This window comes from Amblyomma maculatum, chromosome 10 (assembly GCF_055883805.1).
Source record: "Amblyomma maculatum isolate TAMU_Amacu chromosome 10, ASM5588380v1, whole genome shotgun sequence".
NCBI classification, from domain to species: domain Eukaryota; kingdom Metazoa; phylum Arthropoda; class Arachnida; order Ixodida; family Ixodidae; genus Amblyomma; species Amblyomma maculatum.
In genome coordinates, this window is record NC_139353.1 from 57,449,277 (window position 1) to 57,560,349 (window position 111,073).

The 111,073-nt window shown below is 45.6% G+C and overlaps 1 protein-coding gene and 1 non-coding gene across 2 annotated transcripts; one reads left to right on the top strand and one right to left on the bottom strand.

The window, feature by feature from the left end:
* Window positions 1-7,628: 7,628 nt before the first annotated feature.
* Window positions 7,629-97,658, bottom strand: LOC146176571 (uncharacterized). The gene is made up of 6 exons (XM_084582833.1): window positions 96,167-97,658; window positions 81,052-81,114; window positions 63,670-64,036; window positions 62,067-62,209; window positions 60,899-61,120; window positions 7,629-12,173 (listed from the first exon to the last, which is right to left on the bottom strand). Exons 1-6 carry the CDS (start codon window positions 96,598-96,600, stop codon window positions 11,756-11,758), a joined length of 1,647 nt encoding a protein of 548 aa, XP_084438959.1. The 5' UTR covers window positions 96,601-97,658; the 3' UTR covers window positions 7,629-11,755.
* TRNAL-UAA (transfer RNA leucine (anticodon UAA)) lies at window positions 20,160-20,243 on the top strand. Its single transcript has one exon. It is a non-coding gene; the product is annotated as a tRNA-Leu (tRNA).
* Window positions 97,659-111,073: the final 13,415 nt, after the last annotated feature.

A 111,073-nucleotide genomic window follows, 5' to 3' on the forward strand; every position in this document is an offset into this window, starting at 1 on the left:
CGTTAACCCAAACCTTACAACATCGGTTTTTTTTTAAATGATGCTCCAGCATGGATATCCTTAATAATTCTAGGCAACAACAACAAAAGAATTTCAGTTCACGTTTAACTTTGCATCACACGAGGTGAATGACCGTCAAATATCCTCACCTCCCGTATGTAGGCCTGGTCACGCTGCGTGTTCCAGAAGGTGTCCGTTTTCGAAGTGTTGTAGATGGTGTCCCCTACCCGCACCAGTGGTTCCCTGACCACTGCTTCTTCTTGGATGCCCAGCAGCATAATGACAATCAGGGCGACCTCTGCCAGAGTCAAGGTGTAGTGGCGTGCCAGCTTCTTGATGTACACGTTCTTCCAGAGAATGATATACAGATGCTTCAGCGACATCCTGACGCGGTTGGCGGGAGTGCGGTGAGCGTCGGGGCCACCGGTTAAGTCTGCGACGATAAGCGATGAGAGCAATATCTGATTCGATGCACTGTATAGTGGAAATGTAGGTAGCCCTAGGTTTCTCCTAATTGCGTTTTCGTAATTGGTCTTGCAAATCCCGGTGATGGCGGCAGATTTTCCATGAAAGCGAAAAATATGGCCGATTAAACCAAATTAGGCGGAGTTAAAGCGTGGTGTTGCTTTGTTTCGCTTTTATTGGGTTTGGGTTTAGACATGGGCAGACGCGTCTTTGAAGCGATTAAGCTGCCTAGACTATGGAACCAAGGAAGTCGTCAAATACGAGATTTATTTATTTAGTACATACTGCAGACCCTTTTCAGGGTCCAAGCAGGACAGGCATATATTGTTAACAAATCTCAGAAGATACAGAACATAATCAAAAGAAACATGCATAAAAATGAACAGGCAAATTTTGCGAAACTATGACAGTGCCATAACATGGTTCCAATCGGATATTGTCCGCGGAAAAATGAATATTTAAAACAATCAGTCTTCACAAAATACGGCGTCAATGAGTGAATGTGATGATGTCGGGTATGCCGTGTGGATAAAGGGGATATGTACTGTGATGAAACACGTGATGCTCTGTCTGCTGTCAAAGGTCAAGTGGTGGTACACCATTGATAAGAGGTAGCATGGTCAAGCTGTATATACACACTGTGACCTGCGGCTCGTGTAAGGTTAAGCAGCCGGATAGGTTGACCTTGGTTGCGACATGGCGTACTGAAGCTTCCACTTCAAAAGCAGGCACCTGTTCACTGTGCGATGTCAGTGCAGAAACCGATGTGCTTGACATTTCAAGAGCCCTCCACTATGACCTCTTTCGTAGCCTTACTCGTTTTGTGACGTTAAACCACACAAACAAAACAAATTAACTATGTGCTTTGCAATGCTATGACTAAAAGAAAATTCCTCGGAGTAAAGAAACTCTCTGGTGGATCAGACTAGGCCTCCATTTGTTTGCACTGGATTACTGCGATTTTCACTTTACTTTTTAATGCACGAGTGGGAATATCTAAATTTAGACCAGTCGGCGCATTAACTGGAGCAGGCGCATGTATTCAGAGGTTTAGAATTCTTCAAACGACGAACACAATGAATTATGATGCTTAGTTGTTGTTGGCTTCCCCATTGCAGTATGCTATACTTACTTTGTGTTCCTGAATTAACCCCGCTTTGATTTTGTTGTCTTGCTAACTTTCGCTAGCTATATTACGCGCATTCTTTACCACAAACACACGTTTATGATATTCACTGTATAATTAGGCTCAAATAAATGAGTAAAAACGCTTTCGTGTTCTGCTACTAATTTGCAAGCGGCCTTGGACACAATGGCTGTTAATTGAGGACATAGATATCTGGAAGGGGACATCCTGCAGGATATCCTCACATCTAACTAGATGACCTAATAGTGTGCAGGCTAATAATAAAAGAAAATGCTATATATGTCCTTAAACAAACAGCGCTTAATTAGTCTTGCAAACAGTGTTCAAAACATACCTTTCGTGATTTTTTCTTAAAGAAAACGGTTTTCGTTTTTGGTTTCGGGGTTCTCAAATCCCAAATCGACTCAGGATAAGAGACGACGTGGTGGAGGACTCCGAAAATTCCGACCACCAGGTCACTTTAACGTGCGCTGACATTGATGGGCGTCTCTTCCTTCTACCTCCATCGTAAAGCGGCAACCGCGGCCGGTATTCGATCCCGCATCCTAGGGAACAAGAGTCAAGCACCGGAACTACTGTCCCACCCGATCAGCATCACAGGAAAGCAGTTTTTAAACGTCAGTCGCATACAAGTAATCATCGCTGTCTATTACCCAGTTGTCCTCAGATATTGTTTTGTCAATGTGAGTGTTTATACTCGCAGATTACAGGTCATTGTGTTTCTGGATCGTTAAATTTTATAAAGCTCCTCTTCATATGCAAGTGTTCCGATGTATTAGCCTGTAAACTTTTAACATAATATGCGCCAGCAAAGCGGCGACGATCGGCCTGAATATCGTTTCTGGTGTGGCGGAGTTGTTGTGCAAGGGGTTAATTTTGTTTGGTTTATGTTAGGTGTACGGTGATGTAACGTCCCAAAGCGAGAAACGCTGCAGTGGAGGGCTCCGGAAACTTCGACCACCTGGGAATCTTTAACGTGCAGTGACATCGCACAGCACACGGACGCCTTGCTTTTCGCCCCCATCGAAAAGCGGCCGCCGCGGCCGGGATTCCATCCCGCACCACCACGGCTGGGCAAGGCGATGATTTCGTCTGTCGAGCCGAAAATAGGCGGCAGACCTTTGCATGACGCTCTATCCCGTTTGCAAACGAAACGAAGTAGAAAAGTGCCGCGTCTCAACGGAAAGCAATTTCACTCCAATTGCAGCCGCCTTCCAGGTGATAGACTTAAAGGCATAGTTAGAACTATCAAGGTGATTACCTGGGAAGGCTGCCATGGTACGAAAATGCTAAAAAAAACGCAATAAGTACAGCCGTCGCGGATCAGTGGTTAAGATGCTCGATTACTGATTTAGAGTATTCGGGTTCGAATCCGACCGCCGACAGCTACGTTTCAATGGAGGCGAAACGAAGAGGCGTCCGTGTGCTGCGCGATGTCAGTTGTTGTTGCGAAAGTAGGAAGAAGGAAAAGAAAATGCACGGGCGTGCTACTGGCTCTGTAGCTGAGCCACCTCCGCTGCTTGTGAGGACAGAAGAGAAAATAGAGAAGAAAAAGAAGAGGTAAAGAAAGACGCGCGCCGCAACAGCCGTCGTCCAGGTGGCGGGTACAATGACGGCCTACACCAAATACAGATCCGGTGGTAGGCTAGCCCCCGCCGCAATTAAGCGGCGGTGACTTACCAGTCTCAGCCCCGTAGGGCCAGAGGGAGGTGGTGAGGGGTAGCTGTTCCTGGCCCTACGGGGCTGGGACGGTAGGTCAATGCCGCTTGCGGCGGGAGCTAGCCAGCCACCGGATTTGTATCTGTTCTAGACCGTCATTGCACCCGTCACCGCTTTGGTAGTGGATGATGGCTATTGCGGTGCGCGTCTTTCTCTCCCTCTTTTTTTTTCTTTCTTGTCTATTTTCTGTGCACACGACGAGGCAGCGGAGGTGGCCCAGCTACAGAGCCAATAGCAGGCGCGTGCATTTCCTTCTCCTTCTTCCTACAGGCGCAACAACAACAACAATCTCGCTTTATCCGGATGGAGGCGAAACGAAGAGGCGTCCGTGTGCTGTGCGATGTCAGCGCACGTTAACGATCCCCAGGTGGTCGAAATTACTCCATAGCCCTCCACTACGGCTCCTCTTTCTCTTTCCATTTTCACTTCCAACTTCCTCTTCCTTTACGGCGCGGTTGAGGTGTCTACAGAAAACAAGTGAGTTACTGTGCCTTTTCCTTCCTATAAATCAATCAGTTTCTTTATCCGCTAAGGCTGCCTTACCCTGCCTGCACAGAAGAGCTCACCGGCATATCAAGTTTAATCGTAGATGTACTCACTGCAATAGCATAGCTGATCTAGCCGACATGGTCTGGACTTGCACATTTTACAACGATCCGAATAGAAATGTAGAATATTGGGAGACCTTGTTACTCAATCACGAAGCAGAAGAGCAAGGCAAAGTCACCAGTCTCGCCCTGGCCGCCGCCGAGTCCCAAGGGATTCCCCGGCTGACGGTTAGGAGAATGAATGTGGGTTTGGGCTATAGCCTTCTTCCCTGTCATTCTTGACGGGAGCGAATAAAGGTTATTTCTCTTTCGGGCTGAAGAAATCGTAGCACAGGCATATCGGAGCCCTCGCAATTGCAGCAAGTGTGGCTGGACCGAAGATCAGATTTGAGTGCGCTCGAAAGGAGGTTAGGCCTCACCGTTCTTATCGCACAGGCCTACATACATAACATTCTCAATAACGAGTAGGTGAACCTCCAGTTTCCGGCTACGACATACTACTGCCACGGCGAGGCCTGTGCCTTTTATTTCGGAGAGTGCCCCTTGAGAAATAAGGCTGAGCCGTTGAAGTACTACACTCGGTCGAGGCGGGACGGAGCAATTTTCTGGCGCTGTGCTGCTGTGCAAAAAACAAAAAAAAAAAAAAGGGCCACTTACCCTGATCCGCGGTCATGGCTGTTGGTGCAAATATCTCCTGGCTCGTCAGGGAGGGAAAGAGACGTCGGCGATAGCGAAGTGCGCTGAACGGTTTCTCGCTGCGCGTGTTCGCTCGAGGAGAACTGAGGCGTGCTCACGAGAGGACAGGTCTTCTTTCTCTACTCTTAGAAACACACACGGGCCTGGTGCGGAAAACAAGCGAGGTCGGATTTAACTAAATTTTTTATTACGCAAGCTTACCTTGAGGCATATTATAAAAACTCATGTATATTATTTTCCGTAAGGAACCGGAGAAGGCTCCCGCTCTCATTATTGTCGGTGAGCCATTTGGAGAAGTCCTCCTCCCTTGTTGCGGTTAGTCCCACTTCCTGCAGAATCTGTGTCTTTGATGCCCTTGCGCCCAGCAGGTGGCGAACATCCACTTCTGCAGCTGTTGTGGAACACTTCGGGCACGTGGTTGGTTCAATGTCTGCTTGAGATTCCCATCGGCATGTTACCGACGGGGTAAGGGCCGCCCCAGCTCTTATCCTTCTAAGGGAAACCTCCAATCACGTTAAGTTATGAGGGAGGGGCAAAGTACACGGGGGAATGAGGGCACGTGTACTTTTCCTTAAAGAAGATGCTGAGATGGGAACAGCGGAGCGGGCATCAAAAGGGAGCCTGGTGGGGGTTGAATTAGTGTTTGGTTTATTTGCATTGCATTTTTTGCACTTTTGCAATGTGCTGCCAGGTTACCATTCGCAGTAATAGATCGCACTGTCGCGTGTATCTCTTCTGTGTGTTCGTCCTTTACTTACGCTGATGCCAAATTTAATCAAGAGTCAAACAAGAGCGAACAGGGGATGTTCTGCCCCTTCTTACATGATGCAGCGCCATTCCCACGTTCCACTTACTTGGTGCCACGCTCTTGCGCTGTTATTCTGCTCGATTCGAGCACATGTTGTGCAGAGGTTAACGCGACCACATGCGATAGAATTCGCGTCCAGTAAGCGCCAACTTTAACTCTATGGCGTTATAAGTGTAACGTTAAGAGGCAGAGGCTAAAGTTGTTCAGCGGCCACACGCGATCTTTAATCATAGTCTGGTCTAAATCAAAAAACTTCCATGAGCAATGAACATAAGAAGAAGGTAACCGAAGCTGGGGACAGCAGAACGTCTTCTGGGCGCTTATAGTAAGGAGGCTTGCCGGAATAATATTCACTCAGCTAGAACTGCACACGGTTGATTGGAGAGATGCCGAGAGGAAAGTATAAAACGGAAAACCCCCGCTTTACGATACTGCATTTCTACGGAGCAAACCGAATTATCTACCCGCCGCCACACTGTAAGCTAAAGACTGAAGAGGCCATCGATCTGCGTAAGCTACAGACTGGCACTTTGGTCAATTTACGTTAATTACATATATACAACTTAGAGCCTTGAGGGGTGTATGCCCATAGTGCTGGTGAACTCCAATCTTCCCCCATGTCATAAAGTCTCAAATAAGAAATTCAAATAGAGATCAGTGGGAGGTACTGCTAGCCATCTCGGACCTAGTTCTTGTTGGAAAACGAAATAGGCTTGAGGAAGCCAGCGAGCCATGAAATAGAAACCCCGACCATTGATGTGCCTAATGGGTTATTGTTAGGTACTCTTGTTCATGCATTGATGGGAATAGTCGAAGCTTCCGATACGTGGCAAAAAATTCGCTTTTGAAGCGTTCCTTCCATCGCGCCCAGTAGTTGCAGGAAAACATAATTCTGGTTGCGTGTTTCATTATTGCAGTTCTGCATTGCACCTGGTCACCATGCATTATATGCCTACGAGCGCTAAACCGTTTATAATCTCATTTCATTTGTCATCTGTTTCGCTTTCATCGACTGAAGGATGGGAGTGAGTAAAAGTTCCTTATATTTCACGTAAGGGATGAAGGAACTTCTCATATAATCCCTGCTACTTCACTCCCGGTAAATCCATTTCTTGGCTACCTTTAAAGTTTTAGTGAATCAGAACGACGAAAGAGCGATCACATAGCCGTTTTTATCCCTCACGTGACCTATATACAACTTTGATTTCATAATCATCGCTAAGCTGTAGAAATCGAAGCCGTTAAGAGAAAAACTTCAGTTAAAATTATTTTGTTCAGCAGTCGTAGGCTCATACACCACCGGGTGATACGAAAACCAAAACTTCCTGTCTATAATCTTTTAAGACACCGAAAACCAATGGGCTACGTTTTTGGAAGCAGTGAAAGAAACTGGAGCGCTGTAAGATGATTCAGCTTGAATTCAGAATCAAGAATGTAATTATCATGAAAGACACGGTGCAAGTTTCGGATTTGTAGCAAAATTCTGCTTGTTAATATTGTCCTGCGATCAGCGAGCAATAAATACCAACTTCGAAAACCGAAGGGGTGCATTTTTGAAAGTACATTACAAATACTATAATTCTCCCGAAGATCTGTGAACATATTGATTGTTATGGCGTAGTTGTAGAATGCGTGGGAAAATTACGTTCGAAAACTGGTTCCCAAAACTTGTCCAAAATTTCTGGGTATCTGTACCTCACCTAGACTTACCTAGAGGGTAGAAAGGCGAAGGCTTGCAAAAAGAGTTGAACTTAAGTTGAGGACAAGACAGCGAGTAACGTGAAGAGGCGGACGCAATTACGCCGCTAATAATGCATAATGGCTCGTTACCACAGGGATGAGGCACACAGCAGTGGCTATAGGCCTTTTGGCATTTTCCTCGGAGCCCGAGGGAAAAAGCAGTTTAGAATACTGCAAAATATATTCGTGTCGGCCCGACATTTTCGCTGTTTTGTTCCGCGATTATATGTGGAATAATCCACACGCACCCGCAAGTATTTTGCCTCTTCACCGTGAAGCGGTGAAAGATTACCACCACTCGAAACCGCATGAAAATATAATCGACGCCACCAACGCAGGCTTGAGATTATTTTCCTTTGACAATGTTGCAGCCATTGCTCTTCTGAAAGATTCTGGAAATTATACTTTTGTTCGGTGAAAGTTTCCGTAAGCTACAGCGATTCACGTAAACTGTTCTCTGAATACACACACTTTTTACAAAGTACACAGTGACAAAGCATTGGGTTGAAGGGACTGACAGTCCACCTTCATAGTTTCCTTTATTATTTTTCATAACGATGTTTCTCACGCTCAGTACCTCGAGCCGATGTAATCTTCCATGATTCACATACATTTTTGTTCTCAATTAACACACAAAAAAGAACTTAAGTGTCAGGAAACGAAAACACTGCTGTTGCACTATGAGATCACCGTCAGGAATACCATCGAAAAGACGTTTGGATGCACGGAGCATTATAACTCACGTGAACTCGTGGGAGAAATTAAAGCGTTCATACGAGATTTCTGAAGGTAACGTTTCATTATAAATGCTGAGCTCTAGCTGAAACTTCCACTGATTCATGAAAGTCTTTAGAATTATGTCTGCCACTCTATCTAATAGCAAAAGGATAAACATTAAAAGATGCTATTTATGATGCGGTAGTCATTAAAAAAATAGACATCACATATTCTGAACTCAATTCACATAAACTCTGAAGCAATTAACTACAACACACAAAAGCGCTAAATCAACAAACACAAAAAAGGACAGACACAAATTGCGACTAATGCACTTCTCGGCACAAAGCAGAAAGCGCAAAAATTGTCGAACCTTCACACATTGCATATTCCATAGACACTTTTCTTGTAGCAAGTGTTCCAAGTGAATGCAGATATTTGTTATGATTGGTAATGTCACAGATGGGCCGGTGGGCTACTTGGTGCGGGACGGCCGAATTTTTTCGAAAACTGAGTGGAGTTACTAAACAGTCTCCTCCTTCTCATCATCCTCATCTCGCAGTACGAACGTAGAGTGCAAAAGCCATAGTAGTGACGATGCAAAAGCAGGTGACGTCAATAAAAGGTTTCTGTTTACCGAAATGCCATTTAAAAACTTCCTAAAGTGATTGAGGAACTACATGTATTTTTAAGACTTTTTAAGATGTGCCTATCAGGTGTAAAATATTGTTTTCCGTGGTGCTGAATACTTACTTGGCCAATAACATAGACGAAGCCACCGCTTATTTTTGGACAGCTTTTGCACTTACATGCTATTTTGTTTTTGCTTTTTTTTTTCGATTCATGGTCACCATACTAAATCTTGGGGCATTTTTAATTGTAGAACAACATTTATTTTCGCATTATGTTTAGACCATAAGTTGTAGTCCTGCACAAAGTAGCTCTCCAGCCCATGACGTTTTGCGTACCGCCTACGGTGGCTGAACCAGTCGTCAGGAAGCTTCATGCAAACTCCCCGAGATAGCGGCACCAGCTTTCCCCCTAGGCAAGAGTAAGAAACTATATGGTTTCAACGTAATCAGGTGTGATAATTGGCGCGAAATTACCAAGCCGTTTGCCGTACTACTGTAGCTGATTTTTCCATGTGAAATGATAACGTATTCTAGCTTCCCTGGGTGAGGCCGCAAGGACAAGACTTGTCTTCTTCAGTGTATTTATCTCCAACTTTCAGAATAAATCTCGAATCTTTCTACCCAGCAAATTTTTCACCCTTTGACGTCCGCGGTCTAGTAAATTCCCTGTTGTATGAAATATTTCTACACCGATAGTGCGTGCAATTTAGATGCAGTCAACCAAACTGTTTTCGCTAAATCTTGATTAGATACTTTGATAGATCTGGAAACAAAAGCAGACTTTATGCTATGTTCGTTGTCACGACGTCTTCAGCTCGTCACCAACACGAACTCTTTGGATGTAAAGTGATTCTGATTCCTGCTTCATGCGCAAAGCCGGTAAATTTATTTTCTGACCGCCTCAGAAATAACAGTTTTCAAACAAATTCGCGGGGTATATAAGGAAGAAGGAAAATTTTGCACGAAAAGGCGAATTTTCAGCTGTTTCTTTTTGTTTGTTTGTCCATTAAATTTGAGATTGACATTTACCGAAGTCTGCTCGCCACAAATATTCAGAGCGTAATCAGCACTTCAATTATCATACTCTGTTCCCCTTTATATTTCTGTCGATTGTACTGCACCAAACTGCTCTTGTCCCATTCGGCAGCATAAGTCACAATGAACATAAATTTTCCAATTCAACAAAAGACAACAAACCTAAAGCAGCTAGCAACACAAACACGCGTAGGAACCCAAAAAATAAAAAAGCTGCACTGAAACACTAAGCAAAACAAAAGCTGCCCACGAAACTAAATTCGAAGTAGTGGATTTGAGGAGTGTAAAGGTCCGCTACTACTCTTGACTATTAAAGTTTGTCTCCTGTATGCGGTCGAGCGTTGCTGCATACAGTGAGAATTTGTTTATCATTCATTTTTGCTGTCTGCTTGCCTAAACACTGTTCCTGTCATAAATTATGCGAAAACCTGCGTTTGTGAAAAACTCAGTTCCACTCCTCGAAAACAACAAGGCTTATTGCTGCAGGCTCGCGTCACCGTAAGAAGAGGTTTGTCATTTCACTGTTCATTGTACTCCGGCTAGTATTAATGTACTTCGACATTTAATAACCAGTCCATGTGTTACAAAACCTCGCTGCTTTCGAAAAAAATACCAGTCGAGAAAGTAAAAAAAAATCGAACACCACACTGTCAATCTCGGTCCACGCATGTTCCAGACACAGATTGAAAGCAAATGGAACTTTGAGAAAGCGTTGGTTAAAAGTGCTTTCTCAAAAAAATCAAAATAATAAAATATCGACAAGGATCCTCGTTTCTTGAATGAAGAATAAAAAAGCAGCATGCAGACGCTGTTATTTTAAAACGAACCGTAGATGTAGCGGACGCACTTCCATTGAACACCATGAATGAAGGCATTCTCAAGATAACTCAATACTGCAATGACAATACTGAAAAGTTTCAAGGCGAATTTCTCCTCAAGTCCAAACTTAGCAAACTTGTAACTGAACGTAAGCATGTGCATCTTACTTAAAAACAAATTATCACAAAATAACCATGCACAGAATGCTTGCTACTATGGTAACGCGGTAGTTGCCTCATTCCACGAAGGCAAAGGAACTGTACATGAGTGTACAACGCGTCATAAAAAGTTGCATAATATTATGCTAAACCACCCTGTTTTTTTTTCTATTTTCCATGCTTGTGGTGCAGTTCGTTTCTGTAATATGTATGCCAAAAGTTAGTTTTACACCTCCAATTCAAATGTCTGAACAACCATCCGGGTTCCAGCAGAAGCCGAACGTGTACAGAGTGTGTTATCTTTACCAGCTGTCCGCAGCTGACTTCACAAAAGAATAAGCGAATACAACTTATCTTATGAAGACTTTTCGACTGCAGATATAAACCTCATTTACTAGAAAGAACACGTCTTTTCTTTTCCAACTATACGTTTAAATGAAGCCGTAATACTGGGTGCACGTTGTCGCCGGCCAATGAAAAACGCGCGAAAACAATACCTCTGAGGCTTCAAAAGCGCTCCCACTATACCTACAATACCACAAAAAGAAAAAACTGCTGTACAACGCGCCACAAGCACGAGGCTATGGCGAGAAGTATCAGAACGAAGTGACGGTAACTGCACTCCGGCTCGATTCTACCCTTTCGCCAGCATGGTTCCCTAGGTCACACCGCGAACTATATTTTTGTTGGATAGAGCGTTGTCGGCTGGCTCCAGATGTGATTGAAGGGTCGAATATTAAAACAGACTCAACGGGAAGGTAGCTGCTTCCTGTTTGTTTGATACAGTTCTCATGCCTCTAGCATGCAACTGAATGCACAGGTGTCGGTCGCCTAACAGCACAAAGGGTCCAGTGAAGTTATTTCACAGAAATGAAGCGTCGTCTCCTTTACATGCAGTGAGCAAGCCAGCGTCGAGGAGCCACGCTAGAGATGTACTCATCAAGGGCACACAATTCGCATTTCCTGCCACAGGCCGCAAGAAGACACACCAGTTTTCAAGAACATCGAAGAAAAAAACAGCAGCAGGCGGTGCACACTTGTCTGCACAAGCATATTCCGACAACCAGGCAGGCTGCAATGTCACAAATTTATGAGAACTAGCACCGAACATCACCCACCGGTCACAAGATCGACTTCACCATGTGAACCGAAAGGCAAATCGAGGACTATATGAGATCTTGATGTCCGTGGGACGGTCCTGCTGCCCGAGAAAGAGAAGCGACCACGAACACACAAGATAGGAAAAGAGCAGTCACAACTTCTGGCAGCGGCTAACATTGGTGCACCATTGGCTGCAGATTGTGGTGCATCGGGTCAAACGCGCACGACGAGTAGAGGAGTCCCGGTGATGGATAGAGTCCAGGTTCGGTCTTCACAGTCATAGTCGGCAGGTCGTCCAGAGGAGATGGCCTCTGCTGCTGACTCGGGTGGTGGTGACCAGTTTGCTGCGAGTGATGCTGGAGTTGCTGGTGGTGCTGGTGGTGCTGCGTCTGTTGCTGCAGGTAGGCGAGAGCCGTCAGGTCGTCCTGCAGGTGGTGACCGGGTAGTGACGGGGAGAGCCGCTGCATGGGCAGCGCCGTCTGGTGTGGAGTAGCGACGCCCATGCACATTCCGGGCATCAAGGGTGGGCTCGAGCGAGGAGTGCAAGGCACCGAGTCGCCACCGCTCAAACGTCCTCCGCTGTTACTCCTACGTCAAAAGCAAGATTTACAAACAGTCAATTGATGTGAGGCGACCATGGAGGAAGGAAACAACTTAGGAGAGGCACTTGCAATTCCCAATGCATTGGAGAAAGTGTGGCGGAAGTAACGTCAAAATTTAGGGTTAGCCAAGTCGGGCCATTATTAGCAACGGCGACGCTGTTGCTATGAAAACTCGGGCCACTAGCAACAGCGTTGCTAAGGGCCCTAGGTACGTGAGCGTCGAGGAGAAAGAGAATGCGGAGGGTAAAGGAGGAGGAGAGACGTTGCAGCATCCGTTCGCGGTGCGGCCGCGCCGGCCTCAAAAAAATGACGTCAGGGCCTCTCCTAAGTTCTTTCCTTCCTCCATGGAGGCGACAAAAAATAAACACACTACAATGCAGTTCAATCAAAAGCAGTATTATCTCGGCTAGCTATTATCTCGGATATTCAACTCTGGTTTATGAAATATACAACTTACAATTGTCACACAGAACATTCGACGCGTGCGCACCTTCAAATATGTTCAGGACGTACGTACACACGCATAATGACATCTTTCAGGACGTACGTACACACGCATAATGACATCTTTACTACCTTTAAGTACCTATCCTGTAGCTATGTACGTTTGTCACCGATAAGCATCATGACGTGTCACTTCTATAATATTTTAAGGAGATAGCCTTTAATGGCTCATGCTTGCGGATCGTGTCCGTTGTCCGTCCATCGGTAACGCTTTTCTTCTCACATTTACCCGGTTAGACGAAGAGGGCGTATGTGGGTTCTTCGTTTAAACCACACTCACTAGCAAAATAGCTAGAACAGAAATTACATACCGCAAAGTATTCTGTGATTGCTTAGTTTCGTGAGTTGGTTCCGAACGATGAGCGTCAAATGTTCTGCAAACACAGAACCTAAGCGACGCGATGAGCTTAGTGTTCCTATATATCAGGAGTGTCCCACAGCTCACGGAGCTATGAGGTGCAACCCGGCCAACTCCAAACGTTAAGTCGTCGTTCCGAAAGCATGCGCCACCTTCAGGAGTCATATTTACCACCCCAGGTAGCACCGAAACATTACAGCAATGTTACATTCCTTGTTTCAGCCGACCGTTATTTTGACGTTGTTAATGTCCGTTTAGCAACGTTACATACAAAGGTTAGTATAGTGTTTCAGTAAACATTTACACGACATAAATCTAAAATATATACAATGTAACATTCTTGATAATTACAAAGCAACCTTTCACGAGCTGCGCCCACCCCTTGCATTGGTACACAATTTTCACGCTTTGCCAACACCACAATACAGCACAACTCCTACACTTACCTGTGTATAGCATAGGTTCAAGATTCTTTATCCATCGCGAAAGCATGTCCCATGAGTAATAGTAGCGAATGGATAATAAAGACCCATGAAAATAATAGGGCTATGCAAGCACTCCGGAAGGCATAACCTCAAAAATTTTGTTGCAAAAGAGTTATATTTAAAAACATGTCTAATAGAAGAAATGTTCAAAAGTACTGGGACACTGTGTTTAAAATATATTTGCTACATTGTTTTATAGTTTCTCAAGGTGCTCCCGTCGGGCGTTCAATTAGTAGTAGTAGTCACTTTACTGAAGCGCAACACTAAGGTTACATGGAATTTAGAACGCGCTTTCCCTTCCCACAACGAATGGAGAACGAGTTCTGGGAACGACGAATTTTGGTTTATTTGTACTCATTGCATAGGACTGTTTCATTTTTCTGATTTATAATTATTATGTCTAATATTTTTTTAGTCGATTCGAGACGCTTTCCTTAGGGTCACGCAGGAATATCCCCACACCTTGGTCAAAGTGGGGCTTCATATTGTGGTAGCTGTATGAATGAATGAATGAATGAATGAATGAATGAATGAATGAATGAATGAATGAATGAATGTGTATGTATGTATGTATGTATGTATGTATGTATGTATGTATGTATGTATGTATGTATGTATGTATGTATGTATGTATGTATGTATGTACGTACGTACGTACGTACGTACGTACGTACTTTTGACTATTGCGTCATTCATTTGTTTGTTTGTTTGTTCATTCATTCATTCATTCATTCATTCATTCGTTCGTTCGTTCGTTCGTTCGTTCGTTCGTACGTACGTACGTACGTTCGTACGTACGTACATACATACATACATACATACATACATACATACATACATACATACATACATACATACATACATACATAAGTACGTACATACATACATACATACATACATACATACATACATACATACATACATACATACATACATACATACATACATACATACATACATAAGTACGTACATACATACATACATACATAAGTACGTACATACATACATACATACATACATACATACATACATACATACATACATACATGCATGCATGCATACATACATACATACATACATACATACATACATACATACATACATACATACATACATACATACATGCATACATACGTACGTACGTACGTACGTACGTACGTAGCAAGTCGCATGTACGCGACCGAATGTTTCGCAAACGGTCAAATTAGGGAAACAATCAAATTAGAATTGTCGCGTTGTCCAACGCGGGGCTTAATCATTCCCCAAACATTTTGCACTGCAACGGCAAATTCGGGATATTTTGCAGCCCCAGCTGCCCCTGTCTGACGTCGTTCGGCTGCAGCCAGACAGTAAAAGACAGTAAGCTAAGCTTCGAGCCTCCCACACAGCTCTAGCGATCCTGTTATTCAGCACCACAACGGCATCCACTTTCACCATCGGCTCGTCAGTCGTCGCATCGAGTTCCGCAGGAGAGCCACACACCTTGTACCGGTACGAAGCAAGGTTGGTGCACTGAAGCGCTGTTTAAGCGCTGGAACTCAAGTGCATTTGTTAGTAGGCTTTCGGTATTTTTTTTTCCTTGCCTTCTTTTTCAAGTTGTGAACTGCCCCTCATTGAATGATTGATTGATTGATTGATTGATTGATTGACTAATTTGATTTCAGCTTTGTTCACAGCATCATTTCTCATCTCCCCTTTCTCTAGTTTCCCATTTTCCGCGATGATATCACCTGTCTTATTTTGACTGGCTGATATAACGCACTTCCCGCTTTTATACCTGAACCATAAAAAAGGCGGACAAATTAATCACCCATGCTATTGTACACATTAGGGAGTGCAGTCACCTAAACCGAAAAGCACGGGGGAGTAATTCCATTTATTTGTCTTCAAGTTTATGTTCTTGATCAATGCGAAATCGAAGAATTTTTCATCGAACCTTTTCTCTCTCGAGTCACACATTTATCTTTCCTCCTTCTCTGCTTTAAGGGCTCCGTTGCTCGTTGTTATGATCGTTGGGCTCTCCACATTTCCCCCGCGCCAGAAAGACAATACCAAGCCACTACGCAAATACCACTGCGCAAAAACGGACGGGCAGATTCCGCTGTCCGGAAGAGCCAGGCGCCAGGCATGTACTCGATCACGCGTTGCGCAAGGGCGCAGTGTCGAGTTTCAACCGAGAGAACGGACGGCCTCAGAGAAAGGCGCGCTGCTTTCGACATCCGTACCACGCGGCGAGCTACGCACGCGGTCCGGGGCGGGCCCGCCGATCCTGCACACAGTCCTGTGGAATTGTTCCCTCTGATCGCAAAATCCCAGAAGCCCGTCTAACTAGGCTGCTTTCTACCATGGACGTCAGGAACAGATGGACCACGCCCACTCGGTCGGCGCGAATTATTAGCAGCCCCAAATACGCAGCTGAGCACTTTTCGGCGACAGGTGACTTACCCGCATCAGTTTCGTAATCCCGACTGAAATGGCGGTGGTGGCTGAAGACGAAAAAGAAAAGTGGCATAAATAATCGCGATTTACTTCAAAGCACCACGAGTTAAAAGAATGCATCCAAGTATGCGAATGTTCTACTCAACTTAGAAAATTTGAAACGTCCGTGGCCGCTTATTGCCTAATTGAATAAAGAATAGCGTCCTGTTAATAAAGGCCGCATACATTTGGACGCGTGACGCTTCTAGAATACGGGCCCGAATGCAATATTTAGAACTTTGAATAAGGCATATTGTGTCTTATGGTATGGTATGGTATGGTATGGTATGGTATGGTATGGTATGGTATGGTATGGTATGGTATGGTATGGTATGAGTATGGTATGGTATGGGGGTATGGGCATGGGCATGCGGCGTTTCACGCACCGAACATCGAGATGGGCTGAGGAATGCCGTTAAAGAGGGGCGTAGATTAATCACTACAAACCTGGAGCGCTTCACCGTCCAGTGACGGTAACACGCGAGCCTTGCTTTCAGTGTCCACCCAAACGGGGCCCCCACGGTCGGGATCAAGCTAGCGTCCTCAAGCTCAGCGCGACGGGGACTTCTAAAAAAGGATCGGGAGAAATTCGAAGCATAATAATAAAAACGGTAGTGTAATAAGAGTGTTTCTAGCAAATAAGCGGTATCACAGCGCGCGTCCAAGTACGCAAAAATGGAGACCCCTCTCCAAACTCCGAGACAGAAAGTTGCCCACTAAGGACTTCAGCAGCGAGATGTGCAGGGCAAGGAGTCATCGCACTCGTTCCTCTCGGCGCCACTAGAACAACCCTGCGCGTGTCCTGTGTCTTCTTCTCTTGTGTGTGTCTTCCCGTGCGCTTTATCTTCAGTCAATTTACAATGCACCATCTAGCCCAACTTCAAGTTTTGTTAGAACAACCCTGCTGTAAGCGGCGCAATTTTAACCTGCTACACGCGTCAGAAGGTTAGTATATTGATTACAAAAGCATTATTTCTCGAGTGACATTCTCTCCTTGCTTCGTTCGCTCACTCGATGGAACCGCGGTCTTTAACGGTCACTCTGCGCCCGGTCGTGTACCCTGGTTCAATATACAAAGGTCGTCTACGGCACGTGTATGGCATGGCTCGTCTGACGGTGGCCGCTGGCCGAACGCCAAAAAACAGGCCCCGCGCGATAGCATCCAGTTTCTGTGAAAACGAGATAGGTATTACATGTTTTTGTTTTTGTTTTCTCCCAGTGCAGCTTCACTGTTCGGCCGATAAAGGTCGCTGCTATCACAGGCCATATAAAAAGGCCATGTAAGGCGCAACATGCAGGCTTCCTGAGGCCAAGTTTCAAGGTGTATCACCAATGCTTTTATCTGGCCGCTCGGCGTGCAATGAGTGCACAGTATTGTGCCCTCACCTATACATCTTACACCGTGCTTGTGACTCAGCGCTGGTCATGTGGTCTACACGGACTCAGGAGCGGGAGTTTCCGTAGGTCTTAGAAGGAACAGTCCTTCGTCATTTTACCGATACCTACCTTATGTCTCAACTTTAGGATCCTAAACACTATTCAATGACTCCCATTGTTTTGCCGTTATTTAGTAGAACCACAACCAGCTCCATTCGTAAAAGCAAGCAAAATTGTCGGCCAGAAGATTCTCACTTCTTTTAATCTTGGTCTTGCCAGCATTTCTATTTTAAAAAGAACGGGCAAATGAAAAATGTTGATGGTTCAGGGCGCACCTGAATATATAACAGCAGCAAAAAAAGAAAAAAAAAGAAAACTTGCTAACAATATCGTGGACGTGGCGCGATTTCCTGCCGTGGCAGTTGAATATTCGACTTTGTTTTCGCTGGAGAATTAGAAAATACATAATTACAGGATTTTCAACGCCACACACACACACACAAAAGGAAGAGGGCACCACGGGCGCTTACTCCAAACGTTTAATCAATCTGTCCTCTCTTTTTTGTGTGCCTGCATTGCGTTGAAAACCTTATAATTATGTCTGACAATTAACTAGTTAAACAGTTAACTCTCTTAATTAGAAAAGAAAGCGCGAATCTTCTTCGGTCATCTGTTTCAACATGCTGGCCACAAAAGCGACAGCGCTCGAAGCGCCTCGTCGTAATAGTGGTGATGGTGATGATAATAATGATAGTGCCAATGGCGATAGCAGTTATAATGATAGCGGTAGCTGTGATACTGATAGTGCTTATGATTATGGTAGTACCGACGGCGATGAACATAGTATTCATATTGGTGGTGATGATGACGATAGTTGATGAGGATAGCGAAAGTTAGAGATAGTGATGATGATAGTAGTTATGACGATGTTGTTAGTGATAGTTGGTGCGGCTTCCGCCATCTCCACTCTTAAGCAGATTTAAGCGCAGTCCTTAACATTTATTCCCCTTTCTAATAAACTGTCTGCATAATTGCATTATTTCACATTTGTTAACACAAGAAAAAATAATCCCTTACGCTTTTATTGGTGCCATGTAGCTGTTCCTGACATATTTTGCTCCTAGGGCAAGAAAAAAGTCGTATGCGGCTGAGACAATTAAATTAAGAATTTTACTACCACTCGATAGGAACTACATCAAAGACTGGTTGACCCCAGCTTCGAAGCGGATGTATGTACACGTGTGCCAAGCATCATACCTGTTAACATGCTAACTTTGTCAAACGTCCCGCATTTTACTCGACCAATTGGTCGTCCATGATCAGAGATGATATATTATTCGCAGCCGCGCCCCCCGCCTTTTGTCAGCATGGCAACACGTGCTTCGTGAGTGGTACGTCGTCTAGCATTTCCATCCGTCTACACCTCTCCTCTACGTCGCCGTCCCCTACCTCGGTTTTGTTTGTTGCTCAGCTTCCTCTCATTGTGTTGGAATCAGCGGCAGCAACAACAAAAACGCAAGGATATCCGTACACGGCAGTCGTCCGTCCGTCGGCAGACAAACCACATGGCTGGCGCCGGTTGCGCGTCAAGTCGAAGGCAGTCCAGTACCACACGCCGCTGTCAGGTGCTAAAGGTAGTTTCGGATGACGCCTCCCTACTCATGGCGCGGACGCCGGCTGCAGAGCGGAAATGATGGAAAGAGTGAACGGGCGCGCCATAGTCCTACCTATGCACGCCGTGGCGGCGGCGGCTCCCCTTGTGCATCTTACCTTACACCGTCGTACAAGGTCCCCAGGAAAGAAGGGGTGGAGAGAGAGAGAAGAAACTCTCGCCTTTTGTTCTTTGTTCCCTCATTTGTTTTCACCTTTTTTTCTGCTTTGTCGCTGGTTCTTTCGTTTTGTGTTGTTTTTTGCTCTCCGTTAGGGGGCGGCTCCGTGCGCACACACGGGTGTGTTTGTGGTTGGTTGGCTGTTCCAGGCCTGTTCTCGGGTTTTCGCCGGCGGCGTATCGGATGCCAGATCCGGTGTTGTTTTTCCCGCACCGCCGCGGCGCGGGCTGACCGAACCAGGGTTGGGATATGTAAACGTACACGTCGAAAGCGGTACATGTACAGCTAACGACGTTCAATGCGAGTATGCACGTGCAGCGCGCCGGGAGCACGGTGGTGACGTTTCTTTTTTTTTATTATTTGTTTTTATTTTTGCAATATTGGACAATGGAGAAGCAAGGTCAGGTGATAACGACGGGTTATGAGCAGGGTAGAAGACAACCGAAAATTGTCACTAGCAAGAGCTAGATTCCACTCTTTCAAAACAGCGTTTATAGAAAAGGGTTACGATATGAGGACTTTTGAATTTTGTGATGCACTATACATGCAATCTGCTGATAAACGTGGTGATAAAAGAACGGCATATGCGTAGTCAAATGTAACAAAGAAAAATAATGACTCGACTACTTCATTTCCTGCGCTCGCAAGACTGTGAAACCTGGACAGTAGTTTAAAAGCCCAGGTGCCCAGATCCTAAATCAATCGATAGAACCTTCCACTACCGCGTCCGTCCAGCCATAGAGTGCGCTTTACGTCTTCGCAGTGCAGCAGAATAAATCCAAAACATTTTTCCATACACTACAGGAATCAAGCTGCACCCGTGAGAAAAACTACTAAACTTAAGCGTAAAACTTGTACTGTAATAAAGGAACTCGAATCAGTAAAACTCTAAAAGGGGAAATGTCTCTTCACACTACATGGCGATATGTCATACGCATCTAGTCAGAATGGCCGAGTGGTCTAAGGCGCCAGATTTAAGCTCTGGTCCTCGAAAGAGGGCGTGGGTTCGAGCCCCACTTCTGACACTTCTGTTTTTTTATTGTGAGCCAATCTAGTACTGGCGAAGCGTATTAGTTCTAACGCCATACTTTAGGCAGAGCTAAACGAGAAGCCGCAAGTGTTACGAAGTAGGTGGTAAGTAGCGGGCGGGTGAGGTTGAAATATGCTCGAGGAACGCCGGTTTTTAGGAAGGAAGCCGGTTGCGTGTGTGTGTGTGTGTGTGTGTGTTTTTTTTCGTACAACGCATTCGCTCAGCTAAGGCTATGATATGTCAGCTGCAACCCGTTGGTGCCCGACAAGCCTCTCGGTGTCATACGTGCTAACAGCAGCCTGAGGTCCGAGCAAGGCGCAGCACATTTCCTGGGCCGAATTGCCCCCTCAGGTAGCCCCTAATATTACAATAACGTAAAATTATTCGGAAACCTTCCAAAGCTTTTTGCGTTAATCTACAACGTTATCATAAATGTAAAAAAAAAAAAACGAGTAAATAACGCCAAGCATTACTTATGAAAATTCACAAAAACTTTTAGGTCAGAACGCTATGCTAAAACTGTGCTCAAAAGTTATAATACTGTTCGCATCATCGTTACGAAGTAAAATAGCACATTTATTCCTGTCCAAATCGCGCTTTCTTAGCAATTATAATATATAGTAGCAGAACTCATACTTTAAATCACTGCTCCAAATATGCTGCTTAAACGCCCCAGTTTGGTTACGTAACGATTATATCGCAGTTTCATACGCAGCGTTTGAAAGGCGCTGCAAATAAAAGAGGTACAATGATAAACATGCATTAACATTTCGCTCCAACAAATTAATATCGTTAGAGGGTTTCCGTGTTGCCTAATTTAGTACTCTACTGCAAACTACGGCACTGCGAACCTATCGGACTGTGCCGTTATTAATTCAACTCAGCTTTCCCGCCCACATGACACAGCCAACTGGAAACACTGGACTCTTCCTCTCCACATGCCTTCTCTCTGTCTCGGATCTCACTCCGGAGTTTCATTCTATGCGGATACCTTTTCAACCGCGCTGCACGGCTGCGGTAGCACCACGTTTTTAGAAGTTGTAAAATGCCCGGATAAAATTTATCTTCCTTGTCTTGCGACCTGTAATTCATCTGAGGTGTGGCCGCAGCCCAAACGCGTGTTACGGAATCAGAATACGGAACTTACAATAAAAGTCTTCATACCAAGTATTCACTCTTTCAAAACTGCCCACACCTGAGAGCTACGTCGATATTAAGCCCTACGCGAAACAATAGAAATTTGACGATGACAAAGACACGACTCCGAATAACGTATTGTACAAAATAGCGAAATTGCTTCAACTAGAGGGCTACGAAAGTGCCATTAAAGCACAAGCAGAGCGCATGCAGTGCTTGCGAGCGACAGACAAGTAGACAGAAATGAAAAGTAATCATAGTAGCAATAAATAAAAACGGGCGGACGGACTGATTATAAGAGCGTTCACATTGAAACGCTGTGGTGGCAGTTTGCACTATGCTCATCCATTGTTAATTTAAAAAGCGCGAACAGGAAGACACAGGAGAAGATAAAAGGAAGCCACAGTACAAGCGCTGACTCCACAACTCAGCCTAAGCCTTTAATCCAAGGCCCAGATAAAAACAAATATGACGAAAACGAAGCAATCACGTGAACCTGCTACACAAAAAGTCACTGAAAAAAGAAATCTCTTTGTGCTTGAAAGAGCAAGAGAACTCTTGCTGACACACTTATTGTCCCTTGAAATAAAAAATGCTTTAACTATCTCTCTCGTCAACTTTTCTTAGTGGCGATACAAAATCCTAACCTGATCAAACATGGGAGTACACTTCTACTTCTCCTTCCTCATTGTTTCACAGGAATGACAATGCGAGACCAGAAATGTTTTGTCCTTGCCACTTTCCAAGTTGTTCCGGCGTTCCAGTTCGCGCTGTTTAAATTAACAATGGATGTTTACCAACTCGCCCAAGAAAGTATCTTGGTTGCACTATGCTCGACTTCTTGTTTTTCTTATTGCTGAATGTTGGTGAAAACCCACCAACTCATTCATCATTTCAGTTACTAACTTTTTTTATTTCTACTCTTCTGACATTGTTTTCTGCTTTTCAACCACCAATTTTCCAATCGCTTTCTGCTAACTTGTACCGCAGATTCATCAACCCCACCACTCGTGACGCTGAAACCGTGCGATGTCAGTGCACGTTAAAGAACCCCAGGTGGTTGAAATTTCCGGAGTCCTCCACTACGGCGCCTGTCATGGTCTGAGTCGCTTTGGGACGTTAAACCCCACAAACCAACCAACCAACCTAAGCCATCAGGGGGAGAAACTGCGCCTGCATCGACCTCCCAGACATTGCACATGTGTAATATTCTTTTTAAAAAAATTGTAGCTGCGTATTCTACCTAGCTTCAAAAAGATAGGCCACTACTGCCCTGGCTGCTGTATCAAGGATGTGGTCTGCGCATTCCCAAATTCCGGCTCAAGGTGACTATCTGATCATGATTGTCATTAGCGCTATATTAACGAAGGCCGAATGCAAGGCACCGGCGTGAGGCGTACGGATGCGCGAGGCTATATTTAGGCTTTCTGCAGGCTCGGCTAGATGGCTAGAGCGCCCAGGATTCTGGGCGCTCTGCATGCATTGGCACATTACTAAGAAGTTTTCAAATTGTTACAATGTAGAGGATGACGGCACACAAGGCGCAAGAGGCAAAATTTTAGTCTAAACAGCGACAAATACGAAAGACGACACACAGATAAGGCAGTATTATTTTTCTTTTTTTTTTTTGAAGGAAGGAAAAATGATAATCTTGCCCCTTGTAGCAACCGAATCAAACAATACAACAATGTGGAAAATTAGGCAAAGCTTAAGTCATCATTAACTGAATGCAGCAGCACTAGGAGCTATGTTGCCGCAACAGGCTTCTCTGTTGCAACAACGCTGCAACACTGCTGCCCAAGCGCTGTCACTTTTTTTGCTCTTTCTGTGTGTTGTCAGCGCTTAAAACAAAGGTCTCAAGCACGCCGCCAAAGAAGCTCAGTAATGCGGTTCGCCGGCTCCGAAAATTCCCCCTTTGTTCCGAAAGCAGGTTCCAGCTTTGTGAGTCAGCTTTAACATCCAGACTGGTTTGCAAATTAAATAAACTAAAATACCTCGTTCCCTGAAGGTGCTAACCCCTTACTCTGCGTTAACCTCGGACAGACATCAGCTGCCCTTAAGAGCGATCGCATCCGACCACACACTTTCTTTTTTCATATTGTGTTTAGGGTAGTCGTTTGATCTCAAATAAGTTTTTTTTTTCTCTCCCCTCGTGTACCACCTACGTATAATGTAACCTAAATCAGACTCACACACGTGTGTGTGTGTGTGTGTGTGTGTGTGTGTGTGTGTGTGTGTGTGTGTGTGTGTGTGTGCGTGCGTGCGTGCGTGCGTGCGTGCGTGCGTGCGTGCGTGCGTGCGTGTGTGTGTGTGTGTGTGTGTGTGTGTGTGTGTGTGTGTGTGTGTGTGTGTGTGTGTGTGTGTGTGTGTGTGTGTGTGTGTGTGTGTGTGTGTGTGTGTGTGTGTGTGTGTGTGTGTGTGTGTGTGTGTGTGTGTGTGTGTGTGTGTGTGTGTGTGTGTGTGTGTGTGTGTGTGTGTGTGTGTGTGTGTGTGTGTGTGTGTGTGTGTGTGTGTGTGTGTGTGTGTGTGTGTGTGTGTGTGTGTGTGTGTGTGTGTGTGTGTGTGTGTGTGTGTGTGTGTGTGTGTGTGTGTGTGTGTGTGTGTGTGTGTGTGTTAGAACGCGGCAACGGCATCAACAACGTGCGCACATGCACCCAGCTTAAAAAAAGTTCATTTTTATAAAATCAAGACATAACATGGTGCCAGAAGTGGGAATGGCGCCGTTCACCGAAAATCTGGCAAAGCCGCTGTGAGCGACAAATCAGGAGCATGACGCTAGAAGACGGTAACTTGCATCTGAAATGGCCGAGAACTACCTGGAAGTAGGGTTGTCTGACATAACGTTTGGCAGGAGCTGCCAACTCGGGCCTCTCCTTTCATATTAGAGGGCGATATCAAAATCACCCTGCCAGGACCTTTGAATACACGTTACCCCTTCAAGCTCATTTGTTTTGTTTTGTTTCTTTCAGAAATAACCGTATGTGACGTAAACCGATATGTCATTTTAGCAGCTCTCGCCGAGAAGTCTTCAAGTGGCGACTGTTTAGTCTTTAAACAGAAGGAAGCACGTGCCGCTTTCTTTTCCCACTAAGAATTAAAAACTGTGGCCACAGTTTTTCAGTCCGAAAAAACTACAGAAAATTTTCTGATGTTACGACAGAATTTCTGTGCGGTTTTTGACGGGAAACCTGTTGTGACAACAGAACTTTCTGCGGTAACATCAGAAATTTCTATAGTTACAACAAAAAAGTGCTACAGAACTACAGACAACAGAAATATACTACAGAAAAACTACAGAACTACAGAAAAGTACTGCAGAACTACAGAAAAATCTTATGGTTACGACAGAACTACAGGATATTTTGTCGTATTTTGGACACAGTTCTGTAGTTTTTTTCGACTGGGAATTAACGAGACGAATTGGTTTAATTTCATTTCATTTATAGACATTTGTTGTTTCTGTTTCTTGATTATTTTGTATATATTGTTACCATTGTCATTTCTCCTGTTTTCCAGATCCTGACTCGCCAGGGATGAAAATTTTGTCAATGCGACTCTAGGTACCAGTTATTAATGAGACCCCTGACTAAGGTATGTTGCTTATCCAAATTAGCTACTTCGGGTTGTTTTTGCCCTAAGGCATGCACAGACGGCTTTCACTCAGCCTCAGTTACAACCTGAGAAACGTCTGCGTACAACCACGGAGCTACCAACTCGGCCATTCCACGTGGTGTAACGAATGAAGTCATACACTCCGTCAACCATATAAACGCACGGCCATATCGCCTGACGTTGCAACATCACAAACTTCATGTGACATCAGTCGAATGGGAATTTCCTAGCACCACAACCAACTAAAGTGGACTAATGCTACAGGAGTAATAATCGCGAAACCTGCAAAAGATCAAGTGTCACTGGTAAAATGTCACACTGCGTAAGGGGGGAGGCTTAAGCCTGATATACAAAAGGGTAGGTAGAGTAATGGGAATTGTGGTACGTGCAAGGTAAAAACGCTCAAATTAAGAACCACCTGTTGAGTTCGGTTGAGGTAAAAACGGCCTAAAAGGAATCACAAGACTTTTTTCCTACACGATATCAGGAAAAGAAAAACAGTACATATAGTCCCGCGGCTATGAGAGACCCAAACGTTCGCGAAACGCGGCCGATGCACGTGCACCGCTGGGTGCACGTGCATATATGGATGTCCAAAGAGTGACGTATTCATTTTCCAGTGATGTAAAGATGAGGGTGATTAATTCTTTCCGGAAAAGAATAGCCATCACCACCACTTCTCCAGAGGCGTGCACATTTAGTTTTGAAGACACCATACTACGAGATGGAGCAGAGCGCTGTAGCAGGCCGGCCTCCATATGCATACGCATATCTGAGCACCATCAGCGCTACCCACTAATGCTCGAAGGCTGTTAAAAAAAAAAAGAAAAAAAACAACAACTAACGAACACCGCAATAATCAAAGGGGGTCATAAATAAACGGATCGTATTTCCACGGGACGGGCTTTTCCACCAGCCGTGCTGTCAAGAAAAAAGCAAGGAGACCAATGACAAGAACTATAGTTAACTGCCGGGAGCCACACTTCGCGCTGCCTGCGGCTCTTGCACCCTCTCTGGGCCCACCAAGCCCAAATGACCTCGCCATTGCGCCGTACTTCCTCCTCACGGAGATAAGGGGCCGGCAGCTGTCAACAACGCCTTCTTCGCCACCCTGGTTCAACTCCGTTCTACAACCACGCTGCGGCCGCGTGCTCACTCTTCCACCCATCCTTTCATTCCTCTTTTTTTTTTTTTTTTCTGGCTACGCCAGCATGCTTTTAGACATATCAACGCCTCATTGAAACTAGGCCGCCCGATAGATGCGTTAACCAGTGGGACATAGCTAAAACAAAGGTTTCCAGTTGTAATCGCGCAGTCGATTACAGTTAGAGAAACCAAGTGAATAGAGTGTGATCCGTTTAATTTCGGTGTTGTCCGAATATGGCTACGCCCTCCTGCCCGTCGTGGTGCCTTTGTTCCGACGGCTCGTGCTCGACTGGTGTTCCCTGGCTCAAATCCAGGCAGAAGTGCAGCTTTTCGATGGAGACAAATTTCAAGAACACCAATGTGATGTGCAACTTATACATTGCATACATACATTGCCAACTTACTTTTTGAATAGGAGTTCAATAGCAGCCTAATTGCTTTCCAGAAAGACGCGGAAATGTAATGCGATAACATTACTAATTACTCCTCAAAAAAACTAACGACATTACATTAGAATTATTGCAAAAAGTAATGCACTTTGAAATTACTTCCTTGTTTTCACCCAACAAAAATTTCTTAATTTACTGCGCCTCAGGAGCTACTCGGCTTTCTAAACGGCCATCGGAAATTTTGCACAAGTTGCAGAAGGGATGCCCTTGCATAGAGTTTCTTATACTAACTAGAGGGAAAGCTGAGGGCGCTGCACTTCAGCCATCATGGGCGCGCTAAGAATCATGGGCCAGTGTGCTACTTGTTGCGGCACTAAAAACTTCCTTGAGTCTTAAGTAATTGCACAACCATAAATATTTCCAAAACGTTTTTTTCCTTTTAAAGTGTGCCCATTAAGTGCGAAATATTGGCATTTGTGCTGTTCAAAACTAAGCCAATAGGAGAAAGAGCCATCGCTTATATTGGATAAATCCCGCACTGACATGCTGTTCTCTCCCTTTTTGAAATTTATAGTCACAATATTTAATGATAGGACATTATTTACGATAGAACAACGTTTATCTTTGCATTAGTTTTGGCCAAAAAGTTGTAGTTCTGCACTCGGTAGCTCTCCGGCCCATGATGCTTTGAGCGCCCATGGTGGCTGAACTGGCCGTCTGGAAACTCCATGTAAACTCCCATAGATGGCAGCAGAGCTTTCCCTCTAGGTAAGAGTAAGAAACTCTATGTGCCCTTGGCCATGCTGATTAACGACTCTTCTGCATAGTGCAGATGAAGGCAGCCGAGTGTTCTACATATGAGATTTTGCATCCTTCCGTACAATTAGAAAATCATCTAGTCATCGTCGTCGCTTTACTACTGCGATCAATTTGCATGCTCGATGCTTCATGCGGCCGCGCCCTGCTAATTGTGAAGGATCCATCGTACGAGTCACCTTTAAGCATGCAGTGGCAGCAATTTCTTGTTCCTGATGGCATTTCTGCACAGTTGCGCAACACGCTGTTTAACTATCATGTAAAAGCAAAAGCTGACAATTAGTTCGCACACTCGGGTTTGCGCCACACCTTTCATATTACGCAGCTTCCTCAGCTCTCTATCCGAAACGAAATGGAGTCAAACACAGCATTCCCCCTTAAAACACAACACACACATTATTTGGACTTCCTGCCTCCGCCAAACTCCGCGCCGCCGAACATCCTTCCCAGTTATATAAAAAGTTCTCTCTTCTCAATATTTTTCCTCACTCTTCCCGAGAAGCCGAACCACTCGCTAATTCCCGGACACATAATTTATTTACGCCTATATGCAATTAAGGTGCACCTCCGTCACGACACTATCTGTCGACACGGCACCCGTTTCATTTCCCTACCTCTGTTTCTCGATCGTCTCCCCGTAATAAAATTCTAGGGGGCACTTTTGACCCCTGAACTGCGATGAGACGAAATCCTTTATCGCGCGGTGTTCCGAAGCCCTCCACTACGGCACCTCTTTCTCTCTGTTTTCACTCCCACCTTCAAGATCACGCGATAGCGTAAGCTTCCAGCCAACATGTAAACCCCGCTTTAACCGAGCCGAATGAGCGTACCTGCGTGGTCTAGGGATAACGTGAATGCAAGGGTCTTATTGCCAGGCTGATTGCACCCTTGTGAAAGGAGAGGCCCGTCCTGGAAGCTCCTGCCAAACGTAATATCAGGAAGTCCTACGTCCAGTTAGTGTTCGGCCATGTCAGCTGCCAGCTAGGGCCTCCGACGTAACGAAAGCGCTACGTACGGACGGACGGACGGACGGACACGATCCGCTAGCATGAGCCATGAAAGGCTATTCGTCTCCCCGGGGTCTTCGACCAACAGGATACGGCCTTCATCGTCACCGCTCCTAGAAGTGTTCTTTCTCAAATCACAAGAAGATCTTAGAAAGCCGTAAAAGCTAGGCGGGCTTCCCCTCACTTCACTAAAAGGCTAGCTCCGTCTGTAGCAGCTGCAGGAAGATAGCGCCACCGTTTGCCAGTCTCTGAGCGCATATTGCGACGTGGGCACTCGAGACGTTGCCTTCGCCTAGGCTTGCCGGTTATCGTTCTTGCTTTCAGACCATCTATCCGGCAAAAAATGGAGCGATGATTTACCGACACAAACAGCAGGGGCGAGGTAACAGAAGAAAAGTAGTATCAAAATTAATTTTTTTCACCTCTAAATTACAGCTCCAAAGTGATTCCTCACATTACTTAGTTATTTTACAAGAAAATCAATGCATTACATTGTAAATTACTAGCTAGAGTACTGCAATTTATTTACTGCCATGTCTGACGTCCGCGCACACGTTAAAAAACCATAGGTAGCGTAAATTTGGTCGAAAATTGTCCTTCACAGCCCACACTTCACCTCAGTAACTACCAAAGTACTCTTATAGTTACCATAACATAAGAACTACCGCAAATTCCGGGCTATACATGTTTAAATGTTGGCATTTCGCGTGGTGCGGACTATCTACGTGTGCAGACTATACATGCTTTTATACTTTTAGGATTTATTGTGAGACCAAGAGAAGCAAAACAAAATAAACTAAACGCGGTCTAAGCACGGTGCGACATTTTGCCGTGCTAAAGCGCATAGCGAAATCAACTCCGGCATGATATTACAAGCGATATGCAAAGGAATGCTACTCGCGAAATTTTAGTAGCTGGTTTTCAGTTCCTGGGTTTGTGAGCATATGCACAAGTCTTCGATATTCATTGAGGTTCTATGATTGCGAGGAAGACAGCAAAATTGAAAAAGAAAGAGTAATTCCGGTGGGGTGTAGAAATTGCTTCTATGCCGTCTATGAAAGCTCTCCTAGAGTTTTAGTGTTTGACAGTAAAGTTTGCTTGCTGATTGTATACCGTAAATGCGAAGGTAAGCATAGAGACAAGATGAGCGCAGTGTCACAAATGTAGCGTTTATCGCAAACTCAGTGACAAAAAGAAAGCTCTGTAAAGAAAAAACGTAGCAGCGACGTGTTAATTGCGAAATTTATCTGCCGCTACTTGACATGTTCGCTAGTGCGTTTTTACGTTCACAATGCCTCCAGTTTATTTCTAGGATTGAGATAAACTCTTCAGTTTTTAGTAGCCTTCGCTATGCCTTGCTGAGTAAATCAGTCAAATGATTGGTTGACTTCTCCAAACCCCGATGCAGTTTTCGTTATGATTATCGTCAAACCGATTAAACGAACTTAATTCACGTGACCTCTATATGACCATAGCTTTCCATGTTTAGGTTCACGTATACACCGTCTGATCACAATTTCCACTGCAAAGATCCATCATAGCTCTATTTATATTCACAGAAGTGCAATGCAGACACTGGGCTGGCATGCGACTAAAAGCAAAATACAAAAGAAAATAGACAATAACGAAAACAAACTATGAAGACCTGGGCACGGCACTAGCTTCGAAAATGGGTATCAGACGAAGATCGAAGTATCGGCCCTAGGATCTACACCAGCACTCACACAAAGCGGCAGAGTTAATTACCTTAACACTTAGAAATGCGCCCTCCAATAGGCATGCAGTTCGCTACCACCATTAGAAGCGGCGGCTGCTTCCACGTCACGACAGACCACTGAAAATAGTCACCGCTATCGAACAGTCGTTCTCTTCTGCACATGTACCAGCACAGTGATGCTAGTTATGCTGTTGTCTTACTTCGAGGAGAGCAGCACTGTTATTAGTTTCGTAACTACAACTTTCAACTCCATTAATGCTACTTTTAATTGAATGGGCTGCTATGGAAACTAGCAGCCGTTTATATAACACAGCGCACAGAAATGTGGCCTTTAGGAACGGGATCGAACCCATGACCGTCGGAACAGCAGCCGACCCCCTATCTCACTGAGCCACCGCTGTGGAACTACTTTTCCAGCTATCTGTTCTGTCACTGTAGTGTTCATACCGCCTGTTTACTGGAGTGTAGCAGCATGCCAATTCTTGCACCATTAATAACTATAACAAAGATGTGGCGCAGCATTGCCTGTTTTTGTAAATAACTTGTTTATTGCTTCAGGGCATAAAGGAATATGTAAAAAGAAATTGAAAGGGGTATTAAATGAAAGAAAAAAGTTTGGCTGTTCTAATAAAGCTCAAGCGAGAACGATGATAAGGCCCTTGCATCCAAGTAATTTAAGAAGATGGGTTGTTCGGCGAAAGGCCCACTGCCGTCAGGTGCCGAATTCTCGTCGGCTTCTGTGCCGGGCAAAGCCACAACAAGTGGTGAATATCTGCCTCATTGTTTTGTGATTTGCAAACAGGACATGCTAGATGTTGATATAGCCATCAGTATTGAGGCCATGTTCGTCGCAGTTGCCGTGGCTGCCGCATTTCGTAAGGCACAGCGTAGTGTACCCAGCGCCTGAAAACCGCCGCCGCCGCCGGGCGTAGTGACAACTGCGCATCCTCTCTTGCATCTGGCCTCCCATTCACCCTCGCTATCGGACGAATGCGCGTTTAAAAGCGTGAGCGGGGGCGGGTGATGGAGCGTACATCTCTGCGAAGCACTGAAGAGGGAGGCATGCGGCGCGATTAGATATAGGACCGAAGAGAGCAGACACACCACAGTCGAGAAGCAAGGAGCGACCGTCTTAACATTTTTTTTTTTTTTCTGTTCAACTTTTTTCAGAAGGCGAAAACGGTCGTACGTCTTCGAGGAGGTCGGCAAGGCTCTCTCCACTGCCCTCGACCGCTCGCTGTCCTTTGACGTATACGGCCTGCGTACACCAGCGATTCGTAGACTTGGCGATGCGCGTTCGAACGAACTAGGCAGAGTTGGAACCATAGCTATGAGAATGCGTTCAACAGATGCTTTCTTCGTTGCGATACTATTACAACACTGCATCGCTGATACAGTCCTACAGCACGCCGCAGAAAAATAATTCAGTACCCTCGACAAACTGCTTCAATTTGCTCATTTAATCGGTCGAATGTTCTCAATCATTTTGCCAGAGCCGAAATCAGTTCCAAGTACGACTAACCTGGAACTTTAATTTCAAAGCCCTTGATTACGGCGTAATGTCATTGCTTTCAGTAATAAGTACAAAAAATAACAATGATTCGAATATATTCAGTTCGATTATCTTTAAAAAATCACGTGAGTTACTTAGCAGTCACTCAGACGTGCGAATAAAGATCGTTGATAAGATGTCCGTCCTCCGCTCACTTTTCCATCAACTGTTTCTGCGAGAGCTCCTGTTGTTGATTACTTGTTTTGTTAATTGATCTCCTTTTTCGTTATGCAATTCTTAGATATACATTGTTAAGTAGAAGAAAAGGCCGATAGATATATTGAAAAGAAGATGATCTATAAAGGTGGCGTGGCAGGAAGAGCTAAGCCTGGAAGATAACACAACATATTTGGACAAAGATCTAAGGTAGAACAGGTTCAAAAGAAAAAGGGCTAATTATAGGACAAAGCGAAGGGCGGTCAACGAAGAGAGCGACCCTATTTAGAAAGAAGACAAAGCTCTCACAAATTAAGATTTTTTAATAATGGCTTAGTTGAGACGAAGCGCCAGATACGGTTCGTTGTACAGTTCTAGCTAAGTGTTCTACGATATTTTACTATTAAAGTGAACAACACAGAACCCAGTGGCTAAACGCGCGCAAGCCAGGACATCAGGCCCTTCATGAATTGATATTTTTATTTCATAAATTCTATCTACCCACCGCCATTGTTGAAAAAAAAAAAAGAAAACAAAGCTTGCGCGTGTGATGTATTGCTTTGGAAGAACAATCGTCGCGAGGCCGCTGTGCGTTCCTCATGCTTCGTGCAGACTATGTATGGCCTGTATGGCCCGTGGGATCCGAGCGCCGGCTAGGAGACGTATTAGCTCGTCACGGTTCTTCGAAGCGATCAAATCGAAGAGGTCAGTTTAATAATGCTCGAAAGACGGGGAGCAAGTCGGTACCGTGTGCGCGCCACCTATTCAACCTTCGCTCAACTTAGGCCCTACGCGCTCACACGTGAGTTTTCCCGCCAGCTATATGCGTACACTGCTCCACTCTACAGAGTCCCTCTAAGCTACGGATCGAGACGCGTGCGATTCACCAACCCTCCAGGACAATACCATTCAGGTCTCCCCTTGTTCTCACGCTCGAAATCCCCGCGCCACTGCATACATGCATCTCTCTTGGTGTTTATTGCTTTCCTTGTGGGCGTTTTAGTGCCGAAAACACAGAACGACAAAAGCTTTTCTTGATTTTCTTTTTCGTGCCGCAAAAAGTCCTCTTTATTTTCTGTCTAGTCTCAACTTTCTCGTATTTTTCTGTTTTCCACAACTTTTTTATTTTTAATTTTGAGTAAATAGCGACATTCAAATATGAGCGTTCCCAGTGTGATGCTGATCAATAGTCTGTTTTATTTTATTTATTAGGTAGTACTTCTTAACAATGGTGTTTTCTACAGCTGCCGAGTATAGAGCCATTGTACTTGCCTTTTGGTGAGGCAGGTACTCCGCTTCCTTAAATTTGGAGACGCACTTTTACGGCATATCGCGGCAATGTTAATGACCACCCGGATGCTGATCATTAGTCTGTTTTATTTTATTTATTAGTAAGCATTTCTTCCATAACAATACGATAGCTGCAGACTACAGATACATTGCATTTGCCTTATTTGCTGAGGCAGGTACTCCGCTTCCTAAAATTTGGAGACACACCTTTACGGCATGACGCGACAATGCTAATGATCGCCGGCGCAAATCCGCCCTTGAGGATACTAGTTTACTACACGTACTCTGATACTCACTTAATCACTTCTTTGTGAGCATGTCTTTACCTGGGGGCAACGTATCCGACTCGGAATCCCCAAACATTGTTGGCTTCAGTTCCAACCTCGCGGCAGCTACCGGATCGCAGCTAGGTCACGTCATGTAGTCTCAGTGCTCGGTCATGTCATGCGACAATTGCCACTCGCCACAGGCACACACCCCAGTCGAAAAAGAAATTACATAAGTATTTCGGTTGTCACAACCGAATTTATGTGCAGTTTTTGACAGTGAACCTGTTATGACAACAGAAATTTCTGTAGTAACGTCAGAAATTTCGGTAGTTACGACAGAAACGTACTACATAACTACAGACAAGTACGACAGAAAGAACTGCATACCTACAGGAAAGTACAACAAAACTACGGAACATTCTGCGGTTCAGGACAGAACTACACAACGTTGTATTTTTGACACAGTTCTGTTTTTTTTTTTTTTTTTTTTTTTTTCGATTGGGTTCAAGCTCGCAACGCCACCAACGCCTAATTCTTTGTACGATGCAAGCCTTCAAAACGCACTTAAGTTCGTTCTGAACTCGTCTTTTTATGTTGGAAATGCGATCTGCACGTTCTGAGCATTATTATGATCTTGGAATAACAGTATTGTGCGACCGATTTCCTTCCGCGCTTGAACCAACGCCTTTAGAACGCGAGTGGCGTACCTGAACCGGCATCAAAGAGAACGCGAAGGTTGATTGCTATTCCACCTTCCCACCCGAAATCAGCAACCCGAGTTGACAGCTCCTACCGATAATACGTGTGGTCTAATTACGTCATACACCTCGTCGAAAAATCAGTGCTCGGTCTCGTCCCCGACCAGGTCTGCCAGCGCCACGCCCATGATTTTAATTAACGCCGGATCTTTTTGCATAACGGAGCGTTTAACGCTATTAAATTAAAAATAAACTAAGGGAACAGTCTACAAAACCGAAAACTGCTTCGCTTTTATAAACCTTGCACAATACCGTAAGCAGTTCACAATTTCACATAATACGCGGTGCGTTTCCCCGACAAACATATCGGTGCGACCGAAATATCTAAGGAAAGGGCGGAAATGCACGGTACGCGTGTTTCGAATCGCGAAAGACAACTTCATTCGTGGCTGCTTTCATTTGACTCTTGTTTTTGTTTTTCGTTCCTTTTTTTTAAGACAAATGCTGGTCGCTTTGTTATTTGCGCAGTTGTTTTGCCTTGCCTTTGGTTAATTCTGTAACTTTCGCTTGCCTTTTTTTTTTTTCTCACGCGCAAGAGCGTACAAAAAGAAACAGCGACGACGAGCTCCGCGTAGCTCATCCCGACCTGCCGCCCCCACTGTTGTGTACACCCCTACTTTTTGAAAATTGTTCAATGCGTCCAAAGGGCACGTGAACAGCACGCGCAAGGTAGATTGACTTTTTTGTGTGTTCTTTTTAATTTAGGCTCAGTTTTCGCCTTCTCTCCTCCTCTGTGTGCCGGTTCGATCTGCGCACGCGGGGACGCCATTCTGATGGGATCTTGCATCGATGTCAATGTTCACTACTCACGCCGCTTGAACTCGAAGAATGCAGTCGGCTTGCGCGCCACCCGTGTCCAACTGCGTATGTTTGTCCCGCCTACGAATCTAGCACAAACTCGACGTCCTCGGGACGTCAAGGCTTGGTTTGGTTTGGTTTGTAGGGTTTAACGTCCCAAAGTGACTCAGGCTATGAGAGACGCCGTAGTGGAGGACTCCGTAAATTTCGACCACCTGGGATTCTTTCACGTGCACTGACATCGCACAGCACACGGCTTGAAGTTAGACTAGTTGGTTATAGTTCAGCACAACTGAAATTTGTGAATTTCAGTTATACTGTCCCCAGGACTCTCTCGCACACCAATGGACTACGTAATAGCAGAATGCGGCGTCTACGCTCGTTTTCAGCGTCATAGAAACGTCGTGTACCGCAATCTCGAATATCAATTAATGTTGAGCAATCTACAGGACGGGACTTGTTTAAGTCGCCAAGTTCGCCCTAAAGTCTGTCTTGTATTCTGTTTGCGCTCATGCGATGAATGAGCATTTTTATGTGTAAATGAGGGTCAAACAAATATACCAGTAAGAAATCACGTTAAACTCCTTCTACTGTGTTTCAACTGATGACGACGCCGATTGGGTTTTGCGTAATGAATTGGAATAATGGTATGATGTAACCGGAAATTATATATCAAATCAAATAAGATTCGAAATGTTCCAAAAAAAAGATTTCTCGACATTTACCTCTCTCCCAGCCCGAGGTGAGCGCAGGCACAGCTGTTCTACATTCACTTAATCCTAGAGCAGTGCGCACAACCTCCAAGGGCCCGTACATTACGAATAAAACCTAGGCGGCGTGTGCAGAGTCCCCGCACAGACTACAGGTGCATACTCAGTGATGACCAAGCGTTTCCGGCACTGACAACGAGACGGGGGCTCCAACCGCTTTGAAACAATTCCTCCGGGCTTTCTTTACTCCCCCTAACTGTAAAACGACCGTGTGTTTCCTCTATTTTCTTACAGCATTTAGTTGCATGCGGGACGGTGGCTAGCGGGACGCTTTTCCGAGGGGGCCTGCCGTGGTGAGGCTGCCAAGCGGGCACACCGGGGACAGGAAACGAAGAACCAGGTACGGCGTGGCGAACAATGGGATTCACCACTAGGGGGACAAGTATAATACACATCTGGAGCTTTTATCTCCCGTCTATTATACCTACCCCTCGGTTGAGAAGGGAGTGGGGGAGGAGACGGGTCTCCCACTTAAATTAATAACCCCCCCTCCTGTACCGCACGTCGTACGTGGCAGGGAGCTGTCCTGTCATAGCAGGCAAACATGAAGTAAACATGCATCTGGTTTTTGTTAAGCATTAGTACAGACCTCTTTTCGCATGAGAAGGCTGCGGTATTAAGACAGTTTTGGCGGGCCAGTTTTAATTTAAACAACGCTCCACTCAGCGGGCGCTGAGACACGCATGATCAGTGAACTCAGTGTATAGAAATTGAGCAGAACTTTTTGCTGGGCTAGTCGGTTCATTGTGACTTGAGTGAAACAGCGCGAAAGAAACCCGAAGGCGAAGCGAAGAAGGGACAGGAAAGAGCGCTGACTGACAACTGAATTTTATTAAATGAAACTATCAGTTTTCAGTTCTATCAGTTTTTACCTTTTCCACAATTTCATTTCGTCAGTCTTTATCGGTTTTATACTTGTTTCCTGCTAGCGATGTTTTATCTGTTTTATGGTTTTTTACACCATGTTTGACTGACTGTTTATGTCTTCAAGTGTAACTTTTTTTTCACTTTGTTTTCATCCATTTTCGAATTCAGTTGACTTTTAGCTTTTACCGTTTTTTTTTGGGGGGGGGCTCTTTATTCCATGTTCCTTTTACTGTTTTTGTCATCAAGTTTAACTTCATTTTGTTTTCATCTCTTGTTGAAATCAGCACACTTTTAGCTTTATCACCCTGTTATGTTTTTATCGCTTTTTGGCTCTTTACCGCCACGTGACGTTGACGGCATCTGATCTATTCCACTGCTTTCCTATATATTGTACGAGTTTCGTTCAATAAAAATCAGTTGTCAGTGAAACATGGTGTAAAAAACCATAAAACAGATAAAACATCGCTAGCAGGTAACAGGTATAAAACCGATAAAGACTGACGAAATGAAATTGTGGAAAAGGTAAAAACTGATAGAACTGAAAACTGATAGTTTCGTTCAAAAAAACTCAGTTGTCAGTCAGCGCTCTTTCCTGTCCCTTCTTCGCTTCGCCTTCGGGCTTCTTTCGCGCTGTTTCACTCAAGTTACAGAGATTGAACTGGGCTTTAGCTTGTCCCAGGAGTCGAAGCTTTCGGTTATGTGTAGACTGCCTGCCTCCTGCTAGACGGCCACGTCGGCGAGAGCTTCAGGGCTTCTTTGGCTGACGTCTTTGCATTACGTACCGCAAGCTATTCAGGATCGGCAAGGATATTTGCTGCACGCGGTATCCGCAGTAATCATTTCGAGTGCCTGTGAACATCTGGTTGTGGGAGCTAGAACAATCCGTACCAGGAGTCAAGAAAATTTTGTAGGTGCGTTCTATACATAAAAAACCGCGCAGGCCTCCTCACCACTACATATTTTCGAAAGGAAGAAAAAGAAATATCAGCAAATGAAGCACTGCAAAGGGTTCAGATCGACTGATGAGGTGTGTGGGAAGCTAGGAATAGCACTTTTCCCGAATTGAAAGGACAAAGAATATTTCAGTTTTTCTACAGAACTGAACACGAATTGTTCTGCTAGAAATCTAAAAAACCAGTGAGGAAATGTAATCAAATACAAACCTAATATCTATAAAAAAAATTTCCTTCCTTCTGCGAACGTTCCTACAAAACGAGCAGTCGATTGATATAGCAAAGCGCTATCGACAGCGCTGCGGAAAGACGCTGTAACTGTTATGCTATGAATTGTTATGCTATGAATTGTTATGCTATGAATTGTTATTTAAAAAAAATTCACAACACGGATCTCCATTTAAAGGTCGCCACATGAAGCCAGTAAATTACCTTTATCATTTACTACACAGACAGAAAGATTAAGTTGTTGATAACGGAAAACTGAACTAGCTCCGCATCACGCAAGACGAGACGAGCGAGAGCTGCATATGAGACCAATAAGGTTTACGAGAAACAGCCACCAGAGGTCGCACGTCCAGGCAGAGTTTTCCGAACCTTCCTGGCCCCTGCCGTGTCGCCCAATCTCGCAGGGCATGTATGCACAGTATGAGCGCCTCTGTGCGAATGGATGGAGTCGCGAGGCCGAACTGCCCATCTCGAGCATGCCGAATGTGAATGTGCGACAGGCCATGTCTCTTTATGGTCTCTCTTTCAAGAACAGTCCTGGCTAAAATTTATGACAGGTCTTCTTCAACTTCGTGGCCGTTATTTGAAAGGTATTCTGAAATTTGGCAACCAACTCAATTCTTGCGAATAATTCTGCGCACGTACTGTTTATTGATTCGTTCTGTGAAGCGAATGGAGCGATATTCACATGTTGTTCGAAATTCGAATATTCCCGCACCCCAGATCGAAACACTTCCTACTAAAACTAAGCTTGATTTCTCTCCACCTAGTGCCGACTAAAGGTGAGGACATTGCCGTTCCTACTCATCAGCGACCGGCCATTTCACGTGCCATCTACCTCGTGCCAAATGGTTGCGAGTTAATTTTTATAGGCTGCAAGGATTTATTTATTTATTTATTTATTTATTTATTTATTTATTTATTTATTTATTTATTTATTTATTGATTGACTGAAGCTGTCGACGCGATACCACCGTACAATTTTTGCAGACATCAGGCTACTAATGATATCGCGTTCAATAAATAGCATCATACGGAGATAATGTATTTATTTTCGAGGTTAGGATGTTTGCAGGTCGAGGTAGCAACATGCGGCACAGAATAAAGTAAGGTGATGACCAGGAGACACCCTTTTATTACACTGGATGTAGTTAAGTTTATTGTTATGACGATTGCTGTTATGACGTTAATAAGAGGCCTTTAAGTTTGGTGGGTTGCACGACACGCTGCCGGATCCTCCGGAAACATGTTTTCTTCTTCTATCGCCTAATCTAAACTGCCTGTATAACTAGTGTTGGTAGACACAATATATTAGAGAGCCCTTTATTTTTTTATCTTATTTCTTAAGTTAGCAGCTACCCATGATTGCGGGTAGCTGCCAGTCGAGAGTCTCACATCGTGCATCTCACTTACATGTGTAATACACGCAACTATATTGAGTGACTCTAAGAAAGTGCCTCCATTCCAATCGCCGAGATTCAGTTGTTTTATTTATTTATTTATTCCGTGCACCATACGGGCTCATAAGGTGCTGGATTAAAGGGGGCACACGAACGGTAAATGCGCTAAAATAAATACAGGAAGACGCAAGAACTTAACGAAGAAAAATAAACTATGCAAGAAAGAACAAAGTTTCTGTGGATTTGGAATGAGCAAGCTTCACAACTGCGTTGTCTTAAGACGGATGCGCCGCACCAGAGATCCATATTACAATTATCCGTATACTGCACAAACAAGCGTAAACCCTACTCCGATCCTAAGCTCAGCGACAGATCAGTTTACGAGGAAAGGCCGTGCGTTTTGAAATCGTCGGAGGACCAATGGAGCCATCGACACGTGAATGAACACGCATCGGAGGTCCCATCGTTTTCCACCACGCACAACAAGCACGCATCGATGAACACGCTAGCGAACCAGTTAACCGCAGAAGCCGAAACCACTCCATTATGGGTGCGGTATACGCCCATCCCGCAAAACAAGAACTGACCGCATCTGTCCGGTCTCTCGAACGAATGTGCCGCGCGATACGTGCACGTACGCGGTAGTTCGACCCACAATGCAACCCTTTATCCTAGCCCTGCAGGAAGCCTGTCGCAACCAATATTCAGATAAGTTGCAGTCATAACTCGTGCGGCGTCCGCACCGAACTGCAGATGTTCCTGGCACCGACGACGCCATTTCGCCAGAGCATTTCGAAACCTCAAACCATTCTCTGCACCGATTTACTATCTTTGCACGCTGAAGCGGCGTGGCTTTATACACACGACCTTTCAACGCGCTCGAAGGGATGCAGGCAAATTTTTCTAGTTACGCTTATACATTGAGAAATGCAGAAAGTACGCCGCGTATAATACACCATGGCAGCATACCCGCCTGCAGCGCCCCCTCGCTGTCAGGCATCACGATATCAAAGGGTTCGCTTAGGGGCGGCGCGGGCAATGCGGTTGACTGCGTTCGAAAGAGGACGCCCTGGTTCAGCCGCCAGCCGCCGTTCGGAGCGTGGGTGACGCACAGTGGTCACCCCGTCACCCACTTTTACGCGCTGACCTCACGACAGCAGATGCGCTGTCATGTGATTATGGAGCACACAACTGACAAATAAATTTTGGATCAATATATTTGCACTCGATTCCAGTTTTCTGATATTTATTTGTGGAATAGGTGCTGTAAGCAACATAAAATTATCGCCCTACAATCTTATCTGCTGGCCTTCCTGGTTAGCTCACTTGGTGGAGTGAGACTGCACCAGAAGGGCGGTGGTCCCGGATTCGATCCCCGGACCAATGCGAATTTTTTTTTAACTACGATGTTTCTGATAAAGCTGTGCAGCTTTCCTCTACAACCGTATGCCTGCGAAGCTTAGGTGGATGTCACTGAGTAATTACTCCTCTTGTAATGAAATTATTCAGTTCCTTATATTTTCTCAACGCTGCGGGCGAGAATAGCAAAGTGTAAACGAAAGCAAAAGTGTCGCTGTTATTCGTGTTTCGTAAAATTTTGGTACACTCACACACAAAAAACGGTAACATAAAAACATAACATAAATGGTCCGCATAAAATGGTAACAACCTCGTGAGGCAGCGTTCCTGCCGACGCGGCTTAGCACGGTGCCAAAGGCCGCCGCCTACAGCTGGTGCGCCAAAATAAGCAGCGGGACCCGGAGACAAAGCGGCGCACTTTCTTGATTCTCTGCTGTAGCCACCTCACTGTCCTATCCCCCCAAAACTGCAGGGATGTATGTAACTCGGCTGGTACCCATTTTTAAGGCCGAACACCGTTTCTATAATAAGAAAAACATACGCGGCATAATAGCCTTTACTTTTCTGTTATTCCTACCCACTTTCAGTGAATTATTTGGATTTGGAATTATTTGGCTCAAGAGAAGCGAGCGTCAGCAAGCTCTTTCGCTGAAACTGCTCTGGAAAAACTAACTTATCTAAAAAAATTGTTAGATCGGAAATTCATCATCATCATCATCATCAGCCTGATTATACCCACTGCAGGGCAAAGGCCTCTCCCATATTTCTCCACTTAACGCGGTTCTGTGCTAGCTGCATCCACTTGACCCCTGCGAACTTCTTAATCTCATCCGCCCACCTAACTTTCTGCCGCCCCCTGCTACGCTTTCCTTCCCTTGGAATCCAGTTTGTTACCCTCAGCGACCATCGGTTACCCTTTCTTCGCACTACATGTCCTGCCCATGTCCATTTCTTCTTCTTAATTTCTACTAGAATGTCGGTAACTTGAGTTATTTCTCTGACCCACTCTGCACGCTTTCTATCTCTTAATGTTACCCCTACCATTTTTCGTTCCATAGCCCTCTGGGTTGTCCTCAACTTAAGTAGAACTCTCTTGGTTAGCCTCCACGTTTCAGCCCCATAGGTGAGTACAGGCAAGATGCAACTGTTGTATACTTTCCTCTTGAGCGATACCGGTAAGCTGCTACTAGTCATAATCTGCGAGTGCTTGCCAAATGCGCTCCATCCCAATCGTATTCTTCTTGTTATTTCCTTTTCGTGGTCCGGGTCTGCGGTTACTACCTGTCCTAAGTAGACATATTCGCCTACTACTTCCAGTATTTCGCTACCTAATGTAAACTGCTGTTCCTTCTCGAGGCTGTTGAACATTACCTTAGTCTTCTGCATATTGATTTTCAAGCCTACCTTTCTACTTTTCCTGTCTAGGTCATCAATCATTATTTGCAGTTCATCCCCCGAGTCGCTTAGCAAGGCAATGTCATCAGCAAATCGCAGATTACTGAGGTTATTCTCCATCTACCCTTATCCCTAACTGCTCCCATTCCAAGTCTCTGAATACTTCCTCTAAACAAGCTGTGAATAGTACTGGGGAGATTGTGTCTCCTTGCCTAACACATCTCTTTATGGGAATTTTGTTACTTTCTTTATGCAGAACTATGGTTGCTGTGCAGCCACTATATATATCTTCCAGCACTTTCACGTACGGCTCGTCTACCCCCTGATTTCGCAATGCCTGCATCACCGCCGAGGTTTCAACTGAGTCAAATGCTTTTTCGTAATCAATGAATGCTATGTATAAGGGCTGGTTATATTCCGAGCATTTTTCTATCACCTGATTGATGGTATGGATATGATCGATAGTAGAGTACCGTTTCCGAATCCCTGCTTGATCCTTTGCTTGATTGCAGTCTAAGGTTGTCCTGATTCTATTAGCGATCGGAAATTACGTACCCGCAAAGCCTTTCTCGGATTGGCTAATCTCGCGAGCGGCTTCAAGGCGATGATCAAAACTTCCTGAAAACACAGAAACTGAGAAACAGTGGTTATGCGGCGCTCAGCTCAAAGCGTCGCCGTGCGGACAACATAGGTAATCGAAATGTAATTTTATCCATGATATTGGCATCCCACCCCATGACAATGTGCATAGTATTTTTGTTGCCAGGCTGCCAACGCGCTGGTATTTAGTCCAAAAGAAACCGCCATTTGCTTACACGTTAAGTACCCTTACATGCAAGCACCCGGGTTCCACTATGTTGGACCACGCACATCCATGATGTTGGATATGCTAGTGCGCATCGGAGAAGGCGCTAATGAGTGGATAAAAGCGCAGGATTTTGCAATGCTCCTGGTCTATGAACCCGACGACCAGTATGTCGTCTGGTGCAAGTCAGCAACCCAATAGACATCGGCGTAAAATAAATGAAGCAGTCGAAAAACGAAGTAGAACTGGACCAATGGACAGTTCCTCGAGACCAAAAAGAGGGGACCAGTAATAGGAAAGCACGCGAAAGATAGATGAAGCGAAGAGATGAGCAGACGGTTGGAAGATGGCATCGCAGTGAGAAGAATAAAAATTCGATCAGTTATTACATAGCGAAGAGGAGAATGAGCAAATGAAAAGAACAAAAAGCGTAGTCTGTGGAACCCGAAACCGCGACAGGCACATGCCAGGCAGCAGCAGCAGCAGCAGCAGCAGAGGCGGCGGCGAGGCCGGCGCGCCGAGGAAACCCGACGCCGCGCTGGGCGAAAGGCGCGAGCCGAAGCCTGCAGCAACCCCGCCCGCAGACTGCAGCCGGCTCTACCTTGCTCCGTACGCTCGGTCCGCGCGATCGCAGTTCGTGGTGGTACAGTGGCACAAGTCTGGGAGCATTCCAACGCACATGGCCTTGTCTCGTTGGAGGCCGCTCTTCCCACCTAGGCGAGGTGGCAGTGTCGCTCCAGCACTGCTTTGTGCACAGCCGTACCTGCCGGACGCATACGCTATAATTGGTTTAGTGCGAGTTCGGATGGTACACTATCACTACCTGTCGCGTTGAGTTCCTTGGCGCGCGTTCAAGTGTAGCACTTCAGATGGCAGAAACGCTCGGACAAGAACACATCTCGCGGAATATGGCAGATCCCGGATAACTCTCGCGCACGGGATTTCGTTCCATGAGCCTAAAAAGACTCATGGAACGTCTTTATCGCTCTCTTCTCTCAGCAGTCATCAGGTGGTTTCATTGGGGCCAGAACTGTCCGCTCTTTCTTTAAATATTGGTTACACTTACCTGAAGCACCCGGTAATGAGATGTTCAGAGCTTTATTGAAGTTGAAGTCCTAGACGTCTGAAGATGACTCATTCGAAGAAAACTGAACCAATATTTCGCCACTGATTACCATATATACCGCTTTGGACTCATATTTTTATGCTTTTGTTTCAGGCCATCGAAATACACTACAACCAGCTTCCCCAACTGAAGTTCCGATGTTTTGTTCGCTCTTCGTCGTAATACGGCGCAGCCTAAGGGGAAGGAGCCCGTGACAAATGAGGTGTCAACACAAGCATCACCAAAGATGAAAAATTTAGGAACAACCCCCTTGTTAGACGGGCGTGTTCAACGGAAGTTCAGTTGATGGTCAGTTGAACTGCATTTGGAATCTCAGCGGTAGTTCAGCTCAGGTCGGGAGTCGCAGTTGGGGACCGGGCAACTGACAAAGGTGGCTGACAGCAGACGCGTCGTATCAGCTAAGCAGGCGGCATTTCTAACCGTCATGTATCCTGAGATCACACGTAACGTCGTTCTGGCTGGCTAGTGTAGCCCCAGCCTGCAACTTTTTAATGATAAGCTGAGAGTCATACTCAAGGCCGCGAAGCGGTAGCGAACAGCGACAACTGGTGCATCAAATGGATTGTCCTTAGCTGTGCGTAGGCTTCAGTTGTGGGGTGCTCGAAACGTAAAACACGTGCAAAAATTGCAACTGAGTAATAAAATGCACCAAAATAGAGTGTAAACTTGGTAATTAATAATAATAATAATAATAACGCGCCATTCGCGGTGCGGCGGAAAAAGGAGAGTTGCGTGATCCGCCATTTTTGATCAGTTTCCATAAAGAAAACAAAAATTACTGCTTATTTAAAGGCAGTAATATATAAAACACTCCAGAGTTACAAAAATAAATTAAGGAATAAAATTGACAGAATCCGGCTTTATATACACCCCCCCCCCCCTTTACACACACATATACACTTTTTTTTTAAACAGAAGGGGTTACCCCGAGGTGTGTACCTTAATATTTCCACAAATGGCAAACGGTGTATGAAGTGGCGGACCGTCAGCATGTATGTATAGTACGTCAAGTGTAGTGCGGCTCCCCGGCATTCTGCATCATGCAGTTGCCCTATCTCGCCCCGTACACTGCACACAGCTGCGTTGATAACCACTGTGCCTATATGTTTACGTGTACTATACAGTGAGTTTCATGCTACACTCAGTTTTCAAGTAGTGTCATTTGGGTATGCAGTACACTGCATATTTCACGCAAGTTCCCCGTTCGCCGCAATAAGTTTTCGATGTTACACAGCGATTTTCGAGCACTTAAGATTTCGTTTGTTTCTCTACATTTTTCTACTTCATAAAAGCTCATCCATTACTTTTCGAAATATTGCTCAGCAGATATGAGTTTAACAGCTGTACATTATCGGTCCTTGCCTATGGGGAAGGAACGTGGCGGATAAAGAAAAGGGGCTCCCCATAGAGCAACTGCACCACTTTTCAAGAATTCCGAGATATTCAACGACTCTCACCCAGATAGGGTGAAGATAAAGCATGCCAAATATTTTCGGGCCCTATTTTGATAAAACGAAAATGGTGCAATCGTCGAATAAATTATGTGCTTTTCCCCACAGCAACGTTGCAATGCAGAGAGGCTTGTAAGATTTTCAATTTCCTCTGTTTTCGCTCCCACCCTTCAGTGCGTCATCAGATGACGCAAAATAACGCCTCAAGGACTTTGCTCTCAGTGGCGATATACTGCCTGCCCAGCAGAGCATGCTTTTCGATGCTTGAAATATATTTGTTTAACCTACACTAGCTACACCAGAGTAGCGAATCTCCTATACCTACTATGGTTTTTTGATGCACTGGTGTAGGTTAAAAAAAAATGGCCCTACTGGTACCGCTCCTTACCCGAACTGCGGATAAGTTCGCAATTAAACTCGTCGAATTCCGAATTGTCAGCAGTTTCTATTTAAACTGAAGAACAGAATGAGCAAGAAAACAAAAGCGGGTTTGCTGTCACTGCAGTCAGAATGAAGAAGATGAAACGGAAATGTGCAGGGCATGTAAGGCGAAAACAAGATATCCAACGGACGTCTGGGATTGCGGGCTGGATCCCAAAAGCAGGCAAGCGTAGCAAGGGATGGCATAAAGTTTGGCGGACGGATGAAGTTAGGATATTTGCGGTGCGATGTCGCCACAAATAGCACAGGGCAAGGTTGATCTGAGAAATATGAGAGGCATTTATCTTCCTGCGGGCGTAGTCAGGCTGATGGTAAAGATAAATATTGTTTGCGCTCATTTTGTTTCAAGTAACTCCAATGGCATGCGTTGCCAATACTTCCGATATAGCCGTTGAGAAGAAAAATGATTTACTTAATAACATCGAAAAGGGACAGATATAGCGAGTCAGTGAAGTAGAATACAAGCGAGAGATAGAGGGAAAAGCGCAGTACTGATGTAGCTTACATAAAAAAAAAGCTGCTACATACCTGTTTACGCCGGGCCGCAGGTCCCAGCACCCATTTACTGAAACGGGACCAGCGTTCGTTAAATACCCGGCGATAGAATTAAATTTAATGCAGCAAAAAAAAAAAAAAAAAAAGGAAGCATTAGTGGTGTATTTGCAACACCTGTCACATTCAACAATATGAACAGTGCAGTACTTAAGAACAATTACCTTGAAGTTAATTAGGACTCGAATAGCTTCTAAGAACTGTAATGGTACCGACTAATCGCTCAGAAAACGCAATCTAAAAAATCTAAAACGTGAAGGTCGCTCTACATTCCAGTCGAGTAAAGAGTACCAAGCTGCAACCAAATGGCACTGGCTAGCGGATTGAGTTTTCAAAAAGAAACCACAATTGCTGAAAGACTACATCACCTATCTGTGTTACCAGAGATCGTCGCTTCAGACACGAGTGTTCTGCTTCGCTCATTGCAATCGAATGAATGAATGAATGAATGAATGAATGAATGAATGAATGAATGAATGAATGAATGAATGAATGAATGAATGAATGAATGAACGAATGCGTTTGCCGTGAGCTTTTGTTTCTTAAAAATAATCCTGGCGAAACATGCTTTACACTGCTATTTGTTGTTGCGCACATGCTATGACGTGTGCGCAATAATTTTTGTGAGTGTATCGTGTACTTCGCTTGCACTTTATTGTACTTTGTAACCATATCCTTTCTGTTTCTCCTTTTCTTCATTGTAGTACGATTATGCTTATCGATTTTATTTGGTACTCATAATTATGTGGGTATTTTATTTTACTTGTTTGCTCTATTCTTGCATATGTATGCAATTGTAGCAGTAATGTTGCGTTTATATCATTATTGTTCCTTTCAATCCTTGATCCTCTATGGCTGAACCTGAGAGTAATATTTGTATTTGGATCTACCACTAGCCTACTGAGCTATCGGTCCAAACAGTGTTTGTACATTTTATTTGGTTTTGTCAATAAAGTTCCTTGGAAAAAAAAAAACCCCGAATGCTGGCATGCCCAGATGGTTTCAAGAAAGAGTTTTTAAATGTAATTAATTATGCCACATATTGTAGCATATCGCGATAACAATAAATATATCAGTAGTTCTTCCACCAGCAGGCTTCTCTCTTTTTGCAGTTATTTTTAAACAAGTACCCAAATGCTTTTGACATTCTAGCTTACTTGCTGCGAGTGCTGGACCGAATTTCAGAAGCAAACTTTTTGCCACGCACTGGAAGCTTAGACGTACATTTCTATCAATATGTTCATAAAAGTATCGTATACATATTCCACATGGGCATCATAAATATTTAAAGCGGGATACGATTTTTTCGTTTTTTTATGTCAGTCCTATTTAGTCGCTACGAGAGAAAGAAAAACTTAAAAAGCAAATTTTCGCCGCGCATCTGAAGCTAAGGTTACTCCCATAAATAAGTGCATATTTTATCATATTAATTTAAATGTTAGTTTAAATAATAATAAATGTTATAATATTACACAGTTCCCTCAAAACTGAAAAGTGTCACAGAAAGCTGGACTTCGGAATAATAAGAGCTTCGCGTTTAAAACAGTCAAGAGACAATCAGGAAGAAACAATCAGGAAGGGACGAAATGGCAACAAATTACTATGTGAAAGGGAAAAATGCGCGGGATACCTGCCCCTATGATGAAGAACAGCAAATTTATAATCACTACGCGCTGTCTCCGAGAAAGCGGATAACACAAGAGAAATGAACAGGCGGGTACTTTTAACGAAGTCGAACTGTTTTCATGTGCTGCGTTATATGGATCTTGACGTTTTCCTTCTCAACAAGTCATTATTGTTAGAATAAAATACGAAACTCAAACCCACATAATATCTAGCGAAAGGTGCGCATAGCAACGTACAGAAAGCCGCTAAGCAGTGACGAGTAACCTGAGATTAGCGCTAGCACGATAATAGTTAGTGGTAGTAAGAAGCTTTTATTTAGGTCGCTCCACGCTGGCATACAGCAAGTGTCCCTGGAATACGCATCCACTAAACTTATGGTATGGGCCACGAAATAAGCCGAGAACGGGACAGTTAATAGATTGTTTTCCGACATATGACTGAGCACACCGCATGGGTGTATGTTGCATACATAATTAGAGACTCCCTGCACTCCTGAGAAGACCATGAAGAATATAAAAAAAAAAAACGTTTGATGATGCATCCACGCAACGGACAATGCAGCTGCTGTATAAATTATTTAACCTGTATAGAAGTACTGTCCTGGAGCGATCTAATACCAAAAAAAAATATTCAGCAACAAATACTCTCGCGCAATCTTTACCACGTTTCCTGCCTAGTATTTCTATTGTCTTCAGCTTCCTCTCCTAAAATCTCTCGCCTCCTACTCACCCAACTTCGACAGTACGGATTCCTGCATAGTATTTCTATTATCTTCATCTTCCTCTCCTAAAATCTCTAGCCTACCCCGTACCCACTTCGGCAGTAAGGATAACCAATCTTGCTGCACGCAAACTTAGGTGTCAGGACCCAAGAAGTATCATGCACGCTTACGAATACGCTCTTTATTTATATCCAACTAAGCGTGATTTTTATCCATATGAGCTAGGGCACAGAAAGATCCTCCGCCCAAGTCCAGGAATGTAATTCAGATCTAGAAAACGCACGCATAGAACTAGCTGTTCGCACAGCCGTACACAAAAAGAATGCAAGAGTCTGGCGCAGCTCGGCTGAACCATTTCACCGCCTGGATATCCGACGTCCGGAACCGGATGACGTTTGCACAGGCGTCCATAAGCGGCATTTGAGCCTAAGCGGAGTTGGCGCACCCGGATGTCGCTATTCGACACTGGGGAATCGAGTCTTCTGATGGTTCCGGTTTTACAGCCTGAAAAGGTATCCGAGAAGACCAAGAGCTTCGCACACGAGCCGCGCACAACACAGGTCACAGAGAGAGGGTAAACGTTACTGAGTCCTTATTTTTGTTGAATATCATCGAGGTGACCCGCGACAGCACCGTGGAAGAGACGGAGAAGTTGTTGCATCGTCGCAGTGGGTAGTTTGAGGGTGCTGCTACTACTGCAACACAAGATCTGTATTCAGGCTGGGCTTTAAAGCGTGGGTCATCTCTGACACCGGGCGGATAAGAAAATGGGCCAAAAAAGAAAATTGAAAGCCAAAAGTACGAATATTGCTAAATGTCCGTAGCTTGCGACTGACCGAACAGAGAACATTAATACGTTTGTTTAGCCTTTTCCTGTGTTTGTTTACGCCTGATTCTCCCGTTCTGAAGTAAGCAAGGTTAACATTCTTGATTTATGGTCAGGCATGCTGCAGTAGGGAGGAGCGCATAGATAAAAAAGGCCGACCGGGGCTCGGCAGTGGAAAGCACGAGATACAAAACGGCAAGCAATCGAAAAACAGTCTGAAGCTATGATGCTTCATTATCTGAAACGAAGAGCGATTGGTACAATCAGCTCATCGAAGGACCCTACCCGCTCGTGGAGACGGAGGAGGGAGGAGGGAGTGACGGGTGTTGCGCCGCATGCCGTCCCACCGGGGGCTGCTTCACCCTAGTGACGCCACTGTGTATATCTAGGGCCCTGCTCATTAATTACGGCAGACTAATAACTAGTCCAGTTTTCCGCTTTACTTCCTATAGCTATAGTTCCTTCGCAAAATCAGGAGGGTCGAAATGAACCGCCTTGGTTGCTGGAAGAAATAAAAACCAGCGGCTCTTTCAGTATTTCGCCCCATGAAAGAACCGCAGTATCGACTGGGCCTCGAATTCATGAACTTAGTGACGCTTGGCTTAATATCGTGAACTTCAGTGACTCAGCCTTTCTTTCTGTAAAAGCAAGATTTCAGAAAACGAGACATTGGACGTCTGCGACTAGCATGCGTTTGATCACAGCGACAAATTGTCGTTGTTTCCTTGTTATGTGGCGCTACGTTAAGCTCTACGAAGGGTTGCAAATTTGGGCGTCTGGTTAAGGACACTGAATGCAGCTCGCATTACTGTAATTTTTTGCAGAAAGAATTATCATCGTCTACCACACTCGTCCGCCACCTCAGCAGTCTCCAGCTAAGCGAGGTTCAGGGGTGGAAGCAGGCTCGACCATTTTGGAGCAGCTTTGGGAGCAGTAGTAAAACCATTTAGGAGCAGCTTGGGAGAAACGAAAGGAGCGTTTTGCAGCATTTGAATTATGTTTTGAAGCACGTTTCCAAGGTCAAGCGCTTTTGATAATCGCAGCTTTCTTTTTCTAAAATACAAAATCTGCAATCTGATCACTTTTTATGTAAGTTCAATGCCTTTCTAACTTCGCACTCATCTCTGAGCAGACAAATGGCCAAAGCATGTAAAGATATATAATATAACACAGGCCCACCATAGCAAAAGCTTAGAACAGACTAGCACCAAAAGTAACACTTGCTGGTTCGCTTCATAAATAAGCATTTAGTACTGACCTAACGCGTTTACCTATTTTGACTTGATAGATTCAAATGTCGAGTCTAGCCCTTCGATGCGCTCTAGCAGTGATACTAATTTGGAGTTCAGATTAAATGGGCATGACATTTCCACTCCCTACCTTGTGCATATCTACTTTATTTATTTATAATGCACCTCAAAGCACCCGCATATGGGTATTAGTATTACATGATCCTTTTTTATCCTGTGCCTGGGCTGATAAATTCCTGGGCACATGGATATTTCGTCTGCCAAAAAGGCGCCTTCAGACCACAATAACGTGTCTTGACAAGATTGGCGTCAGTGCCGCTCCCATGCTTTTTGCTTGCCGTGGGATCGCAGACGACTGCAACATGACCCCGATCGTCTTGTCCGTTTGTAAATATGGAGGAGGTCTTACAGGGGTGAAAACAGGCATTGAGGCATACAGATAGATGGCATTGAAGGGTAGCCTTTCCATCCTACAGCTTTTTTACTTCACTGCCTTCGGTCAATTGTTCATCATTCTTTGCTTGAGCAATGCTGGGGCTCATTTTTCATATTTTAGCGATAGGCCCCGTATGCCTTTCCAACTCTCTTGAGAAGCTTCGCAGTGATTGACACCTTTGACGTACCAACCCGTAACGCTTCAAGTATGGTTTTGTCTGCCGTAGGCTTGGGAAGCTTGTCATTGACAAAGAGGCTCGGAGGTAAAGTGTCCGCTTGTTTTCACAGAAGAGCCATTAGAATAACTCATGCCGTTTTTGCAGTCGGACAAGTTTCCTTCCTAACCGCTCATAGTAGTTTGCGCTACTTGCTTCGCTTGCCGATCTCGCTTCTCTCCACTGACAATTCAAAAAGGCTGAGAGAAGGTGCTACGTCACGCGCACAGTGCATTTTTTTTTTTTTGCAATTAATTATCTTCAATCATCTGTGGCTCATACTAAAATTTCTTGCAAACCAATATTTATTATTCTCTATCCTTATTTCCCTTACAAAAATTTTATTCGTATTAAGCCCAGTGCAAGATGCGTATATCTTTGCCACTGGTGTAATGATATTCTTCCTGTGTTCTGCTAAATTTGATGGCAGTACATCAGAACAGCCAGTTCGAAGCAGTTTTAGAGCAATATTGCATTTTGGAGCAGGATGGAGCAGGGAAAGCAGTTTGGAGCAGAATGGAGCAAATGGAACAGCACTTCCACCCCTGGAGGTTAGTTAGCAGTAGCGAGGTTAGTCGTTATGAAGTTAGTACATCCAGTTTAAAGAATCACTTTTGGTTCTTTAATAATCTTCGCAGCTTTATTTTTTTGTCAATAATAGCCCGAACTACCTGTCGCTTGGTGCTCTGTCAGTGACTTACATCTGCCTCCCTCGCATTATAACTTACCTGCATGACAAGCTGCAATCTCCCATGTTTTTCTTCTCTTTTTCAACCTTATTGCACGAAGTTTTGCTTGTTGCGGACAAACGCAAACCAAAATAAAGACAGTAAGGCGTCTGCAGCACCGTCTATTTTCGCATTCTACACCGAGCGGTGTTTTCTATTTATATCAGTAACTTCATCCAGCGTGTATTTCACTAGCCTTGCAGCACCGTCTATTTTCGCATCCTACACCGAGCGGTGTTTTCTACCCATGTCAGTAACTTCATCCAGCGCGTATTTCACTAGCCTTCCTCAGAGATCAACGCCTTATCTCGACCTGTCTTACTCGACTTCCCTAATCTGGATAAGAAGCACGACTGTAGAAGGAAAACAGAAAAGTATCTAAACAAATGAACCGACTTCTTCTGAAAGCTAGATACAAACTGTCCTGCGCCTCTGTCGACCCCCATGTGGAGATGAAGCCGCGTTACCCATCAGTGGCAGCGCAGCTCAAACTAGGGCAGCGCACGGGCTTGGGCCACTCGAAGACTTCAGCCTTGGTAACGAGGCCAGGCCCTGTAACCTCAATAACGAATAGAATTTAATAGTGAATAGATGGGAAAATACTCGTATTCGGCTGCACAGATTGTGTCAGCATCCCCCACCCCCCGAAGGAGACGATGGCGGGGATCAAGCAGACCGCTTGACATGTACTATAGTAGGAGCAGTTGCAGCAAGGCTGGAGGCTCGCCGAAAAGCAATTGGTTAGGCCAAGGCACTTGCCTCCCAATATGCACTCCTTCTTTGTAACCGTGAACAGCCGATGCCAGAGAGCGGTCAAGATTTATTCCAGTTGAGTAGTTTGATGTTGGTGCGAGCCAGCAGAGGCTTGAGCGGCGCCCTGCGTGTCTGCTTGCTTTTTGCCAAGCATCAAACTAGTCATAGGATTCCTACAATTACCGGACATGTTCCAAAAAGTCGCGCTGTGATAAAAAGCAACTTTGTTTCATTTACCGTTTAGGTGCGCATTATTTGGGCTTTGCATGCCATATAACTCATAAATTCAGAAGCAAGCATGAATTTCAATATTCAACATTTACATAGAACAAAATACGATAGAGCTGTTTTTCTTTTAACATCTTTGCCCTGGTAAAAATTGACAATAAGCTAAATTAATACACTAATTCCCCCACCGTGATGGTGCAGTGGTTAGGGCGCTCGACTGCTGTTCCCAAGGATGCGGGATCGAATCCCGGCCGCGGCGGCCGTTCTTCAATGGAGACGAAAAGCAAGTCGCCCGTGTGCTGTGCGATGTCAATGCACGTTTAAAATCCTCAGGTGGTCGAAAGTTTCTGAGCCCTCCACTAAGGCTTAGCTAGAGTAACTTTGGCGCTTTGGGACGTTAAACCCCAGAAACTAAACCAACCTCAAACACACACACTTCGTGGATTCAGCTACAGCTCAGCCGTCGGTGTTTGCAAATTAATTACTTTGAGAGTGCATTTTGATTTCATTAAACCTTGCCAGTTCGCAGAAGAAGTTCGCAGGGGTCAAGTGGATGCAGCTAGCACAGAACCGGGTTAATTGGAGAAATATGGGAGAGGCCTTCGCCTACAGTGGGTAATAGTCAGGCTGATGATGATGATGATGAAGCCTCGCCAGTAGAACTGTGCACGGGTTCGGGCTGGCCCGAATGCCCGCGGCACGGGCTCTGGATGCTCGGAAGCCCTCGGGTTCGGGCCGGGCCCGAGTATATTTGTCAGGGGTGGGCTGGCCGGACACCCCGAGCCCAAACACACGCAAAATTTGCGAAAGCATGAATACATTCATGATGCGATAGCCGTCTAGAATGCACAGCATTTTCCCGCATTCTCCCCACGAGAGAGCTTCCCAGTTCTCTCCCGATGTGGGTCCGCCTTTTACACAATAACGCCTCCTGGCCGTGAAAGAATCTTCGTTAGCCGGCAATGACCGAGCAGAGAGACCTTTTGCGGGCTATCGAGTTTCGCGTATTCGCTTCGGTAACACCGGCGCAGATGTTTAGGTATCCACCGCGATCGAGATACGTGTCACGCTGTCACCTATCACGTGTCTCTGTTGTGGCTTGCTCCTGGCAGCGAAATGGCCTCGGATAAAGCGGGACATAGCTCGAAGCATCCGCGATGCTCGAGTTTCGTCTTGTTTTTCGGCGTCGAAAATGAAGTGGCGGTGTTTTGCCGGCGCTGTGAAAAGCGCACGGTAAACGAGACGAGCTCACCGAGTACTTGGCCATAGAATCAACCCCTTGGTTAGACTTAAAGCTAGCGCCCTTCTGCAGTAAAGAAGGCGATTACCGAAAACTTACTTTTCTTGCTAAGAATGTGTTAGTCATTGCAGCCTAATCACTTAATTAATTAAAGCACCGAAATAATTTCAGCACTCCCGGATCCATCATCCAGTAACGCCGTAAATGTACCATGCCTTCATCAACTCATAACTTGATGTTTTTGCACAGTTAGAATGATAATTTCATGTTATGAACTGTGCATATATTCTACAAATGTGCCATCATAAACGTGAGAACTCAATATTTCAAGACCTTAGGTAGACTCATTATTCTGAAATTATTTCTTTCTGTATCAGCGCTCCAGCTACGATTATAGCAAGTCGGGCAGGTCAAGAAGCTCACACATGGCCTGGCACCTGTTCGACATGATATAAATGTAGTTGGAGCGATTATATAGAAAGAAATAATTTCAGGATCATGAGTTTACCTCGCATATTGCGGTCTTAACCCTCAGCACAGTGCGCTGAGCCGGGCCGGGCTGAAGCCCTTAGTGCCGGGCTAGGCGGGACCCGGGTCAGCAGCATAAGGCCCGGGCTGGGCTCGGACTCAAAATTTCGGACCGTGCCCACCTCTACTCGCCAGTGCATTTACATGAACCTTCGCGCAGTCACGAAAACTGCGTTAAAGCGGCAATGTCAGTTGCAGTTATCACCCTAATCACTTTCCACGTTCAATACGAAAGCGTACGTATTGTATATATCAAATTCCGAAGGACACCGACTGACTCACGACTGAATGAATGCGAAATCTGTTAATCCTCGTTGATAATTAGCATCCTTTGTGAGTGTACGACGCTGAAGTGTTAAAAAAAAATAAGCGCATTTCATGCTCAGCTCTCACGAAAGACTGCAACCGGAAATGATAGTTAAGTTCTTTTTAACGCGAATTTCTATTTTTTGAGTTGGATGAGTGGAGTTAAGAATCTAATGAAGTCCCCATAACTTAACATTGGCGAACAACGGCTCTTTAAAGCTGGTATACATAAAATATGGCTTTGTATCAAGAGAATTGAATAGTAATAAGCTTTGCTGCTGTTTTCTAGATTGCATGATAACTTGCACTGAGCTGAACAAAAATGACTTTTTCTGATTTCCGCCAGTTAGAATGAGTTCAATGCAGCCCGATATATACTTTATTCCCCTGTCTGTGGCAGCTCAAAACTAAAAACTACGACTCACCACAGCATCTCTTCACAAGAGCCAGCCTTTGCCTTTGTCTCTTGACAATTAACGTTGTGGCCCAAGAAAGCTCAAGCTTCGAATGTTGAGCAAAGAAGGCATTAAAGGTGTCAGCAAAACGGCCAAATGTAAAATAAAAAAAAGAACATGGGAGACTACGAAACAATAATACACTTCTTGGTGGCCCATAAGTTTTGTTTTTATTTACTTTCTGCCTTGTTCCTTATTCGTTGCTGTTGTAGGACCCGGGTGCGCCCGTCAATCATTCGATACAACGGATGCGCATCAAGCTCGCTATGATGACGAGAGCGGAAAACAATATATAGGTATCCTGGAATGTGATCATGGCATTACAGCGTTGCTCGTTGCCCGACAACAACAGGTCGCTACAGACCCCTTCTTGGAACAGCTGTCATTTTTATGCACCAAACTGCAAGGAGCTGCAGGTGAACGTGCGCAAAGTTGAAATGCGTTGACGAGGTTAACGCATTGGGAGATTCTGAAGCTCTATGAAACCTAAAGAAAGGCCATGGAAAGGGTGAGTTTTTGACGAGACACACAACCCAATGATTAATGGGTATTACCATTTATGAACGCAAGCCGTAAAAATAGTGTCACATTACGTTGCAGCACCTCCTATTTTGATTAGCTTGCTTATGGCGTTACTGCATCAAGCATATGACACTGCAGCGCCTCGCTTCAATGCACATGAACTACAGTAGACATGTACATAGTTTGCAATAGATGGACTGAAAAGAACGGGTAAATTTAGGAGCTGCACTTGGAGGAAATAGCCCCATATGAACTGCGCGCCTTTTTTTTTTTTATCATCAACATCAGCCTAACTCAACTGAAGGGTAAAGGCCTCTCTGATAGCACTCTAAGCCCAGTGGCAAAATAAAGCTTACAACGGAACCATGTCAAAAATACGACAAATTCGTGATATTTTAGCGCAGAAAACAGAGGACGCTGAAAAATGCATTCGTACCAAGACCTAACCCGTCTTTCCTCGTTAACATGGTGCAAGATATAACAAAATAATCTGCAGCTCTCTAGCTCTTAATATCTGACTTTTTTGTAGACGTGCAGTACCTTTTTGTATTTCTGTACTTGTTTTGCGTCATAATTTTTTGTTGTCTGTACTTCTGTAATACTTTTACATTTGTAAGTGTAGAACATTTAGATGCTACTACAGAAAGTTTTCTTTTCACAACAGGTTCACAGTCAAAAGCCACACAAAAATGCTGTTCTAACGGCCAACTATTTCTGTGCTTTCTTTCTTCTTTCCAGAGGGCTATTTCTGACTGATGCGGCTGTATTGTAATACTTACTGGAATTTTAAGAAGGTACCAGTCCGAATTTTCAATGAAACATTACTCACTAGAGAAAACATCCGCACCCCACCCCCCTTCCCTCCTTTACGTCTATCGAAATCCCCATATGGAATCAAAAAGCCAAAGCAAGCGGGAAGAGAGCTGTAGATAATCCGCGTCGTCATGAACAGAATGCGCGTAAATATACGCAGGTGAGTAGGAACACCTTATCAGTCGCCGCGTATCGGTGACATTGTGTTTGATGTGCGCACAGTCCACTAGTGGTAGGAAGAAAAATTTAAACAGCCGAAAGAACTGCGGATAAAATACAAACTGTTGAACCACCTGTTTTCATCACTGCAGCAGTGCAAGCTGCGGCCACCTTGCATGAGTGCACGTATGTATAAGGACAACACCTGACTCACGCAGACACGGCTACAAACCATCGAAGCCCGCAAGCAGACATCACAACCGCGCCTGGAAATAAGCCAACGGTAAATCAGAGTACGTGGCTGGTCTTTCCATACTTTAAGCGAGAGGGAATGTTGTGCTAGGTCGTGCTTGACGTCCTGCCTTCCCAAGCGGGCCAAACACGTGCAGCCCATTCCTTCACCAAGAGACGTTCGTAGTGCACAGCTTTATATCGCTTGAAAAGTGCGAAGTCCTGACCGTCAACACGATGACAGAAACCGAACGAGCTGGCGATGCAAGGTTTTCGCGAGTGGCACCTTCATAAAAATCCTCTATCGTTGCTGCGTTCCAAGTGGATAACGCTCTCTCTGGTGGTCTCTGCGAGCTGTCGACGTCCGTCTCGTCGGGCCACCGGAGATCCCGTCCACTTTATATTTATTTAATTTTATTTTTTTACATCGAAAAGCTCTGTCTGCCAAGATCAAGTGGAGGGAGCGTCTGCCCTTGAGCCGGCGCAGCGCAGGTGTGACTGTGACGTCATACCAAGTGATTTCCGCTACGGAGAGGCGCAGCTTCGCGGGGCCGTTGCCACCGAGCCCACAAGACCCACGCACCCCAACTAGCCAAAAAAGGCTGGTCGACTGGGCGGGAAAGGTCGCCGCCAGGCACCACCTGCCGGCCACCTGCCGAGATCAAGAGTCGGCCCAGACCTAGTGCTTCACCTTGTCGACTCATAAATAAAGTTTGTACCACAACCACCCCAACAGCTAGCTACGTCGCGACTGCGGATGAGCGATGAACTGCCAGCAAATGAAACCCCGAACCCGGGTCTGAGTCCAGTCCCGTGGTATCCTCTCGACACTTAACCCAAGCCCGCGAGCGTCGTTTTATTGAACTTCTATCGCACTTCCACTGCCATTACGCTCGCTGTAGGAGAGAAGATAATGCACCGGCCTTGTTAGATGGCACGGCGCTCGGTAGTGACGACTGGGCTCCGCCGAAATTACACCACATGACTTGAAGAAGCATAACGATTGCTTCCTTCGCTTTCGCCACCTCCATCGCGGTAATACGCCTGCAGCCCTTAGTGCGTCAGCTCTGCGGCGGCGGCGTCAGGCCATGTCCGATCATGCAGCAGGGCTTTTCGCTCTGTGTAACTATAGGTTAGAAGAGGCAAACATTTCCATTTTTACTTCTCGCACAAAGCGATGTCTTGGATGGCGTGCCAGCACCATAAATATCCAGCGATCTTGCTGCTCATATATCCGAAACGCTCTACGCCGAAACTCCCAGACTATAATCCGCATACAGTGTGGAGCTCGTGACACTTAATTCTGCATTTTTTTTTCTTCATGCTCAGCACGTAACGTTTAGTAGTGCAATCCGCTGTTTATTGTTTTTCATGCTGTCTTGACAAAAAGGCATGCCCCATCGTCGCTTGTAACGTTTTATTCACATGAATTGTTTCCGTCACCGCAAACGTCGAGCGTCAGTAACAGAGCCAGGAAAGCTTCTGCCAAAGCATTAGATGCTACTTCGATTTCCGCAGACGCACAGAGCAAGCGCGACGGTAAAAATCTTCAGAATAGGCACGTTTTGTTGAAGACAACATATCCGGAGCCCATTGGGCATTATTTTGCAAAAAAGAACAAAAATCAGTTCTTGTGTAGCCCGCGTTGCAAACGGAATTTACTAAGATGACTCTATTACTAAAGAATACGGTAACACACACACACACACACACACACACACACACACACACACACACACACACACACACACACACACACACACACACACACACACACACACACACACACACACACACACACACACACACACACACACACACACACACACACACACACACACACACACACACACAAACACACCATTGAGGTTTCGTGAAGTTGTCGTCACTTCTCTGTCTTTGTGGATCTTCCGACGTCGTCGTTCTCTTGCAGCGTACCAACAAAACGACTTTGATATACTTTTTTATTTAAGCAGCGTGCCCGAAAATCTGTAACGCGAGAACCGCTTGTATACAGCACTACTGGACCGCATCTTTGAACGCAAGTCTCGCCGACCTGTGGTTGTGCGGCAAAACATTCGGCGGCAACGTATAAACATGTTCCCCCGATGTTGTTGCTCTTTACTGCCTGGGACAGATTCCACTAGGCCGTGGTATCTGCGTGCTGACTTTTGCACGTTCAACACTTTTTGTAAACAGTGCGTCAGTATGAACTTGAAAAAATAATGCCTCGCTGTTCCATAAACGTGCGACCAATTGTCTGCCTGCTAATAATCGTAGAAGACTGCCAGGCGTAATACACAGGCATCAACGTGCTTTTGCACGTTCAACACTTTTTGTAAACAGTGCGTCAGTATGAACTTGAAAAAATAATGCCTCGCTGTTCCATAAACGTGCGACCAATTGTCTGCCTGCTAATAATCGTAGAAGACTGCCAGGCGTAATACACAGGCATCAACGTGCCATAGCGCCACGTTTGCATGTAGCCACTATTTCCACTACTTCGACGCACCAGCTTGAAGGGAAGACTAACTACAACGGTCATGATTAATGTGGTTATCCTACAAAAAATAGTAATGAAACGAACGTTCTGCTGAGTCCGGCTGTAGGCACAGAAGCAGCACACCGTATAGGTGTGAAGGGTGTAGGGTAGGGGGTGAATTTTCGTACTACATCCGGGAAAGCAATCGACCTGTAATGCGGTGCAGAATGTGAAACAACGTCATGACTCATGACGCAAAACATTCTCGGTACGCAAACCCCTCTATACGGCACCTATCAATCTATAGTGGCAGGACTCAGTATACGGTTCTCATACGGTTCGGTGCCGCTTTTACGCAAAAATTCAACCATGCACCACTGAACAACCGACTTTCAGTCCGAACAAAGCTTGTATCATGTACTAACGCAGCTAGACGATCAAATGTCTTACGTTGGGTACACATGTAGTCTTAAACCCATCTCTGCAGCCGCAATACACGTGTGAGTGAACGGCTTCAGGCATTTTGGAAGCGGAATCTTCACTACGCCGGCCAGCTCGAGCCTTCAGCGTCAGTGTCGATAGGTGTACGTAGGGTCAGTGACAGGCGGTAGCTGGCAGCTGGCACTTTCGTGTACTTACTTGACTTAATTAAGGCTGCCTAACGTTACGCTTGGCGTGAGCTGCCAAGTCAGCCTGTCCTTTCATATGGGAGGGTGATATAAGAATCTGTACTTACTTGACTTAATTAAGGCTGCCTAACGTTACGCTTGGCCAGAGCTGCCAACTCAGCCTGTCCTTTCATATGGGAGGGTGATATAAGAATCAGCCCGCCAGGACCCTTGCATTCACCTTACCTTTAGGCCACGAAGGCACGCTGATACGGCTCGGTTAAAGCAGGGCCTTGAGCTGATAAACTATCCTACGTTATCGAGGCATACGCTTAATGGCGAAGTGTCCCCCATAATTCAGCCACATGCGTAGCCGGCAAAAGAAGCTTCCGCTTCCATCCAAGTTTAACCTGAGCTAAACCACAGCTTCTTTTTTTTTTTCTCTCTCTTTCGGGAGCGCTAAGATAAAATGAGCCCCTCCGCAGCAGTGTATTTAAGCATATAAGAGGGCAGTGGACGTGTCCGCTCACCCCCTCCGGTGCGGCGCGTGGTCCCTCTGGCGTCTGTTCTTGAACCAGTTGCTGACTTGGGTGAGCGTGAGGCCCGTCTTATTGGCGAGCGTGCGCTTCTCATCAGGTGTCGGGTAGCGGTTCACTTTGTAGCACTCCTTGAGCGCGATGCGGGACTTCTCCTTGAAGCAGTACACCGTGTCCTCGCCGTCCCAGATCGTCTTGGGAAGAGGATACTTCCGCCTGTCATTAAAAAAAAAAAAAAAAAAAAAAAAAAGACGAGAACGTGAAAACAATTTAGTGAAAGTTTGCTTCACCTGTCAAACGAAAGTTCATTGAAATGCATCGTTTTAAGTCGTCACTGAAATTGCTACTTGCTGAGCCTGCTTTCTCGACCGACCGGGGTGTCAGTTGGGCAACATAGCGCTTAACTGAAAACTAACTAGCCAGTACCTTAACGAAAACTTGAGCGCAGCTAATCCCAAAGCGCAGTAGCAGGGACCCATTCAGTATTCTTGTATCCTATGCTGGCCTATGGGCGATGTTAATTTTAGTTCCTAGTACGCGAAGCGTTCCTTATAACAAGACACTGCTAGACCACTGTCAACCTAGTATAGTTCTATTGCACTGCACGAGGCGGCATGGATAAATGAATAACACTCGATCTGTAATTACTGTGGTGGCGTTATTACATAATGAAAGTGCTACCAACCGGAACGGATTTTTTCTGGCGTGAAACATCTACTTCGCCAGCGCTTCGTGCATGGGTTGTCAGAAAGGGGGTTTGATTCGAATTATCGAAACGAGCTGAGTACAAACAGCGCAAGCACCCTCAAAATTCAACGCTCCAGTTTCTTCTATGCCCCGCAATTTACCTAACCGAGAACGACGTACTGTCCAGTACGGTCCACCGTTGAAGGGAACATGCGATTGCGTGACCTAAAAACTTTGCAAAGCTCTGTCGTCGACACCTGGTGAGAATGGGTGTCACCATGCGCATGTTCTGAGAGAGCAGCAGGCCGAGCTTACTGCGCATGCGCCTCGCGCGATAGTTTGTTGCCGGCTCTCTCGGGGGTGCTTTGAAAGCAAAGAAGCCACAAAGTCTCATGTTCCCTTTAACAGTGGAGCGTACTGTACATATCGACCGTCCGGCAGGCAGCGCGGGTTGGTTCGTGGAGGACCGACTGACCTGAGCCGGTACTTGTCAACAGCACCGAGAGGTCGGCCGCGGATCTTCTCCGCCTCCCTGTAGTGCGCCTTGTACCACATCTGCTGCAGTTCGGTGTGGTACTTGGAGTCGAAGTTGTGGCTCTCCAGGATAGTGTAGAGCTCCTGCGAACGAGAGGCGCTTCGTGGGCCATTCGCAGCAAGGTGAAACATCAGGCGAGAAGCGCCGATGCATCGAATTGCCCTGATTAGTACGTACTAAATATCGCACTGATGTATTAGTGTCACTGCTAGCATCGCGGCTACTGAAGAATTAATTTTTTCAGCTCACGCACGACAGATCGCCATCTGCATCAGCAAAAGTAAGCAACTATGAGAAAGCATGGCTGTTCCTAAACGTTGAATTATCTTTACTACAGCATTTGTTTTTGTTTTTTTTAAACAGAGTCTGTCAACGCAGGCGCACCATTTATGACGATTTACGGACTTTGACAAATGTAAACGTCCCGAAACGGAGCAAAGAGTACTTGCAGCACTTCTATACCACTGCTCCAAAAAATGTTATGTGTATAGATATAATAATGGCATATTTAACCGTATCTGCAGAGTAGCAAAGCTTTCTCAATGGAGTAAAAAAAAAAAAAGCCGCCTCGCATACGTAGATCACATAATACGATCCAAATGCAGTGAAAGAATAAAACGACCTTTTTTTTATACACTAATGCACACTTTCATAATGGTTGTGATTTACAACCGAGCTCGGTGACAACAACACAGTTTAAGAAAACTTGTCCCTGGGCGGAGTTGGTTACAGTACATTCTTAATATTTAAAAGCGTGTTTATCGCGCCTATAAATATTAAGGACAATGTATTTATCACGCTGCATTTCCTCCATATAACTGCAGGTACATTATTAATAACACCTCCTGCACCCGTGTCTACCTGAAGGATAGAATTCTCTATGGAAATCGAATGAACACTAATAGCGTTTTCGGTATTGTGTACCAAAAAGCCAACACCGGTGGTAATATCAATACATTATTTATACTTGCAGGAGCACTTAACAAGCAACCTGAAATTTAAAAGCATTTTACAGAACGTCGTTGGGCAGTACACTGGTGATGCAGTAGCAGTAGGCATTTAACTGTAACACTATACCTAATTATCACTTACAAAAAGATGCGGTAGTGTTTCCTTAGAACTGGTACACGTGCAAAGGCATGTTCCTTGTTTGCTCATGGTATTGTTTTGTGCTTAAAAGGTGATGAAGTCAACATGTAATGTACTGTATGAACTAGGGGCAGTTAAACATGACGCCGGGTGATAGTTACGAGATTCCGTACTCTCTTCGCATGAAAAACTTCCTGTTTTGAATCCGCTCCTCTTCGACACTTCTTTTTTTATTACTATTTATATCGTTTTATCGTTTTGTTATTGCTATGCCTCTCGGACGTACAAGTATCGGACACACACATTTCGATCGATGGTCGACCCGCATGCCAAGCTAGCTGGCAGCGCACGCGCTCTGCACATCCGCAGAGGCACTTCGACGTCAGAGATCGGCGTCCGTTGTAGAACCAGCCAGATATGGGACCCTATAGAACCAGCCAGATACGGAACTCACCTTATAGTTCTCGCGGTGGAAAGCGACGGCTGCCTGCGCCCTGAGCACGGCCTCGTCGGGCCGAAGCAGGTCCCCTGGTGGCAGCGACCACAGGAAGCGAGCCAGTCGGTCCAGGTTGCGCGCCTGTTGCAGGGCTTCGCACACGCAAGCCACCTGCTCGATGGTGAACCGCAGGCCCTTGCCTCCACCGACCGAAGGACCCAGGCTACTTCCGCCCACGGACAAACTATTTCCGCCTCCGCGACCGGCGGAAGTGACAGCACCGAGATTCCCCAGGGACGAGGACATCAGCTCGGTCAGCCGACTGGTGGCACTGCTGGTGCTGCTTGCAGAGCCGGTCAGAGAAGTGCCGTTGCTCAGGTCGATCCTTGGTTAGCGATGAAAGAGAATGTACAGAGATGTAGCGTCGCGGTGCAAGTAAATGGCTGGGATCGGCACCCTCCTCAGGAAGCGCCGGATTCAAAATAAACGTACTGTGCTTCCTTAAATGAAAAGATGCGACAGCAACCTCAGTCTGCTAGGCAACATTTGGACAAATGGGCGCGGGTTCGTCTAGCTCAAACTGAACCCTTGTTCAGTTGTAAGTTGTCAAAGGTCCCATCCTTTCTGCTTTCTTTCGATCGGCGATGAGCAATATGCGACTCCGTATTGGATACAAAATTATAGGCTGAAACAACTGGCACACAAACACCGCAATGTGTTCGCCGCCCGACACAAGGAGCCTTGATTTATTCAGATATATATATCCCCGCCGGGGTGGCGCAGTGGTTACGGCGCTTGACTACTGTTCACAAGGATGCGGGATCGAATCCCGGCCTCGGCGGCCGCTTCTCGATGGAGGCGAAAAGTAAGGCGCCCGTGTGCTGTGCGATGTCAGTGCACGTTAAATAACCCCAGGTGGTCGAAATTTCCGGAGTCCTCCACTACAGCATCTCTAATAGCCTGAGTTGCTTTGGGACGTTAAACCGCACAAACCAATATATATATATATATATATATATATTTGAATACGGTGTTCGCACCACGCACCAGCCTCAAAGAAACTCCTTCGATCGGGTGATGCAGCACATAACCTAATTATGATTATTACTTCAAGTGGTCACCTACTGCGTACATCGTGCTTCCACACCAATCCAGCTTTTTATGTTAACGAGCGCATCGTCGAAACTTAAGGCGAGCACCAAGGACGCAGTTTCATGATGTACGAGAGTGGCATGCCCAGAAGCACTGCGCATCCATCCGGGTGTCCTGTCCTGCAATATAGGTTAAGAGCGCGGGCAAATTGGGCCATTTTCTATGCATTGAGCTATTTTGACTGTTCGTCACTGTCCTTGAAGTTTGCAGAGTAATGACAATGGGGATATGAACGGAGGGAGCCTCCAAAGAAAACAGGATGGCAACTGATTAGACAAATGGTGCATTATGGGCCGGTCTTACTTGCCTGAAAAAAATGGTGCCTACGAGTAACGTGCATGGTCGTGCCAGGGTGTCCTTCAGTACTTTTTGTGGAAGTACTGAAAGATGCTGGTCCTACGAACGAAGAAGCGGTGCCTTGCAAACGACCATTCTGCTATGTAAACAAATACTCCTGAGTTTTGGAGAGAGAAAGAATTGAAAACATTTCGTGATTCATTGTTCTGATATTGATTACTCGATCCCTCTAATGACCATACGCTACCACAATATTAAAAAAAATGAAAATAAGTGTTTTCTACGTCCCAGGGATGTAAATTATGAAGTTTTTATGAGGTTTCTAATGAGTCTGTTTGGCGAAGTAAGCACGTTCCCATTCGTCCAAAGAAAACACATTTCCGCCCAGGGGTTTCCAATTTTGAGGCGTGATCATATCACGTGTGTCAAGCCTTCTCAGATTGCACGTAAACAACGGTGTTAAGGTTATTTTACGCTGCGGCACAAATGCGTAGTCTGCGGCTGTCAGTAGCGATGTAATGGTGTGTTAAAATGTAGTTTGTGCGTAGGTCGGCCCATGAGCTACACAACTCTGGCGCACAAAAGAGGCATGAAGTAGTTATGGACACGAATTCAACGTATATGAACTTATGAAGCTACTCTTTTCGGAGAGACCTGCTAAATGCTCGTGGAGAAAACTCCGAACGCACATACGCACGCACAACGCGTGCGTTCAATCACGCTCAGAAGGGAAGTACAGCTTGCGTGAACGCGGGGGCCGTCAGGGGCGCCAGCTAACTTTATAAGCGCTGGAAAACGACACGGAGGGCTATATTTACGACCGCCAGCGGCTTAAAGCGTGAAGGCGTCCGCCCCCTCGCCCATCTTTCTAACCCCTAAACACGCGGCAAGGGCGATCTCCCTTTTACTTATTTTTCCATATTACATTTCTCACCCGCGGTGAATCGGCACGTTACATGTGCTTCGCCGCAGTAGTAGTGGGAGAAAGAGAGATCGACGGGGCCACGGACCAGCCATGCCCCGCTGCATTTCTCCAAGCGTCTAGGTTCCCCTCACCACCACCCCAACACTAGAGATAACCCCCACCCCTCCTCTTGCTAGTAGACGGCTACGGGCGTTGAGCGGCCCGTGGCTGCTCTTATCTGGAGGCTGGGAGTTTCGAGTTTCGACCGCAGCACGTCGCCGCAATCGGTCACCGCGTAGTCATTCCCAAGCTCAAGCTTCATTTTTTTTTTTTTTTGTTCGAATCTTTCGTTTGTCTTTCCCCCTATTTGATTCCTATGGGATACAACAAGCAAAGAGGTCTAGCAAGCCCGCTGCCACTGACATAATACAGCCAACATAATAACATAATACAGCCGTGCGCGGCGCCACTGAACGCTAGATTCTTCCACAAAGCGATTTAATCGTTCCACGTGCCATAGCTAAGTCGCATAGCGTGAAGTTAATGATGAAAATGATTAGATTATTTTAGATTTCGATGGTGTTGATATGGCTTTACCAAACAGCCTTACACTAGGTGAAGCCAGAAGCCCAATTTTGTTCGAGCACTTAAATCAAGGAAGCGTAATGGGCTTGCAGAGGCTGTGGATGGTGTCTTAACCGGATTCCGAAATAAAGTTATCATCATCATCAGCCTGACTATACCTACTGCAGGGCGAAGGCCTGTCCCATATTTCTCCACTTAACCCGGTTGCGTATTAGCAAACCATATCCCGTAGGAAAACTCGAGCAGACGACGCTTTAGCGCGTGGTTCCTCTGAGCAGCGCCACCTGGCACCAAATAGTTTATATATTGTCTAAAACGAATAAGAACGTATTTAAAGACCGCTGTTCTAGCGTTTTGGGGGCGCAATGGATCAACATCACCCATCTATGCATTGATGCCACTTAAGCATATGTTCGACTCCTGTGTTTGATGTTTTTTCCGAATATTTTTTTTTTCTAATTGCCTTCACCATAATTAAATCCTGCCTTCAGTGAGTGTATGTTACCTTTAGGTTGAGTTTAGAAAGACGTTCAGCAACAATCTTCCTGACAACAGTAACACTAAGCAATTACATTTCCTATTATTTACTGCGTCAGTGAGTGTATGTTACCTTTAGGTTGCGAGACATCTTTCAGCAACAATCGCCTTTTACAGTGAGTTATGTCAACCCGGTTCTGTGCTAGCTGCATCCACTTGACCCCTGCGAACCTCTTCACCTCATCCGCTCACCTAACTTTCTGCCGCCCCCTGCTACGCTTTCCTTCTCTTGGAATCCAGTTTGTTACCCTAATCGACCATCCGTTATTCTCTCTTCGCAATACATGTCCTGCCCATGTCCATTTCTTCTTGATTTCTACTAGAATGTCGGTAACTTGAGTTATTTCTCTGACCCACACTGCACGCTTCCTATCTCTTAATGTTACCCCTACCATTTTTCGTTCCATAGCCCTCTGGGTTGTCCTCAACTTATGTAGAACTCTCTTGGTTAGCCTCCACATTTCAGTCCCATAGGTGAGTACAGGTAAGATGCAACTGTTGTATACTTTCCTCTTTAGCGATACCGGTAAGCTGCGAGTGCTTGCCAAAAGCGCTCCATCCCAATCTTATTCTTCTTGTCATTTCCTTTTCATGGTCCGGATCTGCGGTTACTACCTGTCCTAAGCAGACATATTCGCCTACTACTTCCAGTACTTCAGTATAACTTCCAAATAAAGTTATACTGAAATACTAAAGACCTGGAAGCTATAGTGCCTGTCTATGGCAAACTGACATCATTATAAGGCTGATATAAGTGCCCGGTGACATTAAAGGTCGAGCCAGCCGCACAAGATGCAATATTCAAAGTTCAAACAACTTGCCCAGCACTGCGTCATGCTGTGGCGCGCTGCAGCTTGTACTTTTGTACTAAAGAAACACAACAGATAAGGCGCCGTAACGACTGGCAGGCACGGCACGTCCAAGCAATCTGTGACCGTCCGAGTACACTGCACCACCAGCCTGATCAATCAGCCTGATTGATCAGAATTGGGATGGCATTTGAAAGGAGGGGTTAGAATGGGGGCGTTCTAGATGTCATCTAGCGTACCTTCAACTCGATTTTTTTGTAACCTATGCTGTCCTCACCATTCTGACTCGCATCAAGCCAGCCTGTATCAACAGCTTTCCTTCCACACCAGGCTGAGTGAGACCAATGCACCGCTCTCGTGAGTTGGCCGCGATATCGAGCACGGACAGCTCAGCGGCCACCCTCCTTAGTGTGGACAGGTGTGGAACAGTTGTGTGCCAGCGAGCATGTGTTTTTTGTTTTCAAGTTTCACTAAGCTTTTATTTAGTTTTCCGTTCAATTGCGAAAGGAAAGTGATTACGATATCAGATTACGGTATCGTGTTCATCTTGCGATAATGAGGGCAATGACTACTCGTTTCGAATATGTCATGCTGGATCAAGACATCCTCCGCCGGTACACCACACCTTACGTTCTTTGCTATCATTAAGTAAAACGAGCCGGTGGCTGCCGTCTATCATACGCCCGAATGCAACCAACCAGAAATCGTATAAACCAGTCCGTTAATTTCCTTGAAAATCAGACATGTACCGAGGCAAGGGTATTCATGAGGAGTGCTGCCGAGCAGAATTATGTTCAAACGGGCAGTTTTGCTCCTTCTGTGTGCACGATTAAGTTGCTTGAGTATTTTCTTCAGGGTAACACTTTTTGAAAGGTATATCCTAAGGATTTATATAACTGCTTTCTGATACTAAGCACCCGCCGGGGTGGCATATTGGTATAGAAGGCGTTCGATTACGGAATCAGCATGCGGGGGAGCGAGTGTGATCTTGGCTGCGGCGGCCACATTTCTAGGAAGCCAGAAGAAGAAAAAAAAAAAAACAGATTAAAGACCTCCAGGCGGTAAAAAATCAGAGTCCTCTACTATGACGTCCCTCATATAGCGTGTCATTTTTGGGATGTCCACCCCAATATACGCTTTCTTTTTATCCATTAATATAGTAAAACGGTCGCGTCGCTGCTTCTGTTTTTCTCTCGTAAGCCCGTTGCTTCTGACAAGGGGAAAATAATAGCATCAATTAGTGACTTTGAATAGAAGCGCTTATAAAATAATTAAATATACACGCATAGCTAAGTTTATCTCGCCTCCGTTCTTGCGTGGTAGTGTTTACTTCCGGAATAATTATATCTTGATAGTCATGTTAACACTAAGACAATCCATTTCATTCGGACTAGATGAAGTTATGAAATATACGGAAGGTTTCATTCCATGTATCCCGTAAACAGACGTCCTGTACCGCTTTAATAATCCAGCACTGCTTAAGAGTCGCTGCTGAATTATTACAGGGGTAAAAAAAAAAATTCCATTCCCTGAAAATCCCTTGCCTGATGATCGTCAGTCTTGTATCCCAGAAATGAAATAGCGTTAAAGCATATCTAGTCAGTTTTACATTTTACGTCAACTTGGCTTCCTGAAGCAGCGCCTCCTCAACTCGCCTACTCGATTTTTACAATGCCTGCCGAATAAGGCCGATTCGACCGTCCACGGCTCTCTCCTATTCTCCTCTCCTACTCTCCTACTATAAAGACCACCATATATCTCGCACTACAAATGCATGTGAGTGCGGTGCCATAAGGCAGAAGGGAGCGAGAGAGGGCTATGCTGCCTCCGGCTTTTAACTTCCCATCGAAAAGCGGCCGCCGAGGCCGGGATTCGATCCCGCGTCCTTGGGAACAGTAATCGAGCGCCGTAACCACTGCGCCACCCCGGCGGGCGGAAGACAATAAATCCCCTCTGCTCTCTGTTACGTCATGTTACGCGCTTTTATACTTTACACGTTTATTTTTTCTGTAATCGCGCCTGTTGTCACATCACTGATATATGACATCATTATCGTCATCAACTTCTTTTGGGCGTCCTTCTTTCTGGGATTCGCCACGTCACTGCGGCTTTCCTTTCCTTTTATTTATTTCCGCCTCTTGTCTGTGGCAGGGATGCGACGGCTGGTAAGGATGGCAGCCCAAACAGGGTATTCCTCACGCTCATCGACTCAAACCGGTGAAGACTCAAGAGGCTCCGGCGCAGTGGCGCCTTTCGGCGACGATGCCGACAAAGGCAGATATTCCCTTACGTCTGCGATGCCGCACTAGCGCTTCTCACGCCCGGGCAATGCTTTGCTATACAGATGAGCAGCGCATGGGAAGACAGCGGCCGCTTGCCTTTGATCGGCTGGACTCTGCCGAGGTAAACAAAACCATCGCTTCTTTCCGGGCTGAAGAATTCACCTGTGGGACACGTCAGAACTCTGTTTCCCACCGCGGGGTTCGCCGCTTGAAACTAGGGAACCTTTCGGTCTAGTCGGCTAAACTACTAAAACCAAAACAGCTGCTACTAGAATGTGCCGAGATTCCTTTTCTGCGCGTGCGTGCGTGCGTGCGTGCGTGCGCGTGTGTGTGTGTGTGTGTGTGTGTGTGTGTGTGTGTGTGTGTGTGTGTGTGTGTGTGTGTGTGTGTGTGTGTGTGTGTGTGTGTGTGTGTGTGTGTGTGTGTGTGTGTGTGTGTGTGTGTGTGTGTGTGTGTGTGAGAGAGAGAGAGAGAGAGAGACAGAGAGAGAGACAGAGTTAATATTTGGTCGCCTTCTCCTACGTGCTCGCAAGTATTCACTCTAAATATTTGTAAATATGTAGAAAAAAAGATGCGAGTCTGCTTCTTTTAAGTGAGGAAGTGAGGGCTGCCCTTCGTCGTCTCCCTACCTACCATCCTACGGTGATTCCCCGGCTCCAATTTCAGATCTTATCACCAGTTCGGAAAATTCGATACATACTGAAGAGTTAACATTAACCCAGACACGCATGGCCCTAGCACTGACTGCGCTTTATTTACTCTATTCTTAACCAAAAATTACCGCCGCTCTCAACATAACCTTTCTTGATCACAGCAGGTAAACGCGAGCTGTCTTTGAATGTATGTTGAGAATGCTAGACACGATTTGTTTGCAGTCATGTGTCACCACTGGATCAGAGCGTATTAACGAATCGCACTTTTATTTGGGAGCATTGAAAAAATAACCGCTGAGGACAATGCCAACCAGCAGTTGTAATCAGTGAAAGTCGGTTATCAGCTTCTTTTCGTGCATGTCGACCTATGTCTGTGAGCAAAATATACGTTTATTTCAAACGTCTACATAGGACAAACACTGCTCGGAGCTTTGGAGTGAATAGCACTGAAGCCTTCGACTTTAAAAACATGGACAAAAAAACTTGGTCGACGCTCCGTAGTTTACTCAATATATCCGTGGTTGTGACACTTAACTGCATTTCATTTTTTTTTTGTTAGTTTTTCTTTTCTGTCTTAAGAAACTTCGTTCTCGGTCAGGCTGACTTTTTTTTTTCTTTTTTGTAATAATAGCCTGTTGACCTATGCATTTATGTGAGCCAACTTCAATATTTCTCCAGGGCGTCTTGAACCTACTCATTTGTGGTCCAACTTAAGGCCAAATACTTTCTCCCGCAGGCAACTCACCCGACGTTTTTATCTACTCCGCCTCCTCCACCTCCTCTTCTCTCACTCATACGGCCGCCACGCTTTCTCGAAGGCTATCTGGGTCTGTGAGATAAATGTACGACGCGTTTGCCACGACAAGTCATAAAAAAAAAAGAGGAATTCCCAAGTTCTAACAAAAAAAATATATTAAAATAAAGGGGGAGAAATACCTCACGGGTCATCTCGTAAGGTCCCATGCCCTTATCTCGCGCCCACTGCGTCCTCGTCCGTCAAGTTGGTCCTCTCTTGCACCCTGTATCTCTCTCTCCCCATCGCTCAGCTGATATCCGGCCATAAGCGGCTCAGCCATCGCGCGTGTTGACGGCCAGTTTTCCGGACGCTCCTTCGCGTTGCCCCAGCCGCCCTTATCATTAGGCTGACAGAACTACCTTTCTTATAAGGCTTTCTTCAATTAGAAGCAGGCCGTTGTCATTTGGACCAGCCTCAAGATATAGAAGCTAGCTGCAATTTTATTGAAAAATAAGAAATGATTCATTCACAACTTGCGCATACAAATTTGACTAATTATTAAAATATCAGTTACAAAGCGGCAGAGTCGTCCTAACACTACTGAAAAAAAACATGTCAGGTTATTTATCAAGTCATCGTAGGTGCTTTGTACGGAATCACTGCGGGCTGGAATAATTGTAGAGCTTGAGTTCTTCCACCACACTGCATATAATAACTATCAGAGAGTTGGTGTCGTGATGACCCCTGCTTCCCCCGTGTGGACGACTTGACTTCATAAACATATACAACATTACCAGGTGTCACACTTTCTGTAGACACCTGAACCACGCCGTTAGGAAAGACAAGAAGGTGAGAGTAAAAAGCAGAAAAAGAGAAAAGTGTATTTCAGTGGCGGTCTGCGGAGTAATTTTGATCGCCTTGGGATCCTTAACGTGCACTGGAATCTCAAAGCACGCGGATGCCTCTCCGTTCTGCTTATATCGAAACGCAGCCGCCGGCAATCGGGTTCTAACCCAGGTAGACCGAAACTTAAGTTGGGAATCTTAACAACTGCGCCAACCCGGCGCAAAAAAAAAGGGGGCTAAAATCGTTTTCTGCGGGCATAACCACCGGAAACAGTCAAGGGACGTTACACAGACACGTATCCCTATATAAGGGTGTGATGCACATCCGATGTATCCTTCCCAAGAAACCTACCTCACTTAAAGGACACTGCTCACCAGCCAAAGAATTTCTAGCATGAAACATGCACGATATAAACAAGTCATTGCATTTCTCAAAACTTGGAAGAGCTCCGACAGAAATTGCTAAGTTTGTTACGATGCTTTATGTCATTTCTCTCTCAGCATTATCGTCTTGTTTTCGCCACTTGCTTCGCAAACCTCGAAGTGGACGGGAGGTCTGTTTTCTCTCCTTTATTTTAGTTGAGCTGGAGAAAAGGACGCGCCATTTTAAGTAAGGTGACGCGTCGCCCGCCCAGAGAAAACGCATGTGATCGTATATGTCTTGATTGATTGATTGATTGATTGATTGATTGATTGATTGATTGATTGATTGATTGATTGATTGATTGATTGATTGATTGATTGATTGAAGTCTTTATCATACTTGCGTGGATAGTTCGTGTAACTTGGGAGAAACGTCAGTACGAAGGAAAGCAAGCAGAGAAATTAACTCTCAGGGTTCTTGTGCCACTCTCGACAAGCGACAGTAGCATGTGCGCGTTGAAGCCCCTTTTCCGCCTCACACTTCCCGCTAATATAGGACCTATTATCGAGCATCGATAAAGAGAGGTCTTGGCTATAATCACGGAAGAAAAATGGGCGTGTACGTGTCATTCATAGCGTGAAGGGTACATATGGTTATTTGGAGCAGATATGGTAGTAATTGAATCCATAAGCTTCGTCACAAGCCTGACGACACTCCATTGCGGAGGTGTGCAACCTGCATCAATTTGATCCTTGCCAACTTCTTAACTTTCATCCGCCCACATGATTTTATAGTCCCATGATGCGTTTGCTTTCTCTTGGAATCCTTTCATCCCTATAGGGCCCCCTTCGGTTACCTTTCCTTTGCATTACACGACCTACCCACGCGTATTTCTTTTTCCTGCTTTCTACTAGAGTGAATTAGCTGGCGTTTGTTCTATTTTGTCACGCTTCCTGTCTCTTGACTTTACGTCTAACAATTTTCATTCTTTATAGCTCTATGCGTGGTCCTAAGTTGAATCCTTTTCGTTAGCCTCCACGTCTCTGCCCCAAAGGTGAGTACCGGTAAGATACAGCTGTTATATACTTTCATATTGAGGGATACTGGTATGCTGCATTTCCTGATCTGATGAACTTGAAGATAGGTAGATAGATGTGTTTATTGATAGTAAAGACAAAGAGGTTGGCCAGATTGATTGAAATCTGGCCTGCTACTCTGCACTGGGGAAGGGGAAGAGGAAAAGAAAGCGGATCATGGTGGGTGACGATGTGGGAGGAGACATATGAAAACCCTCGCGGGAGCCCCAGAAGCAGTTTGAGACCCCTTAACTGTTAAAAGCACCCTGAAGTAGATATCAAGAGTACAAGCATCCTGTTTGCGCGAAAGTTAAGAGAAATTCCTGAATGGCATTGGTAGGAATGGGTGAAACAGAATTAGGTGGGATGAAGATGACCTCAGGCGTGCAAGAAATTATAAAGAAGGCGCTGCAATACTTTTCTGAGAATAGAATTCATGAGCGCTTGCAGAATGCGCACCAGCCCAACCTGGTCCTTATTTCCCTTTCATGATCGGGACCTTCAGTCACTACCTGCCCTAATTTAGACGTATTTACGTAGCACTAGATAGATAGATAGATGGATTTATTGAAAGGAAAAGGCAGAGAGGTTGGCCGGAATAATTCAAATCTGGCCTGCTACTCTGCACTGAGGATGCGGAAGGAGAGAAGAAAAAAGATCATGATGGGTGACGATGTGGGAGAAGGCATTTGAAATACATATCTACAGGCACAGTAGCTTGCTTTACAAGCGCGAATCAAGTCCGCTGGCGCACAAAAAACGGCAAAGAGCACGCACTGTCTAGACATCCTTCCCCTATGTTATCATTGAGCCAGATATGATTATCTAAATGTAGTTATCCCGAACACTGTCGTTCATAGCTTACTCAAGTCAAAAGAAACGGCCGCCGTGTTCCCGCTGTAGCCTTTGCGCACAAGTATTCGTCCATTCTGGTGCCACATAAACATATACTTGAAACCATTTATCCTTTCTCAACTTTTCATCTCCGAGAGAGAAAAAAAAAAAAACGGTGCGTAGATTCGCATTGTTTTCTGGCAAAAACAGCTCAGGATCCCACGTGTGCTCGGACAGGACAGACCTGCGTGTGCAAGCTACGCAAAACACTCAGCCGAGAGAGTTACCAGCCTGCAAAATTAGAAAGGTGCTGGCTAAAAGCGCTATACTGCGCGCTGCAGCCGCTGCTGTAGGTGTGTGATGGGCGTGCTCTGGCCCTCTAGGGGATAAATTTCATAGCTTGCTGATTGACAACAGCGTCGGCAGCGGCCGGCTGCGTGCGGAGGGATATGGACTTGGTAATTTATTTTGGATAATTTGCAACGTAAAGTGTTACTTCCAAGTCAACAGCGGTGTACGTACCTATCTATTGTATTGTACAGTACCGTCTGTTGCAGAAGTTTGCAGCCCAACGCGCCGGGCGGAGGAGCAGTATCGCTCCCGAGAGGCGGCGCTGCGCCCGCCGGCGTTGCCTGGTGACGCAGCTATAAATAGCGAGGGGACTTGTTCTCTTCCCCTCATCCCGCGGCTGAGAGGAAAGATGTGCGATATCAACCGCGGGAGGAGGGGAAGAGAACAAACCTCCTCACTCTTATAGCTGCGTCACCAGGCAGCGCCGGCGAGCGCAGCGCCGCCTCTCGGGAGCGATACTGCTCCTCCGCCCGGCGCGTTGGGCCGCAAACTTCTGCAACAGACGGTACATATGTTTCGTGGCTGTGCTCTAGTAGATGAAACATGTGAAACATGGTTATATATGGCGTGCCACGGTTGCCCTCTCGAGTCACTTCATATCCCTTCTGTATCCCTGGCGGTGGTGTCAGATCCCTATTTAGTTGGTGGCGCGGTGTCGGGCCTGTCTACCAATGTCGCAGTTTTCTGTGCGCCTTCCTTTCAACGTGTACTCTTGCTGGTGATTGACCCTCCTTTTGACGTGTCTCCCATTTACGTCTTGCCTTTTGTTGTGGCGGTGATGTGCATTTCCAGCTCTCTTTCCTTCTTGGCCGTCCTGTCTTTCCGGCCGTGATTTCAAACGAAGCATGACTTGTGCGTCCCCGCACTCTCTTTGCTGCAAGCTCGTACAATTCGCCTTAACACTCAAGCTAACATTTTCAAACAATCCCTCTTCAAGTCCCACGTATTGGATTCGGTACGTCGAGTCGTGGATTCATATTCCGTTCGCATCCTCGGCATCGCTTAGTTTCAGCTAGTGGTAAAAATATTTTAATGAAAATGTTTAGGAGGTTGTAGCGGGGGTTGGAGTCCTCAGTCCGTAACCCCCTTAGCGTAGGCTGCTGTCCGCGCTCTTTCGATGAGTTCTTTTTGACCCCTTGCGTCCCAGCTGGTCAGAGCTGCCTCTCGCCCCTTCTGCGTTGGCTGGTTATTAATAGTGACAGTCTGATTTCGCTGTCATGCCCACACCATACGGTACATGTCCGCCTTCTCCCCGCAGAATTTGCATTGTGAGTCAAATGACTCTGGATCTATTGTGTGTAGTCTTCGTGGGTGTTAAAAGTGTTGGTCTGTAGCTTGTGAAGGTGTACCGCCTCCCCTTTGTCTAGTGTCCTTGCTGGTGGAGGGTAGACCCGGCGAGATAATCTTAAGTGCTGAAGTATTTCAGTGTAGGTTAGCAATGGGGTAGGAGGTTTCACGAGATCCGTATTGGGTGCCCGGAGAAGAAATGCTCGGGCTGAGGTGTGTGCGCTCTCGTTCCATGGGATGCCCTGGTGACCTGGTACCCATACTAAGTGTTTATGCGTGTGTTAGTTGCCACGGGTGTAACTATCTTGCAGGATCTTAAGTTACTAGCGGTGCAATCCTGCCTCTGAGGTAATTGCGATATGCTGTCTGTGAATCTGTAAGAATGTATTCTGAGGTAGTGTGTGTTGCAGCTAGGGAAATCGCCACTTCTTCCGCAGCCGATGTGTCTTGGCTGAGCAATATTAGTCCATCCACTGTGTGATCTTGGTGCACTACCGCAACGGCCGCCATTCTCTGTTCAGGACCAGCAGCATCGTCATAGACCACGCCCTCGCGCCCACCGTAGTGTCTTTTTATAGCTTCCGCTCGTGCTTGTCGTCTCGGCTGGTGAAAATCGGGGTGAAAATTCCTCGGCAATTAAGTTCCCTTGAATTGTCCTCTCCATGAGGCTGGGATGTCGCTTTTAGGGTCTAGCTGTCGGGGGCAATTGACGTTCAAGTCGTTCCAAGACTTGTCGGGCCAATCAGAGTCGTGGAGAGTCGTACCACCAGCGCCGTGAGGTGTGTCTCTATCAGGTGTCCACAGAAACAAGTGTGACAGATACAGCGCCTTTCCCTTCCTGTGAACCAATTATTTATTATTATTATTATTATTATTATTATTATTATTATTATTATTATTATTATTATTATTATTATTATTATTATTATTATTATTATTATTATTATTATTATTATTATTATTATTATTGTCGTCGTCGTCGTCGTCGTCGTCTATGTTTCCCCGATGCACTGAACACAGTGGTGAATAGGTTTCCCGGGTCAATGCAACGATTGAGCGTCACAAGCACGCGGTGGTCTGGGCCCGCGGTCCTAAGCCACGGTGGTCCCCTGAGCTGGCGGCTGAACAACGTCACGTCCGCACCCCCCGTTGCCGCATCCAACATTGCTTTGGTCATTTAATGCTTCTTAAGAAAAATCGAACTCAGTGCTGCTTCATCTCCGCCAAGACAAGACCCGTTGTAGTTGTTGCAGTAGCTGTAGGAAAAAGAAAAGAAAATGCACGGGCCTGCTACTGGCTCTGTAGCTGAGCCACCTACGCTTTCTCGTGCGGACCGAAGAGAAAATAGAGAAGAAAAATAAGAGGGAGAAAAAAGACGCGCGCCGCAACAACAGCCGTCGTCCACCACCGAAGCGGTGGCGGGTGAAATGACGGCCTACAACAGATAAAAATTGGTGGCAGTCGAGCCCCCGCCGCAAGCGGCGGTGACCTACCTGTCCCAACCCCATCACGGCCAGGATCAGCCACCTTCATCACCTTCAGCCGCGCATCACAAGACCCGTAGTTTGTAGCTAAAGCTACACTGCGCTAAGGCCCGTAGGAACCTTCTCAGATCTCCCCGGTTTGTAGCGAAAGCTACACTGCGCTAGGTTTTCAGGCCGTCGGCGGAACTTCGTATATTTATTCAATACAGCTCTTCACCCTGACCCCTTCCCTTCCGCGTGGCACCGAGGACGGAGTATCTTTTCTTACCAAAACTCGGCTGTACGGTTTCTCAGCCGACCTCGTACCACCCAATAGTCATGAATTCTACTCTCGGAGAAACAGCGCCTTCTTTACAGTCCTCTTTGCAATTTCTTGCACGCCAGAGGTCATCTTCATCCTACCTATTATTCGGTGTCACCCATTCCCCTAAGGCCAATCAGGCACTTAATCTGTTTGCGGGTGGTTTTACATACCTTTCGCGCAATCAGGATCTGGGCCTCCTTCTAGGGGCTTCCGCGAGCTCTCAGTTCCGCGAGCTTCTTCACTATATCCCCCCCCCCCCCGCACCGGCAATTTATCTTTAAACCTTTACCGCTTTCTTGAGCACTTTTCATTAATCGCACACGGTTATCTATCGCACCCGCATGGGTTAGGAGATGTCAGCTAATCCTAGTCTCGACAGCCCTCAGGATGACACTTCTGTGCAACATCGTAATATGCGGACTTCTAGAATGCCCCATCCTGACATCGTTATCGAGGCGTGCGCGAGCCTACTCCAACCGTCCGCTTTTCGGGCCGCATCCTTCATTCTAAACCGCGCTTTGAATTTTAAGGGTTGTCTTTGACAGACACCTCTCTCCAATTTCTGTTGTAATATGCAGCCTGCTCTTGTCTTTACCGCGCCTGCGCGGTTCCAGTGGCCACACCTTGCTATGCGCAAGGCATCCGGTAAACCGATATACGTATACACCAGTACGTCTCCGGCAAGCTGAAACTCTCTATTTAGAACACCGAACAGGTACTGCGTAGACGTATACCGGATGCCCCCCTCCTATTGTCTACGTGCGACTGCAGGAAGCCTCTGTGATACGTCTACCTAACGTACGTCTCCACTACGCTGCATTTCACTGATACCAACAGCCAGCGAATGTTCAGCTGTGGCCCGTGACGAATGAGTTCTCTAAAAAAGCTACAATAATTTCACAATGATGTTAATTGGAGCGTTTTGAATTTTTTCAAACGTAGCGCGAAAAAAAAAAAAAACGACGGCAAAGAAGGCAGAGACACGACACGAGCGTTCGTGTCATGCTACGTTTCGAAATAGAATGATTGCAAGATTCGAATCTATATATTGATGAAACCTGGACAACCGATTGCCTGCGCCTATGCGCCAAGCTGAAGATGTTGCACGATCAGCTTCCTGGACTATATACAATGGGTGTCAAGAGCGCGATCGACTTAAGGAGCATTTGGAATGTAGTGTAAACGGACATGAACGCAGTACTATGCGTACTGCATTTTGTACGAAAATGTGAATGTTCTGCGTCAATAATTGATCCTTATTATGAACTTTTTAAGCACTTCTTGGCACCAACGTACATAGTACCATCGAAAAACTAAACCAAAACTGCCTGCTACAAGTAACTCGCAGTGGCTACCTCTTCATAGCTGATCGTAGCGAAAGATAACACCTAGCTAATAAATAAAGTACAATAAACATTTTTTCAAAAAGTGAAACATATTCAATAAAAGGATTTAGACAGCAAGTACATCGGATGTTAAACGTCACGGCTCTAACTCACCCGATTCCCTGCTTGTTACAGCGGCCAGCCTTGGCCATGTCATAAACGAAAACCCTACAGCTGACGTGATTACGTATCCCTGTCACACGGCCGATCCCGAATTACCTTGGACTTCCTTGGCTTAAAGGAGCCCAAGGGAGGCATAGGGAGTCTCGGTGCAAAGGAGTCGTCGCCGTGTCACACGGCTTGCAACAATGTTCTTTACAGAAGCCACCAGGGCAGCATTAGGCACTGCTTATTTTGTACAAACACGTAACCAAAATCACTCTCTGAACAACTTAAAAATTTTACACTCCTATTTTCTTCTCAAAATGCAATTATCTAGACATACCATTGTAAGATAAAACGTATTTGCTGAAAACAAGGAGCATGTTCTAAACACAGCGATTTCGCCCTCTCTACAGGGCACCATGTGCGGCATCTGCAACTTGGCGACCCCACCGACGCTCTCTTTTAAGGCGACAGCCTTTGATGGCTCATGCTGTCGTTGACAAAATGTGTCACGCTTTTGAGGCGGCTCTGATTGGCCGAGACGAGATAACGTCATAGAGGTTTCGACCAATCACAGAGCACCACCACAGTATGCGTGAATGCGTGCCTTATATGGCCATATGACAATCAATGATCAAGTATCAATTAATTACTAACTGATTACAAATTAATGACTGATTAAGCAATTCAGTATTTACTAATTAATGATTAATTAAGCAATTCATCCGTTACTATTTAGTGCCAGTTGCGCAGTAGAATGCGGCACCCAGGCTTTCACCTTTCACTACTTTAGTTGCTAAAGTCCCCGGTAATTTTTGTCGTTCCGTTCAAGTTGTTATCAGAGAGCTCATACATATTTTGATGCATTTTGGTTCGTATAACCAGTGATAACCATGCTGTGCCACTGTTCTGCCCGCCGTTTCCACTCCACGTGCGAGCTGCGAGCGTGCGTGCAACAGACCAAAACAAGTGACGCAGCCGCGGTCAAGCGAGATTATGGTGCAGTTGCAAGAATCAACACCACTAACCGAGCTGGAATACTAATTAACTAAAATATTTAAAGAAAAAATTAAATTATCGAAGAAAAGGTTTATTTAGCGACTCGGAAGTGAAGAGCATTAAAAACGAGAGTACTCCCTTCATCCTTGAAGGGAGATGACCAATCGCCTTTCGCTATGAAAGTTCCTTAAACTTCATTTGCTAAAGGAGTGCCGTCTGACACGGCACGCATCTCCCTCGAGGTAAAGACGACCTGAGATAAAGGGAGTTGAAAGGAGTTTAGCCGTGACCTTGTGACAGGGGCATAATCTGGCTCTTGCTCAACAATACTATAACAACTTGAGTGTCATTTTGTGAACTACACAAGTTGTGAAGGAAGCCAATGTCACTATGTCGTCCTCGGCAACTCACTCAAGCTTGGGCCAATGGCAGGATTGGTGTCCACCTGCGATGCCTGTCTGCAGGTCGGGTCTCCTGCGAACAAAGTAAGCGAAAATACGTAGGTGAGCCTGAGCGCCCCGAAGAAGGAAATATAAAAGGCGTCTGCTTCACAACCAAGCACAAAATCGACTACGGTTTGAGAACAAAGTATAGGGCTCAATTTATAACCATTGCGACGTTATCCAATATTGCCAGAACACTCGTCTTTAAAGGTAGCCCGAAGAGTCAGGCGACAGGTGGAAGTGTCCATGGCGTTAGCCACCATACTGAACGATAGGCACCAACTTCGATTCTTGGGACTGCGGAAGCAATAAATAACCAGCTTCTTCGGCTCCTTTTAATGACGGAGACAGCTGCGAGCCAGCAAGACGCTGAGTTCACCGCTCATTTCACGACCGTTCGAACATCCGTCTGCTTTTGTTACTTTATTGCGGTAGTCTTATTTTTGTAAAGGAAAGTGCTGTAGGAAAGAAGGAAGGAATAGCTCTCTGGAATGGAATTTGCGAGAAGACGAAAAAATGTGTGTGCTTCGCATCCGGAATTGATTTGCTTACAAGTTTTACTTAGTTTTTGGACGGATAAAAACTAGAAAGTAATTTAAAAGTAATTTATTACTCAGTAGAAGTAATTGTAGTGTAATTTCATTACATTTTGGGAGCAGTAATGAGTAATGTAATTTAATTACTTTTCAGCGGTAATCAGCGAAGTCATTAGTAATGTAATTTAACTCCTTTTCAAAAGTAATTTTGCCATGCGTGAAGCCATTTCACTAGAGGAGAGTTCTCACCTTTTGCCAATAATTTGCAAGCTCTATATTTTTACCTGTTAATTGAAATTGAATGAAATTCCCGGCAAGCACACTTGTCAAAAGGTACCAAGCGGTTGTACACCCTTCACCTACCGATTACACTCGCTATCAATTTAATAGCCAAATTGGTAAAGCATTTGCATATATTCCCTTCTATAAGCTGTCCACCCTTCCTTCCCTTCTTGCTGCATTAGACTGGCAAATCTTCAATTTCGATGCATGTGAACAAAACTAAAGGGGGGGGGGGGGGGGTGAACCAAAACCTACCACTATTCGGCGGACCTCACAACGGCTTTTGCCGCACAAATCTGCAATCAGTCAAGAAGCTGGCGGCAGCAAATGGTCATTATCAGCGCTCTTTACAACAGAAGTGCTCTCATATCTTGACCATGCTTTTTGCGGCGAAGTCTTGTATACGAGTACAGTGCTATACGCACCGCCTTGACGCCATGCCAACTCATGCCATTGGAAGCTGCGTCACATTTCGCTTCAAGGGAAATCAAGGCGAAATCGTCGTCGCAATAGCAGTGAGTGATGGCTGGTTCCCGGAAGACTTGTAATGACTAAATAGAGCGCGTTGCGCGCATATGAATGGAGAGCTGTGCGCCACTAGGGAATCCGCAGGAAACGGGTCGCAAGCACGGTGCAAGCGTGGGGCGTGCGCGACTGCGCACGATCAGTACACTCGATCAAAGAAAGAGTCGTGCGCATGCGCTAGCATGCCCAGTTCCGCAGCGCCCTCTGCGGTGGAGGTGATTTCTAAAGAGGATTTTGGAGGCCAGTTAACAACCATGTAATGGCAGGGACATGGTGGGGTGTGTACTTTTGGTTTAGTTTATACTTTGTAGGGTTTCATGGCCCCAATCTAAATCTGCTTTGAGGAACGAGGGCTCGGGATAATTTCGACCATCTGGAGTATTCATTTCAATTTATTTTTCAGAAAACTTCTGAAGGGTCACCTGCGCTAAAATCTGGCATGTCAGCTTGACAAGGCCCAGGTGCCCGAAGTATAAAACTCGGCATAGCATGGTGACTACCACGCATAGGACAGTATCGAAAAAATAATACACAAATTCGTGTCACAGATTTGTACACGTAAAAAATCAATTATAACAGGACATAGATACACGATTGCAATAAAACAGATATGTGATAATTCAATAACTTAATGGAAGAGAAGAAAAAAACGCACAGGTGCAATACAATGTAGGCATATGTTTGTGAAGAGGAACGTACAGTACACCAGTGAATTTTCATTCTCAAGGCTTCTTAACATCAGGATAACAGGAAATATTAAACGCTAAAATCTAATGGGATAAAAATACTGGCAAAATCGGTTGATGTCGGGGCTGCTACATTCATAATATTTATTGAAAATTTGTGGAAGTTTATGTTTCAGACTGACATTTGTAACTGATACCGAAATATGGAATCAACCACAAATCAGTGCTGCGTGTAGAGGCAAATTATGTTGTAAGGATGCGATGGACGTAATAAACTGTCTGAAAGCGGTGATGATAAATAAAATAAAGATGAGCACAAGATACAAAAGTCATACATATTTGTATCTAGACTTGCAATTTTATTCCTCGGCAAAAAAGTAATTACATTTGTCTCCGCCGGATTAATTTACAGCCGGTTAGTTCTTGACCAGAAAACCAAACTTATGAGCGTGTCGTTATATTGCGCTGCAAGACTATTTTCTTCTGGGTCAGATAAAAGAATATTAAATAATAAAAAAAGTTTAGCCTCTGACTCAGTCGTCACAATATCAATAATATATACACTTAAATTAAACGGCCCTAAAATACTGCCCTGTGGAACTCCGGTTACAGTATTGGGTAGAAAAGAGGACTGTCGGTTACCAATGTGTACGCATTGATTTCTGTCGCAAAGGTATGATCGTATAATTGGTTTAAAGGTGTTCCTAGAATTCCGTATGAAAATAATTCATATAAAAGGATATCATGACTGAGTGAATCAAAAGCCTTCGAAAAGTCAATAAATAGACCTAGAGTAAGCAACTTATTTTCAAAACTCTATACACTCTTAATCTGGTTCCACGTACGCGTCAAAAAAGTTCGTTATAAGTGAAATTAGTTCCACTTATAACTGGAACTTTTTTTATGCGTACGTGGAACCAGATTAAGAGTGTAAGATCTTCTCTTTAAGAATCAGCAGAGCATGCTCTGTCGAGCGCCGCTTTCTAAAACCAAACTGGTCATCAGGAAAAAGACTCCTCTCTTTAAAAAGTTTTATCACTCTTGATGACAGGATTTTTTCTAACCCTTTTGAGAATATTGGTATAAAAAATATTGGCCTGTAATTTCAGTGTCATTTCTGTCGGCGCCGTTATGTATGACAGTTAGTTACTCTCGATGTTTTCACCTCGTTAGGAAATTCACCATCTTCTATTATCAAACGTAAAATGTGCGTGAGAACAGGTATAATGGAAGGTATACATATTTTGCAGGCTTGATTTGCAAATTATTTATGTCAAGAGTTTTGCTTTGTGAAGTTGCATGAATGTTCTTGAGACTGCTACCTCTGTTACAGGGTGACAAACAAAACTGTTGACAGCGCTGTTAATTTCAGGTTCTAAAAATGGGAGGCTATGATCCCGCCGTTATGCTGTCGACAAATACTTGATTTAAGTGATCAGCTAAGCTTGACCGAAATGTTCACGTTTATTAACTAATAGCTTCTCAGGTGCGGTACGTGCTCTTATTTAGGTCAAGGATCCGATAGCTTCTGATTTATGCTTGGAAATATCAGAGAATATATGTTCAAAATATGTCTTCTTTGCACGTCGAAGCTCGGTGTTCAATTCATTACGAGAAGCTTCGAGAAGCTTTAAAATGTTAGAGCGGATCCTGCGTGCGCACTTTTAAAAATGCATGAAAGAATTTATTTTTCTTGCGTAGGTATCATGCGTAGGTGAACAGAGTTCACCCACGGCTTTTTTTTTTTTTCTTTTTTAATAGACAGAAAGTTCTGAAGAGAAATTACGCAGCATATATTTTTACGAATACTTCAATGAACATATGTCCCAATTTCTTGCTCAAAAGATGAGCTTCGTTTGAAATATACTGCATTGTAATAAAATCAGGATGATGTTTGTGGGACCTTATAGAGGAACGATGAAACATAAAAACCGGGCAATGGTCCTCGATATCCGCAGTGATCGCACCGGCAAGGGACACTGCTGTTTCAATGTTTGTGATTGGCGGACCAATGGTGGAAGATTTGGACACTCTAAGACAGGTGGGCACAGTTGTGATAATATTTATGAAATCGTTTGCATTCATTCTTGTCACAAAATCATGGGCACTGGCGCTCTCATCCTGAATATTCAAATTGAAGTCACCACCACAAATCAAGTGCAAATCGGTAGTCCAGAGTTATTCCAGGAATTGGTCAAAACATTCTATAAACGCTCCGTACCTGCCGTTGCGGGGACGGCAAACAACAGCCAAGATCTCAAGATTATGTCAAGCGTTACAATTTCATAATCATTGGTAATACGGCAATAATCAGGTACAGTTTCGTAATTCAAGTTGTCTTCAATAAAGATGGCTACTCTACCACCACGTCGGTTATTGCGATTAATGGCGAAGTTTTGGAAGCCATAAATGCGAATCATATTACAACCATCATAATACCAAGTTTCCGTAACCATTGTAGTGTTATATTTAAAAGAGAATTAGGTAAGCAGATGGCTAATATTATCTTCTTTACTTATTGCGGAGCGTGCATTAAATTGTAATACCGAGTTATGCGAGAAGCAAGGCGGTTGTATACGATGTGGAAGAACAAGTTCTTGGTAACCTATTAGTAAATGAGCCGAACAATGTGTGTCTAGTGCGCAAAGATGAGCTTAGGTTCACTTCGATCGAAAGGCGGCATCCGCCATTGCCATGGTCGAACCCGGGGGATCAGCAGTCGAACCCGAGGCATCAGCAGTCGAACCCGAGGCATCAGCAGTCGAACGCTCTAGCTATTCAGCCGCAGTGTTGGGGTGATACGTGTAGTTTTAGATTGGTTGGTTTATGGGGTTTAACGCCCCAAAGCGACTCAGGCTATGAGAGACGCCGTAGTGGGGGACTTCGAAAATTTCGACTACCTAGGGTTCTTTAACGTGCACTGATATCGCACAGCACACGGGCACCTTGCTTTTCGCCTCCATGGAAAAGCGGCCGCCGAGGCTGGGATTCGATCCCGCGTCCTTGGGAACAGTAGTCGAGTGCCGTAACCACTGCGCCACCCCGGCGGGGCACGTCAAACAAAAGAATAACTAAATATAATTAAAAAAGACAATGCAAACGCAATTGATACTTCGATGTCAAATGGGCTACTTTTTGGAAACATTTAGAGCCCCTCTGTTGTTTCTGTACAGCGGAAATTGTTTCTGCCTCTCCATTTCAATTTCCTTGTTCGCGCCTCGTGTGACGCTCGTTTAAGAGGTAAAGGTTACGTAACTTGGTTTTCGAAACAGCCTTCCTTCAATGCAACGCGGCGAGAGTGTCATTGCACTTGCTTAACTTAGCGCTGCTTGGCTTTGAATCTCTCGGCATGAAGTGATCCTGTACCCGATGCCAGGAAGCATTGTTCCTAACACGTCCAGGTTCCTATAGCATCATAGTCGGTGTATGAAAAGGAGCATAAATCGTATTTGAAGCCCTGAATTACTGCACTTTCACATTCCTTCCAGTTTCAAGTAATATCATTCTTCTCTTTCTTAGCATGATAAGAGTGCCGAAATCAAATGTGATGATGTCGAAAAAGATAAAATGCAAACTTACAACGAGCTGTCGACACAACTCTCGCTTTTGAATTTCTGCTTTAAAATAAACAAATATGCTTCCGGGTTGGAATAGCCGACAGCCCTGCCTGAGAAAATTGTAGCTATGAAGAGAGTCGTGTGAATGCCCTGTGTGAAGCCATTGTGAATGAAAGGCATGAGTTGTGTTGTGCGCTGGACCGTCTTTAACCTAGATCCTTGGTCCATGGCCACAACAGTCGACTGCCTTCAAGACACACTAGACACTGTTTTGTTACCTGACAGCCGCCAGCTTTAAATACAAACTGCGACTGCTCTACGTCCCTTTTCTCTTGCCCTATTTAATCTCCTACCCTTTCTGATCGGATCCTTAGTTCGGGACACCGTATATCTTTACATGTTGTTAATGGAGAGGAAGCGCCTAAATCAGTAATGGAGGACGTAGAAGGAACCTGAGGAAGAAAAGCTCGGGCTGAAGCGTGTGCGCGTTCATTTCCTTCAACTAACTGATGACCTGGTACCCATATCAGCTCCTTCTGTGCAGATTTATGAAACAACTAATGTAATCGGGCACTTTGTTCGTCCCTTTCTAGCAGAATAGCTTGAAGCCAGTGAGAAAATAAGGTCTTTTATTGTATAAACTAAGCCTTTCAAGATAACTGTTGGGTGGGTGAACTATACGAGGCACCGCAACAGTGGCTGTGATTGCAAGGTTCTACTGTTTAACTCAATTAAGGAAGCGGTTTGGGTCGCGGCCACGGCGCCTGCTTTCGGGGGAGGTGCAAAACACTGCGCGATGTCAGTGCACGTTAATGAACCCCGAGGTCGAAATTTCCGAATCCCCTCACTATGGCGTCCCTCATAGTCCCCATAGCCCTAATAACTTTGGGACGCTAGGTCATAAAAACCAAACCAAAGCTATAGCCTACTTTGTTAACCTATCCTTGATATATTCTGCCTAAAAAGCGTGAAAAAGAGCTGCTTCTTTACACTGGTGCAGCAACCTATATCCCCAAGGGAACACTTCTGCTGAAGACGTTCTGGACAGATGGTCCATGTCACCTGCATAGCGCATCGGCTTCACCGTAAACATTTCAAGACGCTACCGAGAATTTACTACTTCACTGAACAGTGAGTTTCCCAAGGCGCGTGCTTATTAAAAATAGTTGCCTAAAAGGCATCTGCCGCAGGATCCTATCTATCAACAAGCGTTGGGGCACGTAGTTACAAGCCCCTGAATGCTTTAACTCCCACCTTGTTGACCTACATTCTCTTACCGCAATTCATGGGTGGCGGAAGAACTTCATTCAGGAGGACTCCAGCGGCCGTCTCCCTGGCTAAGGTCCAAGGAGACCTCGCGTACTCCTGCGCCGACTACACGTTTCACAGCAGCATTAGTTAGAAACGAATACCAGTGGGTGTAACCCTCATTGTCGAGATCGGACTGATCGATAATGACCGACAACGAATCGGTGGTCTTCCTGACGGAGACGTTTCCAAAAGGATCTGCGCGACGTTGCAGTCCGTCTTGTGAAAAGACCAGGGGTTTTTAGTCCTCAAGCATGATTTCAGGAGCACTTGCCGGTCACATTTTGGGACACCGAAAAGCGCAAATCCGTCGAATGTAAGTGAAAGAACGCTCTTATAACATCTGCTGACGGCGAGCGTTTCCTTTCAACTTACAACTTGTTCTGAATGAGGAGAAAAACCCTAAACGTGGAGGAGGTGGTGCTTCTGTCCTACTTTCCGCCGGGGTGGCGCAGTGGTTACGGCGCTCGACTACTGTTCCCAAGGGTGCGGGATCAAATCCCGGCCTCGGCGGCCGCTTTTCGCTGCAGGCGAAAAGCAAGGCGCCCGTGTGCTGTGCGATGTCAGTGCACGTTAAAGAACCCCAGGGGGTCAAAATTTCCGGAGTCCTCCACTACGGCGTCTCTCATAGCCTGAGTCGCTTTGGGACGTTAAACCCCTCTCAACAAAACCAAAACCAAACTTTCGTAGCTTGAAGCGATTTCTATGCAGACTCCAATCGAAAGAAAAAAAAATCCCAATTTATTTTTATCTAGCAGAATTTTCGTGCAGTCAGTCTTGGCACAAAACCTATTGTGACTGCAGAACATTCTCTATTAGCATCAGAATTTTATGTAACTTTCGCAGAAATCTACTACAGGCCTACACAGACTACATAAAAATAATGCAGTAAAAAGTACAGAACTTCGAAAATGTAATGCACAACTACAGAAAAGTGCGTTAAAAAAACCTGCAATATATTGGTTGTATATTTTGGCACAATTTCTGTACTAAGCTTTTTGTTTTTTTTTTTCTTCCGTGATGGTGTTCACCATTGTTCCTCTACAGGTGTACGTAGGCACGTGCCAAAAATATCTGACGGGCATTTTCAGTGTCAGACAGCACTGAATGGCTACATTTTCACGCGTCTGCGTTTCAAAGACGACAAGCTTTCTAGCGGATGGTTGGTTGCACAACTTTTAATCCCATCGGAAATGGGCGTCCCCTTCCCCGTCCCCGGCACGCATGCCGGGAAGACCCCGGGGAGTCGTGCGCCCGCGAATTAGAGGCTGGCAGATAGCCCTTGGCTTGTTGCGGCCTCTTCCGCCAGATGGACGGCGCGGTGCTGGATCGCAGGGTCCGCGCTTCGCAGCAGGGTATCCCAGGCTCAAATAGTTGCTCCGATATGGCAGTGATACGTTCCGCCATCGGACAACAATAAGTCCGCCTTGTGCGGCAAAAGCCCATTATGTGGCCCTTTTTTTTTTCTTCTTGAACCAGCAGTTTGGTTCATAGCCCCTTTTCCAAAGCATTTCACCCCAGAAGAGCCGAGCACCAGACCGGGGGAAATCTTGTACCCATTGGAAACCGGTGGGTACCCGGCGGCACTGGGGATTGAACCCCGTACCTCCCGAATGCGAGGCGGATGTTCTACCACATGGCTACTTGTAATATTTTGTCCTATTCCTGGAGATTGTGGGCACTCCCAAATTATGTGGTCGAGGGTCCCTCTCGCCTCACAGTGTTTGCAGAGATCATTGCCCCTAAGGTCTGGTAGCACGTGAAACGCCCAAACTGGGTTTATGAACGTATTAGTTTGTAGCCGCCTCCACGCGACACCTTCTATATTATTTAGTCTAACATCTAGCGGGGGTACCAGTCTACGTCCCAATTTATAATGGTCGATGATTTCTCCGTAATTTTGCAGACGCTCGTCGTATGCCCAGTGTTCGGGGGCTCGATGGCTACCCGGAAGTAGAGAGCTCAGACTAGCTCGTGAGCCGCCTCGTTACCAGGGACGGCAGCGTGAGTGGGTGTCCAAATTAACTGAATTTTCCTATTCAGCGTTCTTTGGGTGGTGATTTTGGCCGCCTCCGGCGATATCCTCCCCTTTCCAAGATTTTGAATGGCAGTTTTGCTGTCGCTAATTGTGAACTTGACTTCCGTTCCTACGCAACCTAGCGCTATCGCAACTTCCTCCGCAGTCTCTATGTTGCGGCCTCTGATGGCTGCCGCGGATACCGGCGCCCCGCGGCCATCGACTACCGCAGCTACCGTCGCACCTGTTCTGCCACTTGCCGCATCAACATAGACTACTTCCTTTGCTCCCATGTTCTTCAACCGTCGCTTAGAGCTTCGGCTCGTTTGGCCCTTCTTTCGACATTAAATTCATGATGCATATTCCTAGGGAAGGGGGGGGGGGGGGGGGGGGACTACCAAGGCATTCCTGATTTCACTATTAATTGTGACTTTTTTTTGAACTTCTCTGTCTTGGTTAAGGCCTACTTTTGCAAGGATTACCCTGCCCGTCTCGGTCGTGCTTAGTCTCTCTAATTGGGAGACTCGCACTGCCTCCGCCAATTCTACCCACGTATTATGCACCCCGAGTTCGAGCAGTCGTTCGCTCGAGGTACCCATGGGCAGTCCTAGCGCCTTCTTAACGCATCTTCGAATCAGGCAATCTAACTTCTCTTTTTCGCCGGCCTTGATGTCCAGGTAGGGCGTGGCGTAACTGATTCTGCTTATTACGTACGCCTGGATTAGTTTGAGTAAATTTCTCTCCTTGAGGCTTCTTTCTTTAGTGGTTACCCTCCTCAAGAGCCCGAGGAGGGTTTGCATCGCGTAACGTTCTAATTTTTTCAGGACCTCTCCGTTATGGCCGTGGGATTGGATGACCATCCCCAAAATCCTGATGTGATCTACTTTTGGCACCGGTTTTCCCTCCACCTGAACGTGAATCTCCCCGCTATTCCTGCAGCGGAGATACTTTGGGTTATAAGCAAATAACTCAGATTTATGCGGGGAGCACGAAAGTCCCTTTTAGCCGCGTAATCGACAATGATGTCTGTCGCTGCCTGCAGGCGCTCCTCCGTACTCGCATCACTCCCATGGTTAATCCAGAGGTTGATATCATCCGCATACATGCTAAACCTTAGCACCTTGATTTGGTTGAGTTTACCCGGGAGGCATCTCACCGCCATGTTGAATAAAAGGCGATAGCACTGAACCCTGCGGCATGCCTTTGCTTCCTATCTCTATCATAGGAGATTCTAAATTTTGAAACATTATGCAGGCTTTTCTGCCCGATAAGAAGTCTTTTATGTAGTTGTACGTTCTCTCCCCTACTCCGAGCACTTCGAGCCCTTCGAGGATAGCCTCGTGCCTAACATTGTCGAAGGCCTTGGTGGGGTCTAGGCCCAGGATCACTTTGGCATCTCTCGATCGCGAGTCTATGATATCATGCTTTAGTCGGAGCATTACGTCCTGCGTGCACAAGTGTGGTCGGAAACCGACCATTTCGTGCGGCCACAAGTTGTTTTGCTCCATGAAGCACGTTAATCTCGTCTGTATTACGTGCTCCAGCAACTTCCCTACGCATGAGATTAGGGAAATTGGTCTCAAATTTTCCAATTGCGGGGGTTTTCCCGGTTTGGGTATTAGTATTGTATTTGCCGTTTTCCATTGATCTGGCAACTGGCTGGTTTCCCAAACATTTCCAATGAATTTCGTTCGAAGACTAATAGAGTCATCCTCTAGATTCCTTAGCATTTTATTGGTGATCCCATCGGGGCCCGGGGCTGATTTAGTTTTTAGTCTTACAATTTCCGCCCTTACCTCTGCCTCCGTGGTGGGGGCGTCAAGTGCCTCGTTGGGCGTTCCACCGTAGCTCGGGAGGGGGGAACGCTGGTTGTCTGCAACGTACGTTTTTACTAACTTATTCATAAACGTCGCATCGTCTCCTTCAAAGGCGTGTCTGACTTTTGCCAATCTTATTCCCGGTTGAGTTTTTGAATTTGTTGGGTCCAGCAGATGCCGGAGCATGCCCCACGTTTTAGAGAGATTCATGCCTCCCTCCATTTCGTCGCATCTGCTGAGCCATTTTTGTTCGCACAATTTGATCGCGCAGCTTTCAATTTTCTTGTTATGCCTCGCGATTCGTCTTCTAAATTTCTTGTTCCACTTTTGCTTTTTCAGCCTGCGTTCCATGCTTTGTTTAGCGTCCCACATGTGGAGCAGTCGGCTATCTGCTATACCAGGAGCGTCGTCTCCTACCAGCGTCTTTGCCGCCTCACCAACGTGGCGTTTGAGTGCCTCCGTCCATTCCTCAATGTTTGCAATCCCTTCTAATTGCGCAGTTGCCGTGATTTCTCTAAATTGATCCCATTCCGTAACGGCCGGTTGGCACGCCCTGTGCGTCTTGACGCCCTCTTTGAGGACCAAAACGACAATGAAATGGTCACTGCCAAAAGTTTGTTCCGAATTTTGCCAGTCTAAACCCTGTAAGTTTTTTGAAAATGTCAGGTCTGGGGATGAGTCCGCGCATACGCTGTTACCCGTCCTCGTTGGATGATCGGGATCCGTATGGAGGGTGAGACCTAGCTCGTGCGTGTCCTCCCATAGCTGCCTACCTTTGGTGTCCTGTATAGCATAGCCACATTCTTGATGTCTGGCGTTAAAGTCACCAACGATCAGCAAGGGATTATTCCCGGCCGCCTTGATGTATTTGCGAATAAGGGCCCTAAATCTAATTTTCTTTTGCTTGGGTGAGCTATAAATGTTAAGATGGACTGGGCTCCTTCTTTCGTCCCGTTAATGTCTCGAGAAATACGTTCTCGGTATCTCTCGAGTTCAAATAGTGTTCTAGCGGAAAGCGCCGTTCAAAGGTGGTGTATCTTCCGACGCTAGCTAACAATAATAATTGGTTCACAGGAAAAGATAGGCGCTGTATCTGTCACACTTCTTCTGTGGACACCTAAACTGCGACATAAGGGAAGAAGGTGGGAGTGAAAGTGGAAAGAGATAAAGAGGACCCGTAGTGGAGGGCTGCGGAGTAATTACGGCCACCTGGATCTTTAACGTGCGCTGACATCGCACAGAGGACGAGGTGGTGAAGGGTGGCTGTTCCTGGCCCTATGGGACTGAGTCTGGTAGGTCAACGCCGCTTGCTACGGGGGGTTCGCCTGCCACCGAATGTTTATCTGTTGTAGGCCGTCATTGCATCCGCCACCCTTAGGTGGTGGACGACAGCAGTTGCGGCGCGCGTCTTTCTCTCCCTCTTCTATTTCTTTCTTCTGTACTTTATCTCTTCTGTCCGCACGAGGCAGCGACGATGGCTCCGCTACTGAGCCATTAGCAGGCCCGTGCATTTTCTTTTCCTTCTTCCTACAGCCACAACAACATCGCACAGCACACGGATGCTTCTTCGTAGGGGGAAGGGTGGCTGATCCTGGCCCTGGTGGGGCTGGCACAGGTAGGTCACCGCTGCTTGCGGCGGAGGCTAGCCTGCCACTGAATTTTTATCTGTTGTAGGCCGTCATTGCACCCGCCACCACTTCGGTGGTGGTGGACGACGGCTGTTGTTGCTGTGTGCGTCTTTCTTTCACTCTTCTTTTTTCTTTCTTCTCTATTTTCTCTTCTGTCTGCACGAGGCAGCGTGGGTGGCTCAGCTACAGAACCAGTAGCAGGTCCATGCATTTTCTTTTCTTTTTTCCTACAGCCACAACAACAATGCCTCTTCGTTTCGCCTCCATTACAGTGAACTAGAATATTCTAGTTCCCTGTAGCCTCAATCGAAACGCAGCCGCCGGAGATCGGGATTGAGCCCGGGAACTGGCCGACGCGGCCGTAGTTCCCGGCCGCGTCGGCCGGGTACTACGGCCACGTATCTTTTGTGATGTTCAAGCATCGTATATATTGTAAATAAGTTTAATTCTTGCATGAGTGAAAATTTTCAGCTAATATGCAAGATGCTACAAACTAACAACCTCTGTGTTTCCTCTAAACATGTGGCCACTTGTTAGGGCGTTAATTGTTGTTCTCTTTTTAACCGAGGCCAATACTCGAACTGAGAATCGAATCTCTCCTTTTCTTTCCTGTGAACCAATTAATATTATTGTATTATTAATATTTTGGGCTAAAATAAAATCTCTTTTATTATTTTAAGCGTGTTACACAGCTACATTTCGCATTTTATTGTTCGTTGGAGGGAACGTAAAAGATAATTTAAAAGGGTTGGCAACCTCGTTTGCAAGGACTTGTTGCCGCGGAAAACAACCATCTCCTTTGCTCTCCGGAAGCGTGTCAACTGCATGATATATTGCGGGACAGCCTAATAGGCTTCTATGGTTCGCTTTTTTTTTTTTTTGGTATGACCTCCAATTAATCCCTGCTGGTGTTTTATTCTTCGGCAGATATTGCGCGCAAATGTTCAGATCTGATATTATTTGCCCTTCTGAGTAATTTCATAGTGCCTACATTTATTCTTTGGCGCCTCCCATGCAAGCTTTTTCGGCGCCTAAAACAAGCATTTCTGGGGTCTAAAAATCCTACCTCTGCTAATGCGCCAGCGAAATCTTCGTTTGTTTGTTTGGAGCTTGTTTTTTTTTTTTTTTTTTCTTCTTCCTTTTTGGTGAGATCCCTACGCGTGATCACCCGTTAAAAAGGGTACGGCCTCGTTGGCCATACTTTTTTCTCTTTTTCGTTTATTGTTTTTTTCTTTTTACAGCCTGATCCGAAACTGTCAATCGCCCGTTACAAAGGGCTGGCCACCAATATCATTATCATCATGAGAGGGCCAGAGAGCTCCTGGACATTTAGAAGCCCTCCCCGGGTGCAAGAGCTTATTTGTTGATTTAAATCGTTCATTCTTTCCTTCTTTCAATTAACCATCAACTCCCTGAAACCACGCATTCTCAGCTACTGCCAGCATGTCTGTGCAAGAAAACTCAATTGCGATACTTCTCCCTCAGTCGCCCGCGATACGCCCACATAACTTCGCCTATATTATAAATATCATTATTAATCTACAGGGGAAAACTATTGATCTCATGGCCGATTAGAATTTCTATATAGGAGCAACCACTAACTTGGATGGATGCTAATGAGTAGTTGTGTAAGTAGATAAAAAAGTAGTATTTCCTTCTTCGGACACATTTCTGAAGCAAGAAAGGAAATTTCCTCTTGGGAAAAGGAAATAGCGGGTCTTTTCAAACTGTGGCAAGACGAGGGCCAATCCAAAAAAAGCCGTTCCATTCACTACTTCAAGGTAAGCCACAGGTTTCAGATAGCTAACGAATGTAAAGTTCACAAAAACTACTACTGATTTTAAATCATGCCATGTATGAGCTCCCAGAGCTAGACTGAATGCATCGTTGACAAGCCAGGATTTGTGTCCTAGAAGTGATCTCAGATCATGTACCATTTTTATAAACTTAGGATCAAGCATAGCTTGATATAATTAGTTATATAACTGATATATTGATATAACTTGTTATTTTGTCGCGAGCGTTGCTCGTTGAAGGGCAATTCCGGTGAGATCATTTTGCGTTATTGATTGCATTACATTCCTCGGTGTGTCCATATTAAGACACGAAAAACATTTTCTCGAAATTCCAAGAACAAACCGAAACCGAAACTGACTTCGTGGCTAAAAACACCGTTCCGGTAGACGAAACGGTGACGTCATATACGGTATTGCAAAAACACTCACATGTACGTACGTTGGATGGTAGAGATAATGTCTGGAAATGCCGCTGTACATAAAATGTCGCAAATCGCCTAATACAGGAATCGACATTTCATGACCCCGCGAGGAGAGGGCAGTAACGCGGGCATAATGTTTGTGACGTCACAAACCAATGTTGTCCGTAGAAATCGTCTCAACTGAGGCCACGAAACCTGCATATTTTAAAATCGACTTGCGCACAACCAAATTATGTAGAATCATGGCACGGCGCCCAAATTTGGTAGAATGCGTCAGGGCGGAGAAGAGAACCTAGAAATATTTTACTATACCATGTGAATGTCGAAAAACCTCCAGAGTTACCCTTTAATCTTCATTAGAAGGAAACAGCAGAAAAGGCGATGCGCCAAAAGCAGACCGACAAGATGATGCTGCAAGTGTATGAGTTTCAATATCAGCACCGTTCACTCTATCTATCCTATAGATCTAGACCTTTTCTGCTAGTTATTCATAGATGAACACTACTCACCACAGCGAGTCGGCGTCCATCCCAGACAGCGTCGAACGGGAGACTGACGAAGTAGCCGCCAGAAGTTCAGCGTGATGGGACATGCCGTTGATGAGTTCATGTCCTCCGCGCCTCAACAGGTGGTGGTGACTTGAGTGGTGCCCGTGCGGCGAAGACGAGGGATGATCGACCACCGTCAGCGGCGACTCGTCTTCATCGTCGTCTTCGTCGTCCATCAGGTCACGCCTAGCTTCGGTGTCATATATAGACGCCGACCCGATGCCGTGGTCAAGGAGCAAGGCGTGCGAGTTCTGCGTCAAGCCTCCTCCGTGCAGGTCTTCTGGGTCGTGGTTGAGGTCCAGGGGCGTAGGCGACGATGAGGACTGGTAGCGGCAGCTATCACCCGACGAGTCCGTGCTGCCTCCACCGCTGCTGCTCAAGGCCGACGTAGCCATAGCGCAAACAATTGACAGCCTGCCCTCGAAGATGGCGGTTGATGCCAAGACTCACCAGTCTTCGGGACACTTCGGTCGCCACGCTTAGTACCCGTTCACATTATAGACAGTAAATCCTGGACGATATCACCTACGCCTCCGAACGGCACTCACGCTTGCCCATGCCACAAGGCGCTCTTCTGGTCAAAGTCGGTTGTCACCAGGGCGTTGAAGGACGAAGATGCTCTTCCTGGCGCGATTTATGAGATCAAGCTGAAAACTAAAATATATTGGTCCTTATCAGCTTTTTATTTTGCACTTGCTTCAAGGCTGAGAGAAAAACAGGAGGATCTTGTTATATCTCAAGCTCCTGTGATTCGGGTGACGTATTTCTTCCCTTGACGCTAGATACACTCCAATATAAGAGACAAGTCTAGTGGTTTCTCTCGAAAACCTTCCGCAACAGCTGGGTCCAGGGAGAAGCCTAACCCAGTTCGAAGTGAATCGACAGTGGTCTTCACGGAGATGAAGGCGTATTGCAGGATTGTGGGTTTTAAACACAAACGAGGCGTTTCTCCTACTGACCGCTGCTTAATAGCTACGCGTGGCCGATACTGTAGTCCAGATGAAGTTCTTTTCCTCGACCACTAAACAAGAAATTCGTTTTCACTCAGCCGTTCTCCTTTTCCTTTGAAGGGATTCCTCGGCCTCAACTCACTCATCAGTCCCACTTAACCACTACATGTGTATTGTTATGCCATAATACAACTTACCGGCGCGTTCTCACAACCTAATGTCAAACCACGTGAAGCTGGAAGACGGCTATAGGTGAAGCACAGACTGCTCGCTATATCCGGCCAACACAACACTCACAGAACTGGTTGCACTCGAAGCAGCTGTCGACGAACGTACGTAGACAAGCAGAGCTAGTGGTGAAGTCTATTACAGGAACACAGCCACAGAACCATCGCGAACACCAAAACGTGCAGAGCGACGTAGTATCCGGGTTAGTTTCACAACTCCAGCTTCACCTTCCTTCAGCACGCTAGGGGTTCGATCGAAGTTTCTGACTCGCGAACAGACGCGCAGAACGCACCGCGTTCGAAACGCGACGGGGCAGACCCAGAAAGGGCTGGTCTAAACAAAAATCAGCAAAATGAATCAAAATCGGAAAGAGAGGAACGACTCCGTTCCTCCGATTGGCTCCGATGAACAGTGGTGGGCGGTGCCCTGGGGCTTGGCGTACGACCAATAAGAGCGCAGAGAGGCGGAGAGGTGAGAGAGTGAAGATTCCACCGTCGGAGTGAGGGGAGAAATATTCGAAGCGGGCAGCAGCGCGAAAAATGCGGTACCCGTCAGTGGTTTCACGGCTTTGTAATTTTTTTCTCTTTCTTATTTCTTCGCGCGGCGCGGCTGAAAAAAGACGTACGGTTTGACGGCGGGGATGTGGGAAGGCAGTTTGTCGCCAAAGGTTGTGATGTGCGCTTCGCGGTGCGAAGGCTTTTTTCCTCGCCCCTGATAGAGCTTCGCTCGCGCCCTATACGATGGCTCTCGTGCGACATGAAATGTTCGTTTTCTTTTTTCGCTGTAAACGTTTTACACTTTCTGTCTTTCTCATACTTTTCTCTATTTTGGCAAAGCTGTGTAAGGACTACCAGAGCGCTGTTTTTGGACCTTTATTTTCGAGCATACAACTTCATTGGTAGTAGGGGCTGTGGTTGAAGAACGCCTAGCTGCGTTTCTGTGGGATTTTGCCCGGCGTGGCGAGACGTGACAAAAGCAGTCAGTGCAGAATGTTTCTTGAATATTATTGTCAAAACAGAAAAAGAGTTCGTAGTTGTGCAACAAACAAGCAAAAAAGAACTTGCACGTCTGAATTTTCACCTTTTGGCAGCAGTGCTATTTCTGATCATGCAGCAGAAGTTTTGATTCTGGCAGCAGCAAAGAAGCATTTCTTGAATAGTGATTGCCAACTTCTATGTTTTTTCCGCAGTGTTTTCACAAGCCCTCCTGAAATGCGAACAGTATATCACCTCTCTGTGCTTCGGTTTTGCATGTTGTTGCATCATTCTCGTCCTTTTTGCAGCATCGGTTCTTTTTTTTTGTTGTTGTTGTTATTTTCTTGTTAATTTTGTCTAATGTACCATCAAATGTAGTTTGGCAATCTGAGCAGCCTATAGGTTGCGTATTTGTCGGCTGAACTTTTTTTGTTTTGAGAAACTAATTGTGTTGACGCTTTGTTTCAAGTATTTTGTTTGCACGCAGGACAAGCATCCCTAGAAATTCTGGATGCACTCTCTTTTCAATAAAAAATATGCTTACGAACGCTGTCATTCAGCATATCATAAGATTGCGCCATAGCAGTCAATATTTCCCCAGATCTTTTCTCAGGACTTTGTAGTTTTCTGCTACGAACTGTGAATCACGCGCCCAGTTAGTTTTCTATTGCTGGCTTAACTAGTCGGTGCAAGCGAAGAACAAAGTTTAAGGAGACGATACTGCTATGCGCCAGAAAATTAACCATTTAAATCACTGTGTTTGTAACAGAAGCCAAACTTTTTCCACATTCACCTCACAATTAAAAGTGATGTCCAGGGAAAGCTCGCCTTTACGCGAGGAAACTGTTAGCCACTACGTATAGTTGCTTAAAGGTGATTCAGCGCATATCTTTTCAGTAAAATAGTAAAATATATAGTTATTAATCGCTTTTTTTTTTTTTTTTTGGCTTGACACATATGGAGTTCAATTCAATCACATGTTTTTTCGATAGTATGCGTTTGAAATGACGCGCTCAATTTTCTGCATAGGAACTTGCACTGCGCAATATTTTGCAGTCACACACGAAGTACTCAGTTTTCGGCCATAATGCCGAAAAAACAACCAACCGTTCCGGGCCGATAAAATACCCTATAACTTCAGTCCAGGAAGATTCTAGAATATGTTTCTTCTTTCGCTCCTACCTTCTCTCCCCTTCCTTTACTGCGCAGTTCACGTGCCCGCCGAGAAGTGTGACAGCATACCATTAACCAATTACCATTTACGTTACAGCACTCCGCGACATCCCCTGCTGTACACGTTTGCGACTTCAAAACGTGATATTCACTTTTTACGTGATTGAGTAAGAGCGCAGTGTCGCATGAAAAGCCGGCGCTGTCGTGATTGCAACGCACCACAATCAACTCGGTTACATACACGTGATTTTTATGACGTAACTATTTTTTTTGCAGTGTTCAAGGTTACGTCATACCATTTCGATTCCCATTTATCATACATCTGTTAGCTAGGTTGGAGGTCGGGATTCGAACCTACTACATATCTACCTCCAATTGTATGCTGTTCAATATAAGTGTATGTGCACACCGAAAAGTGAGACAGGTACTTGGCCTTCGCCTTAAGCAGCCCAGTTAGACTTAGCTTCTCTTCTTGATGTTGTTGTTCTCGCAGTGTGGCGATGTGAGGTTCTCGATGGAGATGTGGTAAAATTGGGTGCGACGCATTGCAGAAGGACGGAAACTAGGCCAATAGACCAATGTAGTACAGCAGAATACACTATATACAACTTTCTGCACTATACGGCCAGTGCGATCGCAATCTTAAAGAACGGTCAGGAACGAAGCCCTGTTCTGCCTAACCACGACTTGAACCGCGCTACGCGTGCGGTTCCTCGTTGTTCGGAGCGCAGCTATGCGCAAACCTTGGCACTGCAGGTCCGAACTCCTTCCACCGACTATCCAAGTGATCCCTTTTTGGCGCAAAAAAACTTCTTTCGCCACAAAGTCTAGCATTGTGAAGATCTTGAGGATTATAGTATTCTTTAAACTTGAAATAGCCAATGGTACGCGGATGCACGTCAGTTTGTTTACATATGAGCACAGTAAGCATTCCACGAAGTCGTTTAACCTGTTATTGGAATAAATGACAGACATACCCAGTTAGACTTGTCTGGTGTTGTTACTGCTAGCCCGATCCTCTGTGGAGATGGGGTTCGTTGGAGTGCTACACATGTAGAAAGATGACAATGACAGGCGAATTTCTTTGCGCAAATGAACGATTGAATTTCTTTACATTGTTTACCCAACTTCTCACACTACGAACGATCGGGAACATTAGATCGAAATTCGCCCGCAACGGGACCCTGTCCTGTCTGACCGACGGCTTAATTCCGCGATCGTTCCTGGAAGCGCGGTCAGCGCTAGGGTTGACCCGTTCCGAACACTCTCCACCGAGAGTCCCTGTCGAAGATTCCCTTTTGGTGCCAAAACCCCTCCTTAAATCACTTTCCCTAGATTTCTGGGGACAATCTAAGTTACCAAGAAGGAAGGCGTTTATTAGAGCCAAACGGCAAGTTTTCATCATATTTGAAGTAGCCAATGGCACGCTGGTGTTCACGAGCCTGTTCACTCGCGAGCACAGCGTTCATTTCCACGAATTCGTTTTAGCTCTTCCCCGTGTACAGAAGGCAGAGAGACGAAGTCTCTCAAAAGAAAGTAAAATAATAAAACACACACTAAACGCCACATCCACCACCCGTGTTCTCTGTAGGGATACACTCGGCGTCCGAGTTAAGCTGGTCATCCGCGAGGTGGAACGAAAAACCAATTAAGCGCCCCAGTTCAGCGCGACGGCTCGGACGTGTTCTTAACTGGGATGTACACCCGCAGACTTCCCCTGGCTACGCTTTCCAAGCGTCCCAGTGCAGCTTCTCCGAAAGGGCCATAAACGGCTGCATACGGACAATGCGCGGAGAGGGCGACACAGGCCCCGTCTCCGAGCGTTGCCGGAACGGTTTTTACTTTACCGCCCGACGGCCCTCTGCGAGCAGCATATCGCTCGCTCCCATAGTTTTGGTACAGCCGGACAATTGTGTTGGGTGCGACGCGAAGAGTCGTTGAGAAAAGAAAAGATCTCAAGACTCAGAACAACACGACCTCCGGGTGTGCCGATGTACATACGTGATCCACTGCCCAGCGACAGCAACAGCAGAGATAAAATAACAAAAGCACGCTCAGACATCAGCTCCACCAGCAGTGCGCACAGCACAAATACACACGGCGTCTCAGTGCAGCTGGCCATCGACGAGGTGCGAGAAAAAAAAATAATAAAAAACTAACAGCCTCATTCCAGAGCGACGGGTCGCACGTGGTTCGTAGCTGCCCTTCCGTTGCCTTCCGTACGCTACATTTTCCAACCGGCCAAGAGCATACAGAACTTTTCAGAAAGGGCCATAAACTGTCCACGAACAATACGACCGGGAGCGCGACACGCAGGTCCCGTCACCGAGCGCGCGTCTCCTTCCAAAGTCCCGTGCTGCCGGAATTGTTTTTATTTTAAGGCTAGACAGCCCTCGGCGAGCAGCGTTTTTCCTATTTTTAGGAACGGAACGAAGCGGGGAGCCTCTTAAATAAAATCAAGAGGAACACCAAAGCAAACTCCCGGTGTGCAGATGTAAAGTCTTTGTCAAAAGTGTAGCACCCATGTGGGGTCTGCTTCTGAGCCACTTCGTGCGGCTTGCAATTCATTTCCACGGTTCCGAATCTCTTGATGGTAAGATAATTTTTTCTACCCGCTCCGATGGGAAGGGCCTCCACTAATGCTAAATCAGCGTCACTAAATGCCTCAGAAGCAGACCGCCTGGACTCCACACGGGAAATTTATGAAGGAGTCTTGCTGCAGCTGGACAGAGTGGTTTTTAGACTTTATAGTAATATCATCTGCATATGCTAACACTTTAACGATTAGGGAGTGAAGAAAGGGCGTGTATCAGAGGAATGAATGCAATATTAAACAAAGTTGGAACTAATACAGAGTCCTGCGGTACTCCGCGATTAGAAATAAAATTCCTCAACAACACTGGCCTATCCCTCAACCTCTCCAAAACATGATATGTCCATGTGGGCAATAAAGCCAGCCTACAAACTTTCAAAGCCAATCTATTCGTGCTCACTATTAACAATAAACCACTCCCTGAGGTGGAACATACCAAGGTTTTGGGCCTGCACGTTCTTTCTTCAGGAAAAGGTACAGTTTGGATGTCAGGTGTGCGCAAGTGCTATGAATAAACTTGAACTCATCCAAAAATAGCAAATAGTTCTGGCGGTGCCCGCTCAGATGCCGCTCGCCGACATGTTCGTGCTCTCTTTCAATCTCGGCTCCTACACCAGGCACAGTTTCAAACACTGACAAAACGACAATGGTCCACACTTGAGGCACTCAACCACGAAGCCACGCGAGTCGTTTCTGGACGACCTCGAGCTACTCCTATCCGCCTGCTCCAGGAGTGCGCCCACCTCAATACGTCGGCAGAATTAATTGCCCAACGACAGACAAATAGAGCAAGAAAATCTTTCCTTCGTCGTGAAATCGAACATCAGCCGCCTCCATGGGACTACTGCCATCTTATTTCTAACAAGGCTCTTTTCCACAAGAAGACACAGTTCTCCTCATCACCATTCGCACCATGCTTCTTCCAAAACACCTGATGGCAGTATTATTTACACAGATGCAGCCGTAACCCCAACGTATGGTTCAACTGTTTGTATAAGCTAAGCGCACCTTTTCCTTAACAGCAGCCGAACCTACATTATCGATACCAAATCTCATCTTGCCTTCGAATTGCAAACGATCTTAGACGCCATAGAAGCGTTATCTGCCGACCTCACGTATAAACAGGTTCACATAATGACTCACTCTCAAGAAACCTATAGAAGCACTTAAAAAAAGTTCGCGGTAACTTTAGGGTCGCACAGACTATATATACATGCTGCTTGTCCCCCTTACCCAGTGCCTATACTCATTCACTGGGTCAAAGACAACACAGGGTCACAGACTATATATACATGCTGCTTGTCACCCTTACCCAGTGCCTATACTCATTCACTGGGTCAAAGACAACACAGGGTCACAGACTATAGATACATGCTGCTTGTCACCCTTACCCAGTGCCTATACTCATTCACTGGGTCACTGTCCAGCATCTATTGTGGACATGCCCAGGAACATCGCATGGGCACAATACTAGTCTCCAAAAGACAGGACTTTCACCATCTAATGGATCTCATTTTCAGTTATGGCTAACAAAGAACATTCATGCTTGTAGTTTATGTGATTTGTTGCATGGCTGGACTGCACACATTTTTGTAAGGCCGCCCTTAGTACCACGTCTGAAGCGGCGTGAGAAACTTAGCAAACTTAGCGCCATAAATAAACTGTACATATGGCCTGCTACTGGGCGGCCTGCCAATCTAAATGCCTCCCCCCCCGTTTATTTGTGCGTACTTAGCCCATCTGACACAGCGCATTTTCATCATACCGAGCCGCGAGCCGAGCAAATATTGACTACCTGCCGAATTATTGACTTCTGATTACCAACTGCTAAATCGTGAAAGGTGGTCGCTCCATTATTCGAAAAGGTATTTTATTTGCAATACTGCTAGTCTCTAGTTGAGACCATAGCAGGTGGGCATTACATTCATAATATCGAAAAAATGATGCAAAGAATCAAAGCAGCTCTGCAGAAATACAGTACTAGGAAGCACAAAAAAAAAAAAAAAAACTGAAAATGTGTTATTAATTCCGCGCGAACAGCTCACAGTTAAAGAACACATACAAGTTCAAAAAGGAAACAATGAAACAACAGGCTGTCGAGCGCGTTAAACGAGGGAACGTAAAAGAGAAAGCGAAATTCGCAACCGAATAATTTCAGCTCAAACCATGGCCTGTAGTTTGGAACAAAAAGTTGAAAATGAATCAACGTTGGTAACAGATGTCGCATCTCCAACGCTGTCGCATCGCCAACGCTCTTGACTCTGTTCAGAAGCCTGGCTTACATTTGGATGCTTGAACAACCTTCCATAGTATTTGGACTTTCACGTACGCTTTTGCAGTGTGGAAAATGGGCGTTGTGACTTAAGCTATACAGCACCCGCTGCACTCTGTTCCCTCAGGATATATGTGCATTTGGTGTCGCCCAAATTTCGTGACACACTGATGGCAAAAACAGCATAAAAATACCTTAAGAACTTTTCAACTCATTTTACAGAATATTTATCTATATGACGAAAAAGCACACTGAAGAGGCAAAAATATATATATATATCAAGACTCTAAGAGGGCTTTTGTCTATAGGTATATATGGTGATGCTACTGCACTGCATAAGCGGAATATCAAACTGGTGAAAGAAGCTCAGCAAGCTGTTTCTTGAGCTAGTTGGTGGAGTTTGCTCAATTTGGCCAAGCCTGAAGTGCGAAAAACACGAGGACGTGAGAGCTTCGTCCTGTGTCTCTGTCACGTCCCTGACTTTCTTGCGCTTCAGGCTTCGCCAAAATGATGGAAGAACTTTCTGCTAATTTACTCTGGTGAATCAGAAATGAAGTGTCTGAATTCTTAGGTTCATTTTCTTCATTTACTGTTTAATTTCGTTCCTTAGGATTCTGTTCGTAAAATTCTCAGTATGGATCCCTCCCTCGGTATCACTTGCAACTTGCGACCAAGAGTCATTTTATGACTCATCTGTAAAGAGGCCCTCGAGGACTTCATCTAAATACTGTTATATGTAAAACTTGATCCATCCGCTCTCTCTGACCAAGCTGATGTTGGTCGGCAGGCAAAATAGGATCTATCGACAAGAAATTTTAGGTGAAAAATACCCCTCCGATTCGATTCGAAATCTTAGCATACTTACCGAAAAGGAGTGGTACCCTGCAGCGCTTCGAGGTGAATTCGGTGTAACATAGCCGCGGTGATCCGCGCTTCAAGATGGGTGTCGATGTACGCAGTTTCCTTGCGATGTCTTCCGGTGGGGGCGACGAGGTCTATATTGTCACGTACACGGTGCGCCACCTGGCAACACTAGGTGGCAATATATATATATATATATATATATATATATATATATATATATATATATATATATATATATATATATATATATATATATATATAGAAGCCACGTTTTCGCTAACAGTGGCCACTTTGTGATCCGAACGCGGTACCCTATAAATACTGTGCCCATTTAAAAGTGTTGTCGAAGGATTGCTATGCATACGTACCAAATACTCGCGAACCCCTTCATGACTCGTGACTGGTTTCAAACACTCTTAAGGATGGCTTAACTGAAAATACCCAGGCTGCGTCTGTCATCCGTTCGTGTGTAGGAAATAAAGGCAGGTATATTTGCAGTGGGCGCAGAGCCAGAATACTCACCTGTCGTTACTTTACTTTCGCATATTAAAACAGAAAAATCGTTCAAAGATGTCGCCGTGTAAAACGTTTAACGAGGCTATTTCCATCTAACTTCCCACGGAGTATGTTAATCAGGTAGCCTAAAGGATTTACGCGTTATGGTGCCTTATTTTTCGCACAAAATGGAGGCTGAATGCAAAAACATCTGTGTGCTATAGGTAATGTCAGTGTCGTTAAGCAACCGAAGATGGTCCAAATTGGACCTTCAGGACGCTAAACCCGATATGCCCAATCATACCATGAATTTACTTTTCTCTTTTTTTCTGATTTATGTTTTCTTTCTGGAATCTGTGTTTGGTACCAAACTTTTTGTTCCCGTTAAGGTGTTCAAAGGCGGCATGGACAGCTGCTTCGCATACTATCATATGCTTTCCAACTTAGTTCGCCTTTTTCCATACCCGCTCAGACCACGTGGACACGCGTGGTACATTGTGCGAAGACAATCACATAAGGTGCACATATACCACTTCTACGTGGTTTGATCAGGGATATGTGAATTACATATACCGGAGCGGTTCGCAGGCTATACGCGTTGGCAGACGTTGTCTATTCTAGGGAACCGAGGCAACTTTGACCACCAGACTTTTTCTTTTTTTCTTTATCGCGCGTCGAAGCACCCTCCTTCCAAATACAGCTTTCACCGCAGACATTCGACCCTGCAACCTTGCACTCAGCAGCCATGAGCCGAAAACACTGTGCTGGATGGACAGCTTCGTTATGACTGCCGTTACACAATTCAGAGCTGTCTACTTGACCCGCTTCCCCTCAGCATATCCAACCTAGCCCTGTAGCATCCTTATGCAAAGTCAACATCGTGCGCAGATTTCTTTTCGAGGGCACAAAATGGCCGCCTGGGTGCGCAGCAATGGAAGTGACCCTGTGGGTGAGCCCTTTGTTGTCCGCGGACAGAGCGGGGTCTCTGAAGAGGTCAGGGGAGCAAAGTACAGGAGCCCTTTGCAATGCGCGAGACCTTTTAGTCTGTGTACACGCATGTTGGAGATAAGCATCCTGAACGGGGCGTCCCAAGTAAGCTACTGGTGAAGGGAAGGGACTGGTGGCGCCCCCTCCCGATGCTGTTGCAAGTAGCGTACCTACAAACAGCCGTATTGTACAAGGGTACACGGCGCTTTTGTGTTGGCGTCCGATGGCTTCCTTTACCGGACGGAGTGTGCCGCGAGAGTAGAGAAACCCCTTTATGCCACTAAAGGGTTTCTCTGCACCCCCCCCCCTCCCGCCCAACTGACCAACCCCGCCTGCGCACACTTTTGCTTTCTTTTTCTTTTTTTTTCTTTTTTTTTTTTTTTTACCCTGTCTTGAAGCGACGTTCGTGTGACCTCTTCAATGGCGAAATTTTAGTTCGGTTCTGCACTTGTTTACAATTCGCAAACAAACATGTTCAAATTTTCCTGCCGACTGTACGTCTGTCAAACGAATTTCTTGAATTAGATTTTGATACCAAGCTGCAAATTTTCGGTTGAAAATGAGCGATGACATAGACATTTACTATATCATAGTTTCTCGAAGGTGAGTGCTCGAACAGGTTAATTCTCTCTGATAAGGTTTCTGTTCTGGCAAGTCCAATAATGCGGCATAAAAGAGACTCGCTTTGTATGAGCACGTGCCGATATTTCGTTACTAAAATTAGTGCGGTTACAACCCCTTCCCTCCTCTCGAGTACAAAAGGGCGCCTATTTTAACCTCAATTAACCCTGCTCTGTTCTAGATAAGTCCAGCCTACACCCGCAGGTTGGTCGGCCAACTACGTACGCACATTAAATTGTTTGTTGGGCTGCACCCTTTTAATAGAGCGCGTGCGGCTTATACCCCTTATCGACGGCTGTATCTCGGACCGCGAAATAAGCGTTCAGCAACCTAAGCTACTTGAATGTCATTCTTATCCTACACAGAACCATGCACCGGCACACTGGGGGTTCCCCGCCAGTTTCTAGTACCCCCGTGAAAAGCATGCGTGTCAGGTAACAGTTTACCGAATTCCTGTCCTCCTCTTTAACACGGCGCTAACATCCTTATCGGTTCACGGAGAGACTGACTGGTCGGGTGTCATTCGAGCCCCCTCTGCGGCAACCAGGCGTGTAGTGTATTTCAACGCAGCCACTCAAGCTCAGCGGACATACGCAAACATCTACACCTCGCCTGCGAAGAGAGCAAAGGACATGTTGGAAGCTGTGCCCCGTGCGCTGTTGTGATCTGTGTCGCTCTGCTCAGCGGCAGACGTCACGTGCTAAAAACCAACGTATTGTGCACGCCACCCCACAATACCATGCAGCGCTGTCAAACCTACGCATTCGGCTGAAGCTGTGGCTGCAGCAGCGTAGCTTTCATTCTTTCTTCCTTTTTCTTTTTTCGAATAAAGCTCTCGACGAGAACAAAGTGGTCTTGCGCAACGCCGATGCCCAGGCATCTATCTGCCGTCGGCGTTCCGAAGAGCACCTGAGGATTATTCATGGATACGTGCGGTTCGCAGAAACAAGCTGCGCAGCGTTACCTTTTCCTGATTGATACACGCGCCTTGCACGGTTCTGCTTCCTGGGCGCGAGAATAGGGAGAAATACGTAGCTGCGCGCAACTTCTAAACAACGGCTGAGGCTCTGATCGTCTATTTCAGTCTAGTTCCTATTGCAGTAGAGACGCAGGAAGGCGGACAAGTGCGCGCGGTGGCCAACGTAGCGCCATCTCGTGGCCACGGAGGACGCGGCTGAATGCGCGGCGCGCGATGTGCTCCGACTGCTCCGACGTTCCGACGTAGTCGAAAAAAGAATGATAAAGAGAGCAAAGTGTGGAGGCGTTGGATTTCAAAGCTGCTGACTGGCGCGTTGTATGCTTGGTTTGTTTACGTACAGGTTGCGTGCCATCTGCAGTTCGAGGAGGAGGAAGAGGAAAGGAGAAGAGGGCGGGGGCGGCTAGAGGGGCTTGAAGCGGTTGACTGATGTGGAAGAAAAAAACAAAAACAAAACAAAAAAAAGAGCAAGCATGCTGGAGCAATCGAACTGCGCACAGGAATAGGATGTCTCGTCTGCACGTTTGTTGGTTCGTTTATGTGAATGTTTGCTTCGTTACTCAGCGCAATATGCACGAAGCAAAGAAGCGACTGACAAACCTGGCGGCGGTATTTGAAAAATGTAAACAGCCGCACAGAACACACGTAGGTGATGTTCTACTACCACGCATTTCGAAATGGAGTATCACAATCGAAATGCGGGAACTTAGAAACGGCCTCAGTTTCGCGTCAACCTCAAATGTTCCTTTTTCGATTATTTTTCTGTGTTTACTGTTTCCATTTATTTCGTTTTTTTTTTTTTTTTTTTTTTTTTTTTTTTTTTGTAATGCGTGGTTTATAAACATCGGAAGTTCTGCAAGACACTGTCGAGGAGTTCCTGCTTGCGTGGTTCGCTAGCGGAGAAATCGAAGACAGACTTTTCTTTTATTTTAAGTTTCTTCCGTGGTAAGGAAATCTTTTCGTGAAAGATGTGAAAGTCACTCTTGCGAATGCCTGCCTGCCTGCCCTTACGTTGAAGGCGGAAGTTCTGGTGCCTATACTTTTAGATCCCGAAGCTTCCGCACGGTTACTGTTTATTTACCTTCATGAATTGGAATTATTAAGCTTTAATTATTTTATTTGCTGGTTCATGGGACTCTACAAGCCTTTCGCAAGGACGGCACGTATTAGATACGGGCAGTGGCGATGAAAAGGCTGCATTTTACAGCGTAAATTACGCAGGCATCTACTTTCTCGCCCTATTGCGCGTTATTTCGTCACTCTCTATCGAGTGGCACCACTCATTAACCTCTACCACTTCTCAATGCTCACAACTACTGCGGACATGATTTTGCGTGTTTTGCCTCTAATCAATTACCTAATTAACTTATCGGCCTAATTATTTTTCCGGACACAACATTACGTCATTCTCTATCGATTGACAGTACTCATTAGCCTCTACTTCTCAATTGCTCACAACTGCTGCGGACAACGTTTACATTTTTGGCCTGTAATTAGGTAACATATTGGCCTAAATATTTTTTCGGCGGCAACATTACGTCACCCTCTATCGATTGACATGACTCATTAACTTCTACCACTTCTCAATTGCTCACAACTGCTGCAAACATGATTTTGCGGATTTTGCGGACGCGGTCTGCGGACAGAAATTAATTAACATAGCGAAGTAATGCTCTCGCATTAAAAATAAAGGAATCGAGTATTAGCTTTATTGCCACCTAGGCTGCTTTCAGGAACTGTGTACGGAGAAGTGGATTATGAGCAATGTTGCATATTAGGGGCTTTGTTTCTGAATCAAGGCCCGTTTTGCACAAAGCTTTATAGTCCAATCCTTCTACACTTCGACACCGTGAAGCTTTATTTTCGTAAATGCGAAGAATCATGCTGGCTGGTTGGATGTTTCGTTACATCTTTCGTTTTTAAGGCATGGACATGGCCCTAGGATATATACTGCAGTGGTGGCAGCAATGAACTTTCGTTCACTCAGTAGTCAGCGTCTGCGTCTATGCCTCTTCCTTTGTCCCGTGTTTTGAAGTGTTAAAATTGTGTGTCGATATGTACCAACCAGTTTCCTCTCTTCCACCTCTTCTCTGTGTTATGAGCACAGCCCAGTCTCCAATATGGCAATGCCCTTCGAAAATCCTCGAAAACTATTCGAAAAGGTCTGACACATATGTTAGCCATGCGGAGTTTTACGGTGAGCTCCGACAGAATTGGTTCCCTCAGCACAAGTCGCTCAGTAGAAGCTGCCCGCGCATGAGCCAGGTGGATACCTCTGTGATGTCAATTGATTTTTCCTAATTAGGTATAGTTTGAACAGTAAAAATCGAAGAATGGATTTTGGCCGAGTTTTACGAAATTTCAGAAACCCAAATTGCCTCCCTTTTGAAAAGCTGAGAGAATTTTCAGGCTGCTGCAGGGAAAGGATCTTGAAATGAGGACACTGGATAATGATATCTTCGGTTACGGCAAGTCTGTAACCAGGAAAAGTCCCCAGTGGACTCGCGTTTGGTTTACTGGGCGCTTCATCTCGCCCCAGGGATGGTAAGCGTCGCTGCGACGGTCTCGATCGATCTCTTTAGTTGCGGACAAGCTCCCATCACCTTAAAAAATAATTGTGGTCGCTTCATTTCACGTCACTGCAGCTTTTCTTTTTTTTTTTTTTTTTTTTTTTTTTCCGGCACAATTATTGGTTAAACGGCGAGCGCAGGCGCGGCCGAGACGACGCGACAAGA

Excerpts from the sequence above, each read along its gene's own strand:
- LOC146176571 (XM_084582833.1), bottom strand. The coding sequence starts at position 96,600 with ATGGCTACGTCGGCCTTGAGCAGCAGCGGTGGAGGCAGCACGGACTCG. Across the intron at positions 81,115-96,166 it reads ATGGACGCCGACTCGCTGTG|GAGACCCGACCTGCAGACAG; the intron begins GTGAGTAGTGTT and ends CTTTGTTCGCAG. Across the intron at positions 61,121-62,066 it reads GTTGACAAGTACCGGCTCAG|GCGGAAGTATCCTCTTCCCA; the intron begins GTCAGTCGGTCC and ends TTTTAATGACAG.